The sequence below is a fragment of the Xiphias gladius genome, chromosome 4 (assembly GCF_016859285.1).
Source record: "Xiphias gladius isolate SHS-SW01 ecotype Sanya breed wild chromosome 4, ASM1685928v1, whole genome shotgun sequence".
NCBI classification, from domain to species: domain Eukaryota; kingdom Metazoa; phylum Chordata; class Actinopteri; order Istiophoriformes; family Xiphiidae; genus Xiphias; species Xiphias gladius.
The window spans coordinates 1784619-1928797 of NC_053403.1; the positions used below are offsets into that span (position 1 = coordinate 1784619).

Genomic DNA, 144179 nt, shown 5'->3' on the forward strand with positions numbered 1-144179 from the left:
CGCACTGCGCGCAAGTTTATCACCAACGGAATGTCTGTGGTTTGAAGTTTAGTTTCACTCCTACATTCCTCTCTGCTCTTCAGTTACCAGCCTTGTTTTACTGTTTACTAAACGTTGTCATTTGTTTTGGAGCTGCGTCGACTTACTGCTGATGCGGACCCACCCCCACCGCTTACTGTCCCCATCGCAGTAATAACAATCAATGATTCACCGGGTTTATCAGAGAATTAGCAAAACTTCATTTGCAGCTCAATCCTTCAATAAAAGCAGGTCTAGACAATACGATAAGGACACATTCCGCAGTGTTTAGTCAGTGGATCAGTTTTAAGGTGCAGAGTTCGACACTGGAAGTTTGTTTTCACATTGGTCCGCTGAAGGGGGCTAATAAATGAGCACCGACGAAACAGGGACCCACTGGTAAAAACAACGCTCCCCGGGGTCAGGAGCTCGACAGGGGACCTTTTGTTTAGAGTGCATCGAGCCGTCTCAGTCATCGCATACGTCTTCTACATACGTCAAAGCATTTATCGCAACTACTAGTCCCCGCTATTTAGCTAATTAAAGCCGACGGAGGCCTATAGACCCCAACCAATAAATCATCTTCAGCCTTTTCCCGAGTCCAGTCCTGATTCCTCTGCTATAAACAGGGGCCTTTCTATTCTCTATCTGATGGTTTTAGTAATGACTGTCTCTGTAGAGACATACACAAAGTGACTTGATGGATCGTAGTGCGCTTTATCGTGCCTATAGAATTTCTGCAGCCTCCTGAAGTGGCTGGAGGACTGGCTGTGGCGTCGGTGTTATACATCCAAAAATAATGTCTCAAAAGGTGGGACCATGAACGAACCAGCCGAGAACAGACAACAGAGCTCTGGACTCCGACCCTTAATGAAAGAGAACTACGTTAATGTTTTCACTCGGAAATGTGTACAGGAAAAACGCCAGGCTCACAACTACGGCTATGATTGGCACAGTTTGTGCATATGTTCAAAATATTACAGTATTATTACACAGATACAGAGTAGAAATACAGCAGGTGTACTTTACCTGGGTATTACCATTTGCTGCCGCTTTATACTTGAATTGAATTGACTTATAGTTACTTTGTGAATTCAGCACCTGAAGCTATGGAAACGAACTTCCTTTCGACCCACTTCACTGGGAAAACATTGCTGACACGTTACTGCATCGGTAATAACTAGTTCATTTGACAGTGGCTGCATATGGAGTAGTGTTACTGGTGACTCTTCTATGCTTTTACTGGAAATGTATTCATACAATGTGGTATTTGTACTTTTACCTTCATAAAGTCCTGCAGCTTCACACAAGGCCGGCCAGCTCTGTCTGTGTGTGTGTGTGTGTGTGTGTGTTCATGCACAACTTCACATCACACAGTGTAAACCCCGATGAACATCCCACTTCTCCATTGTGTGTAAATTCAGATTTCTCCTCTCTTAGCTCCAAATGAAAACTAAATCGGACCGAGCCGCAGTTATGAAAATGACACGTTTGTTTCTTACCATCGCATCGTAGCGCAGTTTGTTCATAAAATGCGCAGCCTCGGCTCCCTTGTAGTAATTGAACCACACGGTCCCCTGGAACTGGTCTCCCGCGTCCAGCAGCAGCACGTTGCTCTCGGTGCTCCGGATCCTCTTGATCATCGTGGCTCTCCGGGCCACGCCGGCGAAACACTGGCTGCTGTTGAGGCACTTCCCGGAGTGTCCGGTGGTCTCCTCCACGCGGGCGTGCACGTCGTTGGTGTGGAGGAGAACCAGGTCCCAGGCCGAGGTGGATACGGGGAAGCCGAGCAGGATCAGCAGGACGAGGCAGAGGCAGAGCCGCGGCAGGGCGCTTCGCTCCGGGCGCACCGCTTCCATCTCCGCCGCGGTCCGCTGCGCGCTGAAGGACTGGAGGAGGAAACCGGAGACGGGGGCGGATAAAGGGCTTGTTCGTTCTCACATTGCCGGCCAGAATCGCTCTTCTCCTCCTTGTCTCCGCTCCTGAAGCTCCGCTCATCTACTTCTACATGAGACGCGACGCGCCGAAACTAGATCCTGGGCAGACTTAGTGTGTGTGTGGGGAGGGGGCTCATTTCGGTTGTTCTTCTTCTAATCTCTCCCCCCACCTTTGACCGTTTAATAAACCCAGCGCAGCGGTAAACAGGGGGCGGGTGTTGCCTTAATCTCTGCATCTATGTTCGGTTGAAACTCCAAACTGTCCAACTCTTTTGAGGCTCTCTTTTTTTAAAAGCCGTCTCCATCAGCCATACCTTTCTTTGTCCGGGCAAACAGATTCCGACCCTTCCAGCATGCGGTACTCTGTAGGCCACCTGGCTCTCACTCCGCAGACTTTAGAAGAATCCGGAGACTTTATCCCAGACCTTGTTACTCACTCTGATGAGGTTCTGATTGTAGGTGACTTCAGCATTCTCCCAGATAAGGCCTGTGACCCTCTAACTAAAACCTTTCCGGCACTTATCGACAGTTTTGGCTTCACAAACCACGTTTGTGTGTGAAACCACTCCCTGCTCTGGTACCACCCTGGACCTGAATCCGTCTCGTGGGATAGTGGTTTCTGACCTGACTGTCTCCCCCGCCGCGTCCGTTGTGTCAGATCAACACCTTCGCCGGCCTGTCCCCGTGACGTTGGTGCTGATTGTATTTACCACTCGACACGTGGGCCCATCAGCTCCAACTGCTCTTGTTGAGCGGCGTCCGATGGTCCCGGCTTCCTTTTAATGCAGCGACGGGCCCTGTGGAAAACTGTACCAAAACCAGACAGTCGGAGAGGTCTGCACCCTGGTTTACTGAGGAACCACGTGCTCTGAAGCAGGCCCGCAGGAGGCCGGAGCGCGTATGGCGAAAACCTAAACTGGAAGTCAGTGTACTCGAGTGAATTACACGTGAACCCTGTTGGCTGCTGGTTGGCTCTCATCCCACTGAAGTCAGTGACAATAAACCCAACCCGAGATTCCTTTGTAACTGTCCAGCCCAACTTTCTCAAAAGCAGCTGTCTCTTAGCTCCCTGCCCTTTACTGCTCATGATTTCATAGCCTTGTTTTCCAGTAAAACAGATAAGTTAGAAAATTTGTTCCACTAACTCTGGAGTCGTTGTCTAAGTCCGTGTCGGCTTTGAAGCCTACTACCTGCCTCCTCAACCTTCTGCCGGCTAAACATTCCAAGGATCTCCAGCCACTTTTGGGACCTAGAATCCTAGATATTGTTCATTTATCATATATACATCTGGCATCATCCCCAGTAGCTCTAAAACTGCTGTGGTTGATCCGTTTCTTAAGAAACCACACCTCGATCCATGATGGTTAAAGCAGCTTTCAGCCCACACATCTAACAATAATCTTCCCGAACATTTTCAGTCTGCTTTCAGGACCTGTCACTCAACTGAAACTGCACTTAGCAAAGTGGCAAATGATCTTCTGCTTTCTATGGACTCAAAGTCCACATCTGTGCTTCTCTTACTCGATCTCAGTGCAGCTTATGATACCACGGTGGCGTCTCTGGCCAAATCCTCGGACCCTCATCGAGGGTCACAAATGGCAAATTTGGCATTTGGGACACTGGGTTATAGTTATGACTAGAATTCCCGCCTTACGGATGGACGCCTCCGCCAACCAGTCAAGTTGCAGTTTACATCCACGTCTGTCCAGACTCATCCAATATATGTAGTGAAGAGTCTGAAGGAGTTTAATAAAAGGTATTAAGTGGGTTTTATCTTAATTAGCGTATGAGTTCTTGAGTTATGGCCGAAAACCTGCTCCGAGAGTTCACACTGAACTTGACCTTTGACCTTTGACCACCAAATCTGTAATCAATTCATACTTGAGTCCATGTGGATGTTTGTGCCAGACATTATGAAACTCCTTCGAGCCGTTCCTGAGATATCGCGTTCACGGGAACGGGACGGACGGACAGGTGAACAGACGGAAAAGACATCGCCTGCGGCGACAGCTGCATAAAAGCTGACCCGACTGGACAGTATGTGGAAGATTGTGTCCTCTATAAGGGCGAGTTGGGGTATAGCCCCTGTCAACAATCAGGCAACTCAAAGTGCTTTAGAGGAGCCAGTAGGACACGATACACAAGAAACACAGTAATCTAAAGAGACACAGAATTGGATTTTAAAAGAATGAAATAAAAACAAACTCACAGCACAAATCTGAAATGAAAATCTGAAAATCTGGAGCTGGAAGAGGTTCTTTTTCCGAACACAACCTCCCACAGCTCCCAGGCTTTTTGACTGTGTTTGGGTGTGTATCTCTCAGAAATGTATTCTAATAAAATTAGACGAACAGCGTGGGCTGCAGGGAGGAGACTGTTTGTCTGCGGTTTCTGACGAAGGAAGACGGAAACATCGTTGGAAAAACAGATTTAAGAAACAGGGGGAAGATATTTACCCCTGAAAGACTGGACATGTTAGTGGCTATTCTGCAATTTTCTTTTTTATTTCCTCCTTTTCTTTAGTACTTTTAGTCATTGAGCCTTAATATTTTATCAGGACCACGGAGCTGTTGAGTAATGTTCCATTTCAAAACGTATATAATTTAAAAATGAATAATAAGTCAATATGATTAAAAGTCACTGCAATGAATACCTGCAAAAAAAATGCATTTCAGCTCAGAATATCTTTATAATTCTATATTTTTGGCCGAAAAAGATTCAGTTTTACACGTTATTCATTCAAACAACAGACAACAAGGAAAAGGTTAAAGAAATAAAATGAAAAAAATGAAAGAGTGATACATCTCTACCTCCCTTTGCAGAAAGAGAAAGGGAGGTAAAAAAAGAAAAAGAGAAAAAAGAGAAATCTTTCTAATGGCCTCGTGTGCAGGTTTGGTAAATTCATCACAGCTGACAGCATTTCTTCTTTTGGGCAAAAAAGAAAAAGACTTTGCACAACCAAATCAGCCAGGGCAGTTTGTCCAGTTCGGTTGTTCGGCACAGGGCTTCCTCAGTGTGTGATCCACGCTAGGAGCCCGGCTTATGGATGTCGTCGTCAGTGTGTCGGCGAACCGCTTTGATGCAGCCAGAAACACATCAACTACTATTAGATGTGCGTGTTCTGAGGGACCGTCCCTTGGCGATGCCTTCTTGAAAAGAGGTACTAAGAAACCCTGCAGGGCGGCTCCAACGACCTCTGCCAGTTAGGGGATAACTCTCTGGTCCACCGGGGCTTACCAGAGCGGAGTTTGGGCTGCAGTGACGGGTTTTGTTCTAGCAGACAGGCTCATTCAGGACCCATAGCCACACTTCAACCCCTGTCTCCTAGAAATTAGGTTTGGTTACAATGAAACAGCAACAACTGCTGTTGCAGTTCAGCTGTATAGAAACAGAATTTCTGGGAGACAGGGTTCTACTCTTACACCGCACTATATTACGGGAGGAAAGTGAATAACGCAAAAGTGATGACACACCTTATCAAACTTTTTCAGGCAACGGGCCAGAACAAACCGCACCAGTACGTTCCTTCATCACCAGGCAGCTGTTCTATCTGAGACATCAAGACACTTCAGACTCCCAGTAAGAAAGAGAGTCAGATGGTTGAAGGAAAACTCCGCCTCAAAGGTTTTAATCCACAGCTCCTGCAGAAACATCCGTTGAAATGGAGTCCAGGGGCTGCGCTAGGTAAATCACCCAAAAACGAGGGGTGTGCCAGGCCTAACTCCTAAATGTTTTGTCTAAGAGCAACTCGCGAAGCCTTCTGGCGCTAAAAGTTTCTCCTGAGTCCGAGAGAAGTTAGAGGTCCAGACAACTCCTAAATCACCAAGACCGGCCCGCGGTCGGTCAGCTGCTGCAGGAAACGCGTCTTGTTGTAACAGTGTTTCGCAATAAATCAACGATATAAACCTTTTAGAAGCATATTTTGATGGTGGATAGTTAATAAGGAGCTCACCAACAAGTCAAACCAATCCAATAACACCAGGTTTGTTCGGTCAGCTGAAAAAATATCATGCCGATGCAAAACTTAACGAGTCGATATATTTTTTTAACGTATGGAATCTATGGAAGTTTATAACACATCTAAAATATTTAACATTACCTCAGTCCGTCCGTCCGTCCATCCAATCAATAAAGCCGTCAGCATCCCGACAGACAGTTCTCATCCTTGATTTTCTCAGTTTCAGACTCTGAACTCTGGGAGGGGCTATAGTACAATGGGCATTTTAAACTCGAAAAACTGAGAAATTGTGTTCCACAGTATTTTATGTCTGATTTAATGTTTTAACGTTTTTTATTTGTGTACCGCAGTGAGCGCTGTCCTTGAGTGGTTTTTCTGTCTCATCGGCGTCTTGTTGCCACATTTATTCTAAATGATGCTTGTTTTATATTTTCTGGTTTGGTGAGCCAAAGACACTTTTCCACTCTGGTGGACAATTAGCCCCAGATGTGCCTCTCATGTTTCAGTGTACACTTGAGTCACAGAGGTAACCATCGGTTTCTCTTGGAGACGATTAACTGGTGACGTGTGAAAAACCCAAGGGGTGTTTCTTTATAAACCCCTGGTATTTTCCAGAATCTGCAAAGACTTTTCAAAAACTATTATGTCCACTGAGAGATAAAAAAAGATTTATAGCTTGTTTCCCAAGTTGCGACTCCATTTCCCATCCATGTTTTGGTTTGGAATCATGACTTGGGAAAAGGGTTAAAAATCTTTTTGTGTTTTTCAGTGGACAACATATTTTTTCATCCAAGTGGTTAGAAGAGTCTTTGAGTAAATGTTTTTAAACAGACTGTTTTTCAAACATCACCAGTTAATTAAGGCTGTAACATGAGAGACACAAACTGGGGCTAGTGGATGATAAATTCCCTTTAACCTCACCCGACAACAAGTCAGTGTCCTCCTCTAACATTTGCTGGATGCGTGTCAAAGTGCACATGCTCGTATTTGTACTAGTGAGTATTTGCTTCCAAAGTGCAGGGGGGGAACATGGGGCCTGTGGAGCTCGTCCTACCACCTTGACCAAAACGTTCCAGTTCCTGAAAGTAACTGTAAAACAATCACGTTTTCAGACACCACTACGTCCCTCGGCTGCGCAAAGTACCAGACGGCCAAGAAATAGGGAGATCATCCAAAAACGATAACGCTCCCTGCAAGCACTTGGGCTGCAGGGGCCCTGAGTCATTTTAGCATTAGACAAACGGTGTTAGGTCATGTTTGAATCAGTAACATTTAGGGAGTGGTTTTTGGTAAAGGTGTGGTAGCCTCTATAGCCCCAAAACTGCAGTTTCAGTGCCAGAAGATCAGTTATCTTCATTCGATTAGCAAATGAAAGAAAAAAAGAAATAAATAAATTGAACGGGGGGGGGGGGGCTGAAGAACAAAGTGAGAAGCAATAAGAGACAGACAGAAGCATATGGCCCAAATCCTTCCACAGCTGAAGCTCATGGTACTTCCCATCTGTGAAGGTAAATGTCAGTACAGCAACACACAGTTTCCCTCTGTAAACCACCATGTTTTTAGCGACTGCTTGTTTGCTGCTGTCGTTTGTCTGCAGAAGAAAGTAGTTTCACTCCCATCAAAAAAAAAAAAAAACCCTTTTCCACATCATGTAGAATTTCCTCTATCTAGAACTTAAAGTGTGCAAAAATCAAAGCATAAATTGCAAAGTGTTGCCGAGCTGTTGTAAGAATGACATTTAATACAAGCAACTGCACAGGAAGACATCCAAAATCATTAGGTCAGGTCATGAGTTTGCGAGCGATGTTGGTCATGCGTCATGCTGACAACGGGCCCCAGGTCGAGGTTTGAGTTTCTCACCACAGCGCTCTCAATCGCTGACGTTGAAGTGACCCACGTAGCGGCAGAGTACTTTCCCACACACCTCTTCGTTATCGGTTTTACTTTTCATCACCTTTTCTGCTTCCTTGAGGAAGTCCGTGTTTGCTAAACTGCACGCAGACCTGAGTCCTTCAAACTCTTTTTTTGTAACTGGTGAAACTCTCAGTGTGACTTTGAGGATGATTTTCACTCCAATTCTCTGAAACTGACCGTAACCTTGTGGTCTTTTGTACCTTGAGAGCCAACAGAGCAGCTAATCTAATTGTTGTTTTTATGTCGTCCTTTAGTGAATGACATCTGATGAACTATTTCCTTGTTTAAAGTCAACATTTTCATCGGATTGCAGTGCACTGGGAGTATTTTCCTATCAAACAACGCAAGCAACATTGTACCCCGTGTAGATAACAGTTCTGTTGTAAGATAAGTGATGGATATATTTTTGGTTTTAGTCCAGTTTGAGTCCGTGAACTCGAGGCAGGAAACGCCGCTGCCAAGTTTACGTATTCAAATTCCTTTTCTGTCCAACCAACAGTCCAAAATTCAAAGATATTCAGTTTGCTATCGCGGATAATAAAGAAAATCAGCAAATATTCACACGTGAGAAGCCAGAACCAGAAAATATTTGTTATTTTTGCTTTAAAAAATTACTTCAACAATTAATTCATTGTCAAAATTGTTGCTGATTATTTTTTATAGACCAACTCATCGATTAACCCACTGATCATTTCTGATCATAGTCATTTCTACAGGAAACCATTAAACTTTTCATGTCAAATATCAAATATGCACACGAACTGTTTCATAATCCCTTGAACCATTTGTTAGTTTTATATTTTTTTGTCACGTTTTATGGTTTGTTTTGAGGTCTTTACTGTAACTGGGGCCATATACTGTATAAGTTTTGACACTCTGAGGTTATTTTTAGCTCACACACGCTGTATGAGGTGTAATGAACGTAGTTGCATGTGAGCGTAAGGACATGAACATGGACAAAAGCATCGCTGTTGTTTTATAAGGACAGTAAATCAAACGGCCTCAGGGTAGATTTAGCAGATTTAGTGGCTGCTGGCTTCTGGTAATTTCCTCTCCTGCTCCTTCTTATTAACATGTGAATAGGGGCAGTTTTGAAGAGGGTCCTGTCTCAGTAGAGGGCAGCAAACTGCAAGAAACGAATCACCATCGGAGGAGCGATGAGCAGGAATGATGGAATGGTGGAACATCAGCGCAGGACGTGTTCGTTCTTCAGGAGAATCACTGCAGCTCAGTCAGTCGCAACAACACATTCTTATCTGCAAACCGGAGACCAGGAGCATTTTGTTAGTAAATATTATGTCTGGATGAGGTCTGAGACATTTAAGCACATTTGACTCAGTCAATACGTATTTTGAGATGCGGCAAATGGCCCAGTGCAGAGCCGCTACGACAGCGGGTCCCACAGCATGTGGGCTCCCCCGTAGCTTACGATGCCGACCGCGATCGTCCCTGGTTCGAGTCTGGACGGGGGGCTCCGTTGCATCTCTCCCTCTGCCTTGTTTCCTTTCACCTCTTTACTTTCTACAGCAAAGGCTTAAAGGGTGCGGGAAATCTGGAACAGTGCTCGCAATGCATCAGCCAGTCAAAGCACTGGGTCTGTTTAGTCTGGAGGTGGAGTGAGGACTGTAAGAACCTGCTACAATCCCCTAACAGCTGGACAATGGACTGAGACACAGGTTTCACAAAGTCCTCGGCAGAAATTTTACTACAGTGGCTTCAGAAAGTGTTCAGGTCCCTTCACTTTATTGTGTTGTACATTTAACTGTAAATGGGCAGAATCGCCATTTTCTCAATAAGCAGCAATGGCAAAGTGAAAACGTGTTTTTAGAGCCAACTGTATTAAAAAAAAAAAAATAGAATGATTAAAAATCAAAAACAGGAAAACTCTGGCAAACATTGTTCCTGCTTAACGTCAACACGTCAGCATTTTTCTTTCTTTTTCCCTAATGAAACAAGGCATTTGTAGTATTAACTGTGATTAGCCAACAGCATTAATGTCTCTACCTCAATCAACTCTGAAGTCTTGATGGTCCAGTTGATCCCTGTGTGGAAATCTGCCTCTGAGCTGCCCTCCTCCTCCTCAACGGGGAGGTCAAAGGTCAGCTGCAGGTCAGCACCCCTCACTTCGTTAGGAGACACTAATCACTGGCGTGGGAACTAGTTCACTGCCTGATTCGTTGAGACCACTACTTCAAATCAAGGCAGACCCCGTCATCCGATTACATGACTGAGGCAGGGGGAGGTAGGGCCCGCTGAAGTGTGGCACGACTCCTGTGGGTTCAAGGTTTTGTCTGTTTTCTCATTTCATCAGTCACTGATACAATAATACCACGAATATCATTAATCATGGTTTAAGGACAGGTTGTAAAGGTTTGGGATCGGGAGGTACTGGTCTTTAAACGACGCTCACATGCCCGTGTCTACAATGAAACAGGTTTTGCTCGCTACGATCATTCCTCTTCTTCACACCGTGTCAATGTAAGCAACGGGGAACAGAATCCACAGTCCTTGTTCTGTGCAAAACTACATTCCAACGTTTATCTAAAGTCAATGTGAGGCTTCAGCGGTCTGAGTTAAAACCAAATCACGTGAATATCGGAACCCCTTTCAGAACCATTGCAAACCTCAAACAGTGTAAAGAAAATGAAGAAAACATGATGGAAATGAGACATTTCAGTTTGTTCCATGCAGTAATCTGAAGAACGTTCCGGTCTCCTCATTGTTGCCACTATTTTCAGTCTCTTCAGTGACTTTCAAGTCACATGCTTCAAGTACGTCATGATTTATTTGCCAAGTCTGATTCCATTGCACCTTGTCACATTTTACTTTTATCAGTGCATCAACTTTTCCACCTCAGCCAAGTGTTAAAATCTTTTTTGGCAATGTTTTACAATTTTTTTGAGTTTCCTCATAAAAACAGGTGAATGGAAACTCTCACAGAGTCGCCCTCGGTCGCAGCAGGCAGCCGTTTTCAGACAAACAGCTGTGAAAAGCCACCGTCCGCTGCCTGCTCGGCAGCAACCGGCAGACGGACCCAGTCGGAGACCAGCTGGTGAACATAGTGGAGCATTTAGCAGCTAAAGAGCCAGATGTTTCCCTCAGGAGCTGGTGGAGACCGAAACCAGAGCTAAAACGGAGGGAATACTGGACTTGGATTCATCAGGTGACACAGACACCAGATCCAGATGAAGGGTCACGTTGCTCTGTGTCTCTTGGATGTTTGTTCACAGTTTCAACTTAAAAGGTGATGAAATGTCAAAGTTGTGTCCACAACTTGTTTGCACTGCCCTCAATTGGTCAAAATCATCAGTTACTGTAGATATGATGCTTTACAGTATTAAAGCAGACTTTGACATTTTTGCATCGACACACTTTATAAGTGGTTATCATGATATGTTTCATGTCCATCAGCTAATCCTGCCACAGGATACACACAACTAACATAAGATCCACTGTGAATAATCCAAAGTCCTTTCCATGTTTAATTTATAAATGACGTCACACTAAACACAACAGACTCAAACACATTTACCGGCTGCTACTGTAACCACATCTGCCTCAGCAGCTGGCAGGCAAAACCCCTTCATCATCGTCAGGGAAGATTTAGCGTCACCTTGCTGGTGGCTTCGGCTTATTTCCCACCAGACTCTATTCAAATCTGATGAATTTTTCACAGTAGAGGGCAGTAGAGTGCAGGAAAGGAGAGGAGTCCCGCTCACTGCTCCATGTCAGCGTCTATCACACTACAACAACAGAATTATACAACCCAGGTTTTTCTCTCCATGTTCAATTTTCTGTCTATGTTTAATGTGAAAAATAAAAATGCAGAACAGGGGTGTTATCAAGAGGGATGGGTGTTTCTTCTGACAGGAGCTCTGGGGGGAATAAAAGGAATGGAGGAGGGTGTGAAGACCAGCAGAGTGACGCAGCCTTTTCTCAGCCTCTCCTTATTCCTGCTGATGGATAACAACAGCTCTCCAGAGGGCCGCCAAGCGTATCTGGAGAATGAGGATGTAGCAGCCAGTGTTGCAGCGTACCATAAAACTCCTCCTCCGTGCTTCCCTCCTGTTCATCCTGCGCTCGTACTCCACACAGTGTCGGTGCTCCCTGGTGGATTCGTTCTGCATCCGCTCCGTGGCTAAAGCTGAAATCTGCGACATTCATCCGGTGGACGAAGGTGACGGAGAACTCGTTTCGCCTCTTTGTTTGTACAGACAGGCGACAAATCAGTGGACAACTCTGAGAACGAGGGCTCGCTGAACGGGCTGATGAAAACGATGTGAATCGGCGGGTCTCTAACCCCGCTCAACGCCTGTGGGAGATTTTGGGGCAACGAGTTCGGCAGCGCTCTCCGCCACCATCATCAAAAGACCAAATCCAAACCCAAATCTTTTGGAGGAATGTTGTTCTTCCCTCCAGTTCACTAAATCAAGAATAGATAGACCTGTATCTGCTACAAAAAGTGTTTACAAGCTGTGAGGGGGCCAAACGGAGGGGGGGGGTTACTGAGCGCTGACTTAGCACGGTGCTCAAACTTTTGTAAAAGCAACAATTACAGCTTTTCTATTTTTTAAATTTATAAGATTAGTCTGTTTGCTTCTTTTCACTTCAAAAATCAGGAAAATATCTCATCTGCCCAAACTTTAGCACACAACTGTGTTCCCTTTATGTAATTTCATCCAGTTAAGCACTCGACTGCCTGATACTCCTCAATCTGCTTGTTTTCAACGATGTTCTGGTGTCAAAATGTCTGCATTGTTCAAACCCAGTTCTGCATTGAGCCGACACAGTTTTACAGGCGCGGGGGCGATGCAGCTCTAGAGGTCAGCCTTTGGTTGGGTTTGGGTTTTTTTTTATTAAGAATATTTATTTTCGTTTAAGAATAAAACTAATTTGACAGGCTGTTAGTAGCAACTGAAGCTTTAAGCATGTAAATGAAATACGTGGATGGATTACTACCGGGCACAGGGCCAGGGCCCCCCGACATCGAAGGCCCCTGGGCCTGTGCCCGGTAGTAATCCATCCACGTATTTAATGCACGTGTTGGCAAAGTGTCCTGTTTGTGCCCAGGGGCCCGTTTTTGCATAATTAAATAATCGGTCTGATTGATTTTACTGCGACTAATCAATTTCAGCGCTTTTCAAGACTGCCCGGCTGTAGCCGCTTAACGGCTCCACCGGAGCATTTCTGAAGGTCGCTGCCTTGCTCAAGAGCACTCCGCCGTCGGCTGGGGGCGAAGAGGAGAGCTGACTTCGCGATTTAAATCCCTCCTCTCCGAACAGTCCCATGGCAGGAATCTTCACTAATCAATGAGAACTCCTCTTCAGTGCATCGACCTACCAACGATCGTGACGATAATGAGACGATCAGTCGGCGGACGAATCAGCTGACGCGACCGCTTACACCGAACCCTGCTGATACCGGCCCAGAGTCTGCCGGATGTATGTCTGAAAAACTCCTCACATTTTGGAGTAAAACAAAGACACCGACAGATTTGCTGTTGCAGTTCAGTCGCACAGATGTGATTTCTCTGAAAGGGGGTGGGAATGAATTTGAGACCGATCCTGCGTGATGGATAAGAATCTAAAGATCGAAAGTGCCTAAAACGTTCGCACAGTATTGCACATATCAATCTTCTGATCTTACTCTCAGGGAGAACGCAAACAAACTTCCCAAAGTGTTGAAATATTGCTTTAAGGTCCACTGCTGCACCATCAAATCCAACTGCCTTTTCTCTCTCCATCTGCTCCACCAATGGTTTACGTACGTGTCTCGTCCTGCCTTAAAATCTGGTTTTGATTTTTCTTGGGGCCTTTGACCTGTTTTGTGACGAGACGGCACCAGTGATTACATTTAGCAGCCAATTCGGAGGTTCCCGGGTGTGTGTATCACAGGTTATGGTTTGTGTCTGTGGGTGAGCAGCCGCTTCTGTTTCTGTTAAGAAGGGCTGTTGTTATGTTGATGATCCCTACACGGCCTGCTTCATCAGAGGTGGTGGATAAATATCTCAGCTGTGATTTATAGACATATAGTTGTTAAAAAACAAAAACAAAAAAAAACCAGGAGAGGCTCCAACTCGGAGACGTCAGGTCAAAGCAGGCTCTGCCCGCGCCGCCGCCCACGAATTGTGATTTGCGTCACGATCCCCTCTCTGGCCGCCAGTGCACGTCAGCTGCCGGCGTCGGGCCTCCCACAGTCAACAGGCAGTGGAAGAGGTCTGATGATGAGGCGCAATCTGTCTGAAGGGCGACGTGCTCTGTCAGAGTGTCAAAACCTCAGCCTCGATTCAATCTGTCATCCCATCCACATCTGAAATCGACCGAAACAGACCTAGAAGACGTCGCGAAGAGGCCTGGTCGAAGGAAAATCAAGCTGAGAGACGCGAGGAGACACCAGGAGGAGTTTCTCTCCGAAACAAGACGTTATAAATGACGGCGTGTGTGTGTGGTTCCACTTACAAGGTGACGCAAGTTTCAGCCACAGGTGAACTGTGTCCGAAATCAATACAGTTTAAAAGAGACAAAGCGGCACAGAGTTCCTGCAGAAAAGGAGGTTTTATAATTCATTTTACAGATCAGAGAAGACGACGATGAGGACAGAAAAAAATAATGGAGGCTTTTGATGCACAAGTTGGAAGGATTTAATGGGAGCTCTGAGGGGACACAAAGTGCAACGACAGGAATAGTAAGAAAAGTGACTGAGATCAAACTGATGACAGAACAACCTTCGTCGGGTTTGTTCTCTTTCTTCTTTCCCATTTCAAACTTGTACTTTGTTACCTGAGCAGACTTTATTAAATTCTTGAGATTTTCAGCAAAGAAAAAAAAAAAGCCTTCATGTTTTCACATTCAAGTGATTATCTTTCTAAGGGCAATCACCACCGTCTCACAGAACAACAGCATTTCTAAAAATGACATCAGGATCAGCGAATAGGAATATTTCTGAAAAAACAAAGGTTTGATAACTGACTACTTGCAAAACAATCTCCGGTTTCAGCTTCTCAGCAGTGAGAAACTTCTCATTTTCTCTGTTATGACATCGTAAACTGAATGGTTCTGGGCAACTAAACAAGACCTTTAATTTGAAGAGAAATCACCTCGGGCTCTGGGAAGTAGTGAGGGCTATTTTCACCGTATCCTGGCAACCTCGAGACTAAATTATTACTGTTTAATCTTAAAAAAAATAACGCAAAAAATATCCCATAGTGCAAATAATTCTTATTAGCAGCCCTAACATACCCCCGACATCTAGCTAAACATTCAAATTTATACAAAGTTGTATTATTTTGTATTAAATTCACCTGTCTTTGTTTCTCAACTCTCATCTTTCCTAATGTTAGAGACGTGCTTATCCATAATTTACTCCGAACTCCGTATTCTGTCAATGCCGCCACCGTGACTCTAAAGTACCAATCATGACGCCAATCAAGCCGCCGGCCACACGTTGAGCCGTAGGTTGTAACGATCACGTTGCCTGAAATCGGTCCTTTGTCGGACCTCGGTCCTCTGGATCGGAGCGTTCGCTCGCTCTGAAGGGAAACGCAAGAGTGTGTGACAATAACATTCTCAGCGTGAGAATTAAATGAAGAACACAGGCTAGAAAAGCAAACGGGAAAAATAATGATCTTCAGGAAACGGCATTATCAGGACCAAACCAGTCCATAAACGTACACACTCGGGGCTCTCTGTGGGATTTTAGAGTGTGAGGGGAGAACTATAGTTTCTCTGTTGTTATGAATTAGTTTCCTGCTCCTGCTGGCAAATATCCACTTTAGATTTCTGCGGCAGGGTTGTGTACACTCCGGGTAAAATTTGAGATACTTTATATGTGCAACAGAGAGCCAGCCAAATTCAATATTGTGGAACAGTTATTGAACTGTTTTTAAAGGAGTAGTTCAGCACATTGGAAACATGATGCTTATTCGCTTTCTTGTCAAACTTAAATGAGAAGATCGATACCACTCTCATATCTTTATGATAGAAAAAAAGCTACAGAATGTCCGAAAATAATGTGAAATACCCATCACACTTTCCAAAGTGCCATTAAATTGCTTCTCTCCTCGATCAAATGGACAAAGATATTTGGTCAACTATCACATTCAGTGAGACAAAGAAAACCTGAGCTCGATCCAACTGCAGATAAAATCCATAATCAAAGTCAAGTCTTTCCGCCTCTGGCCCTAATCTGGAGAGACTTATGTCCACTGGACTGCTGCGATTCCCTACATGTTGGTGTAAGTCAGTCCCTCTTTGCCTCAGCTGCGACTAGTTCGAAACGCTGCAGCTCGAGGTCCCACTGGCACCGCAGAGAGAGACCACGCGACCCCCGTGCTGCTGTCTCCTCACTGGCTTCCAGTGAGGAGACAGAGTTGTTTGTTTTTTACAGTTATGTGTACGGCTGCGTGCCACACTCTTCCTTGGCCAGGCGTCGTCAAAGGCCTGGTCGCACCGGCATTTTAAACAGCTAAACTCTGCAGAAAATTCAATTTATTCCAGTGGAGTCGCTGAGATCAGTGGATTCCCTGGCATTTTTTTCCATCGAGGTGAACTCGTGAAGTTTGGAGACAGCTATTGTCGCTTACTAGCTTTTTTGTTGAAACTCCTCAGTCAGAGCAAAAGCAGCGGTTGGCAAACGGCTCGTTCGCTCGGAGAGAAAATGGCGAGAATCCGCGGTAGCCGTTGTGACTTGACTAACGTGTCGGGTTTCGTTAACAATCAAAAGGGGCCACTGATGGAATTGGTGCTGTTTGTCTACGTGAATTTTACCTGGTTAAGATCTGGGTATGAAAGATTAAAATGCATACAAACCAACGAAGACAAAGTGAAGTAGAATAAGACAAAGTCATTTGCATGTCCTTTTTGTGTATGCATCAACCGCGTCATGATTAAATGGAGAACATGTGGTAAGGGACAGTTAATTAGCTGTTTGTGTTTAGTAACTGAAGATGCATATTGCGTTGCGCTTTATTCCTTTGATTTTCGGCATTTCAAATCTTCCATATGTGAGGGGCCGAATGTCATAAATAATTGGACGGTGTGGAGGATTCTTTGGTTACTTCAAAGACGTCGATCTCTAAGATGTCTCTCCTCAGGTCAGATGTTAGTTTACTTTGTTGCTTGAATGGAAATTCAATTCAGACATCAAGAAAATGTCTTGGGTGAACATTCTGACGAGGAGGCGGGAACATTATTCACTCACCCCCCTCCCATATTTTTTCCCAGATGGACTGGAAGTTCGATCCAGCGATTTTCTTCTCGCACGCCTACTTTTCTGACCTTGAGGCTGGGCTGCGAATGACAGCAGAAAGTTACAGCCGGAGGAGGAGGAGGAGGAGGAGAAGTGATTTCTCTGCACAAAGAGGAGAAAAAGTAGAGGGACTGCAGAGATGACACAATGATGCTGGAGGTGAAAAAGTGTCTTAAAAGAGGTACAAACATTCCCTGAACACAGCTGTCCAAATTCAACGCTGGAAGGTTTTTGATTTGCAAATTTCCTCATAAATTTTCATGCAAATGTCTTACAATAGTTTGTCGGGAAGGTTTGATCTCCCTGCAGTTAAGACAACAAAAGCCAGATGGTTAACGTTGTGTGAAGTGGTTTTGAGATGACTTGATACGAGCAGCCGCCTTCTGCTTATGAAAGAAAATTTCTCCCAGCGTGCTGAGAGACCCTGGGGTACTTCAACCATGACATGATTAATAACCCCGCACTTAAAATAGACTTCAAAAATAACTATAGGCGATGGATGGGGGAAGTGCAGTTTCTGAATCGGAATCACTTTGATTACAGAGCAAATGGAACGTGGAAGGATTTGTGTCGGTGGGTTCGGAGCAGAGACAAATCAACAATAAAGGCAAATAAAGTGCTGCTGGGAGTCGGGTCCTGATACAGCCAGGTCTCGCTGGGGAGAAGTAACTAAACGTACACAAAAAAATCCATTTCCAGCATATCAATTCATCATTCACTCCCTTGTGGCAGAGTCACGTTTGATGTCGATGCCGCTGCTGCTGTTAGAAAGCAACTTCCATCCGTGCAGACTCCTCACGTCGCTTTATAGGAAGCAGAAGTGGTTTTTTTTAGCTTTGGTTCGATCATGAATTGGATTTTTTGGTAACTTTTCAGGTCAAACCTCAACAACCGAAGAGCTGAGTTGGGCTGAAAGTCACTGAAAGCAGGGTTGTCAGAGCTACTGAAAAACTGTCTAGATGTCCTGCACACTGTGAACGCAAAATTTAAAAAAAACGAGACAGTATTTTTATACCCGAGCCCCAGGCTGCAAACACCGGGTCACTTAAAGTGACCTGGTAAAACACCCGACACAATGATCCAGTCAATAACTGATAAAATATTTACATAAAATGAGAAGAAACTATGAATCACAGGATCCTCAAAATACAACAGAAAACTGAAATGACTGAATGGGAAACATAATAAATTACATTTATCAACGAGTGAGCTTCAAATTGGGGACTTTGGCGGATTTAAAAAAACAACCAGTTCAAGTAGATCTACCTATGTACCTGCACCAGGTTTTCTGATCACTAGTTACACATAAAATATGATTAGTTAACACAAATCTGTTCACGGATATGCACCGTGTGAGTACAAAGTCCTCTAAAATATCATTAAATCTCCATCTCTGTGAGACAGGGCAGGAGCTACCTGAGGCCCTTATCACTTCAGTTTCTAATCTTCCTTCAGTGGTGCATGTTACCAGACAGATTTGTAATTAATCAAAATACCACAAAGTAATGGCCACACAGACAACTTTGGGGCCCCTGAGGGTCCGGGGTCTCGGAGCAGCACGTCAAACGAGCACAAATTCAATCAAAAGGAAAAAAACATTAACTCAGCTAATCTCTAGAAAAGGAAAAGCAACCAAAGTTGACTCGAGGGAACCTTAGATTGCATTCTGAGTACAAATTAAATGGCGTTTTGGCTGCAATGGCTCATCTAGCTATCGATCGGTTGCCGGTGTTTTCTGTCAAGAACCGGCGCTCGGGAAGTAAAGCAGATGCCGACCAGCAACTGCATCTGGAAAAAAAATCAATTTTAGAGAAACACACACCTTTATCTTGACCTAACATGGAGGTTAAAATTTAAATTTACATGAGCTCAGAAAGTGAATCCAGTCGGACGCGAACAGGTTATGCGACTAAATCCTAGTACATCTGTGTTTAAGTGGCAGCTCTGAGATCAGATAAAAACAGGGGAAACATGGAGAGTCTTTCTCCTCTGCATCCATCTGGACCGCGGAGGAGACTTGCTCACATGCTGCCGAGTTGTGACCGTAACCCAGACGATGTGTTGGTCAGGTTCCTTTCTTAATTAAAAAACAAAGAAAAAGAGAAACTCAATTCAGTTCAGTGTCAGAGCGCTGAGATCATGTTTACTTCAGTCACAGCGCAGGTGGAATAATCAGCCACAGCATGTACTCATGAGTTTGTCTCTTCTTGGAGGGAACGGACAGAGATCTGATGCTTGTGTGTGTGAGTGTGTGAACCAGATATCCCGCATGCTATCGATCACTCGCGCTCTGACCACATTTAGATTTGGCTGCCACTGTTTGAGGGAGCGCTCGATGAATCCGAGCAGTGAAGGAGGATTCTGCTGAACTAACGCTCGGCTTCCTTTCAGTCGATAAACCACAAAAAACCTCATTACTAAAGTAACGAGATTCTTACCCCATGAAGGCTTTGATCAGTAGATCAACTCTTGTCACTAAATAAACCAACAAAGTCAGCAGAACTTTATCAGGTAAGAATAGATGGGCCGAGGGTTTGTTTGTTGTTTTTGGTCACCGAGCTGTGACGGCTCTCCTCAGTTTAAGAACACCTCCGATAACGTCACAACAAGCAACTGAATTTCCTCTCAAACTGAACAGTACAGGCCAGATGTTTCATGAGCGGGGCAGCTGTTTAGACTGACCAGGAGGCGAGACGCGTGCCGTTGCCGACTCGGCACCGGAGTTTGACTGATCAGGGTTTGTTTTAACCCAACCAAACGGGTCGGGTCTTTCTCACTCCGCCCAGTGTCGAGTGTCGCTGGCAGGTCGGTCTCGGGCCGCATAGGGTTAAGTTTCAGGCTCTGTTCAGTTTTGACACTGAATATAAACACAGTGTGACATGAAACAAACAGTTCATTCTTTTGATTGAGAAGCTGAATCAGTGAGTGTTTGGCGTCGTCGCGCATGAAAAGTGACAAAACCGATGAAGTGATTGTCAAAATAGCAGCTCATGAATTTTCTTCCATTCATCCACCAATCAGTTGAGCTTTAAACTGAACATTCAACACTTTAAAAACATTTTTTTTTTAAAAACTTTCCTACCTACACACAAATCGTGTTCTATAAATGGCCACAAGCTGTTGCCACTGGATCCAGATCTACACCCAAAACTGCTCCTTGTTCCATGTCCTCAACTTCAGAATCAGACACTTCTCATTTCCTGAAAGAGGAAAATGACTTTCTGAGTCTGGTGTGTGTGTGTGTGTGTGTCATTACTCGGGGTGAGAGCTGGGCCCCCGTCTCCACGTCTCAAACCTTTGATCCATTTATTCTGTGCTGAGATGTCGTCACCTCCACAGAGGTCCTCGGGAGTTGTTGAGTTTTTCTCTCTCTCTTATCGCTCTAACACTCAATCACACGGGGAGAGAGAGCGACGAGGCCGAGTGAGCCGTCTCAGAGACACGTGAGGCTTCAGGAGAGCCTCTGCTGACGTCTCCTCAAACTGAGCAGGGTATTGATCCCTTTTACTCAATATTTTAAATAAATGCCACTTTTTTCCTGCAGCCAATAAGTATTCTCTGAAAAGTTTTCTTCGACATGCAGAGAAATAAAAAAAGAAAGAAAAGTGGAGGAAGCTACACAAAAGGCTAATTAGCTCCCTGGTTACCCCTCGCAAGCACAACAGTGATTCATAAGCACATCGTACGGCGTTGTGTAGGGCTCACAGAGCTGTGCGGCAGCCGGACTGCCGGGTTCAAAGTGTAATTAGGATCCAAACACACAGACACTCCCGTGGAGTCGCTGACTGTCACGCACAAACACACACACAATGGAAGAGAAGTTTGTGTTTGGATCCGCGTCTCTGCCGTCACTCTGTCCCATCGTCTGGTGTCCGTGTCCTCCTTTTGGTGTGAAGAACTTTTCCAGACCAGATCCTCAGTGTCCCTCGAGTCTGCACAGATCTCGGTGAAGCCGCATTTTCTCGTCATGCACCCTGGGCTTCGCAGGATTTACAGGATGAACTTCGTCCGGAGAGAGCTGCCTTCGTATCAGACATTCAAACACCACATTCGCCAAGGGTTTCGTGAAACAGACAGCGAGGCTTTACCTCTCTCATATCTCAGTTGTGTAAGAGGTGATTGAGGCTGATTTTAATGATGCCTTTTCTCATGCTACTACGTGACACTTATTTCCACGGCGCCATTTCTGCCAGGTCTCTCAGGTAAAACAGATTCACTTCCTGGTTAAATAGGTAGAATATGGTCAGACTGACACCGAAAACACCTTTATAAAATCTATTTTACTCTCACACATCACATGAGTACAACCTGGCTCAACCACAGGATCTAAAACTTATCTGAAACTTATCTGAGCCATTGGCCAAGCTACAACGCAGGTACCCACACAGATATTCTCTCATAGGACCACAGATTTCACCAATGACCATAAGTTTTAAAAAAACAAAAACAAAATGCAGTAATACAGGAAAGGAGGGACCTAGCTCCGGACAGAAGTCGACTCCAACTCCCACGGTGCAGTTCAGAAAGAAATATCCTGTCACTCAGCATCAATTCCGTCAGGTGCAGCGCTGAAAGCCCGCTGAAAGTAAAGATGACGCTTTATAGAAACCGTTTCGAACATTCAAGGGTTTTACGGCTCAGTCTTATGTGAATTCAGCAGCTATGACGAAGTGTTCGGAATGTGACTCCGACTGGCTTCTTCTCCATAGTAAAGGAAGCAGAGGCTCATGGGTATCGTAGTATTTAGAGCCGTCCAGCAAATCAAACTGAAAAAAAAAAAAAAAAGATTTCTCAGAAAAAAAAAATTGAAAACTATTAAAAATTTTAATATGGCTTTTTAGGCTATGCTGTTGAAATTTGAGGACGTCGTTACACAGATGACTCTGAAACTACAGTGAAAGAAAATTCCTCCACAACCAGCCCCTCCTCCAACTTTCAGCTCTACGAGGTGAGAGATTCTGGGCCGAAGGACTGGCCGAGCATCTGATTATGTGAGCGGTTACTGGAGTTATTCTCAGTTTAATTACATAGGGCTTGAGACTATTTATGTGATTTGGTGATCGTGGACTGGCAAGAGGACTATCATGTCGGTGATGTATAGTCGATCCGGTTCGTCGTCTGGCCCCCGGCTACACAGCACACTGTCGTCTGCACGCGGCCCGAATGTAAGCGACACTATGGCTCTGCTGTCACGCACGGTCACCGCAACCACCGTCAGCCGCATACGTGTTCATGCGAACATTGACGTGCAGTGCGACACACACAAAACCAGTCTACTAGAGGCAGACTGTTGCACAGTCACACATACAGAGACACCCACAAGCACGCAACGTGTCTCTCTCTAATCACGAGCTGCAGCTCTTATGGAGCTGAAACCAGATTTACGCTACATGGCATATGTACGTACAAAGCCAGAATCATAGTGTCATGACAAACTCTGTCCGTCTCAAAGCCATGGAAATGTGTCTAATACACTTTTGTCTCCACACTCAGCGTGGTTATAACCTGCTATAACCACGCTGAGTGTGGCCAGTGTGTGTTCACAGGAAATTAAACTTGTCAGCGCTCCCTGGTGGACAAACTATGTGATGGAGACACTGTTTCTAAATGACCTCAAACGTATCGTCGGCATTTCTCTACTCACATTTCTTGTTACTTACTGGCCAATAGTAATGTAAAGTATCTGTGATCAGTGTAGATCATTTGGGCAGACCTGCCATTAAACTTTGCGTCTGTATTAATCTTAACCAGGATCTTTCCCTAAACTTAACCTCACTGTAACTGCAGCATGTGCAGCTTTTTTAATTCTCTGCCCATGAACCTAAAAATATGTTGTCCTTGAAATGCAACGCAGGGTTTTGCAGAATTGTCCAATATTTCTTGTCTACTTCTTGTCTGGCAAACCTTGCAGAATCACAATACACAATAGAAATAGTAATACTTCTATTATCTATACTGTAATCTATGCTATAATAACATTTTACGCTCTCTGCTGCAAGATATTTTAGAGTAGGAACAGAAAAACCTTGGATTTGGGTTCAAAACAAACAAACTGCAACTTCACGAATCCTTTAAATGGACTTCATACAATGTGTGAGTGAAATCCAGACGTCCCCCTGCAGAGTTAAAACCGGTGGACCGTGTGGTCCCCCGAGGACGACTCAGGACTCCCACCAGGTTAAGGTGGACGCAAAGCCGCAGCTCCTTCGGTCCCCGACCATCCGGCCGCACCTCACAGCCACTGAACAACTGCATCCTAATGATGAGGACTTCAAAAGTCTTTCCCTTTTTTCTCTCACGGCTACTCCCCACTCTGCTGCGGGCCAGGGGTCGACCTGCAGAGGAGGCCAGAGATTTAGCACAGACTTCATAGTTCAGACGCTCGTCAGAAGAGCCGGCGCCGCCCGGCCGCGGGCGCTGCCGGAATACTGAGAGGCTTCTTCAGCGAGTCGAGAGGCTGAAAGTGGCTGCGAATGTGCCGTACACATCCTATGACACGTGTGGGGAAAATCTTCAAACTGAACTCAGCAGAAAGTATTAAACAGGCCTTTTAGCTTCATCCAATATGAGATGCAGGTATAGTTTCTAGAAGCTTAATCTCCAAACCTAATAATAAGAATTCATAATTATAGGTGGCAATATGGTCGAACTCAGTTACAAAATATTTAGGAGGATATTTTTTATGTGTGCACAGTCAGGTGTAAAATAATCAAACTGATGTTTACTGCCATTAAATACCTACCACCAGCAACTCATTTTGTTAGGTTTTAATTACAACTTTCACGAAAAATCGGACTGTAATTTTGAACAGTAATGCGACTCTGTCGTATCATTTCATTACAATTCCACTGACACGTTCGTTTCACAAGGAATAGTTCAACATTTCAGAAAATACTCAGAGTAGCACTGTCATGTGTGTCTGCTAAATATAAAGCTACAGCAGCTAAGCATCATGACTGAAACCAGGTGGAAACAGTTCATCTGGTCCCGTCCAAAGGCCAAAAAAAGGGTCCACCTGGCAGCACCTCTTCAGCTCATTAATTAACACGTTAAATCCCGTTTGTTTGCCTGATTGACTCGGCCATTAAACCGCAAATTTTGACACTTTGTCTTCTGTAAACAAACCAGACAACATTTTTTAAAATCAGTGAACTTCACAGGTTCCAGTAGGCAGATTTTGTTTTCAGGCTAGCTGTTTCCCCCTGCTTCCAGTCTTCATGCTAAGCTAGGCTAATCGGCTGCTGACTGTGGCTTCATATTTAGCAGACAGGCATGAGTGTGATATTGATCTTCTCATTTAACTCTTGGCAAGAAAACAAGTGAGTGTGTTTCCCAGAATGTCAAACTGTTGCTTTAAAACATCCATAGATTTCACCATAAGCCATTTAGTTTCCACAGCGCCACACCAACCTCCGCTGAAACAGGCTGTCTGATGTTAATTAGCATGAACTGAACGCTTTTAGTGACGGGACACGCCGTCTGTCTGTCAGCATCGCTGGCACCACACACTCTCCTGACACCAGGCCATATTTAAAGACAGTGTCGAGCTGTTTACAAACAGGATCCAGCCCCTAACTCGACAAAGTTAAATACCGAATATCATTTTCTCATGATTTCATCATCAAGTCAAAAGGCTGGTGGAGCAGTGGGGAGAGCCTCATATCTCAGCATCACTGAAATAACGAGTGACAGACCTCTACAAGTTAATTAAAGACCTGAAAAGTTCCTCTTAAGTGTAGTGAAGCCATTTCACAGCCTCGACTTTGACTGATGTAATTTCGGGCTTTTATACCGATTAAACATCAGGCACAACAATTAGGAGCAAAGTAAATCTTGTAATAAAACAGCGCCTGAGGAGCAGTTTTGTGCTTATTGCCAGCACTCCTCAGGCTCTGCCTCTGAGACTCCCTGTCTGTCTTACCGGGCGCTGACAGCAGTGGAAGTCCTCCAGGGGGGGAGGCCGGCGGCTCGCCGCAGACGCGACAGTCCTGCGCTCGTTAGGATCGACACCGAAGCTACGCTCTGATTGACTGCCACTGTACGCGGTTCTTTTCTCTCCGCAGCAGCTCACTGGGTGTGTGTGTCAATCAGTCCCCGCTGAGATCGTTCCCGCCCCGCCGATGACAGGCTGTCTGGACTAATAGGCCGTCACGGGCTCAATGAGGGTCCGCAGCACACGGCAGTCCAGACGGATGCGCTACAGGTAAAGACGACGCCGTCAATAACATCCATGAAAAGGGGGGAAAGGGGACGACTACTGAAAGACCAGGTGCTGCACTCTTGAAAAAAAGATATGTCGACTCTGAACTTGATCTTGTGTTACTCTTCAGCACCTACAAAGACTAAACTTCCCACACACAACAACTGCTTTTCGCCAGTACAACTAACAATTATTTCCGTTGTTGATTCATTTGCCCATTATTTTCCCAATGAATCAAATGGTTCAGTTTATAAAATGTCAGAAAACAGTGACAAAAAATTGCCATCACAATCTCCGGGAGCCCAAAGCGACATCTTCAAATGTCTTGTTTTGTCTGATCAACAGTCCAAAACCAAAAATGATTCAATTCACAATGACGATGCAGCAAATCCTCGCATTTAGGAAGCTGGTCCTGGCAAATGTTTAGCTTTTGCTCGCTTGAACAGTGACTCAAATGATTGATTCATTTGTTGCCTATTAATTTCATGTCTGATCAGGTCTAAAAGATTGAACCCGCCAACAATTTGAAGACATGACATTTTTTTTTTGTTGACCCATCCATCCACTCTGACCTCCTCCCTCAGCAGAGTGGGTCGTTTTATAATAATGTCACCTGACTTCCTCTTTTGCTTCCATCGAGACTTGACTGGAACCATATGTACATATGTCTCATTTGGGACCTTCACTGAAACGACGGATGCTGTGGTTCTGCTGTAAAACCAAACCAACCAGCTAAAAGGAGCTAAAAAGATCCGTGGAGCTGCAGAATTGGTGATAAATATCTGTGGGCTCGTCACTGTGAACGACAACGACAATCAAGGCAGTGGATTTTCTGTCTTTGCCTCCTAAATTCAAAAATGTAATTGTTTTACTTCAATATTCACTTTTATTCCCTCATTTTTTAAACTAATTTTTTTTTTCTCTTTTGTTTCATGCTTAGCTCCTGTTACTCTGTTTTTTTTTTTTAGAGTTGCTACATCAAAAAATCTTTAGCTACTAAACCAGCTTCGATTTTCACCTGATCTAATGTCAGATCTCATTTTTTTTGAAGGTCAGGTTTCAGTCATCTCAGTACTTTCTTGACTTCTTCGATGAAAGTCTCGCTGTACTTCACGGACTGTTGACAACACTCAGCATGTGACATTAACGCTATTAAGACCCATTGTCTTTAGAATCACCTGTTCGTCCCAACATAGGTAATAATCTAATCATGGACGTTGTCTTGTTAAGGAAAACCGCAATCACACAAACGCAGCGGAGCATTTATTTACAACCAGTGTATTTAGGAGCAGCCGGATGCGGAGATACAGATGACTTCTCCATCCCTCATTAGTGATGTTACACACATGAGACAGCCCTGCCATTGTGAGGTCGGGCATGCATGAAGGCCACCACCTCGCCGCCAACAGAGCACACATTATGATTCCAATGCTGTGGAGAAAAAGTGTATCCCTAACTGTAGCAGACATGGAACTAATGCACTCATCTGTCATGGTGTTTTCTGTAGTTCTGCAGAAAACCTGCTGGTAACAGTTTATCATTTATATTTCTCTCGGTGGGAGACAAGAATGGAGAGACTTCTGTGAGAGAATCACACAGGTCATTTACTGAGACTCTGGACATTTAACCCTTTGAACCAAAGCCTGTCTTTGCTCGGGTCATTATTAAACTGGTTTACGGTTCTGTTTAGACTCTCACAGCACCTGGTTCAGGTTCGGGAAAGATCCTGGTCTGGTTTCACACAGAAAAAAGTTCACAGTGACGTCAGACACGACCGGTTTATTTAAATTCAACCTAAACCACCATCTCTGCCGAACCTCAACCAAAGTGCTTTTGTTGCCATGATGTGAAACCTGGTCTCTGGTACCGTACAACCCCCCTGGCACCGTTCAAGGCCCAACAGAGAGTTAAAGCTATGATTTGAAATTTATGCCCTGAGATGGTGTAACTGAACAAAGTGGCAAGGTCAGCATCACACCAACTACTGCTGATACAACGCCGCACCTAGAATTTACTTTACACTCAAATTCACGATCAATTTAACACTCAGCCGACGCAACAGGTGAAAAGCCTCTACGGGTCCTTCAAATGAAACAATGCAAGAAGCCAGACTATCACCAAGCATAAGACTTGTAGAAATTCCTTTATTTTAAGGGGCCAAAAGCCAAAAAGGTGCTAAGGGTTGAACCCCTTTTGCATAACATAGGCAACTTCCATCCACTGTAGTTCAAGGACAATCTGAATCTAGCAGCCAGTTGAGGTTTAGGGGTTCAGGTAAACCCGCTCCTGGTGATGTGAAGTTTCAGATACACATTTCCGTTAAAAATGGCACGTGATCAGTTAGTAACGTGTGTGTGTGACGAGGCTGGCCTGTGTGCTTTCAACCTGACGATCTGCTGCTCTAAAAAAAAAACAAAAAACACTGATGGAGTCAAAGTAGCTCCCGTATCCCAGGGTTTTGGAAGTGTTATAAGTCCCTGTTTGTACTGGTCTCAGCTCCAAAGAGTTGCCAAAATTTTACCTGCCCCATCAAATAAAAAGTCGGCCAGTTGAAAATCGCCCAATCTGGCAACACTGCTGGTAGTTGAGTCATTGTAAACACTCTTCCTTCCATTAACAGCTGCGGCTGACGAGAGCTGAGAATCGCTTGACATTTTTCGATTCCTCTGCCAATACAAGTTTTACTTTAGAAAAGAACACCGTCATTCCTTCGTTTTTTCTTCTTTATCACATCTTTTTTCCCTTTGCCAAAATAAAAAACAGACTAAACTTAGTAAAACGGATTAAAATCAGAAACATCTGAGCACCGGCCAGCCCTACTGCTGATGTATCCTGAAGGAACTGTGGTTGTACTGATCAGTTCGGGGGGGGGGGGTTAAGTTATAAAGGCACAACTTAACACAGCATCAACAAAAATGACAGTGTAAACTGTTAATTCAAGTGAGAAGAACTTTCTGTGCAGCAGCGCTTTGAAGTTAAGCCTGGAGGCAGTGGGCTGAGTTTGAGTTTGACTGACGTGTGAATCAATACAGCCAGACACAGAAACCTCCGTCAGACTTCAAAATATCAAACAGCAAACTGCAATTAGTGCATGTGTGTGTTTCTTTTTCCTGCTGTGATACTAGGGGAGAAAAAAAAAAGGCTTTGGGGTGTGGCCCCCTGATATGTTCTCATTCAGGTTGTGTATGCAGAGGCTGTAGACTGACCAGGGATGGTCCTTGCTAAACCTAAACATTTGCTGGCAGATATTCATCATCAGCTGATGTTAGCTTATGCTAAGTTATCTTGTAAACAAAGTTATGTTTACATCAGGGCTACACTTCAGGCTTTGGTATTTTAATTTGTTGTGTGCTTGTGTTTCATGCTTTTTTCTTATTCATAGATTTTTTTCGCTTTTATAAATCCTATTACATATACATATATATATATATATACATATACACATATATATATATACATATACATATATATATATAAAATAAAGTCTGTACACTTTAACCTATGATTATGAGAAAGACAGTATATTCTTCAGTAGACTCCTGTAAAAACCTACATGTCAAGTTTCAGATTCAACCTCTGGTTTTAGTGTCTGCGTTCATCGTCTGTCATCATGTGAAAACGTCATATTGTCACACAGTCAGAGAAATAAAAAGTCTGCATCCTGGTCACAGTTCGGTTGCAAAAATCTAACAGACCGCAAAGTGTGTCTCCTGATTGGCCGCTGACCGCTCTGTCAGCTGAGGTCACTCACACTGGCCGACTTTGCGGGCAGCCAGAGCTGAAGCTGGCTGAGCAGCCAATAGAAACGAGTCGCGCCGACTTCCGTCTCCATCCACCCAGCGAGTTCCCTGCTTAAGTAACACAGCCTGTCCCGCCGGTATCCTGCACTGCCAAAAACATAAAGTGCAATGATTCGACTGACAGAGTGAGATGTGATGCGGGGCTTTCTCAACTGATGACTCCAATCCTCTATGTTTAGGGAGGAACAAGGAGTCCTCCTGACAACTGGTGCTGTTTTAAAGAAAAAGGGGGGTCACACCAAATTCCGATTTGATCTTGATGTTTACCCTACTCTGTATGAGGTTAAATGATAAATGAAAACTACTCATGGCTTTATTGTAGTTTTAGTTCCTAATACTTTATTGTAGTTTTAGTTCCTAATACTCAAGCACGGTGCTGAACATGTACGTCCTTGTGGGCGCGCTCAAGGTACGAACAAAACAGGGCCCTCTTCATCAAAACATTGCCCCATAGCGCCACTGGTGGTCATACATGTTTTATAATGACACTAAGGAACATGGAAATTTCATGGTAAGGTCAGCGAGCTGGGTTTTTTTTTTTTTCCTTCATTTCTCTTCATTGCTGCACATTTTTGTGTCGGCGGTTTGTTTGGGCTCGGTGAAAATAAGAACTCTTTTTTTGGGGCTTGAACTTTGTACTGGATTGTAATTGAAAAACCAAACTTTACATTTTTATACATATATGATGTATTTTATTTTTCTGGATTATGCCGACAAAAAAATAAATAAATAAATGAATACATTTGAAAAAAAGAATTGAAAACTTGAATTACAAAAAGCGAATTGCAGGCGATATATAAAAACGTGTTAACTCCAGTGTCCCTCTATTTCAAACATGTGCTGTATTTTCAGCCACATGGAGCTCACTACAAAGAGACAGCACAAAGTCTGTCACCACAGGCAGGACTTTGAAGGGACTCAGCAGGTATTTACACTCCCTAATTCCAGATATAACCGAGGCACCGCTTGAACCACGTTGGTCCCTAATGGCCTTCGACTAAATCCTGCCAGAGCTTTTCTTTCTTTGCAGCTAAAATACAAAAAAAAATTAACACAAAAGGTGAATGAAGTGCTCATTCTCCCTATTACCCTATTACTCCCTATTATTGATTACTGATAATCACTGACTTGAAGGAAAGGAGTTGATATCACGCTTTCCCATGACACCGATAGGGTTTGACAGATGACTTGCTCGTTAAGTAATCCATCTCTACATGCATATGGAAAAAACAACTGGGTCGAGAGAAAAAAGAGAGAGAAAAAAACAGAGACAATCCGTATGGTTTAGACAAACACTGACTGACAACATTTGCGTGCTAATGGGCCTTCACCGCAGGACGTGTTGACCAATTCTCAGAGAAGCCGTGCTTTCAATTAGCAGACAGGTAGAAGGAGGGGAAATGTCAAAGTGTGATGGGTTCTGTAAGGAGCTTGAAAAAGCTTGAAAAAGCTCAAAGACCAAAAGTGATGTTATTATATGATAGTAAAACAAATAGTTTGGGGTTTGGGACTAATGGGCAGATAAAAACAAGAAATTTGAAGATGTGACCTTGGACCTAGTAAATTATAAAGGGCATGATTCAATATTCTCTGACTTATCACAGACAAAACAATTAATGGACTAGTCGTGACAAACAGATGATGAAAATAATCGTTAGTTACAATTGGACTCTTAGTCTTGTTGTGACAGAGTGGATGAATTGTAAAAGTCACATGGTTGAAAATGTTTAATATCCCAAGAAGAAGCTAAGAATGCATAATTAACTTTTTTATATTTAACAATCAGGTCGTAGCCCTGGCCTTTAATAAGATGAGGAAGAAAAGCCTGGTTTAAGGGGAGACAGCTCTCTCTTGAGTAGCGCAGGCTCTGTGACGAAGTCTTTGGTGATCGGTCTGATGTGCATTCAGTGACAGCTGAGAGAGGGGCTGTGCCAGAGTCTTCTTTCATGACGCCCCGTGGCTGTAAATAAAGCTCATCGAGTCCTGTCCACTGCAGTCATCTACATCGTTAAGACGACGGGCATCTGTCCATCTTAATGCCAAACAGCAGGAAATTTCACACGAGTACTTTTAACTCGTTCTGCCTGTAGATGATCTGGGACACACTCCCAAGGTCATTTCTAACAACCTGCAAGAGCTAAATTTATTATTTATTTATAGTCATAGTAATCTACCTCTATTTAGTAATTTTACTGGCTTTCCGGCAAGTTGCTTTATTTCTCATATTTTCTGCCCCCACGTTGATTGTGCATCCTCGACTGCCTGTAAAAGAAAAACCCATCATAACCCATGTGAGGTTAATATCTTTGGGTTGCTGGTCAGACAAGTTAAGCAGTTTGTAGACGTCAAACTGGGCTCTGGGAACTCGCGATGGGCATTTTTCACTATTTTCTGACAGTTAATAGGCTGTGCAAATTAACGATTAATCAGAAATAAAACTAACATATACTTACTAAATAACTAAGGTTGGAAAATAAACAAGGCAGGGCAGCACTGAAAGCTTCCTTTGATTGAGAATAAAGTATTTACAACAAACGAATCTGGTCTGATTAGAATATAATTAGGTCAATCTCCCCTGTAGTCCTCGTTTAATAAAATCCGTAACAGAAAACTGCAAAAACTAATGGAATAAATACATTGTGCCCACTTCAGTATTTCCAAAGTAAACAAATGTGTTTTGGTGCCATCGCCAACCTTGTTTAGTGATTACATGATCTCTGACCCCCCCACCCCACCCCCCACGAGGAACAGTCCCACTTAGTGTCACAGTGCTCTCACACACACTCTTGTGCTGCTCTCGCAAGCAGCTGTTTTTGTTTTCAAAGTCTAATTTATGTATTTGCAAACACATTGTTGTTGCTCCGTCAGCCTCCGGGGTCACTGCAGACGATGTCATGGAATACTAATAGCATGCAAATCTTTTTAATTACACAATGTTTATTCCTCTTTCCCTCAAGCTATAGTTTCATTGCAAAGTCCATGTCCTCCTTTAGTCGGCTGAGGTGCAGCGTCAGAGCTACAGTGAAGCCGGGGTCAGGTCGGACCAAACCCATTGTACCGAATACAAAGAGGATTTCTATGATATTATGCTTAGTGCTGCAGGTGGTTTAAGTTGAGTTTTTTGATCATTAGATGCATGAAAACTGCTAGAGAAAGTAATGCCCAAAACATTTGTTTTGGGCATCACCTAATATTCTATGAATATCATAAATTATAATCACCAGTGTTGTTGATACTTGTCGGTTCCACTTCAGTCAAACAAAACTGAAATTAGACACCTGTCATAGTTCGTAAATTTAAAGGCTGCTTCAATACTAACACCACAGTGGCTGATTATGATGATGATGTATAGAGAGTATGACATGAAGTGAGTGAAAATCTTTACCTGCCAAAGTGGGGGGAAAAAACTTTCCTCAAAGCCACTACAGTATATGTTGGATTTGAACATTTCCTACTTTCCTCCTAAAGCGGTAGCATTGAAAACGAAATCCCAATGAATCCGAGCCAGACACACTGAGAATGAAGGGGCTGATAGTAACACACAGACTGCACCAATTTTCAATGGAACTTTATTTTTCCCAAAAACAAAAACTTCAAAGTAGCTATTTTCTCCTCACAGTTCTACACAATGGGCTTTAAGCTCAAGTTTGTTAGCAGCGCATTCATGTTCAGATCTCAAAATACTCCCTTTAACTTCAGCTTTGTCCACCAGATTTTCCAGTTTCCATGGAACGGTGTTAATTTTGGCACCTGAATTTATTTAGTTTTTCTCTTTTAACGAAAATGTGTATAGGTTTCATTCAGATTTTGGTCATTTCATTTTTGTTAGTTTTAGTCTTTCACGTTATTATTTAGTTTGTATTCCCTGACGTTTCCTCACAGTTCTCTTTTTCCATTATTTCTTACTTTGTCTTAGTCTAATTTTTGTCGGGAAAAATCAGCCCTCAATGAATATTTTTCACCGTGGTTTTCATTGATGCAATTGACACTGCCATGGGAATTCCCTCACACTGAAAGCACTAGGTTTATTAGGACCTGTGCCAGTGTCAGGCTTCCTGATAAATGCCCATGGCTGGAATGTTTTAACTCTGTCTGTGGGGACTAGAAAACACTAAATTAGGCAGTTGCTTTCGAACACATTACCAGACATCATGGCCAGGTGCACTCTGGCGGAAGCCAAAGAGCCAATCCACAGCGAACAGGCATTTAATTCCTAAACCGTGATGACTGAAAAGAAGCCTGTTTCTGACACTCTAAGACCAACCTAGCCTTACAACTAAACGTCTAGGAACACTGCCGACGCTCGACAAGTCACAGCTTTGCAAGGTGCTGCTCTGTTTGGCTGCCCTTCCCGTCAGGTGAAGCGTGATCATAAAAGAATGACACAAGATCTACAGAGAGTCAACTCACAGTGATTGTTTGGAGGAGAACGTGCTCAGCTGCACTCTGGACGAAGACAATCAGGGACAACCTCAAGAGACTACAGATTCTGTTACTGCTAGAGTTTAGCTTACTATTTGTTGAATATTTTAGAGGGCTGCATGGCAAGAGGAAAGTAATGAAAATTTCACTCTCGAGTGAATTAAGAAGAGTCTGACAGAAGTTAGATCAAACCAACCAGTAACACAAGAAAATGAGAGTCCTCACTGTTCACTTCGCTCCCATGGCTTATTAAGAAATCCCCACAGGGGTCAACATGCAACGCAAAAGGCCAAAATTGCCCCTGATAGGTTGAATCTGGCATTTAGAATTACCTGACACTCTTAGCTAAACTGGGAGAAAAAAAAAAATCTAATCATGGTCATTCTGGGTTGAGGTCATTTATTGACAGATCTGGAGCTGCTCATCGTCATTCTGCTTCAAAGGAAAGTAGAAAACAAAGCTACTTAAGTGCCTCTGAAAGCTCATTTAGAGTTACTTTTGTACTTAGAACAAGTTAAAACCAAAGTACATGCAAAAAGGATTAGAAAATAATTTTAGCTATATTTTCTTTGTGTCAAAAATTAACAATACAACGTGCAAAACATCAACCAGATATACTGTAGATTGCAAAGATGATAAAAAATGTTAAAAGTTAAACAGTTAAAACAATCCTACAACAACGATATAAGAATGAACACTAAAACATAGAAATTTGCAATAAGAACCAGAATTACTAAGATTTATATTCTGTATTACTTCAGACTTTGATACTTTTTTTACTTTGCTGCGAATGCATGTTTGGCACACTATTTCCAGTTTAATATGGTGTCTATTATAAACCAAGGAATCAAGCTGATGGCATAGCTGTGAATAAAGACCGGATGTTTTTACCTTTGATTTCCTACTTTAACCCATTTCCAACTATCTTCTTTTACAGTATTTGCTTCAAGCCAAAGGGAGAGAAATAATGGTAAAGACGCAGCAGAGTCATTCATGTGTATAAGCAGTTTCAAAAGGACCCAGGATCGAGCCCTGAGGAACAACCACAAGCCATCCAAGCTTGTTTTGAGCCTGTTTTAATATTACTGGGGTAGTATTTTACATCTTGTGGCTGAAACTGAAGTTTTAACTGAGACGCAGCTGTGATATAAAACTGAACTTTGATGTAGAACAGACAGACCATATAATCTGCATCTTCCATCTGTGGCTCCATATTTTTTTTGTTTCTCTTCTTAATTTTTGTTCATAGTAGAATTACACAAAGTAACAAAGACTGTCTCTCTTTTTATCAACCTTTTTTTGGGGAGCCATAATCTTAAATAAATAATAAACAAAACTAACCAGGGGTTCCATTTTTACATTCAGTGCGAGCACCCACTTCGTGTCCAGCCAGTTGATCCGTACAGTGTGAGTGCAACAGTCGCAGGTTCTGGCTGTCCAGAAAGGCTGATTAAAACTGGGAGCGTGAGTTAACACAAACTACGAGATTAATGAAAACGAACAGTGTCTGTCCAGATTAGGGAGCATCATCAGAAGGGCAAAATGCAAATGGGAGTTCGTTCTGTTTTGCTCACCTTCTACCCCAGCAATCACATACTGCAGAGCTGTGTCAACACAGAAAGCAAAGAAATCCAACCACATGGTTTTTCTAGCAAAATAAAAAAAGTTATAGGTCACTAGACAAATACAACAAAACTCTACCAACAAAAAGCAAGCGAAGAATATCTGCTCCAGAGTGCTTATGGACGCTTTTAAAGTAAGCTTTTGTGGCAGCGATTAACCGGGTAGGCCAAAAAGTAATTACAGTTGAAAGCTATGGCAGAGATATGTCTAGTTCTCAGACAACTAGTTGATTAATTGATAGCTGACTGACAGAAAATTAATCAACAGTAAATCTGATGACAGAAGTATAGCCTGACCAATACCGTATTTTGAGGTCAATACCAATATACATATTTAATAAATTGTTAGAGTTTTAGTAAAAAATATGATTATTTATTGATAAGACTGTTGCTGTTTCTAAAATAGAAAGGACCCCTTAATGATTAAAGATTTCCCTTGATTTTTTCTTCTCAAGCAATTGTGATCAAAATATTCTCTCAACATTTTATATCTGAAAAATAAACATCATTATTATCTGGTGGACAAACTATGTAATGGAGACTTGGCTGAATGTATTGGTCCAGCTGTGAGTTAAATAATCGTATAGATCTTTTATATAATATTTTGTGGCTTCAGCTCTCCAAGATGAAGATTTTCTGCGTGAGTAAATCTGAAAGATACTGAGTGTCTTTGGGATTTTGACTGTTGCCAGAACAAAAAGTCTTAGCCAATTGATTGATAAAATTACCACAGATTAATTAGCAAATAATAAATGAATAGTGTAGATACTTTAGTCGTAGCCCTGGATATGTCATCTGATTCATACATTTGTTTTTTCTGACCTGAATGAAGAACAAAAGTGGCATTCAGGCCTGGTCAGGTTCAGGTGCAGAGTGGAATCAAGACAGTGAAGGAAATACTCTATTGTTTCTTCAAGTCAATCATTCGCTTGCAGTTGTCACTTGTAAGCGAATGATTAGTGATGAGGTAGCTGGGTGGGGGAGCTTTTGAATGAACATGGACCTCAGTTGCCGTGGTGGAACTGGCATGCAAAGCACCGTTTCCCGCTGGCTGTGTTATTGACAAGGTGCATCCATTACTGCTTGTGTTCTTCACAAATAGATGTCATTAATAAGCAGCAGAGAGCACCTGGTACTGACGGTCACACTCAGCTGCTGGAAAGCCTGAACCGAAGAGTCAGCCAACGGGAAGCCCTGGAGGATAGACACTGGCTGTCAAATTAGTCTGTATTAAAGATAAAATCATCCATTTACTGAACCGTCTAACCAGGCTGGATGGATTCACATGTACATAATGTAAATAAGACTCAGTGGCACAAAGCTTTACTCATTTTTGTTCTCGCTCTTTTTCCTATTTTAACACTATGGTTTAACATGGAAAAACCGTCCTTTTCTTAATTGATTCTAATGTTCAATGTGTGATTAATAATCTGACTTCACTTAGTGTTAATGTTGAGTCCAGGTGAGCCGTTTATGCTCATAAAATCATTAGGATGACAAATACTTTGAGGGTGAGGGTGGTTTGTCCTTTCAAACACTAGTTTTCCTTTTAACATGACTTCTACCATCACTAGGTCACATTATGATAAACCAGTCTCACTGACTTTCAGCATGAACCCTGACAGTGGTGGTATTGCTCAGTGGAGTGTGTGTTACTGAGAAAAGCCCTCATTTCGTATATTGAGATTGATAGACACCATCTTTTGCGCCTCTTTGTATTTCCATCGAGTGATGTGTCGAGCGAACGTGGCTAAAGTGAAAATAATGCTGTCATTTCCCAGTGAGGCTAAAACCTGTAAAATTAAGACGAACGAGCAGAAGTCGTTCTCAATTTAGTTTGCTTAACCTGATTACGTTCATCAGCCTGACTGTGTGCTCATAGGGCAACCAAGGGGATGAGACGGGCTACACTGGAGAAACCAAGAAGAGCGTTTAATGTTGTGGCTTTTCGGTGTATGATCTTCACAGATACCAACCAATAACCTGGTACACGATGTGAAATCAGCCCAATATTCTCACTGCAGTAGCACTCGGTTTAGGGTTGGGGATGAACAGCATTTTATTTAATACGAGTAGCTACATTTACAAATAATTTCAACTCAAAAATCTGCAAATACCTTTTGTTGGCTGCAAAGACAGAAACGCTTTTGAGTAGGAGCCTAATTAATGTACACAACCTGTAGTCACGACGTGAGCTACAGAAGATATCGATTGATTAAATGTATCTGACACACTCTTCTAGAGAGTTTACAGGGTAATGTTTCTTTGTGCTCTACGGCCATCAGCTTGGAGAGAGCCCATTATCATCAAACTACTGAAGTTCTGGGTTGGAAAATATAAAGTTTATATGCTTAAATTATTGAAATGAAATGCAGATTCGGTGCACGTCCTACTTGTAGTGAACGTGTTATATGTGGAGTGAATGTCACAACCTGTGAAACCTGTTGAAGATCCCAATACTTTCATATCTATAATACATGTCTGTCAATGAGGAGACCAGCATTCTGTTTTCTATTACAAGTTTATCTGGCATCCTCTCATTTCAGCAAGCGTCTCCCAGACCATCTTAATATCTTTTTGAAGATCCCATTTGGTGTGCTAATTGCTCTCCAGGAATAAAGTCATTAGCTGCCGTTACAGTTGATTTATGAAACATCGGTCAAATAAGGCCTGTGATCTAGAACAACACAGACTGAGCATCTGGAAGACAATCAAAGTTCAATTAGTTACCATATCAATCAGGGTCAAAAAGCCTTGCCAAGTCCTCCTTATCAGCTCAAATTGCTAAAAAAATCACCCCACAGATAAAAAGAAAACCCTTCGTATCCCCTTTCAGCTCTTAAAACCTCGTTTGAGTCCAACATGCACATACATGGAGAGGTTTAATCCTCTTCTCTTGCTCAGAGGACTGTGATGCAACTTTCAATTCTCCCACAAGTTCAATAGAATCCAACTCTATTTCCATCCTTTTTTGGTGAATACATTATGTCAACCTCCGCGCAGTCCATTCTGTCATCTTACTTTTAGACTCTTGTTAAATCTGGCACACAAATGATCCATCAAGCGGCGTATACTCCAATAAAGTCTTTTGTTTTTCAGCTTCGTTGACGGCTCAGCTCCATTTTTTATCATCTATTAAAATACAGAGGGGATGAAGTGCATGCTGAAGATATTAAACAGTCTTTTTCTATTCCTATTCCAAAAAACGTCTGACCTATGACCTCAAAATGATCAAACTCTACACTTTTATCGACCACGTTGACTAACAACACTCGACTACTCTCAGGATCAGCCCTCAAAAATTCTTTGATCTATAACGGCAGCGACTGAACATATGGAAAATTAATTTTCATATCAATCAAGGTTGTGCAGGTTTAAGGAGTTGGAGGGCTCATAAATCACCAACTCCTAATAGAAGAGTCTGGATATGGCTTAGTGAAGCATTATTTACACAATCTGCTCACGGTTTCCGCAGGCTTTGCACATAAGCCACTTCACAGACTCACTGATTTACGTTCTCCTACCTTATTTCAAGCTTTTCATCATGGCTTTTCATCATTGGTTGATTGGTCCAATGCACTGCTGGACATTTAATTGCCTCTACAACAAGTCGCAAGATAATACATTTTTAATATATTTTTGTAAGAGGTGTACATCTTTAAAAAAAAACCTCACAGATATATGGTTTCATGTTTAAAAGTTTCTCGGTAATTTATTAAAACACCTGCTCACTTTAGTTTTTAGCAAATGTTTCTCAAGCAGAAGGAAATAGTGCATTTGTTGGGGACTAGTTTAAACTATGAATAAATAAATATGTCCCTCTCGTGTGGCTACTCCCAGAATGGGTGCCTTATGGACAGGCTGCCTAGAGTGCTTGAAGATGCGTTCGTCTCCTTTATTGTACATTTTAATAAGGTTTCATTACATCAATATCGAGCTAACGTTTACAGTTACTTTTGTAACATGTTTGAAACTTATCAGAAGACATAAGCAATAAATATCGAAATGACCATATTAAAAATCCTAATAAAATTATGGACTTACAACTTTGTCTCTAAGAAATTATGTTTATATATTACTAAATTGTTGGATTTTGGTTGGTTTAGGTTCGGGAAAGATGGTGGCTTTGGTTAAATATAAATAAACAGGTTGTGTCTGACGTCACTGTGACCTTGTTCTGTATTAAACCAGACCAGGATCTTTCTCGAACCTGAACCAAGCGCTGTGAGAGTCTAACCAGAACCATAAACCAGATTAATGATGCTTGAGTCACTGCAACTGGACATTTTACTGTAACATTGGATATGTTGGCAGAAAAAAAAAATCTTGTCTGTAAACATTTTACTGATACGTTCAGTATCAACATATTTGCAACTTGCCGCCAACATTTCCTCGTTACATTAATAGAAAGCAGAATCCGGTCGAAATAACGTTTCCTACAAAACGTATATACTGTTGCAAATTAGTCTAATATAAAAGTAATTTCTAAGAGACTGACATGACACTTACTGAATGCTGAAGTTTATGACAAGCATTGCCTGACTACGTGGACTGGGGTCTTGCTGTTTCCATTATTATATCTGTGTAAGATGGCGTTCTCATCCCTGGTATATATGAAAAAACGAAAAACAGACTTGCCTGAGAGTGGAGTCAGACCCTCGGATTAGATCTCTGCCAATATCAAGAAAATGTGGGCATAACAGTGGACTCACATGTCTCACTAAAACGTCTGCAATCTTTTTGTTTTCTTGTGTTTGTCCTTGTAAGCTAATTTTACATTTTAGCTGAACAAAAATTCCGATAAAAAGGAGTCTAGTGAGTGCTTGGGGCAGCGGCACAGTGTGTGTGTTAATGGTGATGAAGGAACACGTCACCCAGAGACACAGTGTGAATCACTGATGTGTTTTTATGGTTTTTAGAAACAGTGGAGCTCTATACCACAGAGGAATAAGATATATCAGGCTTTGGATACACAGACAACACTTGTTAGTAGGAGACATTCATTGGTCATTTTAGTTTTTTCCTGAGTATTGTTGACAGTGAGAAAATTTAAGAATACCACCAGACTTTGAGATGCCTTTAAGCACTGTATCTATCATCGGCCTTCTCTTGTTATTACTGCAGGTTTATACGGCAGGTTATATAAACCTACATTCTTTATCCCAAACTTAATCTCCTCCACTGATGAAACGTCTTATACACATATATGCTGAGAGGCTCACTGGGGTTCTCTGCTGATGACGCAACCCGCCATGTCTGCCCCTGTCAATCCCACCCATGATGAGACAGATTCACTTCTCCACCGAGGCAAATTAACCATCAGCGCACGTATGAGCAGTCCATTTTTATTTTTTAAAGCACAGCCTATCCCTGCTTTGCTCTCAACAGGATATGAAAGATGAAGAGATCACAGACTGAGAGGGGCAGAAACCCATAGCAGACACAACAGGAGTGATGTCTATCAACTCAGCCTGGACCCGTGAGCCTTTGGTAATTCATGACGTATCAGGAAACTTATGTAGCTTCCCTCATGTCTGGGCCGTTATTGCAGACACCAAATAAGCAGCATGGAAAACAACATCACACCCGATGGTGGCACTCAGTTTTTGCCCCGGTTTTTCGCCTCTCAGGCTACACACGTGCTACCTTTATACCCTCTGATCAGTCAAGGTTGTTGGAGCCTGAGAGAAAGACTGCAGGTGCTACGGTGGGTAAAGCTGATAAAAACATTACATACTGTGTTGAAGAATGGGGAAATATTCAAAAGAGAGACTATAAGAACTGCACACAAAGCTACTTAACAATAACGCACTAAACCACTGTTTATGAAACCGAAGGCTATAAAATTCACAATAAAATTCTGAGTTTTGGTAGGTTTTAATAAAAAATGGTGTAAATCGTGTATAAAGTGAAAAATACATACCTGAAAGTATGCTGTTTAAAATTAGAAGAAGCTAACGTGACTAGAGAGACATATTAGAATTTCAAGATGAAGGTTACTCTTTACACACAGTATCGTATAAAGTGAATAATCACACATACTGTGTTGTCAAAAATGCTTTATCACATCATCTCATAAAGTTTTAGCACTTTCCACCGATAAGATAAGATGGAAATGATCGAAAATCCGTTTGGTCACGCCACTGTAGCATTTTAAAACCTGCGATGGACCCCGGAAGGAAATACATCTACCCATTCACTAACCACCAGTAGCTCTGGTATCCCTGGTAAAGATTAATTTGAAGAGCCCTAGTTATTACACACATAAATAAAATACGCCTTCATAAGCGCCCTGCATTGATCCATTAAAGAAAGCAATTGATGGAGGAATCGAAACTGTTAGTACTTAACAAGAATTATTAGCAATTTTGCGGCTTTCAGTGACGGTGTCTGTGCCATTACTCAACTAAAAAACAGCTCTTCACTGTCAAACCACTACAACACAGAGAATAAAAACTTTCAGGATTCCTCTTTTGTCATTTGTGAAGCGATTATCTTGGCAATAAAAAAACATCTGTTATTACTCAATTATAGATGCATTTAACGTTGGAATGAGTAAGTTAACAACTGTTAGATAATGGCAAGATTTATTTTTTCCACTCAGTTGTGGAGTTATGCACAAGTACAAGCATGTGACATATATTTATTTGATAACATTTTCAGGCATACATGGCTACAACTGGAAACATAAAGTCCACTAAGCCTGGAAAAATATTAAAGTCCTCATACAATGCGTTTTGTTCTGAGTTGCTATTGACCAACTTCCGCAAAGGCGACATAAATTTCTTGAGAGTTTGTTGGTTTGTGGGAACTTATATACAGAAACAAATCTACAAACATTTCACATAAGTACTACTTATGTAGAAGATGAGTTCTTCACTCAATGCCCGCCTTTTGAGAGAATCCCTTCAAATTCTCAATTTTAGCATGTATTACTTGTCCCAGCCTGAAATGTTTAATTATAATTAGTACATATTTAGATGTTGAATAGTAGTCACTGCCCACTAGGTTCAAGTGTTCAGTATCGGAACCATTACTGTACAGAATAATCTTAGGCCTTTATTCTTTTTTAAAGGATAAGACTGGCAATATTCTTTATTTTTGCTATTGTCAGCAGATCCCATGAAGAAACCAAAACCAACAAGGTGTTGGTCCGTCTCTAAACACTTTTTTACCCCCCTGCCCTGTCTGTGGCTCTCAGCCCCAACCTCCGCTTCTAATTAAAAAAAAGGCTCTGTAATTTCCTAAAACAGCTGCTCACTGTACCAGTCAAACAGAAGTAGTGCATTTATTGGGGACTATTTTGAGCAGCGGATTAATCCACATTTGGTGCTCTAGTGAGTATTTGGGGCAGTATTTGTTGGTGGGAGACATCCAGCGTTGGTTTGGATCTTTTCATGGGATTTGTTGACAAGAAGATGAATATACAATGTCACCAGACTTAACCTTCAGATAGATTTGAAGATTGTGGTTCTTTGGGAATATGATGCATCCTGTGTTTTCCTTTTTAGTGCTCCTCGCCACAGCGCAGCGTTCAATGGATGCTGATTGGTGGGGTATTACCTGTTGTTTAAAGCCACTTTGTTCATATAGGGTAAAGGGTAATACAGAGTGGAAACCAAACCTTTGAATGTGGCCTGTCTGTTACTTACACTTGGGGGACGTTATCTCTCTGAGGAAGTGAGGAGACCTTTTATCCTCCACACGCAGATGGAAAACAAGGGAAACTCATCTGACAATAGAAAGACGCGCTGCTCCAAGTGACTCAGGAGGCCAATCTGCTCCGACCCCACCTCTACCTTTGATTTCTGTAGGAGCTCCTCCAGGATCCGAAACAGGTGGCACGAGTTCTGATACTGCTCCACAGGAAACTTGTCGAGCCCTGAGCTCTCCTGCCCCTGGAAAGTAACATCAACATTAGGGCTGCATGATTCATTGATAACTACTATCAAGACACAACACCTGATATGATGTGAATCAGTGTTTAACAATAAGAAAGGGTAACTTTGATTGAGATGAGTGTCAGGTAAAGGTCTTAAACATACAGTGTAAGCCTGTGCAGTACGTGTAGGACCTTTAACTGACACTCAACTAGCCTGAAACGGCCACATTATATCTTGCAAACTTTTCAGTGTGAAATTTAATCCTGGACATATTCTTGACAGTCAATCAAGATGGGCCAAATTTGCAAAATGCTTACAAGAAGACTTGACTCGCTGCCTCTCTTAACTTCCCAAACATTCTAGAACTTTGCAGATATTTCACTGGATAAGCAAAAACTTGACCTGCTGGTAACACAAGATGATAAGTCAGTGGATCGCAAAAGACATGAGGATTCAGCCACCATGGGAATTCTAATGATTGTGGACACATTTAACTAAAAACCAAAAATCTCAACATCAAGGTGGGGCTATGGGAAAAGTCAGCCAGGGAACATGAGTATTTTCATAAAATTTCACGGCAATCCATCCAATTGTTGGGGAGATATTTCAGTCCGGAACAAATAGGTGGACCAAACGGCTGTCCGACACTGTCATTTCCTCTAGCATAGCTAAAAACCTGCAGACTGGATGGGCAAACTCCCACAACCCTGCCAGTAAACAGAGTTGGTCCATTAATCGTACTTGGGATTGTTTGAGATGTCAGAAAGGAAAACAATCACCAAAATGGCATGGCTGTTAAGTGTTCCTCCTGGCTAAAACCTTCAGAGAGCTGACCAGTACCCAGAGCTGGTCCACCATTCCAAGTCCAGGATTTATTTCTAATCTGAAGTTTGACAATGGATCGGAGCCTCCTGTTCATCACTCTGGCCAAAGCATTCCCATTGAGCCTGAGCAGTGTGATACTCCACTGATTGGAAAACACCTTACTGTCATATTTAGGAAAACCTGGAACCACCACACCTTCCTGCCAGCTGACAAGCATGGGTCCTGACCTCTATGCAACAGTGAGGAGGTTTGTCAACCACGACAAACTGACAGTATCCAAAGCATTCAGCATTTCAGGGTTAAAGATTATCCGTTCCAGTCTATCTGACCTCCCTATAACTATCTGCTAATTCAGCAGTCCCCTGGACTGGCCAAACACAAAAGATCTCCATAGACTTGACAGCTTTCTTCATCTCTGGTGTCAATAAGCAAGATCTTGGCTTCCTGCCATTATAACTTTCCGGCCAAATCACAGAGTTGCCACCCCTGTAATGGCAGCTCTGATCTCTCCAATGCTGAGCATGTAAAATCTTCCTATCACCTTCTGGATGCCAACCAGCACAAATACCTCTCCGTTTGTGGGAAATACTCCAGCCAAGATGTAGGAATCGAGTAAGTCGTTTAAGTACATGACTGCCTTGCTACTGCTGACCCAACAGAAAGCGCAGGAGGAATGTAATTCAAAGGAGAGACAGTGGTAAGAAACCTGCTGAAAAAGGTAAATCATTACTCAAATAGCCCCACTCTGAAGTAAATTCTCAGGGATGATGGCCTGACAGATGCTGCAAGTAAATACTACTGCACAAGCTATTTAACAACAGATGTCAGTACAGAAATACAGTGTTTTCAGAGCATACACTAAGTGAATTTTAAGGCTTTCAATACACAGAACGCTACAAACGAAAATTTAATTATTCAAATAAAGGGAAGCCACTGGATTTCTTCCAGGTTCGTAAATGTGCCTTTGTAAATGTGTGTGTGCTTGAATTCTTACGTGTGAAAGTGTCTGTGTGTGCACACTTGCGTGTGCGGCTGTGAGATGTCACGAACGAAAACAACCGGCAGATGGCTGTCAGGTGTTCCTCCAGGCTAAAAACCTTCAGAGTGCTGACAGAAGGTGACGACAAAACCCCTTAACCCCTTACAAAAACGCACACAAACAAACAACACTTGGACCCCCATGAGGACTGGGTCATTTGGCACTTTGCTCTAGAGAGCTAGAACAACCATTTTTCTTAACATCACAGAATTCACTTATTGAAATTTGCCTGCTGGGAAACTCTTCTCTCCAGCTATACAAACACATTGATGAAGACAGACATTAATGACGATTAATGACAATAATTTCTTTGTAGAAAATGTCAGCAGAGTGTCATATGCATGGCTGCTGAAATGTCCAGCTTCAGAGTGGCTGAAACGCTGCCATCTTCCATTCTCTGAAGCCAGTGGTCTTCCCTGTTGACGACTGACACAGTCAACGGGGAGGCCACTTCTATTGTCAAACACCCAAAAACGCGCACATCTGGTCTGTGATCTGGAAGCAGTGCTTCAAGTCACTTCACGGGTTTGGTAGCATATTAAACACGAAGGACTGGGTCTGGGGAGGACAACTAAAAAAAGGATTTCTCCGTTTTTCTTCAAAGTTCCAATGCTCATCGTTTGGCTTGTGCCTTTCTTTCTGACCACCTGCAGGCTTCATGTTGTTTTTCAGCTGCTGCTCTGACTCCTTATCTCTCTCACTTGCCATTATGCATTTTCCGTTTCTCAGCTGATTATGATTAAAAAAGACACTAAAACCTATTTTAGTGTTGTGTTTTAGAATATTATTAAGACAAACATGCATCACTCAGACTTATATGATTGACAAGTCTTTTAATAAATTTGCTCACACTAGACAATCAATTTGAGTGTGATAACAGGTTCCAATTGTTTCAGATTTGTTGTTTGAACTGTGAATTTAGGGGCTATATGTGCTGTATATACGCATATTTGGTGAGACGTTGCCATTAAGAGACCATGCCAGGCAGCTTGAAACTCACACTGCCTGCTGCGGCAGCTGTCAACGACATGGAAAGGACATATTTCATTTGGGTGAACACGAGGTGAGAGGACCGCAGTGTGATGTGGCTTTGCATATCATCGTCACAAGGATGATTATCTGAGCCGCGCCCATGCACAGACTCTGGATGCATGAGATTATTCGGACACAGAGTCTAAGTGATTCCTCAGCAACCTCTGAGTGCCCCACCAGTGAGGCTGGACGATCCATTTAAAAACTAACAAACTGCTGAGAACATGAAATGAAATGAGGCCGAAAGGGTGGGAGTGAAAGCTCACGGAAACTATTTAATGAATGATTTTGTGTGCCAGCACAGTCGTGATTTATTTTAAACATGGTTTCACTTAACCGACTAAACAGTGCATATCCTATTTGTAGGCGTAGGCATTAATTAATATGCGGATTCTCTTGCTTCACACCAGACTAACAACTGAAGGAGCGCACATACATAGGCTTTCAACAGTAATAAGATCTGAGCCAATATAAAACATTCTCTGCGGTCCGGTTGCTGCTAGTAGCAATCACCTTACTGACGTCATGTCTCGGGTTGCTACTAATCGATGTTAAGGAATTCACAAAATGTTCTGTCGATAAATCGACCAATTGTTTACTCCATAAATGAACCAAAATAAAGAAAAATGCCCGTCACACTTTCCCGCAACCTACGAAGTCACCTTCAAATGTCCTGCTCTGTCTGACCCACAGTCCAAAACCCGGATACACTCAGTTTACAACGATATAAAACAGAGAAAATCAGCAAAAGGTCATTTCTGACGAGAGGGAAATGTTTTCCCTTGCTTGATTTCTGTCAAGCTACTTATTTAACATTTCAAAACTGACCAAAAAAAAAAAACTTACTCTGATTAATCCATTGTGTTATTAGTTTAAACTGAATGGTAGGTCATCATTTTCACAGAATAACCCACAATACAGCAGGACTCATACTGAGACAACTAAATCCACAGCAGAGTTTATTGTTCTAATTCTAAATTTGTCACCTTTTTTGATTATTTTTTGGGGTTTATCAACAGCTACTGTAGAGAACGGGTTATTCGTCTAGCACAAACTCTTAAAATTTTCTGTTTCCACCTTCTGAAAAGTGAGTTTATTCAGTTGGCCAGACAAAACAAGTAATTTGAAGATGTGACATTGGGCTGTGGGAACATGTGTGGGGCATTTTTCACTTGTTTCCGACATTTTAAGCAAAGCAGCCTGTCATTTTTGAAAACATAGACATTAAACTTCAAACCCTGAAAAGAAAGTAAGAAAAAAAAGAGCGCACCTTAAAAAATACCCGAAGGCCCAGAGTGTTTGAATAAGTGACATAACTGCATATAAAGACTGAGCTTCAAGAGACAGTAGGACCACAGGAAATAAAGCTGTCCTGGAAACATTCTCAACGCCCTTTTCTACAGTAAAAGAAATAAAGATCCCACTTTGTCTTCAAATTGTTTGCTGCTTTTTCCACATTAAACTGCTCTGCTCCAGCTAACAAAACTAATTAGGCATTACATTTTTTAAAATTTGTACTTATTTTTTTTCTATATAGCAATAACTGGTGAAACGATACAGAAATCTGCGCAGAGCGTTGGACGTTTATTTTTGTGTTTTTTTGATTTACCTGGCCACCAGTCATCACCTTCCTTAAAAAAGCCTCACCATTAGTTTTGTTTGACAACAACATTCAACAACGTTGAGAGGTTAGAGGTGGTTTATATCGGTTAGGCTGGTAAGGAGCCCAAGATATTCTACTTTAATCTCCAACCTGTCAAGCGCTCATATGCCCGAAGAATGTATGAAGCCATGAAGCGGGACTTGATGGACAGCAAAAATCGATAACTGGAATGAAAATCTGACAGGAGCTGTGATGGAGCATCTATGAAGAACATATGCAAAGAGTGCAACTACTAGTCCACGGTGGGAGGTGACAAAATCCTGAAACCGCAGAGGACCTGCGAGGTCTTACTGCTTCAACTTGAGCATGAAGTCAAGCCAAGGCCTCAAAGGACGCTAGTGAATAAATATCTCTGGGACACAGTATTAACAAGAAAGTAAGTAAAAAACAGGAAAATGATCCTGTTTCTTGCTGGGTAATTGTACTGGAATCTATAGGGGTTAATTTTCGCTAAGTGTAATAATAAACAGGTAAAAAGGAAGTACAGTATCCAGCGTATAAATAAGGTCAAAAAGTTGAGTTGCTTTTCAATTAAATGTTAACCTTAGCACACTGAAATGGTCACACACACTTCTAAACAGTGTAAACGCAACATACCATACACACCTTTACTAATCCCAAAGTCAAACTGAGTTTCATCTCATCCTTATTTTCCTGAGGTTTCTTACTTTTTGATTTGGATTTTTTCCACAAAAAACGGGGTCAGCGTGCTGTATTTTGCCCAGATGATGATTTGGGGCTATACACTGCCAATAAAATATCATGTATGTTTTAATTAACTGAATATAGAGCCGGACTAATACTGGATTTTTTGGATCAATATTGATAGTTGAGAGGTTAAAAAATTCATTTCATCTGTCTTTATTCATATCAAACATTTTTGATAAGAATCCCTTGATATTTTTAAAATAATTCTATGAAATGATCATGTGAAAAACAATGCGACAATGTGAAAGGGGTCATTGTTAGTGACGAACACACAGAGAATCATCACCAGAATTTAAAGTTTTCCTCAAATCTATGGGACATTTTCGCACCTTTGGCTCATTGTTCTGGTTTTCCAGCCCTTAGCGTTACTGTTGTGGTTCACTCTCACTGCTCTCATGGCATCATTTTCCGTCTCGGCAGGCAGCTGCTTTCAGAGAAACAGCTGTAAAAAGCCTCTGTCCACTACCTGCTAACAGCAGACAGACCCAGTCAGAGACCAGCTGGTGAACATAGTGGGCTATGTTCACCAGCTGCTAAAGAGCCTTTTCCGAATTATCCCAAAAACATCCTCGACATTTCATTATATTTTCCAGTTACTTATTGACTGACATATGTGATATATCTGGAACGAGCTAATATCATCCGATGCATTGGCCTGTTTGATTTATGGGTTTAACTTTAATTGACAGAATGATGATGTTTGATGGTAAATCAGATTTTTTCCTCTCCCGATTCTGATACGTTAGGTCAAGGTACCTGACAATACCGAGTACCGATCCAATACTAATGTTTTCTTTTTCCCAATGTTAAAATATTTAAACTCTGCAGGGAGCTCACTTTGTCGACCTGTGCAGAACTCTAATTAAGAATAATTTGGCTTTGCTGCACAGACATGAGAGTCAGTCTTCTCATTTAACTCAAAATGTCTAACTACTGCTTTGAAGAATCCAAGCTTTTCTGAAGGCAAAACCGTACTTAAAACATCCAACAAAGACCATTTGAGGTCAACTGTTACACCATGGCTCCAAAACTGGGGTTTCAAGGGAGGCTTTGACAAGTAGTATAATACCTACTGTAATCTTATTTTATTTCCATGCCACTGTAAATCAATGTTCCTGGCATGAAGGAAAAAAGAAACACAATACAAACCGACAGATTCATCAAACACGATAGATCTCAGACTGCTTTTTGAAAAAAGAGATGTTAGAGACCACTGACTCATCAGTGGGCGGCTTTTCTCCCAATGTGGGTTCAGGATTAAATCCCTTGAGGCCATATCCCTCTTTTATTATCCACCGGGTCATTTAATGAGCAAAGTGTCCTTGCACAATGCTGTATAACCAGCCCGGTTTCTGCCTTCAAAAGTACTGACAGCAACAGTAAAATCAGAAATAATGAAGTTGAGAGGGACAGGCAGTTTCCCTTCTGTGTTCATTCCGAACAATCAATATAATGAATAAATGAAAATAATACTATTGTTGCATTTATGAGAGGAATATGATTAGAAACCCTAGAATTACCACCTTGCAGTTGTACGTCTCCGCCAGAAGTCAAGTTGCAGTTTACGTTCGTTTCTGTCCAGACCCATGTAATACATGGAGTGAAGACTTTGAAGGAATTTAATAAAATGTATTAAGTGTATTTGGTCATAATTAGTGTGTGAATTCTTGAGTTATGGCCAAAATCGTGTTTTGTGAGGTCATTGTGACCTTGCGGACTATCAACCAAAAAACATAATGCCTCTGGCCACAGCTGTTGCCGGCGTGGAGGCATGAAAATCAAGTTTCTCATTTATGATCCTTAGGGTCTTTAGTGGAGCTGTCAATGTTGTGCAGTGACATGTCAGCTGACACTTGTAGACAGGGACTCCCGTGGAACCCGATTCGGAATTGGAATTAGATTTTTTTAGGTTGGTTTTCCAGTACTTAAAACAAAACAGAGAGTGAGATTAGAGAATCAGAAATGTAGTGTCCTTCATGATGGTGCGTGCAGCCTCTCCTCTCGGCTCTACATTCATTCATCTGACCAGGTGGTGACACTTGACAGTTTTCACTGGTGCAACGCTGTCAGACTGTTATTTACATATTTCTAACTGAATACAGATGAGAGTGTTGAGTTTCAATGCCTAATAGCAGTTTTGGTGTATGACTTTCAGTAAAGAACTGTCTGCAGTGTCTGGGGTGACCTTGTGGTTAGGATGCATACAATATATGTAATGATCGCCATGTCCCATTATTCCAGCTGAAGTCTTTTGCCGCGTGTCGTCGCTCTCTCTCCCTTTGTTTCTCGTTATCTCGCTCCTGTTCATCTTAGCTACAGACAGAAAATTCCCCAAAAAACACTAATGCGTGTATGAGGGGATCATCTACCGCAGCTGCCCATGTGTACAGTGTCAAGAGCAAAGAACGGGGGAACGGATGTGAGACAAAAATCAAGAATAGAACACAATTACTAGGACAAAGTTTTGGAGAGAAGAACATCAGAGGAAAATGATAGAGGGCCCATCTGCATGTATCCCAGCCAGAGTCCTACTCTAAGTGAGAGGATAAAAAACAGCAGGACAGGCTGATTTAGTTGTTTGCTGGCTCGTTAGCACACCTTGGGGATCCGCCAGGCCGACAGGATTTGCTGGTGCCTTTTAATAATCCAGATAAACTACCCTGTCCCTCAATGCCAGTTATAGGACAGCTTTTCACTTCCAGGCCAAACCACAAAGTCAGAATGACTTTATCTTTAATTTTATCTTTTTCTTTTTTCCCCGATGCCACTGAGTGACCTAAGCTAAATATTGGACATGAGGGCTCAGGCAAGGCTGAGGTTAAGCAGAAGGTCATTTCACAATCGACTTTCCAGGTAAACATGATGATGAGTTGTGGCTTTGAAGCTTGGCAACAGGATAATGTAAAACTTCTTTTAATATCTGCAGAGGGTTGACCTGTAACACAGAGGCTCATGCCCAACAACTCAAAAGGCGATAATTAGCTACCCCGAGAATCGGTTCATCACAAATGAACACGATCATTTTCGCTATTCTACATTTTAATTACAGCACTTTTCCTTGGCAACAAAATTAATTCTTTTACAACTGTCAGTGTAATAAACATGTAATAATGAAGGCAGGTAGCAGCTGAAGAGCCGGATCGTCTTCTCAGGAGTTGGTAGAGACCAAAAAACCGACTTAAAAGGAGAGAGAATATTGAACTTTTTCAGCAGGTGAACACAAACACAACTCCAATTTGATGCCACTGTTGTTCTGTCTGCTGGATTTGTAAACAGGCAACTGTTTTTGTCTAACAAAAAAAAAAAAAAAAAAAGTCTCCATCCATCCTTATTTCATAAATTTCCAAGGACTTTTCGTTCCTTATGGGTACAGAAGCCAAGCACGAGAGTAGAGCTGCAACAATTAGTTGATTAATCGATTGAAAGAGAATTAATCAGCAACTGTTGTAGTAATTAAATCGTTTTTGTACGTTTGTAAGCAAAAATGCCAAACATGAGTTGTTTCTAGCTACAAATGTAAGTGATATCCTGCTTTTCTTTGTCAGACATGATAGTGAACTGAGCATCTCTCATCTGAAGATGTCACCTTGGTGTGTGGGAAATTATATTGGGCATTTTATAGACAAATGATTAATCGAAAAATAATCTGAATATTAATCGACGGTGAAAATAATCGTTAGTTGCAGCCCTACATCACAGTTCGTCTTGACATTGGAAAGAAGAGTTCGACAAACCTAAAAGCGCTGTGGATCACAACAGCTACTAGGCCCTGGAAGGCAACCGATCTTTTATTATTATTTGGCTTTGCTGCACAGACATGAGATTATTTTGTAAACTAAGCAAAACGCATTTTACACTTTAGTTATAACCATTTGCTCTGAGTTATTAATATGTGTACAACAAGTCAGAGAACTTGCTGTACACATATGAATTAATAAAGACCATACATTAACACAAGCTTAAATGAGGTTGAATTACAGTGACAGAATGACTCAGAGTTTACACTCTACCATCTGAAGGAATCTAGTAAGAAACCATAAGCAGGGTCAGAGGGGTCGTTATGAAACTGTCATCACTTTCTACATCACTACGTAGTCAATCGTATGTAACTCTCACCACTCCAACTCTCATTACCGTGGGTTGAAGGCAGAAATGAGAAACGGCGCACCCGTATTGGGACAGTGTAATGTGAAATGATAAGAATCTGAACACTTCATAGTTCAGATCCGCCTTGTAGAGACATTTGAAAATGGTGAGTCCGAAGAAACGATCCATATCAGCATAGGAACCCTGGTAATTACCACTGATGGGATTCGGAAACATGAAAGGCCTTTTCCGCTGTGGTAGATGAGGACCTTGATTGTGGAAGGCGACAACTCCTGGATCTGTATGCAGCACGGGAGCCTGAAGCACCATGACTCAGATAGCATGGGCTGCCCTGAGATTATAAAGCTGCCCCCTCAACGGGATTCAATTTTTCCTTGTTACTATTCTGACCAGGCCACAGGCGAGCCACCAGCCTGCAACTGTGGGTTTGGAAGTGAGATGAAGTTTCTCAAGTGCAAGAAAATACAAGAATGAAGACAAATAAGAAGATAGATGCAAGGAGTTGACACAAACACTTCACGAAAAGAATTTTGCCTGTAAAGAAACTATAAGTAGTTTTTGAAAATGGCTGCGACTAACAATTATTTTCATTATCAGCTATTCTGTTGATTATTTTCCACTTAATTTGTTAATTGTTTAGTCTATAAAAAGTTAGTTGTCCATCACTATTCCCAGAGCCCAAGGTGAATATCTTCAAATGTCTTGTTTTGTCTGACCAATGGCCAAAAAACCCAGAGATATTCAATTTAAAATGATATAAAAGAGAGAAAATTAAGAAATCCCGAGAAGCTGGAACAACAGACTTTCCATCAAAATGACTGAAAACTCAAAAACCTAAAATTTCAAATCGTAAAGCAGCATTAATAGTTTTGTTCCTTTAATTACTGGCCCACTTTGGGGCAACTGAAAACACAAAATTGAAATTTCACAACCTAATTAAGTTGATATGGCAAATGGGTTGGCCTTATACGAATCCAGCAGACACAGAGCAACACGATCATTCATCTGGAGTGGTGTTTGTGTCCACCTGCTGAATCTAAGTCCCCGATTCACTCTGCTTAAGCTCTGTGACCTGCTATTATTTTCTTAATTGGTCTTTAAAAAGGTCAGAAAAATTGCCTGGTTGTTCCAAGAAATTTTTAAGGGTTGTTGCAATTTATAGTATTGTTCCTAAGCTTGTGTTTTGGTCAGGATTTTGCAGACTGTTCTCTTTGACGCTAACAATTTTTGGACATTTAGTTTTTGTGATTCACACTCCTGCAGTTTGGGCACTGATGATTTGTCCTCTGAAACTCTGGGATTGGCTTGTGTTGCTTTAAAACTCGAATATCCAAGTGCTAATTGCCATGACTCTTTTATTGCTGATAAATGCTGCTAATTAGCTTTCAACCTTCTATGACTCACCGCTTATTAAGCCGTTTGGAGTTCTGATGAAGTTAGTTCGGAGTTTACGTCAATACCTTTTTCCCCGAGGTGTTGCTTTATTTTGTTTAAGCTATTTAGCTACATAGCTATATAAAGACTATATAAAGGGGAAAAAAAGAGTGTGAAAAATGGCAGGGGAATAAGACAGATAGAAAATATAGAGGAAAGGAAAGACATCAAGGTAAACGGAAGGAAAAAGATTATGAAAGAAAAGAGCAAAAGAGCTTCATAAAAAAATGAAAAAGGCAGAGAAAATGAATCAGAAAAGATAGATAAGAAGAGTGATTAAAAAAGAGGGGAGCAATGAGCGTCATGGGGGAGGGAAAAGAGAGATTGAGGCACTGAAAGTAGGGAGAGTGAGGGAGAAGCTGACGGGGAGTACATAATGAAGCTGGGCTCGGCTGGGAGTCTGAAGGGCAGTAATTTACTGATCAAGGACAGAGATTGATTTGTCACCGGAGAGGAAAAGAAGGCCCACAGCGCCAGTGAGAAGCTTCAGCCTGCTCTCCACAACACTGTCAAGTTAGCTGGTACTTTATCATTATCTGAACGCACAGGAGCCCGGCCTGCAATGACCCGTGCCACAACTTCGTTAAGGTCTGCCGAGTCCAGTTTGATGCTGACACGGGACTAGTTTTTCAGTCCCAGTCAATGGCAAAACACGGGACTAGTTAAAGAACAAATTCCCAGGTTTAATTCACTGCCACTGTAATGTAGCCTGATCCCATTCTCATTTCTATCAAGTTTCTTTATGAAGATCTAAATTCATTCTGTATAGCCTTGTCCACTGCAAAACCATTTTCACTTTTTTCTTCCTTTCTATTCCTCTTGCTGAAGAAAACAGTGATTGTTTCTCAATATGAATATTTCTCAGTATCTATTAATACGAAACATTGTTTGTCCATGCCCTCCAGTGCGACACATGTAAGTGTTTTCGGATTCTGAAAACCTTTTTTTATTTTGCACCGCTTTAGAAAAGATTTGGTTAAGTTTAGGCACAAAAACAACCAGGTTATGATTAAGGAAACATCATGATTGGGGCTAAAATTACTACTCTGTTGTTGCCATGGTTACAATAATAATGACTTGGTTAAGGTTGGAAAACACAGTCATGGTTAAAGGAAACAAGAGTTGACTCTTAACCAGTAATTTCCTTGCACTTTTTATACTGAGGTATCTGTCCCTTTGTCACCTCGGGTTGTATTTGGCCATCGTCATCAACGTTTTGCAAATCAATTAGCAGAACTGCGTTATGGCATTATCTTTGCATGAATATGATGAAGTACCTTGCTTTGTCAAATGGATTAATCAAAAATAGATATTGCTATTTGCTTGTACGCAAATAAAATAAAAATGGCTTGAAATGACACTGACTTGAAATTACTGCTTCTAGTGTTGCTCTCCAAATCATCTCTATAGTTTTGTTGGTCTCATAAAAATACAATGAATCTCCATGAATTAAACTTTGCTTCTGGTCTGGGGAAAGTATTTCCCGTTGACCGCTGCTATGTAAAGTTCATTTTCTGTGCCAGCTACAGCTCTCCTCAAACCTGAGCTGCTGTCAGTCTTTGCTAACAGGCTGATTTAAGTGGCTGGGAGAGTCGTTAAATAAGACATTTTGTCTGAGAGCCAATCAAAAAACCATTCGTGCTTCCCAGACGATGTAACATAATGACTTTCGTGATCCCGACTCTTCCTCTTGCGCCACCGTGAGGTTCACATATGTGGTTTCAAGCGAAATATCCGTATAGCTTTTGGATGAACTTGCCATGGTTCATGCATTCATGTCCTCCTCGGGATGACTTGTAATACCTTGGTGATTTTTTACAAAAGAAGAATGTAAATAACACTAAAGAGATATAAATGTCATAATACAAACATGCACAGAGTAAAATTACTTTCAAGGTAAAACAACATAATGCAAGTGTCAAGATCCAGTTTGGTTTCAGAATTTTTTCAGGGAATAACTTTAGCAATGTAATTACAAACAAATTAATCAATTTCCATTTTCTGTGAGCAGGTTAATGAATGTTCACAGCTAAAAAAATTTTTTTAAAAATGCTGTCTTTTGAGAACTGTTGCTGTTATACTTCAAAAAATGGGTTCAAACATGAAAATAAGCTTGTTTACCCTCACAATATTGAGGACAAACGGTTTTTGGCCCTGTGGCCTTCCCCATACAGGCTTGTTGGACCCAGACACCCATGGTATGATTTTCCTTTGAAGTGCAGCATACAAATGATTCCTGGTGGTCCCCCACTGAAGCGAGTGTGACCACAGTCCACTTCAGGCTTATGTGCATCCCCCACCCGTCAGCCCAGAGCACGCAACTCCTCCCTGGAATTGATATTTTTACGTCTGTTTTGCCTCTCTCTTGTACAAGCGGGATCTTGCAGTGCTTTATTTTTTCACCCAGAACATCTCTTTCAAGGCAGTCCTCTGGGAAGCCACTTATTCAACCGACAAAAAAATCGATCCAGTCTCGTCCAAGTCTGCGTTCACTTAGGTCATATCTTGACATCTCGACTGCCCAGGGAGGTGGAAGAACACAGGTTTGTCTGTTGCATGCACACATATAAAAAAGTGCTGTATCCCCTTGTTTTCTTAAGTTTATCTCACCATCAGCAACCCAGGGAAGGTCCGCCAGGTGAGGATTATTTTCTTTTTTGTTAAATGATCTCATGAGGCTGCGACAGTTGCAGACAGGAGGTCAGCTCTGTCAAATCTGTCGGCTGGAGACAGCTGATATGACGAGCAGAGTCTCCCCAAAGACCAAACCACAATATTTACAGTGTTCAGTCAGTTGGAGAGACTCGCTAGAGTAGACATGCCAGCGCCGACAAACGAAGTTCAGCTTTGACCTGATAACTCAAAATCCTTTTGCTCTTTCCTCTCTACAAGCTGATCTTAGTTCCTGTGTGCCTACACTAGGTTCCCTTATATTCACCAAAGGTGGCGTGGATCACTCAGACTTACGAGTCCTAAAAAAATGAGCAGTCAGACGATCAGAGAGGTTGGAAACAAACCAACAATTAAACAAATTAACAATTAAGATTTACTAATAATTTTTATTGCGAAACCTGCCACCGTTGTGACAGCAACCAAGGGGGGGCAGTAGTTAGCAAAGAGTTAATTCAATCTGCATATATATTTATTAGGGATGTCACAATCAAGCGTTTCTACCCCCGATCCAAGTCCTTCAATATCTGATATCTGCACATACAGGTTCTGATCCGATACCTTTTTATGTGGCAACAGGGGAATTATGCAATATGGATTAAATATGTATCATCAGTGATGCTATTTTTGAAATAAGATGAATTAAAGTTTAACTGCCGAATCTGCCTCCTGAAACTGACATGAAGTGATCCACTGGAGAGAAAACGTGTCAGTCTGCCGGAGTTGCGCAGTGGCCTTACAAAGTGGAGGTTCTTCCCTCACAAACAATCTTTCCGTACATGAGTACAGGAACCGGCTGCAGAGCGCAATTTGACCAACAGCACGGGACACAGCATTAAATGTTGGCCTGTCGTCAAGTTACCCACGGACTTAACATTAATTACCGACCTGCTGCCGAGGTCTGTCATTTTGACAAAGTAAAAATGAGAAGCTGAACACTGCTACTCTTTGCCAACGAGAAAAGGAGAGTTTCAGGCATTCTACCCTCTATTGTTACTAAAATGTTTACATTCACTGTAAGAGAATGAAAGATATTAAAAGCAGCAATAGCCACAATAAGCTACAACAACAATAACCCCCAGGACATGATCAGAATTCTTGAAGTCTTCCCTGAAATTGCTCACAGGTGCTGCACATTTTAAATTAACCTTTTCCGCTCTATATTAAAATTGAAATTAATATATAAGGCATCTGCTAAATGATTTCCCTTTGAATTCATAGTGTTGATTACTTGTCATAATGTCCCAATAGCACTGTTGTCACCTGGGAGGCTACAGAAAAGATCAGAAAAGCAAAAACAGAACCAGTTACATTAAATTACATGGGAATGAAATTGCAGATAGCAGTGGTACGGAAATGGAGGGAGATCAAATATTCAAACATTATTTCTATATCTATGTCAGGCTTCTCCTTTTTAAATTATAGATTCGGGTAGTGACCATTCATTTACCTGAATGGATAGAGAGAATGTTAAAAACCTATTTTGTATGTCTGTGTGTGTGTGTTTGTGCATTTATGCATGACTTTGACAGTACCTCCACATAGGATTCCTGGTTTAGTTTTATACAGTGACTTTGATCAACCGGTCTCATTTTCGTTCCTGGTTAGACCACTAATGAGAGTGGTGCGATTTGAGGACAGAGGACGGCTTTGATCCTCAGCTAATTGTCCATCTTTTACTCTCCCTCTCCCCTTAATCTGATCGTTCTTCAAAATCTGTCACATGTGCAGCGGTGGACGGGGACGGCTCGCCACGCCGAGAGCAGGTCGCCTCGCCTGAGAGGACGTGTGTCATCAAGCGTTTTTTTTTTCAAGAAGGTAAACGACCAGAGCACCTACAAAGAGGGACACGGGGGGCGTTTGAAAAGTGCACACTCGTAATGGTCAACGGGTTTTTGAAAAATAGTCGTCTACAAGCCATGATTTATTTATTTAATAATGTAAAGAAAAATCATAGACAGAGCCTTTCTGTACAGTTTTTTTTACTTTTTAAGTTTAATCAATATTTGCTATATTAACCCGTAACAATGAACCCGCAGAGAATTATGACCAACTCTGCCACTCTAAGGAACATTTAAGCCTCTTTTGGCTCGTATTTTGGCACATTTAATGCATGGTTCAGTCTAGCGCTGACATCAATTAATTGACCACTCATTTCATTGATTAATAATCAACTGTTGTCGTTTATCAAGAAAAAATGTTACGGACTCTCTGGTTCCAGCTTCTCAAATGTGATGATTTGCTGCTTTTCTCTGTTTAGTTCCATTGTAAATTGAATATCTTTAGGTTTGGGACTGTTGGTTGGACAAAACAAGACATTTAAAGACCTCACTTTGGGCTGTTTGCAGTTTTCATTATTTTCTGACATTTTACAGACTAAACAACTATTCCGTTAATCAAAAAGTAATAATCTACACAATAATCAATAAGAGAATAACAGAATTCTTAGTGGCTACCTTAGTTCAGTCACAGTGCTCTCATCAACATTGTTTCCAGCGGCAGCTGTATTCATCAAACGAGCTCTGGTAAATCCACTGTACAGTAGCTGGTCAGCACAGTCAGGGACCAGCTGGTGAACACAGTGGAGCATTTAGCGGCTAAAGAACCAGATCTTTCCCTCAGGAGCTGGTGGAGACGAAAACTGAGCCATAATGACAGTGAGTATTGGACTTATGATCTTCAGGTGTCGTAAACACTACTCCACACGAATTGTCTGGAACTAGACTGGACTTCAACAAATCTAAAGAAATATGTATGTGTAAATATATATGTACATCAGTTTTTTTTCTTCAAAGTAACACTGTAAACATGGTGATACTGTTTTAATAGACAAATAGTTGGTGAAACCTCTATGCACAGTCAGTCTTCAAAAAGTGTAGAATCTACAGACATTACTTTATTATTTGGCTAAATAATGCTTGCATAAGTATAATGTATAAGTAATTTGACTACCAAGCTGTATCGATCTTACTGAGCTGATTGACAAAAGAAGAACAAGGATCAGAAAAAGTAGACCAAGCATGCTGCTGATATTAATTCTCCTTTGCTGACATGATGTGCATTTAAAGTGGAAAAAGTCAGACACATCAGTGGACTTGGGGAATAAACTGGTAGACCCGTCTCTGCTTGGTCGTAATTGAGATTCTAGGGCTGGAGGTTTTGGCAATTCTGCCTCAATTAATTCTGTTCTGGGCAAAATTCCTGCTTTTTAAATGTATTTGGCAATGAGGCACGTTGGTTTAAATACTGGCTTAATCAATTTTACATTTTAGCCACATTGCAGACTTAATATAACTCTAAAACCACAGTGCGTACATTGTCTCTACACAGTGCTCAGGATGAAGTTAGTTCTGAATGGATTTGTGGGCCAGTCAGATTGATCAGACTATGACTGTGAAGTGCTGATAGCCATTACTCAAGTTGCCTGAGAATATACTATAGCTTGCATTTATGTGGAGCTTAATTAACTGATAGTAGATGACATTAAATAATGCTTCTGCACATTAAAAATGGCACAGTGAAGAGAGAGAAAAATAGAGTTTATTCTCACTACCTGACATGTTGTTTGCAGAGACAAACTCATCATGTACCAAGAAGGTGATGATTACCATGAAACCATATATTTCCCACCCATAGCTGCACTGCAATTCAGTACAATCAGCGCTGCTCTTCCTTGTATTTATCTATTTATCTACCTAAATCCACAGGATGCGTGTGACACCAAATATTAAGCAGAGGAGTAGCATAGTGGATGCAGTGAATTATTTAGTGAAAGCTGAGAAAGGCGAGCTCTGGGGGAGGAAGATGACAGATAGAGACGAAGACAACAGGCAACCAGAGAGCCAAAGAATGCTAATTAATTAAGCCATCAGCACAGATGCCACCGCAGCTTCCACACAAAAGATGTATAAAAAAACCACACTGTCCGTACATAATGCCTGAAAAAATCTAAATGTGACAAGTACAGAGGTAACAGCAAAGTGTTTTCTTTAGATTTTACATCCTTCGGTTTTCTACAACATAGATTTTAAAGAAAATAATACACCTGCTGCCTACTGCTGAGAGTACTGATGTGATGAGAAACGAGTCATAATTTTTAAAGGCCATTTGATCAGCGAGCCTCAACGATGGCTGAGTATAGACTCAGTTCATCAACCATATTACTCCGCAGAGGTCAGCATGTCAAGTGAAATGCCACCACTAAAACAGAAAATGAGATATAGACACACTCATTACATATTCATGAAAAGAGTGTGATATGCTTTTCTGGTTTGTTTTTTTTTTTTTCCTTTTTTTTTTAATCTATGTGCATTTGTGCATGTGACAGGCTGATGACATATCCAGGGTGCTGCATCCCATTACCCCAGTGAATACAGGGATGGTTTTCATCTCCCCACGATGTCCAACAGCCGTAAGCAAGTGTGGAAAATCCTTGAATGATAACAGTTTTTTTGAAATGATAACTTTGGTCCGTGATATACTCCAAAACAGAAACAGAGAGTGGGTCTGACAAACACACAATTCGGTTTATATTACATAAGACGTCTGTGTTAATAAATCTGTACTTGCCCATACAGCGCATTAAGTCTGTGCTGTAATAAATCTTGGACTGCCCAACCCTTGCACACTCTCATCCCATGGATCTTTGCCAGAAAGTATAATTTGACATTAACAGTGATGATGTTTGGGTTAGCTTAGGGTTTGATGGCCTACACATACAAACCCTCCCCCTCATCCTTCAACCCTGTCTCCTAGAAATTACGTTCATGTACAACTAAACAGTTTTCCCAGTTCTGTGATGGTGGCAACGTAATCGCTGCCTGGATTATGTTCATAGGCAACTTTTTTTTTAAATAAATGAAGCGTTACATTTAGTAACAGCAGCGGAGTCTACAAGAGGTGGTTGGGGTGGATGGCGGACGTACAAAGCGCACTACCACCTATCACTCCGGACACCGAGGTTCACGTCCACAGTCCCGTCTGTGAATTAGGCAACAAAAGCACTTTTTTTACAAGCTCCCAAGTATTTAGTGATGCAATACTTTGACCAACAAGGTCTTCATCAGGGCAGTAAAACTGCAAAAGTTACTGTTGGATTACATTCTTTTATTGTCATTTATCAAATGCTCTTACTGCAGATCCGACCATCTCATCCCAAAACGTTTTTCTGAGCGCTCAGTATGATGTCCCCTGACTAGAGCATTCCTGCCCTGCACCACACACAGCAAGGACCGACACTTTGGTGAAAACGTCGCCTAATATTTCATAGCTCAGTCCATCAGACCTTATTCCCCTCAACTGTTCAAAATTATGGCTTTTAAAAACAGATTCACACGTTTCAGTAATTGCCCCAACTGAAGGATTTCGATTTGTCTCAGCTTCGCAGCCACGCTGCGCCTTGGAAACAGCCGTTTACAAGCCCACAGTTGGTTGAACCTTTACGCTGTCATGGCGACACACGTGAGAACGAGAACAAATGAGCTTGAAGGCACATGAAGCCAGTTTCTTGGAAATGTCATCCATGTGCACAGCAGCTCATCTCACATCTCCATAATACTTTTTTCTTCCAAATACCACTGCCCCTCACACAGACAAAGCATTTTTGAGAATTAATTCAAGAAAAATATAGGGCTAGGAGTATTTGAAACCCGGCCCCCTCCTGATATTTAAAGATGAAATGGGATGTACTGTGCAGTCCCAGAGTAAACATATTCTCTGAGCATTCACTGACGGCTGCACAGCCAAGGAGTGCAAATCGAGCTGGCACTGGATTTCAGAGGCATCAGCTGCGATGCTCATTTCCTCCGGGTTTGCCAACACCATTGGACCCTGCATGCCTGAAAACTTATTCATCACCCCAAAGCAAAATTTAATATCCCCAGGCCAAAATTAATATCATTAAGGGTAATCATCCCAGACACTGGCTGGCTCTGAAACTCATCAGATCATTCTGATGAGACAGTTACACAAAGATGTTTCATAGGGTCTCACGCCAACTGAAGCTAAAGTAGAAATTTAACCAGGAAGGCCACATCACCCAGACTCTCCACACAGACACAGCCAATATCTCATAAAACGCAGTCCAATTTAGGTTTATGTGCTCATTATTTGTTTGATTAAGCAGACGTTTAATTTATGCAAATCCAAGTTCCCAGAGCTCGAAATATCATCTTCCACTAGTCATAAAGACGTGAGGTAGAGCTGAAACGATGTGTAGATTAAACACTTTAGTGTCTATCGACAGAAAATTAAATCTGCAATAATTTTGGAAATCAATTAACCTGTTACAACAACTCATGTTTGTGCACAGGCCCGAAAGTACCGTGCCCAAAATAAAAACATTTTACAGTCGAAGGTTTTTGGACTTTTTCTCCATGACAACTGGTTTATTTGACTAAAGCTTGGGTTCATTTTGTTCATTGGAATCTTGTAGTGAATATGGTAAGGAGTTTATTTACTGTCTGGTTTAGTTTCACTGCTTCAATCAGCAGCTGATTTCATAAACAAAAAAAAAGCTCTTATAAACCCACAGTACCTGTACTTCCCGCCTCAGCAGCAAACAGCAGACACAGTTAAGAGACCAGCTGGTGAACACAGTGGAAAAAGAGAGCTAAAAGAAAGGGAATATTGGACTTAGATTCATCAAGACAACACAAACGTGACTCCAATCGGATGATAATGTTGTTCTGCGTCTGCTGGGTGTGTAAACAGACAACTGCTAGCTAATACAGTAGCTAAAATAACCTCACAAAATGATAATACACTATATCAGTGCTGTGATTGAAGCTTGCTCCTAAGTCACCAAAACGTTTGAAATGACTGATGATTCAAATGTTCTGTTCCCCGATGGCCACTATAGTATGAGTAGAATTTGAAAAATGTCTACCTTGGGTGTCCTGGAGTTTAGTATCAAAAGAAAAAAAAGGCAAACGGCAATGAACACCACACTGATCCAACACAGGGGCACTAAGATGGATGAGCTGACAGCAACTAATAGGCTGCGCCCATTTTCACCTGAATTATCCAATTTTTCCACAACCGCAGCCTTAATCGTCAAAGTCATTTAAGAGCTGCTGTGAACAAAAAAATGACATGATTGCTTTTATCGATCGCTCCCTTCAGCACTTTTAACACAGTCCCTTTTTTTCCATATTCCACACACAGTTATTTCCAAATGAGTCAATACTTTTCGCATTCTTTGTGCTCTCCCAGAAAACCTTTTCCACTCTCAAACCAATCGTGAACGCTGTGTCAAACGTACAGTATACATTATACAACTTATATTCTCATCATATCGTTGTCCTCCCTACCACAACTGTCGAACAGGTCACTCAAACTAAAAAAAAATTAATCACTTACAAGTCTGATAATTATTTTTTTACAACTGAATAATGGTTTAAGGTCATTTATCAAGTAAAATTACCAGCTTCTCAAATGTGAGGATTTTACTGCTTTTCTCCTGTGTTTTTGTCTGTTGGTTGGACAATACAAGAAATCAGTCTGCAACACTATTTTCCTTCATTGTATAGACTAAACAACGAATGGATTATTCAAAGAAATACAGTAATCAACAGATTTATCAATAACGAAAATAATCATTAGTTTCAGTTAAATTTATTTATTTGAGCAACAGCCAAGTTTACATCAAATTATGTTGTAAATAGATGAATTAATTAAGTGATTAAGTGATCTGTTTTCCTTTGTTGAACAGGAGATTTTGTAGCTTTTTCTGCCATCCATCCACCTACAATCCTTTCCAGTAAATTAGTAAAAACAAACCAATGGGTGAAGATGAGCCAGCTAGCCATGGACCACCCACAGTTTGCATAAAATGCAGACACTGGCACAGTGACAACGGCGGGTGCATGGTAATAGCATCAGAGCGGCATTTGTACTGCCCAGCGGTTTAGAGCTATTGCTGGACTTCACCGGGGCTTTGTGCTGGGGGGCTGTGGCCGTTTGGTGTACGCCACTGACTGCCATGCCCTCTGACGGAACAACGCAGCGCCCAGATGGCCCAGCTTATTTGTATGCCGCGATGCTCCAAGGACAGTCGCACCAGGCCACGGCATCTCGGAGGATGTATGTCAGAGAGGAACGCTGGCCTCCGCCACCAGGCTCCTGACAGACTACTCATGACTTTAATGCCTCCGCTCACTACTACCACTGTCCTTGAAACAGTGGACCCATAACAGTCATTCTTTATTTGGTTCCTATGGCAGCTCTGACATACAACAGCTCAAAGTAACCCATGTCTTATCATACTGTATTATGTAGTGTGCAGTGTAACATCCTATAAAAATGTACATATAATAGCTTGACTGCGCTGTCTGCTTTACTTTTCTGAAATCATAGGTCCACCTAGAGCAAAAACAATAACTTTATTAATCAAGCCAATAGTTGTTGGATTGTGTAAATTATTTTAAATGTGGTTACATTTTCATTTAGATACAGAAGTTTTTGTGTCATTTTGGGTTTTTTTTGTCTTGTGGAAATTTAAACTCAAATACTGAAATAATAATCAAATAATAATATATATTTTTTAAAATCTTAAACATTGGTATCTTCCAGAGCTGCAATGATTAATCAATTAGTCGTGACATAAAATTAATCAGCAGCTATTTTGATAATCAATGAAACCTTTTTGTCATTTTTAAAGCAAACATGCCAAACATTCTCTGGTTCTAGCTTCTCAATCGTCAGGATTTGATGCATTTCTTTGTCGTGTATGATGGAAAACTGAAAACACAGTATTTGGATCTTGGACTGTCGGTCAAACAAAGCAAGCGATCTGAAAACATCAGCTTTTGGGCAGTTTTATCAGGCATTTTTTACTTTTTCTTTATTTCATTAATTGATTAATTGAGAAAATAATTGTCAGATCACTGGATATGGAAAATAAGCACGTGTTAGTTGCAGTCCTAGTAACTGTCCAATTAAAGTCTTGACTGTTGGACAATTTGAATGAGAAGTAATTATTATATATACATATTTTTCTCTTTTCTTTCTTTCTTTCTTTCATCCCTCAAAATTTTATTGTATGTACTTACAATTTAATCCTGTTTATCTTGCCTTGAGTTTCTAGGTGAGGCTTTTGTATTAGCGTTTTCGCTTCCGACCTCTCCTGAACTATTTTAAATTCTTGTATATCTCAGTATACTTACTCTAGGTCTAACTCTGTCCTTATATACTGTATGTATGTAAATGACTTTGTGTAAATATCATATCTTTTATAATATTTACAATTATTGATGTGAAAATGTGCAAAGAAATAAGTACAATAAAAAATTAAAGCTTATCCCAAAGGAATATTTGGTGGTTTTCTTTGTGTTATTAAATAGATTTCTTTGGGTTTTGGGCTGTTGGTGAAAATATCTTTAGAAAATTAGGCTGACGATGTGTGAGCATGACACTAAGCCCTTCAGCCGTCATCGCTTGTCCACTCGGCCTCTGGAACATAAAGGCCTGAGTCAGCGGAGAGTCCTCTGACAGACGGCGGCGATCTGCTCTTTTAACCACCAGCTGGAGAAGAGTGAAAGCCTTTCTGGTGTTCGCCATGTGGCAGGGTGGTGTGCCGCTGAGCTGGAAATTTTACATTTTTTAAGTACGACTTGGGCATTGAATACTGAAATAATACGGACAGCACATGGTCTGGAAGAGTATGTGATACTGAATTCACTGTTCTAGAGCTACGAGTAACAATTATTTTCATTATTGATTAATCTGAAGATTATTTTCTAGAGTAATCTGTTAAAGTCTATGGCCATCGCAATATCCTACAGCACAAGGTCACGTCATCAAATGTCTTGTTTATTCCAACCAAAAGTCCAAAAATATTCTATTTACTATATTATAAACCCAAGCAAAGCAGCTAATTCTCACAACTGAGAACACTGGACCATCAAAACGTTTGGCGTTCATGCTTGAAAAATTCCTTAAACAATTAATTGATTAACAAAATTAATTTTGTTTTGATCAACTAATCTGTGAATTATAATCTTAATCTTTGCAGCTGTACATCATTCAGGGGATTTTTAACTAAGCTGTACCTGTAAAGAAATCCTTCTTCCTTCCCCTTGGATATAAAAAGGTGCAAAAATAAAACTTCTGTTAGTCTGTCTTTCTTGAAATTTTTTCTCTAAACGTTCTTAGAGCAAAATGCATGCTTCAGGCAATTCAACGTGACTGCAGTCGGTGGCCGTAACATACGGTGAGAAGTAGCAAAGCACGAAGCACCGAGAAAAGGAACAAAAGAAAATGCATGGTAAAAACTGCAACTGCTATTTTGAAGTAGGATGTGCATTTAATGTGTTTGGTGACTTAAAAGATTCAATGACGCTTGTGGAGATAAAAACTGAAGGTAAAACAAAAAAATTGTTTTCTTTTTCTTTTTCAAAAGGTAGAAAAAATACTGTCGCCTTCACAAAGCTGAAAAATAAAACGAGGTTCAAATCAAAACAAGTCTCTTTAAATTAAATTTGAAACTACTTCGGGTGCCTTTTCGCCCGAAGCCTTCGCCGGGTTTGGTGAGCAGACATGTTATCTACCGGCTGTTACAAACACCTGTGACTGGTTACACACTTCACCTGAAGACTTGTATTTCATTCATGTGAGCAGACAAGTGTCCACGCCTTTCACAAGAGTTTCATTCTGGCAATACCGCTAAAGCACCGGGTCTAAATTAGAAAGAGGCAGGCACCTTTAGTTTTACAGAAATATCCCAAATCTGCTGCCAGGAAAGTCTGCCAGTCTTTGTCAAACCAGTAAACCATATGGTTCTGTTCTGAGCAGGAGGGAAGGGTTAACTCCGTCTGAACACCCACCAAAATCACCGACTGCCAGACACCCGAAATATGCAGCGCAGCACCTGCCAGGTACATCTGGCACCGGCACAGGCAGACTGAGACAGCATGTGTGTGCAGCTCAAGCATTCAGAGGTTTGCTGTTGGGGGAAGGGAAGATGTGCTAAGTGTTCAGGCTGGATATAAGCACTGATGTGATGCTAGCTAGTAGCTAGCTCAGTAGTTGCAGACAATACGTGGCAGTTGCTGCCGTCAGCTGGCAGTAAGTGAACAGTGGCTGGGACCCCCCCCGTTATACCTTCAAGCCGAGGGGGGGGGGGCACTTGGACAAAATCCTCTATCACAGTTTCAACATATAGTATGTGATGAAATAGGACATTTTACAGAAATTGCATTGATGAATTGTTCATAGACAAAATAACTAGACTGAAATGTCTGGTTTTGGATAATCAAAGAAAATGAAAAAAAAAAAACAGAAGAAATCATCACACTCATGCACAAATCATTTCAAAATCCAATATTGCAATAAAACAGCCTAAATTGGCCTGGAACAGACCCAGAGTTATTAGAGAGAGAGTTATCATGGTATGAACGGAATAGGCTTGCAACGATTTTCTTTATCAATTCATACTCCAATCATTTTTTTTGATTAACTGATTAATCAATCACAATTTCCTAGAGTCCGATGCGACGTGTGAAAACCCAAAGATATTCATCTTATTATAATGTAAGACAAGGAAAAGAAGCAAATGCTCAAATCAGAGAGACTGAAACCATCAAAGATTTGGCATTTTAGCTTTAAAAAATGACTAAATCAATCAAATATTTGCTGTTTCATTTAATGTGTCATAAGCTCACCCACAACTTCAGTACGTCATCATCGCTATATAGTAATCACCCTAAATACTTGGAATCAGGAGCTCTGGGATTACATAAATTCACGATAAAGCTTGATACGGCCTTATCTTGTTTAATACTACAGAGATCATAAATACAAGCTGGGAGATAATAACTGCCAATTTCCACGTGTTTGTTCTTCTGAAATCCTTCAGCCCTACATGAAGAACACCTCGTTACAGCTCCAAGCGATGAAGCCTGACTCAGAAACACCGTTTCACTGTCCATCGTGCAACAGCAGTGGAATGAAAACCAACAGAATGCTGCGTTTTCTGCTTTTTCTGGAGACTGGGTGAATAGCCCTGAGTGAGCGCTCCTCTTTGTGAAAAACCAAACCAGAGTTTTTAAACCAAGGCTTCTCATCACTCCAGGTCCAAAAGGATTCATGTACTTCTTCCATTTGTGGTTAGTTATGACTAATGCTCTGTGTTGATAGCTATAATCGATGTTTTTCAACAGGAATAGATGGCAATGCATTTGCAAGTCGGTGTCTGATGGATACCTGAGGACACACAGAGCTCACTTTGCCTACATCAAAAAATCAGATCCGAGTACTAAACTTGGGGAAAAAAAAAAAGGTTCAGAATGAAGTCATGTTTTTTCAGCAGCTCGGGCATTTTGTCCTGTGCTGTCCGATGTTGTGCTGTAGGGCAGCTGCAGGCGCGTCCATGTAGTTTAACCAAATTGATTAAAAAATAAAAATAAAAAATGGCTGCGCCTGCCTTTGCTGACACGTTTAAAAAAAAAAAAAAGATTTTCAATCCTGTAGTGTGGTTCAGTTGGTTTGGACCGAGGAAGAAAATGATGTTGCTGATATGACGCTGTGGCTTTTTAGTTCTCATCTGGTTCATGTTCACACTGACTTTTTACAAGCCAAGAGCCACAAACATGACGTTACACAGGCTGAAATATACATATACACATATACTGTGTATACAGTCAGGACCGGAAGAATTTGGACAGTTACACATTTTTGTTTTTCCATTATTTGAGATAAAACTAACGATCCAACATGAACGTGCAAAGTCCCAGCTTTAATTCGAGTAGGCTTACGTCAATATAGAAACACCTGTGTGGGAGATACAGCCCTTGGAACACATAGTGTTCACATTATTTTAGCGGTTCAAAAGCAAACATTACTTTCAAATGTCAATTGACAAGTTAATCTTTGCAAATGTGAGAATTTGATGCATTTTTGTCATTTTGTTTGGACACATTTCACTATAGCTTGACAATTTATAGGCTATGCAATATACCAATTACTTAAAAATAGCAAATACATTATTGAGCAATGAAAATACCTGTTAAAATACTTACTAACTACAGCCCTAATTCTTGATTTCCCATCAGATGAACAAGCAAATGTGCTAATATTTGTTGGTAAATTCAAGTAAACCTCACTCTGTGGCTTAGTCATAAGTTTTACCAAATACTTTGGAGAGGTAGATGGAGATGTTTGGAGCACACTGTGTGCCTGGGGCTGCCTCACAGTGCCATTCAGCTCTGCTAACAATTACAACAGTGCTTTTTTAGAGATGAAATGCCTCATGGTATCAATTCTTTGAGAGCTAATGACAGCAATATTAAAACTCGTCGCTATGAAACAATATCTCTTCAGTGTCTGAAAAAATTGTAGGTAATATGTTCACTACCACACTGTAGATAAATGAACAATAATGTAGATCACAAAAGTAATGTTGAACATTTATTAATTGTGATTATAAAAGTATTATTGTGTGTTGTTAGCTTGATTTTTGTACATTTTTTCTAAAAACAACAATTTTTTCTCTTACTTCCTGTGGTATCCCACCGCGCAGACAGTTTTCGGGTTATGGTTTTCCAAAGGTTCGGAGATATTCGTTTTATGATATTTCTGCCTCGACCTCTATTCATCAGAAATGAATGAAATTGTATTTGTTTTGTTCACAGCACTGAAAAAACAAGTGTATTTTTAAAATCAATTGCTAAATGTCTTTCCAGACACAATGTCCCTGTAACTCAAAAATGTTGAAATGGACTATTTCTTAAGTAGAAAGTTATTACAATAAAAACTAAATGAAAACTAAAAATTCCATTCACCTCTAGACGCACATTTGAAAATCTGGGCAAATAAACACTAGACACTAAAGCTATCTCCATGGCTAGAAACTAACAAACTTTGAACCTGCATTAACGGATTTTTTACTCATTTTCTTTGTCCAATTGAGGGCAGTGGACGCAAGTCGTCAGAAAAACACTGACATATCATCACCCTTTCCGTTGGCGAACTTGTTAACAAACTGTTACTATGCTTATTTACGTATCCAGCCGTTACGGAGCAACATTATCATTCCCTTGGAGCCATGTTTGATCACCTGACGGATCCAAGTCCAGCACTCCCATCTATTTTAGTCAAGTAATAGTTTTAAGTTTCAAGTAATTATTCTCTGCAGGTTCGTCAAGACTCCTTTCCCACCGTCACATTGTTTTCACAAATGTCATGATGTACGTTGTTGTGAAAATATCAATTATAGTTGGTTCAAGTAAGAAAATGTTTTAGGGTTTTGAGTAATTAGTGTTTATCCCATCCCTAATTTCTCTCTCCCCCACTATCATTGCCTTACTTGGTATATCTTTCCCCTACCTTCTTGGGTTGAAAGAGTGTTTTATTACATACAGCCTCTGGGCATTGTACATACCAACCTCTGACAAACCTAACAGTTTGCTTGCGACGGTGGGGATTCAGGAACTGAAGATTCAACCCTTGCACTCATTATAATTCACTCTGCACAACAGCATGAGCTAAGCGTGTAAAATTTTAAATGGAAATATACAAGTCGCTTCCTCTGCAGCTTTTACATAATGGGAGGCACAGAGCTCTTCCCCAGAAACCTCGCTCCCCCTGGGAGAGTGAACCACACAGAGCTGCAGGCATGAAGCTACAAGCACATACGACAGTCCAGCGGCTCAGTCTTCAGGTACACCGAGCCTTCAAAAGCACGCTCCGTGTCCTTTCTTTAGCCTTGAAAGAATAAAGAAACCTGTGGGGGTGGTAGGGGGTGGACTTAAGACATTTCCATGGACACACTGATGGCTGGCCTCCTGAATGCCCAGAGCAAGGTGACGGTGCTCCACTTGTATGTGACTGTTTTAGGAGAATTGACACTTCAGATTTTTTGCTAACAAATACCCATCACTGCTGGTTTGATGGAGACAATGGCTCCACAGCAGCAAAAGGCTGCTGTGCGTCATCAACATCTACAGCGAACAGTGGGTTCGGCTATTCCTTTCTTTAACTTGGTTCTCAGAAATGCAGTGTTGATAAGAATCTCTTTTTGGCATCACCCAAGTCGAGAGTGTCTCTTGAGGCGAAGGAGAAAACCAGGCGCAAGCGAGCGTGACCGACCCTACTGAGTGGGAGGGAAGCTCAGCAGGATGGTGTGAAGGGGGGATATCATCTGTATCCTTTTGCTTTTTGCACATTTCCATTTCCAAGGACCCCCAGTGGCTTGACACTCAGCGCTGCCTTTCACAGGACGCCGGCCGGCCAAATGCAGCTCTCGCCTGGCCTGTGGCTCAGGTGGTGACTGAGGTCTACTGAGAGATGTCTGAATGCATGGCAGACAGGAAACTGGCGGGACGCAGTATCGATTATGGTGGTTCAAAAGTGACCCTGGCAGTGAGTCAATAGGGCAAACTGTTTGCACCTGAAGCCTCGCACAAAGGCTGACACTCTAGAAGCAAAAATGTCCAATAAAATAGGTTATGTGGGGGAGAAAGCCAGAGAGAAATAAACAGGGACAAAACTTGTGAAAGTACAAAGGAGAGATTCATGTCAATGTTGTTTGAATGCATAAACTGCTGTTTATGTGAAGTGTAAAATTTTAATACTGCTATGCGATGCTGTTGCTGATGAAGTAATGTCAATAAAGTAAACGAACTGAGCAACACAACAAAGACACAGAGAGAATACAACCGCAGCTCATCACGAGGCAAGCGGACGGAGAGAAAAAACAGAGAGGGATCAGCGCTGTCACCAGGCCGAAAGAGGAAGAAGTGGAAAAGGAAGAAGAGGAAGAAAAGAGAAAGAAGCAGTGGGGCTGTTTACCTGGAAGGCCTGCCAGAGCTGATCGGCCACAGCGCTGATCTGAGAGAGGATGTGACGAATGAGAAAGGACTTTGACATGCTGCTGCTCCCCAGTGTGATCAGGTACTCCGCCAGCGTCTCCGCAGCCTGGAGCTGAGGTTTCCAAAAGCAACATTTTACTGATCTCCTCTGTTTTTTTTTTCTAATACCATTTATAACTAACATTTGTGAGCATACCAAACAAAGCACAAAAGTAGAATGGAAAACCAGTAGGGAAAAGAATTATTTGACAGTTAAAACATATTTTTCAGTCATTCCAAGCAGAATACAACAGATATTCCTAAGGACATAATTACTTGGACTCGGTTAAGCAAGTGTTTGAAATGAAAAAGGGTTTTTTAAGGGTTTCAAAGACCTGCAGATACCAGTGCACCACATGTATGAACCACTACAAGGTGAACACAATGCATCCAGTTCAGGGCTTCAACTAAGATGATGTCGATTATCCATCAATCTGTCGACTATTCTCTCAATCGGTTCATCGTTTTTTTCAATAAAATGACAGAAATGTGAGAAATATACCAATTATAATTTCTCAGAGCCCAAGCTGACATATTAAAACGTAGTGTTTTGCCTGACCTACAGTTCAAAACATGACAAAGGAGGGAATATCTAATTTCATAAAAAATGTACCTTGGAGTTGAAAATCTTTTAGAAGTTGACACATGATGACAAAAAAATAGCAAAATGTTTTTAGTCTTCAAATTTACTGAAACTTTGATTAATAGTGGCCATCTCAATATCTGGCACAAAACACACAATGATTGTAGAAAAAAATCCCGCAGTCTTGTAAAACTGAGTTCCTGTCAATGAAAATCACGAACAGTACAAACAACGACAGCTTTGGCAGAGTCTAACATCCATTGAGAAGGCAACTTCTCAACTTATGTACTTAAAAGAACACAAGGACAAATTTCAGTCCAGTTATACAAAAACCCGAAAGCTCATATCAACAGCCCTGGAACAGCATATTCCCAAAGCACCTACCACCAAGATTAGCCCGCTTCCAGACCTCCGAATCACTGCCAACATCCCGGATTTGTTCAGTGATCCAAACAGGGCTGGTGGAGTATTTTCAGGTAAGATTCAGGCAAGAAACATCAACGGTAAACATGACCATGAAAATGCCAAAGCACAGGTTGCTGGCAGTCAGCCTGCAGAAATAGCAACTCTTGAACTGGTATATTTCTTCGGTCTTTCTGAAAAACATTAAGTCAACTGCTCCCAGTGATTTCAGCGACTGAAAAGTACATCAGCAGGATGGATACGCCACTCACTACCAATTGGTTAGGGCAAAGCAAATCAAAACAACCCCCATCCCAAACGGAAATGGGCGACAGTGAACACAATGCCATTGCCTTTCTATCTGATTATCAGGTTACCACAAGACACTCCAAGAGACATAATCGCAAGTGTCCACAAGTGTCAAATTAGTCTCTACAAGTCCAGAAAGTACATGGGAAAACTCGCACAGCCCCTCTCAAATCAACAAAACACAAACCAGGCTTTCTGCAAGTTATATTTAAGACATTTTTAATACCACATAGAATACAATTTAATAATAATTTAGCCAGTGATCCCACTGGCCAAAGTATTAATGATATCTCTGAAAACCAGCAGGGATTATAAAGCCTTGAATTATTTATCAAATCCATGAATATCACATTTTGGTCAGTACTTCCTAGCAATACACAACAATAATTCCTAATTATATAATTTATTAATCATTAAACACAACCTGGACCTGGATAAGCAGCATGGATGGATCAACCAATTAAAATAAATAACTAATTAATTTAAGGTTTAAATATCAATTTTACATAATGAGGTCCGGAATAGTAGTACTGGAGATTTTCCAGCCAGTTTTTTCAAAAATCAACTACAAAACCATTTTTTGACTGACGTTACTCCCTACGACAGGGCTAGAAAAAATATTTAAGACCTTTGCAAATGAAATTCACGACTTTTTAATACAGTTGTGCGCAAAAGTTTGGCCACCCTTGGGCAAATTACACAATTTGTTGATTTTTGACCTGAAACGAAGTAAGTACAACCCCTGCAGCAAACAGACATTTTAAAAAATTAGCCTTTCATCAAATGCTAAAGCACACAATTGTTGACCAGACGACCGACAGAGAGTATCAGCAGAACTTTCAAGCTGCTACACCCTGATGCCAAACACATGAGGCACACAGTTAGGTGCTGCTACAGGTTTGAATTTTTCTGCTCCTGGACGGGGTTATGCTTAGCATGCATGCTCACATTCAGCAACAGCCTAATTCACATTCACTCCATTTTTCATATATTTAAGTGCGAGCAGCTCAACACATGCAAGGTGTCTTCTGTTGTGGTGCCAGTAGGCAGCTCCACAGCCGCAGCTGGGGAGAAATTGTTTGGCTCAAGGGTGTCATGATTGTTGCTTTTTCTCTTTGGTCAAGGAAAATCAACTAGTAACCTTGCACAACTGTGAAAATCAGAGTATAAACTATCAAGGACTTACTGGTGATCAGACAGGCGCGTTTTGCTGTGTTCTTCTAGCAGACTGAGAGAGGAACGAAAATAAAAAACAAAACCGAAATTCAATTTGCTTTGCATTGCCTTTGCTTCTGACTACCCTGAGTGCTACATGATACGAGGACATCATGTGAAATTGTGTGGAATGATTATCCTATCAAGATTTCACCACTTTTTTCTCGGGGCTGTAGATTGACGACGTTTTCCCTTTTCTCCGTTGTAACCCTAGTGACCTTTTGATGCACAGGCTTGCTCAAACTGACCACTTTGGTTGTTTACTTGGAGACAGATACAAAGGAAAGGAAAAAGAAAGCGCTTGAAGAGAGGCTGTCTTTAAAGTGTTGGTTTGGCAGGGATTTCAGCTTTCTGACTGCACTCACCTACTGATTAACCACTTCACTGGTGTCAAGCTAAACTATGGCCTTATTCTGCTGAAGTCTATCTGCAAGAGCCTTTTCCATTCAACGCGTTCCTTATCCTCTGACCTATTTTGGTAATCCCAGGGGCGGCAATGTCACACTCCAGAAAGTAAGATCAGAAGCTCTTGTGATCTGTGACTCAGCTGGACCCTTCTTCCAATGACAAGGCAATAATGAAGCACATAGGAAAACAGGGCTGCAACTAACATTTATTTTCTATTAATTTGTTGATTATTTCTTTTTTCTATTGATTCATGTTTTAGGTCTAGAAACTAGGGATGGCGATTTATCAAATTCTTTTTTTTCACTATGTTTAAAATGTCTACAATATAAAAATCAAGTTATTACTAAATGCAAAAAAGGTTATTTATACTCAAAAAGTAGCGTGGAACATAGCTGGCTACAGTCTCTGTGACTCCAAGTGTGACGTAACCTGCGACAGTTGACGAGCAGATGAGGCTGACGTGCTGACAAGAAGCAGAAGCTTTGCGACCCGATGAATTAGTGAGAAGACTTTCAGTTTCTGTCCTGATGGACGTCTGACGGAACTGAAACACTGGGCACTGACATTCTGCAGCTCTAAAGGAAAACAAATATCCTTTTAAATATTCATAACAATGACACCCTTCCAAGTGGGCCACCATATTTTAATGTTATGCATTCTGCGTTTATTCAGCAAAAAAAAATCCATTCAAATTGCAAATCTTCCAAGCTTGAAAACAAAATAAATAAATTAGCTATGGTTTTATTTTTTTGGCTGTATTGCCAAGCCTTACATCCATCTGTCAGCAAATAGTGGAAAATGTCTATTATAATGTCTTTGTTTGTCCGAACAACAGTCCAAAGCCCAAACACCTTACATTTACGATGTAAAACAGAGAAAAGCATCAAATTATCAATTTTTTTAAGAAGCAGGAACCAGCGAATGTTTGGTATTTTTCCTCAATTCATGACTTGTCATGCATTGTACTGACAAAGAATGTTCTGTAAATTGTTGTGTCTAGATTAAGACTGTCTATATCAAGACACTGAAAACAGTGTTTGTGCTTGAAAACAATTTGCGTCTCCATTAGCATTTCTAGCTCGTTTCAAACACCAGAATAACATGAAAATGGCTAAATCTCTTATTCTACATCCTCTTTTCAACTGGCAAACAACAAAACTGCAACACAAAACAAAACACAGCCAACACTTGGTAACGAGTGAGACAGATAAAATCTGATAAAATCATTATTTCATGGCCAGGATGTCATCTGATGAAATCAGCATTAATACAGGTTAATGACAACAGCTCTGCTGTGTATTCGGCAACATTGACATTTAAAATGAAAGGTCACAGTGAGAGTTAGATACGACTAAAGGTCGCCCTCTTGCCTTTTGCGCCACACAACCTCACTGAACGGCTGACCACCCATTTGGGGGGAGAAATATTGCCATTTTAGTCTGAACGGAGGGCTGAAAAGGACGGTAAAAGTTTTTCTATTCTTCTTTACAATTTTACCCAGACTAATGTGGACATAGCCTAACTGTTTTAGTTCTAAACACAGCAGCCACACTCCTTACTGTTTTCGTACTTGTTTCGCCTCACTGGCTCTAAGTGCGACACAGAATCAGAATCAACACTTCTACGAACAGTCTGAAAGGTACTGGGTTGACTACAATCCAATCCAACCTCTCCAGTTATCAAGTCAAGGTTTCCTAAGTGTTACTAGAAAAAAAAATTCCACGTCTAGTTGATGTGGAATGGATTCTGTGTTCATCACTTTCTTTCATTGGGTGGGTGGGAGGTTTTTTTTCTTCTATATTCCTCGCCGATTGCTGCATTTTCTCGTACTTTATTTCTTATATTCTTCTGTCCCTGACTTTTTCTATGCACTTAAAAAATGTATCTTTTATTTTATGAAAAGCAAAATGTGACTGAGAATGACTAATGGCTGTCAGTATAAATAATCATGTTTTTGGGTGCTGTAACATGGACTACACTGTAGGTAAAAGAGACAAATATCCTCTCCTCACTAAGGGGTTTTATGTCCAAACCATCTAACAAAAAATATGGCCTAACAAAAGTTTTGTTTAAAACAAAACAAAAACTAAAAATTATAATCCCATTCTTCATGTTTACAGGCAAATGCTGTAGCTATAACAGTGACAGCCAGCACTGTCTGAAAACTCAATAGAACGATAAAAGGTACACTTGAGATTTCTGTTTGAAGTTGAAACACATCCAATACAGGACAAGGTAATAAAAGTTCTTCCAGTAGACAAAACGATGAAAAAGTACAATGAGGAGGATGTGAGGCTATATGAGGCCAAACGCTGAAGTCTTCCCCCCTCCGGAAGCTTATTACATGAAATATGTCTGCAGCTGAACACAGTGGTAGAGTGATATTTGAATGACGCCACTTGGGATTCAGGTTGTGCATTTTCATCATCTGGGCTCCTTATCCTGTCCAATCTCCTTCCGCCTAGGCGGCAACAACTCCTCCAGGTGTGTCTGAGAAATAGAGTCAGAAATAAGGGCTCTCACATCTGGACGTGAGCATCTCTGGAAGCGGGATCAGCCACTGGGTAAATTGCAGCTGCTCGCGGCATGATTCCTCATAATGGAACACACTCAGACTGTAAGCACTTCACTGACACCTCCAGAGGAATCTTATTCTGCCATTTTCATTGTTTGACTACACAGCTAGGGTTTTAGAAAAGGGTAAGAAATGACGGTGGTTTCCCTGCAGTAACAAAATGTCTAGAGGAGCGAACTGCCAGAGCAACTCCGCATCTGTGACTAATACTTAGCAGCTGCTTTCCCATCAAGCTATTCCAAAGTGAAAGTGATGTTTACTTAAATACTTATCAACAATAATTTACATTTTTTTGATCGTTTCAGTCATTTTATAAGCAAAAATGCCAAATATTCCCTCGTTCCGGCTTCCCACTGGAAGGAGGAGGATTTGCTGTTTTTCTTCTTCTTATGTGCTACTAATGTGAAAGTGAAGATTTTTGGGTTTTGGACAGTTGAATGCACAAAACAAACAATGTGAAGACATCGTCTTAGGCTTTAGGAAATTGTAACAGGTATTTTTCTATATTTTCTGATATTTTACAGACTTAATTGATTCGTTGAAAAACATTAATCAGTAATGAAAAAGACGCGATCTACAACTGTTTTCCATGATTGACAATGGTAAGGAAAACAAAAACAGATGGTGACATAAGATAGCATTTTTTACCTGGGATTTTTATATGTATAAGTACAGAAAATAAAATTTTACATATATAAAATTATGAAAACTGGCAACTAACAATTATTACCTAAGCCAATGTGATCACCAACGTCTGTTTGTTTTTTGGTTTGTTGGTTGGTTGGTTTGTTGGTTGGTTTGTTGGTTTGTTTTTTGGTTTGTTGGTTGGTTTGTTGGTTGGTTTGTTTGTCGGTTGGTTTGTTGGTTTGAAGGTCAGCAGGATTACACAAAAACTACTGACCCAACTTGCACCAAACCTGGTGGAGGGATGGGGCATGGGCCAGGGAAGAACTGATTACATTTTGGGGCAGATCCAGATAATTTATGTTGAATTTGAATTTTTTCCTCTGAAGTCTGGTGTATGCTGTTTGACACTGGCCCTGGCGGAGGTCTGCGCTTAACTGAGCGCATTTTTTCTACTGATTTATTTTCTTGATTCACCAATTCATTGGTCCATAAAATGCAAGAAAATACTGGAAAAATGCCTTCCTTAACTTACAAAAGCCCAAAGTAGCATCTTAATACATCCAGTTTTGTTGAACCAAGAGTTTATATCATCAGTTAACCTGACATCATTAACTCTAGTTTATTGTCACATAAGACAGGAAAAAGCAGTAAATCCTCACAGGTGAGAAGCTGAACCCAGAGAACGTTTGAAAATTTTTCCTGAAAGATGACTTCCATTAGTTCATAATCAAAATAGTTGATTATTTTTCTGTTTATCAACTGATCAGCACACTCACGGTTGCTACAGTATAGCACAACAATTCACTTAAACTGTAACTGGGTAACATTAACCTCCTCCTCTATCTGCTGGATGGTACGACTGAAAATTCTGGAAATTCAATTCTGAATTCCTGTTCATAAACTAAATAACCAGCTGTCAAATAGCACTGGTTGATATTAACAAAGTCAAATTGTACTTCAGAACAAACACCTCTATATCAACAAATAATTATATAATGTGGGGATCGTTGGTTTTTATTTTCTTTTTGTTTGATTTGGGAGAGTGGAGATTTGCATTTAAAGCCCCCATGAGCTCGACTTGAAAATGTCTGACTCTGGTGACTCCTAATGGCAGTATAACCAAAAAAAGGAAAACACTGTGCTAGACAGGAATAGATAGTGGCACGTGGACCAGTTTTATTTGTGGGATAGATCTTCCCAATGATGGATTTAAGGATTGTTTGTTGGGATGGACCCATCCAATTAGAGATGAAATTATATGGCCAAGAGTGAAACCTCAATTTCTTTTTTCAAGCTTGGAACCATTAACAATTTTAATCGTGACACTTGCAAACATGCAAAGTGTTGAGCATGAACTGTAAAAGAATAGCAGCACTCGCAACCCTTTCATCATTTTTTCAAAATACTGGTTATACCATGCAGCTTTAGACCCTCAGTACCAAATGCTTCAAATAAATAGAGCATGGATATCTAGTTTAACAATAAGTTGGAGGTCAAACAAACACTCCGTTCACCTCACCGATAAACACAGAGTTTAGATCATTGTGCAGCCTTTTTCAGTTTTTCAGTTCCTCTTTTAAATGCGTTCACTACATGACAGCCAGAGCCAGCTTGCCACCTGGATTTATGACAGTGCCATAAACCACTGCAGGTTTATATGTACTGTAACACTTTGTTGTTTACTCTTTGTCTTAGTCAACGTTTATGGGACTCAAGAAAGATATTCCAGCCAAGTATCCTCCAGGTTTCTCTTTGAGTGAAATAAACTTATTTGAAAATGTTCTAATAATTCAAGTTTCAAATTGTAGACATGAACGAATATTTGAATCATCCAGCAGTACATCCAATACGGTAGCTCTATTACAAATTCAGTTTCTCATCACTGTCAAAAAAAAAAAAAACAATTTTCTAAACCTTGTAAACCATTAATAATATTACGACCACTAGTGAATAACCACTAATGTAGTTCATCCTTGTGATGGGAGCCGTATTTGTTTTTGGAACACTGCTGGTAATAATTTAACTTTTCTGATCTGACAGTGATGTAACAGTAAATTATACATAATCATAACATGCTTCTGCATCCCGTCATATTGTCAGGTGGAGGGTAATACACTTGAAAACCATTCGGTGGTTCATGAAAACACTGTATCCCCGACAATCTCATACCACTACAAATATTAAATAGTTTTTGAACAGCGTGTTTAATATATTAGTCTGGTGTCAGAATGTTTTAGAATCACGTCCTATTGGTGGGGTTTTCTGCTGGCACTCCTTGATCTCGTCTCTCTGGTATTATAATTACTCCTGCCCTAATCTCTGAACTCTCCCTCCGTATCTTAATGGTCTTAAAAAACAAGTTTGATCGACGCAGTTAAATATGAAATTAGAGAAGCAACTTTCTTAAGGTTTGAAAGGGTTTGAAGTGCGTCCCGCGACAATCAAAGGTGCTAACACTGTAAACAGGTTAAAATGTCTTAATATATTGATTGCTTGCATGTGAGATGTTAAATGGGAGTTGAAGTTTAAGCTGAAGCACTGAAAGGGTTTGAAGTGTGTTTTGAAATGTAATCACCAACTGTTAAAGTTTTCATTTCAAGTTCAAATCCTGTAAGCAGTTTAACCTACAGTTTGCACACAACCCCTGAAGGTAGTTGAACTGTCACACTAACGAAGTTCAGAAGAGATACTTTAAGTGTAAACTGATGACAGAGAAACTTCTCACTACTTTCAGGTATTTCATATGTTGAACAATTAATCGACAGATTATTCTAAATAACTGTTTGTTGCAGCCTTACAATACACTCATTAAAGTTGAGAATTGTCAGCAGAACATTCATGCCACACTCTGATGGTAACAAACAACAGGAGTTTTACAGCCTGAATGAAAATATATCGGAGCATTATGGGCCGACTGCACCAGTGCTTTGCATAAATATGCATCTTGTGTATTTTTTTGTAAAAATGGATAATTCATGTCAAACGTAGAAAAGTGACATCATAGCAGTAGCAGATTATCATCGGTTTGGTTCAAAAACATCAGATTTAAACATCAGGTTTCAGTGCCAGCCCCTCAGAAATCATTTGCAAAGGCTCTTCTCCAGAGCTGCCTTTTTGGATTATAGTCCACCCATCATACATTGGGGCATCCATCAGGCAGAGAAACCAATTTCTTCAGGCACCGTGGTCTCTATATATCAGAATTTTATGGAGCCACAAGGTGCTGCATTTTGAGTAACGGGAACAGTTGACATCAGTGACCCATATCACCCACAGCTGAATGATCAAATTTGAAAAGCAATTTCTCTGCCCATATACACCCACATTTGACTCAGAGTATCAGGTTAACACCCCTTAACTGAGGCCTTGTCAAAATACATTCTGGGAGAAAATAAAATATCTCACTAACACAAAAAGATGAGCCAAGCTGAAGGAGAGCACATCAAAAGGGGACATCAGAATCATAAATTACACATGCAGCGAGCATCATGAATTGATTATATCAAACAGAATAGTATAAAAGAGGGAATTTTCACTTTAAACAGTGTAATCTCTCTCCAAACACAGCTCCCGCTATAAAGGTGCTATGATGGAAAGGCGAGAGAGTCCGCGTAAATTTAGTGCTTAATCCCACGGGAGTCTCTCGGTTTGTCACAACGCTCTCATCCATGAATGACATTTAAAAATACAAGCCTACAGGCCTGTCTGCACTAGGGTTTTCATTCATGTGGGATGGAAGTGACCAATGGGAGGGATGGAAGTTATCAATGGCAAGATTCCCATGTTTAAAATTCAAGACGGCGGCCGACAGACCTGCCCTGCTTTTAACTCACTACTAGAGGTTCAAGCTGTTTTACTACATCTGAACACTGAATGAATGAAGTGAAGCTACTCACCTAACGTTGAGCGACAGTTGCATGATTCAAGATTGGGTTGTGTGATTGTTATTGTGAACTTTGCCTGGAGTCACAGTATTCCCTGACAATTGAGTACATGTGTGAGTTTTTCTTGGAATCAGGGTTAGGGTTTTCTTTATCGGATCAAAACCTTATCCAGAAAGTATCTATTGGGACCGATAATAACTTTGGAAAGTTGCGTTATGTCAGGAAACAAGGAAAGAAAGGTGGCAGATGACTTTGTGGTTTGGTGCGATGAGTCTTTCCTCCATATAAATATTTGGGTATTGTAGTTGATAACAACTGGGTTTCAAATCCTTTCTTGATGTTACCTCTAAAAAATGTCCAGCCAAAACTTTTCTTCCCAGAGGAAAATGAACTGATGACTCTCTTCTATAGAAGTTTCATTGAATCTGTTTTAACCTTTTGCATCACTGCTTGGTTTGGAAACCTAAATTTGTCCAATAAGAATAGACTTGGAAGTCCCGTTAAAATGGCCTGTAAGATCTCCGGGAGAAGGCAGGCCAAGCTTTTGGTCATTTATAACTGGCAGGTCCTTAGCAGGGCTCATGCTGTATTGGACTGGCAAGGACCATCCACTCCAGAAGGAGTTTGAGCTATTGCCCTCAGGCTGTCATTTCAGGGCACCTGCTTTGAGGCCGAAAATACTCCATGTCTATTTCATCCCAAGTCTTATTGATATGCTTAATGGCAATTAGCAGTCGGTTGCTTTCCTTGTACAATCCTGGCACTTTTTCCACACTTGCACATTTGTACTTGGTATGAATTTCCATTTCCCTGCGCTAGTTTTGTGATTTACTGTTGACGTTATCCTTTTGTATTCTGTCATCAATAATTCATGCGAAGCCTTGTGGCATCACAAATCTTTCCTAGTGGGAAAATAAAGATACCCTTGAAACTTGAACCTTTGGCTGAAATGAGGTGTCCATGTTTTGTCACTTCGGTATTATTTAGTACCAAGTCAATATAGAGTTGATTAGTCGATTACTCAATTAGTCAATCGACAGAAAACTAATTGCCATCTTTCTTGATAATCAATTTAATGTTTAAGTCATTTTTCAAGTAAAAATACAGAACATTGCCTGGTTCCAGCTTCTTAAATGATAGAATTGGCTGCTTTCCCTGTCTTAAAGTATATTAAATTTGATACAGTATATCTGGGCTTTAGACTGTTGGTCTGACAAAACCAGACATTTGATGACGTAACCTTGGGCTCGGGGCTTTTTATAGACCACGGGATTTATCGATTAATTGAATCTGAATTGAATTTGAATTTACTGCAGATTTACCTGATAATAATATGAAAATAATTATTAGTTGCAGCCCCGGTCAGACAAATGGATTTTCAAATGGATTGGATATACGGTATATGGAATGTGTTCACAGTAGTCATTAGTCAAAATGACGTAATTCTTTTGAAGTAATTCAAACGCAATCAATATACCATATATTCAATCTATACCTCATTTTTGAAAATTTCGAACAAATTACTTGCCAGTTCGAATTCGTTCGAACTTGACTTTTTGAAAACTTTCTGAAACAGGATTACTGTTGTGTAATCATTCATTCTTTCATTCACTGTAATAGAAAAGCGCTGATCACAGTGAGGAGAAGGTTTGCAGTGAAAATGACTTTGCTAATTCGCTTACTTGCAGGTATGTTACTGGAAATGAGATGACAAATGAGTCTTTATTCAACTTCCTTGACATCGTCTTCATTCCAGTGGCTGTCTCCACGTTATGTCTGTAGCTATTGTAGGAGTCTGCGGGTCAGCTGCACCCCAGTCTATGGTGTGCACCAGACCAACTCACCGGATCAGTAACGGCGCCGATAGTGACTTTATCCAAGGGGATTGGGTATCAACCATAACCATAACATTAGCTTCTTCGTTACTGTCATTAACAAATTCAGTGTTTCTACTTTCAGTTCTATTCACGGACTCCATTTTTAGTGCCCCCGCAATTCCTGACCTTGTGTTAACTTACATGAGAACAATTCCAATGAGTTCCACACACCGAGGTACACCGATTTTCAATTTGGAAAAGAGATAGCACTGGTATTGGACTGGTACTCAGTTTCGGGAGATTACCTGTGTTTAGGCATTAGGAAAAGAAGAGAAATAAAAACAGCTTTAGTGCAAAGGAAATCAATTTGGTCTTTTCCCTTATGCCATTTTGGCATTTATGATGCCAAGCTTTTTGATGATGCTGTATAATCTGATCTTCTTTTAATTGTAGGCTTTATTGCCTGTTTCCTGACAAAGATAAAGCCAATTTTTCACCTCAATGGATGGACTCTTTTGTATCCTAGTCTAAATAACTCTTTCTTAAACTTTTATACCCAAACATCGGAATCCCTGAAGCAACTCCACACCACTTAAATAGGGGTTGGCTTTATGAAACCGTGCACATTAACATTAAGTAAAATGTGTTTTCCATTGTCTGGACCGGACTCAGAGTGAAGTTTATCTTGAACAATTCACATGTTTTATTCATCACTTCTGAATCTGTGACTATTAAAGGCTCCCTTTAAAATGATAAAGCACCCATTCCCTCATCAGAATTAATTACTGTCCTTCCATAATAATCACACTCTGAGTCCAACTAATGGCATTCCTGTTTTTCTAATTCACTCTACATTACTGTGACTGGTTGTCTGACTCTAAGTAACCTGTCCTATAAAGCTGTAAGACAGCTTGCCTCTGTGGGGGCGTTAAAGTTTCGCAGGGACAAATCAGTGCTGTGTTAATGGAAGTCATTGAATTTAAATTATTTCACACCCTCTTCACCGCTATCATCATTTTCTTTGACAAATGCTAAACACCTTTGCGCCACTTCAGAAGAAAACTCCAATTTTTTCGTGATTAGTCAGAACAAACAGAGAGGGAATATTGCTGTAAAGAGGAAATTGCCTGCAGCCATCTTAGCTGGGTAAGCCATTCTCTGTGCATTCACGGCCAGACGGGAGAACTTCATCCTCATCAACACAGGCTCACTTTCATCTCAATCTCCCAGCTGCCAGGTCATGACAGTAACATGTACAAGGCAGTGAGTGACTTTTATGATCAACCCTGGAGGCAATTTTACCTTTCATGGACCCGGTGAGCTTTGAATAAAGGCTGAAGCTATTAATACAGGATACTGCACTTTACTGTGATGAATTTATTGTCAGTGTCAGTTCAAAGGTTGTAAAGGATTAAGATGGTACATTAGGAAGGCTGAAAGCCCCTAGATCATGATATGATGCTGTTTCTTTGTAAATAAAAAATACCCTAATAACTATCGATACGTGTTGTTAATATTTTCCCGCTCTAGCTCCTCATGCAGTTTACAATGATAAAATGTTCCGAATCGAATTCGGTTAACTCGCTCAACTGCACAAACTTGACATCGGAGCTGAGCCAATTAGTCAATCGACAGAAAAATAATCTGCAACTATTTTGGTGATTGAATAATCGTTTCTGTCTTCTTTCAAGCAAAAATACTGAAACAATGGCAAATATTTTGATTCCAGTCTCTCAGATGAGAAGATTTTCTGCTTTTCTTTGTCATATAGTTGTAAACTAAATATTTTTGAGTAAAGGACTTCTGGTCGAACAAATAAAGACATCTGAAGAAATCACATTCGGCTCTGTGAGGTGTTAATGGGCTTCTTTTTTCTTTGACTAAACATTCCAGAATGAAAAATAAATCAGCAGATTCATCAATAATGAAAATAATTGTTAGTTGCAGACCTACTTCTTGTAAATCGCCTGTTTCAACTTAAAGAATGCCACATGTTCATAAACGGGTGCTTGTGTTTGTGGGATTTGATCATTAGTACAGTCAACACCCCTTAAATGCTATTAGGCTACCTGTTCCACTGTATTTGTTACATACAGGAGTAAAAATAAGAATTTCACATTGAGGAGCTTCAAGTTTTTCCGGTAACTTGAAATTTATAAAGTATCAACAATGAGTGGTTGCGAAAAAAACTTGAAATAGCACTAGTCTGTCGGTGCAGAGCTGTACTGTCTCTAGCATGTGGTTGGAGGCTATAATACGTCCTGCTAAAGGAAGAGCAGCCCGTGACCAAAATGGGAGGTCGTCAAGCGGATGTGACCATCACAGAGATGGATGACAGAACGCAGTCCATTAAAAGGCGACGACGTTACACTGTCCGGTGCGTAAAGACCCTGAGGCAACTGTTGAAGAGTGAAACAATTTTCCTAACAACCAAACTGCCAATGTTGTTGTCCCAAAATATGCCAATAAAATCTAAAAAAAAGCATCTCAGGAAACTGGCAGGTCATGGCATGTCAGAAAATAATAGAAAAAGAAAATCACTTTTTTTTTTTTTACAATCACAATTTCCTAAAGCCCAAAATTACATTGTAATGTAATGTATTTCTTGTTTTTTTTCCAACCAACTGCCCAAAATTCAAAAATATTCACTTTACTATCCCATACAACAAATAAAAGCAGCAAATTCTTACATTTGAGAACTGCAGGAACTACAGTGTAATCTGAAAAAGAAAACTGGTTTGAAATGAATATTTTGTTTTGTTGAACTTAAACTATTGTATGTTTCACACTGTATCAACAACTGGGCGAAAGTGATTACCACAAATTTCCTTCTCTGTGTTGATGTTTGACGAAGTGCGGATGGCCAAGGGTAGTTCATTATTTATAGTAAGCTCACACATTAACTCGACACACATGCAAACATAGCTTTAGGCCAGTAATGTTAACAAGTATGGTATTAATGTAACTGGAGAACAAAATCAAGATTTTCCCTCTGTTTGGTCACATAAACACAAGCGTCTGATTTCACTCAGTTTTGTGTCAAAAAGATCAGAGGAAGATGATTCTGAAGAAGCATATTCATTTATACACACACACACACACACACACACACACACACACACACACACACACACACACACACACACACACACCACCCACCCACCCACCCGCTCCCCGCGGATCCCATTACTCACCCTGCTGGGCTGATTACTGTGAAGCAGCATCCCGGTCAACTCCCTCAGCGACTCTTCCACACGTCTCGTGAACTCCAAAGATGGCAGCCTCTGAGAGCAGAAGAGGTCCATCGCTTGGGCCGCGACCTGACAGGCCTGCAGGAGGAGGTCGCAAGGACCCAGCGGAGGGGGATCCCTGCACGCCGCCACCACCGAGTCAAGGAGCTGGCACACAGAATCCACCAACAGTGACCCTGCATCCCCATCAGGGCTGAACCACAGGGCCTCCAGGCCTCTTTTGCTCCCTTGTACCCGGTGTAGGGCGCACAGTGACTGGAGGAACTGCACGTGGGGGTGCATCCCTCTTTCCTGAGGACCCCCGTGGTGACCGGAGGGAATTGGCGGCTGAGGAACGGAGGTGGAGGGCTGGGGGACTTCCTGTAGGAGTTCAGGAGTCTCTGAGTCACAGCCAGGTTGAAGCTCTGAAGGACCAAACAGATCCTGTGACATGTCTTCCACTGTACTGTCACGACCTGGAAGATTTTACACAAACGCAATGGGGAGAAGAAAGCCCAAACACATCCTTGATTAGTGTACAACTCTACACAACAAATGCACGTGGATATTCTATCATATTATTCTAGAAACAACGTATGTAATAAAACTGAGTAGTCCCCTGGTTAGCATTACTCAAATGTTAAGTAATTACAAATGTCCAGTCCATTTAATACGATTTGTTTGAACCGAAGCCCAAGGAGAATGAAGCTACTTAATCTGACTAATTAAACTATAATGAAAGGTCCATATTTAAGAGCAAACTGCAACAAGTCAGTACCCCCTGCACCCATGATATCCCATCCTTTTATTTATTTTAAGATTTTGTATTTTTGGCCTTTTATTTCTGATGATAGATTCGATCCTGTCAGTCTTGCTCCAATCAGTGGAGAGATGTTCTGCCGTTCTTCATAGGCGAGTCTTTTCAGCTGCTCTTTGGTGGACGGGTGTTGTTTTTCTGCCTTGAAACTTTAAAATGCTCTAGAGGCGTTCTATTGGATTCAAGTCAGGAAACGTACTTGGCCACGTCATAGTTTTCTTTTTTTTCCCCTTTTTTACAAACTCTTGTGTGATTGCACTCACGCAGCACCATATCAGCACACTCCCACTTCCATGTTTCACGGGCGGCACCGTGCAGTCACTGTGGTAGTCCTGGCCAGGTCCGCACCAAACAGCCTGGACCCCATCTGATCAAAACTCATTTTTTTTTGGTTTCACTGGACCACAGAACGTGCTGCCAACATTTGCCAGGCTTCCTTTCATGTTCTTCGGCAAAGTTTAATCTTTCAGTTTTGTGCGAAATGGTTTTATTCTTGGACGCCGTCCATAGATGTTGACTTCATGCCACGTCCTTCTCACTGTCTGATCAGTCACCGAGACACCAGTTTCCACAAATAATCCTTGTGCCAAGTCGGAGGCCTATCTGTATTTTAATGCAAGGATGCGTGAATAGTGAATTGTGGGTGCCTTCATTTTTCAAGGACAGCCACTGCCCCACTGCCCCGTTATTGGTGGTATGGCACCTCATTTACCTCCTAACCACTGCTGCAGCTGCGTTTCTATCTCATGTTAATTAGCCTGCTGTTGCTCTTGTACCTTCTCCCTTCTTTGTGAAGTTTCACAATCTGGTTTTTCTTACTTGTTCAGCCAGTTCCTTACTGTGTGGAGCCATTTTCCGAGAAGCTGCAGTATTCCCAGTTTATTTCACATCCTTGTTCATACAATTTTCCTTAATTGGAAATTACAGATGTAATTATATTGAGGCTATACTTTGGTGTCCGTACTTTCAATGTAGTCTAACTTGTTTGATTTAACATAAGATCCAAGTCCCTTCAATTATCTTAAAATGATGCAATTTTGAATAATTTAAAATTTTAGTGATATCGCACAGGGGGCCTATAGCGTGTGCAGTGAAAATATCGTTTTAACGTTGCTACGAGCTGCCATCTCTTTCAAGTCAGAAGGTAAGTGAAGGTCAGGAGGTCACTGAAACCGTATCAAAGACAACCACATTCGCAAAGGGGCTGGGGGACAAGAGGACACCAGTCTGTGGGTGGCAAATTGACAAAATACATTCAATATTGGCAGAAAAAGATACAGTTGGATTATCATATAAATTATCAGTATTAAGGATAATAATATAACTTATATCATAATTTTTAAAGAAGATAATTAAAGTCAATTTTATCCCTGTGATCCCGAGGGCAAACTGTGAGGGAACCTTGAAAGTAAAAAACATGGCTGTTGTCTCATAAACCACAGTCTCTATATTTTAGACTCTGATTCAGCCTGTTATGGCTCTATTCCAAAAACAAAAAAGGTTTCTCTTCTCACACAATATCTACAACATCAAAACATCAGGACCACACTTCTTTTTTAGAGGGAAATTGCGCTAAATTATACAAACACATTTTCTCTGCAAATGATTTTCTCTCTAAGTAAATTGTTTTTTACTTTGGCGACACATTACTGCTGAAGAAATAAAAGGGAAAACACTACCGCCCAATCCAGGGTAGAGGTGCACGGACAAGGTTTGTGAAACTGTGAAACCCGTTTCCTGCACTTTCACACAAATGTGCAAATGCTTTTCAGGCAAGCACTCGTGAGGGTAAAGAAGTATTTTTCTCTTTTCAAGAAAGACCATGATCCTTTGTTTAAGTCCCTAAAATCATAACAGTGGTCTTCGCTTTCACAGGCTGCACTCCTAAACGTCTCCCATCAGCCGTTGGGTTTTAGATTTAGGAGGACAAGTGTTTCCCTTGAATGTTGAGTTGAGTTGAATGATAACATAATTAAATCAGTCACGGTACTTTGTGAGTACACTGAGTGTGAAGTCACTTCAACAGAAATATGGAAAGATGCAAGTTCACACATTTTAGGAGAAGTGAACTCCTTTCTGCACTTTCCCGGTAAACTGGGTTTCTGCAGAGCTCACCGAGTTAAATTTAAGACTTTATAAGACTTCTTTTTTATCCAAATACCAATTTAGTGCCCTTTTCAAGGCCATAGTGGCCAAGTGTGAAGATATCAATGAAAACTAGATGGGTGACGATATGGCCTAGCGCTATTTACCATGTGCATGAATTTATTAGAATTTATAATCCCTTTTTTGCCAACAGTGCATAACAGTAATTCGTAAAAATAGAATTAATTAATCATTAAACATGAATAAGCAGTAGAAAATGGATTAATGTATGAAAGATGAACTAATTAAAAAGATATATCAAATTAAATGACAGTCCAGATATAGATTTCATATGCAGTCAGAGGTCTGAAACAACAGTTCTGAGGGGTTTTCAGGCCAGTTTCTGCTTGAATCGCAGACAAAAACATCTTATAACAAATGTTATTTCTTACAACAGGCTAGAAAAAATATTTAAGACTTTTGTGAATGAAATTAAACTGGAATCAATGCTTTCTAAGACTTTTCAAAACCTGCACATTACCCTGCTAAAGTATTAGTGGCCACCCAGTCCAAACTTTCTCTGATCTCTACGATCAGAAAACCAGCCGGATCTCGGCCCCTTCGTCACTCAGTCCAACTCCGCCCATCAGGGCTGCTACGCATAAAACGTCTGAACAGTGGCGTTAAGAATGGTCCTCAACTTTGACTTATGACTCAGACCGAGGGGTTTTTTTTATCTCAGGAAGCTAACAGTCATGAATTTTAAGTGTGATTCTTCAGCGCTGACGGCGGTGACCTCTCCCTGCAACCACGTCTGCCAATAGCGGGCCTCTCTAGGTGACGTGTCAGGGCTGAACCACATCGGTCCTCACAGTTTCGTACACACCTCGTCATGATTAAGATGACCCACCATCATACCGCATATGCTTCAATACATCCATATACTGAAGCATGTATAAAAATGTTTTTAAAAAAGGCTTATCAAGAGCAGTATGCTGTTCCGTTTGGGACATTAGCGGCAAAAAGGATTTTATTTCGCAGCTCAGCCAACCAGTTCGGGTAAAGGATAATTGAGAACGTTTGGGTATTTGTCTTCTGGTTGGACAAGACAAGTCATCGGAAGACGTAAGCTTGGGTTCTGGAAAACTGAGGGGGGACATTTTTCGCCTCTTTAACACATTTTAGAGTCTCGGCGATCAAAGAATCAATCGCAAAAATGAAAATAATTGTTAGTGGCGGGCCTAAAGTGCAGCCGGCTCAGTGAAGTGAGGCGTGCACTGATGTGTTTAAGAACCAATTAATAACATTTACATATCATTACTATCGTTTTATATAATCAAAATTCATGCTTTGAAATAAAAATCGAACCCCTGCATTATACCAGTCTGGCGAGAAGCCCCTTTCCGTAAAACACACACTTACCCTGTCAAAAGGAGGGACAAGCACATTCTGCTACAAACCTGGCGAATGAACACTGAGGATTTGTAACCATGCCTCGTATGACAACCTGAGGACAGTAGGCTCGGTGTCTGAGCTCCTCTGAGGACCCGTGTCCTTGAGATTTCCTCTCCTCAGACTAACAGGCAGCAGCAAAGATGCCCTCTGCGCTTGTATTATAAACTGCCAGCACTTTTTTGACACGAGCTCACCTTTCAGTGGCCCCCTCTTGTCAGCTACTCTTTGGGTCACTGAATTAATTTTTCCTAAACCTCGACTTTTCAAGGATGAAACTAACGATAAACACATCAGCTATCTCCCAACAAGTCTGACAGGAGCGGTGTTGTTGCTGTTACCGCAGTAAATGACTAATTTTCAACTTATTTTTTAGTAACCTAGGTAAATGGGGAAAGGCCTACCTGCGGTCTCTGCGGTGCTCTTTGTGTCTGACGTCGCCCTGGTGATCAGCATCTCCTGCCGCAGCCTCAGCACCTCCTGCTGCAGCCCCTGGGCTTTTTTCTTCCAGCTTTCATCCTGGCCCTTCAGCTTGCAGGCCAAAGCCTCAGCGTGCTCTCGAACGCTCATACCCGGAGGCTTGCTCTTTATTACTGCCACCGCCAGGGCAACTTTGGCTTTCGTGAAGAACCACGCCGCCTGACCTGCTCCTGCGGGGAGGACAGATTTTTGAGGACGACAGCCAACAAAAACTGTGATGGGTAAAGATTTCAGGCGGACACATTCAGGTTGTACTGCAGCAAAGTGACGGTGAAGCGCAGCAGCACGCTTTTCACATATGCACTTATCTCTAACACTCCTCAGAATTCAGCCACTTTCATCATTTACTGTAATAAATACGAGTTCAAAAAAGCGTAAACCCCACGTAGTTTTGTTTTTTGAGAAAGTACCTGACAAAGCACAGAAATCTTCTACCAGCTTGCTGCCATTCTTGTCCAATTTACTTGACTCTACAGCCGCAACCAACAATTATTTATTATCAATTAATCTGCCGATCATGTTCAGCTAAAAGATGTTCAGCTCACTTTCATGTATGACGAAGAAAAGGATCAAATCTTCACATCGGAGAAGCTGGAACCATCAAATGTTTGGCAATTTTGCTTAAAAAAAATAAAAAGACTAAAGCCATTAATCAGCTATCAATATAGTTGCCGATTAATTGTCTGTCAATCACCTTGTCGGGTAACTGACTGACTGTTGCAGCTCTGGTCTCATTTTCAGCGGGTTCAGATGTTGGTTACAACATACTTTACATTATTCATGACTCCAATTTTGGTAAATTCTATTAGTTGAAATACAGCTGAAACGATTAGTCGAATAATCGATAATGAAAATAGTTGCTAATCTAATTAATCAGTTAGTTGTTTAAATCTAAAGCAAAAACTCTCTAGTTTGATCTTGTCAGTTTCTAGGATTTGGTGTTTTTCTTTCAAGCTATGTCATATTAACTAAATGTCTGGACTGTTGTTTGGGATTTAAAAAAAAAAAAAAAAACTTTCTGAAGACTAATCATTTATGAGAATAAACAGACCAAACAAATAACTGTATCGAGAAAATAATCAGCAGAATAATCGATGATTAAAACCCCTACACAACACAGCCTTTGTACTTTGTGCCAGGTTTATTTGCTATCTTTCATCTTTTTTTAAAAAACACTTTATCACTTTGCAGCAAAAAGTTCATCAAAACCACGTCCTACGTGTATTTCCTCAAAAGCCTTTCCATCACAGCCGAGCTGTCACCAGAACAACTCTACTTTTATAGGGACTGCTACAAATTAAAAGCTCTTTTTTAATAACTTTACAATAAAAGTCAAAAACACAAGCATCCGGACAAAGCTTCCCAACCTGCAACCAAAACAACTGAACCGCTCTGAGAAGCCTGGCAGGTTTTGGGGGGAGATGCTGCTTCGAGCAAACCGTTGAGTGTTTTCTCAGTTAACCACTGGGCTGGTGAAAAGCAGCCATCGTGTGTTTGTTTGTTTTTCCTCCCCTGAGCCAGCGCTGACACATTCACACTACCTGTTTGGGCCAGTGAAAGCCCAAAGCCCAGCGAGGTGGAGGCAACCGTTGGGTTAGTTTCGTGTCAGTTCACTTTTTACGAGCCACCTTTTCGGTTCTAGCAGCCGAGGTGAACGAACCTCCCCGGGGGGCAAACCGTGGGCTCTGCTCTGCCCTGACCCGAGGCAGTCGTGGCTCATTCGGCCGCGGCTGAATCGAATGATCGCCGGCCGGCGTTCAGAATCTTACGTGCGTCCATTATCGGACAGCCACAGGAAACTGCCTGTCTCGGTTTGTTGCTTCCCACCAAACCTCACGACCACTTCAGTCCTCGATGTGTTTTTCTGTGATGGAAAAAACAACATAAACTAAAACAAACAAAACTCTGGAACAACTCGCGTATTGTTTCGGAGGTTAATTAGCTGCGGTGCTTCCAAGCCAAACTCGCCCCGTTACAAGTTAAAAATCAGTCCGTGGTGTTTTTGGTTTGTCGTGTTTAACCGGTATAATCCGGCGGCCCGGGGCCATTTCAGTCTACCGACAAACAGCCGGGGAGGCCAACGCTCGGCTTCACGTCTAACTGTGCGCAGCTACAGCTAGCTCGGCACGGCTAGCCAAACGGCAGCGGCGACGACGACGACACAACCGATGCTCGATTGTAAACACGCCGTCGCCAGCTCGCGTTATCGCCGTCAGCTGCGCCGCCAATCGCGTACCGTTCAAACGGCCCTCGTCTGGCTCCATTCGCCGGCGTCTGTCCCGCTCGACGTCCCCGCCGAGCGTCGGCGATGCTAGCTTAGCTTCACCCGCGGGTCAGGTGTGAGAGGCCGGAATCGGTGACCCCCCCCCCCGCGGACCCTGCGCCGCCGAGGAGTCCGGCCATGAACCGGGACCGAAACATATGACTTTGTTCAGTCCTTAATCCTTCTTATCAAGTCATTCTTATATATACATTTTTTCTGTAATTGAGTCCTGAAAGTCCCTCTTTAAAAAAAAAAAAATAAAGTTCTCACCTCTTTTCATTTCGAATCAACTTTTGTTCAGTATTTTCTAAAATCGGGTTTCATTTTTCAACATACCGTTTCCTTCTCGTTTCGAGCTACAGAAACTCATTTCTAGGGCGTTTTTCTAATTAATGAACTGCTCCGAATACAGAACCTGAACAACAGTCGACAGAAGCTGCTGCTTTTCTGCCATTTTTGTTTGTTTGTTTGTAACTGAGTCTTTAAAGTCTCATTTTCTATGAACGGAGTGAAAGTCAGTCAGTCGGTGTCACGACTGTTCCCGCCTGTTTTCAAAGCAAGTCAACTTTCGTTCGGTATTTTCCCAAAATCAAGTTTGACAGATTACAGTTTAACCTGTTTATTAAATCCAACATTGGCACTTATACGGTCATTTCAGTTCATTTGACAGGCGCTATACACCGTTAGTATCCGGTTTCACGTGTTAATGGACTGCTCCCAATACATATCAACGCAAATGTCGCTAATTTGGGCTTTTTTTAAATGACATTACGGCAAGTCTAAGAGCAGAATAATGCACCATCACTCCCAACTCAGAATAATGGGTGTTTTTCCTGCTTTCCCCAGTCTACTGACATTGCATGGATGCAGCATAAGGAGAGACAGTATTGAGTTGCACTATGAGAAGCAAATCATCCAATGTTTTTTATGGTTTTGATGCAACTTTCTTCCCTAACTTTATGGAAGTGCAACACTAAATTGGTGGAATACCCCTTTAGGACAGTAAGGTTGTTGTTTTTTTTTCAATTATTGACAGAAATGTCTGAATTAGATTGGGGCTTTCCATTTTTAAGTGCACAACGGTTGCTAAAGCAGTTAAAACAGCTCCACCTCAACAAATTACGACACTAAAAAGCTGCGCTTATGCATTTCACAAGAGACAGCTGAGAACAAAATACGATTCCGCACTATCACAAGACGGCTTGGTCACATAAATATCGAGACCAGCTAAACCATTATTATTTTTCATGGCCTAAAGTCACAAATTAGTTTAGGATCAGTGCGGCACATGACGCCCTCTGCCCTTGCGCCTTCGATAATGATAAAGAAAAACTCCACGAATCAACCCTTTACAGGAAGGAACCTGAGCGAGCGCAACAGGGGAGGGGTCCCTCGTCCAGGACGGACGGACATGCAGTAGATGCCATGTCTGCAGAACAGACAGAAATAACCGCAGCGAAATCACAAAACGGAGAATCAAATATTAGGCAGATTGGATCGAGTTTTGGGAGGACGTCAAGGAGCCTTCCGGGTGCTGCCAGGACGGGTACTGCGGGTCCTGGAGAGAGGGTAGAGTAAACATACCTGTACACACAGAGGCAACACTCAGACCTGGGATACTCTAATAGTACTTCTGTACTTTTATACTTTTTTATACTCATGTAAAGGGTTTGAATCTTTCTTCCACTGCTTATTTTAGCGTTTGGGTCATTTGACTCCCCTGGGTCTTCTCTGCCCGCCGGCAGTGAGCAGGTGTCCAGTTCTTCTACTACACTCTACTTTACTGAAGTAGAGGTTTATGGTGCAACGTGCATCTCTACAAACTCTACAAACTCTTCTTCATTCGTAGAAGCGGGCGGCTCGATGCAGAGATCCCGCTGGATCACAATCCAACAGCAAGGCGAGGCAGGGTTATTTGTTCTGCAGCTTTCCACAACAAGGCGATCCAGAGTGCTCTACACAAAGAAAAGAAACACAGGACTCTAATAGGATTCAAAAGGGGGGGAAAAAAAAGGAAACAGGAGAATAAAGACCACAGCGCAGCGCAAGAGATGAGCAAACAGTCCAACTCAGAAAAGAAAAGCCTGAAGCCCTGATTTAAAAGAAACGGAGAGATGGAGCGAACTTCAGGTTTTCTGGGAGTTTGCCTCAGATATGCAGGGCATAAAAACTGAGCGCTCCTTCTCCAGGTTTAGTTTTGACTCCGGGGACAGTAAGCAGACCTGTCCCAGACCAGCTCAGGGGTCAGGTTCATAAGAGAGCAGCAGGTCAGAGATTTACTTTGGCCCCAAAATCATTCAGCGATTCATAAGCCGACAGCAGCAGGTCTTCCTCCTGTGGCTCAACGTGAAAACGAGACTTCCAAGAACCACCGGCATCAACAGACTTGATCCCTCAGAAATTTGGACGTGAACGTTTTGATTTCATGTCCGTCTCACAGCAAAGAAACAAACAACATGGAACTAAATACCTTCTCAGAGACGCCGAGAACGTTTGCACACACGGGGATTCTGACTCTAGTGACGGTCAGTGTGCTCACACACAAAAGGAGAGTCCTCAAAAATCTACAACCACTTACAGACTCGGCTCTCTGGCTGATTCTTTGGTAAAAACCCAAATAAACCAGCCACTGCGTGGACTGTCTCAGACTTCTTTTAAATTCCCTATGTGCCATCGTACTATTAGTGTGATTCTTTCCCGGAAACTTCTCTGGTGAACGATGAAGAAATGACGGGAACGCATGTGAAAACAAAGGAGATTTAGAGGACCCACGGAACCGGTTACGGTCCGTGGCGAGTCTGAGCGCCGTCCTTGGCGCTGAAGCTGCTCCCATCGCCCGGCTTCGCTCGTTAGTCTGAGTCAGGCAGTGATGGGCCCTGTCAGCCTGTCAGCCCTGTCAGCCTGTAGCCCGAACCCTCAGGCTTTATGACCCAGCAGAGGGTCTGTGTGAAAAGAGGAAGCTTTAGTGGGTGGAGAGAGGGAAAGAAAAAAGAGGAGAGGGAGGAGAGCTGGATGTAGGGAAGAAGGCTGAAAGACGGAGGAGTACGGATGAATGCAGCACAGGCTATGTTTATTCAGCTATTTAGAGATTTTTGTAGATGGTGTGTGGAGAGATGTTTTCTTGGATTTTATATTCATTTACAATTCATAAATAGTTAAATGTGTTTTTGTGTGTGTGTATATATAAATATACATATATATGTATTAATAGTTTATTAGTCGTGTTTCCTCATTTCCTGTCTTCCCCTTTTGACCCACATTTTCACTGTTCACTTGATTTTTTTTTTTTTTTTGGTTTAGTGCAGCCGAACTCTTGTAATCACTGATTTCTCCATGATGCTGCATCAAAGAACTTTTACTATTAAATTAAAATCACTAAACAGGAAATGAATCCGCTGGAATTTTGACAACAGTTTCGGTCATTTTCCAAGCAAAACGTTTCTTGTTCCACGTCCTCACGTGCGAAAATTTGCTGGTCTCCTTTGTTTTCTATAACAATGAACATACCATACGAATAATAATGTAATAAAATGAATAATATCTTTGTGTTTTGGATCGTCGGTCAAACAAGACAAGTAGCGTGACGGCCCCACCGTGGAATATGGGAAATTATGAAGGGCATTTTTCGCTGTTTCCTGACATTTCATGATAAGTGATGACCTGAGAAAGTGATCGGCAGAATAACTGATACTGAAAGAAAATACTAATAATGATTGATTAGTTTCGTCCTTAATTGTCATTATTAGAAAGTGAAAGACAAAATGAGCTCGAAACAGAGTCAGGAAGTGAAGCAGTCACAGTCTTTATCGGACACGTGTGACGGACACACGCCTGACTGGCTCAGCTGATTTTACCTGGTCGCAGGTAAGCTACCATTGAGGACAGGTCAAGTCCTCTGTGTCCTCTGTATGTTTTTTTTTTCTGGGAATTCGGGGATGTCAGGTGTGTTTGACCTCGGGAACAGTAGTTTGACAAATACAAACTCTTAACTCCAGGTTGACTCACTAGTTTTTTCTGGGGCTTTCAACTGCACTTAATGGTCTTCATCAGCAAATGGAGTTTGCTCAGTTTGTAATGGACTAAACAAACTTCCGAGGTGTCCAAAAAAGGTGCCTTTTAAAAATACATTACCCCTCTCTGGGTCACGATCTGGATCTCTTTCGGTTGGACTTGGAGGCCGGACGAACTCCACTCCCTGGTGAAGACTGTGAGATGTAGCCGAAAGCCCCGGAAGTACGTGAACCTTGAGTTAAGATCATGTCGCGCAGAAATGTATTCTTGGCCGTGTGAGAGAAGGCTTCGGAAGAGCTTTTGGACCTCCATGTTGGAAAATACGATCGGCAGAAAATAGGATTTAACCGTTGGCTGAATAAATAAAGTTTGGTGTACGGGCGAAAGTTGAAAAGTTCTTGACCTGGACTCTATTTCTAAAATCCTGCAACGCCAGTCACAGATACATCGGTACTGGTGCACATGTTGGCCGACAAGCAGGGGCGGGAGAAGTATTCTGATCCTTTACTTCAGTTAAAGTACCCGTGCAACAGACTGGGAATGCTCCATCCTGCAGTAATGCGCACTTACTGATGCACTAATGTATATAATGTGTAAATAGTGAGGGTTTTTTTTTAAAGATACAAGATTTACTGTACATGATTTACTGATTTACTGGTTTTTGCCAATTTATACAATTTATTTGGTTTCCACAAAGGCAAAAGAAACAACAACAACAACAAGAAAAACCTACTCCTGACCAAAATGCCACGGATGCGTCTGAGGTCCCTTGGAATAAAATCCCACCGCACGGTCCATTATGTAGCGGATCCGGAGCTTTCACTTCTGTCGCATGATTTTCATCTGTGGATGGAGTCGGACGTGACAACTGGACGAATCCCGATCGTGTGATATGATCGAAAGCTGCAGAACAGCCACTAAATGTTTTTGTCAAATGCTGCGTTCAGGGTCGAGAATGAACTTTGACCCTCGATTTGTTTTGGTTTTTTAGTTCATTTATTACACGGTTTGCCCACCAGAGAGCACTGACAAGTCCTGCTCTTGGTCAAAATTCTTCAGTAACCCACCTGAAGGAATCCTCAAAATGTTCATGTAAAAAAAAAAATAATAAAAATAAATGTGTCCAGTGTTTTGTCAATAATCAATATCAATATTGGCCTCAAACATCCAGTATCGGTCTGGCTTTCATAGAGAGCATTGCTGGAAAACCGTTTCAAAAAATAAAAAATCAAGACTCCCTTCAGCACTTGAGGCATGAGGGAGAGGTGGGAGAGAGAGTATGGGAGGGACGGAGCGGGAGAGAGGGAGAGAGGGAGAACGGAGGCAGTATAAAACCGGGAGTCCGACTTCAGCAGCCCTGAACTTGTGAGGAGACACTTCCGAGAGCGGATTAAACCCGGTTCACCTAGATGTTCAAATGTTTTTAGTGTTTTACTCCAACGCTGGATGGTGGTGCGAGGTGGAAAACGATGTGTGGATGGTGGGAAGGCCTTTTGGTTTCCTGGGCATTTGAGTTGATCAAACAGTAAAAGAAAAGAAAAGAAAGGAGAAGACAGGAGAAAAGAAAGAAAATCAACATGCTGCGGGTGAAGTGAGGAAGCTGAGGAAAAGGGGCAGAGATGTGTCGCCTGATTGTTGGATAACTGCTGCTGCGCTTCTGCTGGAGATGGAGCCGCGTCGACTCCGGGTTTCCAAGGGACGAGAAACGCGAGCGGTGGCTGGATGTGTGAGCGGTTGCAGACCGACCCGCGGGCTTTCCTTCGAGCTCAATGACAGGGGCAACTGACGGGGGAAGGTGGAGGGATGGAGAATGCCAGTCAGCTCAAACCGACGCCGGTCATCTACGGGGAGCTGTTGAACCTCTCCACCAACGACACCCATGCCAATTTCACGTCGAAGGCGGAGGCGAAGGACACTAACTTGGCTTTCCAGGCGGGTCTTGGCGTGACCTTAGCCCTCATAACGTTCGCCACGACGCTCTCAAACGCGTTCGTCATCGCCACCATCTACCAGTCGCGAAAACTGCACACCCCGGCCAACTTTCTGATCGCCTCGCTGGCGGTCACGGACCTGCTGGTGTCCATTTTGGTGATGCCCGTCAGCGCGCTGTACACGGTGAGCCAGACCTGGACTCTGGGGCAGGTCGTGTGTGACATCTGGCTCTCCTCGGACATAACGTGCTGCACCGCGTCCATCCTGCACCTGTGCGTAATCGCGCTGGACCGCTACTGGGCCATCACGGACGCGGTGGAGTACTCCAAGAAGCGCACGCCGCGGCGCGCAGCCGGGATGATCGCCACCGCCTGGGTCATCGCCATCTCCATCTCCCTGCCGCCTTTCTTCTGGCGCCAGGTGAAAGCGGAGGAGGTGACGAGCTGCAACGTGAACACCGACCACATTTTCTACACCATCTACTCCACCTTCGGCGCGTTCTACATCCCCACGCTGCTGCTCATCGCCTTGTACGGGAGGATTTACGTGGAAGCCCGAAAGCGCATCCTGAAGCAGTCGCGCAACAAGCAGGGCAAGAGACTCACCTCGGCGCGCCTGATCACCAACTCCCCCGGCTCGGTGGCGTCCACCACCTCGCTGAACTACGGGACGAACGACACCTCCTCCTGCGACACTACCTCGTCCGCGACCGCGAGCCAAGTCAAAGTCACCGTGTCCGACGCGCTGCTGGAGAAGAAGCGGATCTCCGCCGCCAGGGAGAGGAAGGCGACCAAGACTTTGGGAGTGATCCTGGGAGCCTACATCATTTGCTGGCTCCCGTTTTTCATTTACACTCTTCTAGTGCCTGCCTGTGAGTCCTGCTTCCACCCGGAGCTATTTGGCATTTTCACCTGGCTGGGTTACCTCAACTCGTTAATCAACCCCATCATTTACACCATGTCCAACGAGGACTTCAAGCAGGCTTTCCACAAGCTCATTCGGTTCAGATGCTGCAGGGCATGATTACCCCCCACCCCCGCCCCCGCCGCCCCTCCGAGCCCATCTCCAGCCACCTGTGTGAGGCCAGAGTTGAAGCAAACCCGCCATCGAGCACATACCCTTCGCTCCCGTGGTTTTCCCTGAGGGCAGCTTCACCAACATCCCCGCTGAGTCTGACAATGAGGCTGCAGAGTGGTGAGCTTTTACCTGACAGACGGTGCAGAGGACCGTGGAAGTGCACTGACCCGCCGTTCACTCTGCACTGTAGTATCTGATGGCACTGCCTGGTGGGTGGCTGTCACTTCCCAACCAGTGCCATGTCTTTTCAAAGAAAAAACCAGCCGGCCGCTGCTGGCAGAGGAGCAGAGGCGTCGGTGGGCGCTGTGATGCGGAAGCTCTGTGACTGGTCTGCAGTTGATCGAGTTATTTGTGACGACTTGGAGAAAGCCCATAGCCCCAGATGCGGGGGCCCCGCCTCTACGTGCTGCACTGGACTCTACAGACTCTACTTTGCCATATTAGTTTGACAGTCAACATCAGTTGGCTCGTAAGCACAAACAGCTTAGAACTAAGCTACCGTGAGCCCCAAGGGCAAAAAATAAGATTTGTGTTTCATTTTCCTGACTCAGTAAAGGGGAAATACTGGTGCCTACAACAAGTTTAGTTTAGTTCCTCAGACGTGCCTGGCCCAGATGGAGGTAAAAGCATGATTCTTGTTTGAGAAAAACAACACAATTTGGTTTATTCTCGTGGCCAGTGTATGTGTTTTCTTTTCTCTTCTTGCTGTGGCTGCCGTTCACTCTAATCAAGGCTCCAAAACGAGTGTAAATGTACGAATCTGTGTGCATCGGTGTGATTCTTACCGTCATTTGCTAAAAGGGTCTGGATTTTGCTCAGTGGAACGGTTATCTCACCGCAAGTCAACGCTAAACCATCGGCTCTGAATGAAGAGCCAGTAGTCTACCTGCCAGAGCTCCTGTTCAAGATGCATTCTTGATTGTTAATGCTAGCTTTGATGTACCATATCATACCAGGCCCAACAAATTCAGATCCAACTCCAAACCTAGTTAAGCAGGGCTGACAAAACAGGGTTCCTACAGTCATCTCTGGGAATTTGGCATTTGTGTCTTCTGCGCCGGGAAAAAGTTGCGGAAGACGATGAATGTCGTTTTAAAAACGCTCCAAAATGTCACCGCATTCTGATCAAAATCACCCTTTTTTTTCCTTCCCAACGAAACCGTCACATGTTAAATGTCAAGCGCCGGCTGCAGCCGCCGAGCCCTTAGAAGACCATTTCTGGGGAAGGAAAAAAAACAAAAAAATCAAACTGAAAAAGACTGTTTGCTCTCACAAGGTACGAAAGCTGTAACAACAACAACAACAACATCAACGACAACAAAGCACACGTCCGGGGCTGTGGCTGCCGTCGAGGACGCCGAGGCCATGTCCTCGCGTGTCCTCGTGTCTCTGGGAATTTTTCTGGGATTTTGCAACCCGAGGCCGAGTCCACTTTTTAAAGGTTACACCCGAGTTGCGCATGGCGGGTCTTTTTCAGGTTGATTCTGAGTCAAAATTCTGAAATCCGACGGCTTTTGAGATGAAAGGGATTTACAGCATTTCTCCGCTGGCATTAGATCACTGTGAATCACCATGCGCAAGGACACAAAACTGACACAAAACATTACTTAAAAGTTAAATAAATGTATGAAAATGTAAAGAAAACATCTTAAAATTAAGCAAATCAATCCGATTTTTTGTGTGTTTGTTGTTCTTCTGGGTTTTTTTGTTTTTTTGGCGGCTAGTGAAAGGTTTTCTTATGGACGACAGGGTTGTGTTGGGGAACTTTGACCTCAGTATTTCTAAAATCCCGGCTACAGCCCTGCACATGTCACATGGTCAGAGTGTGATCCCCAAAATGTGCATGAACCCTGTCCTGTCGATTTTCTCGTGAATAATTTTGACAGATACACAGATTTTTTTGCTCTCTTGCCGAGAGTTGGACGCGACAGTCGATACCACTCTCATTTCCACTCGTCCCTTGTCAAAACCTGCTGCCTACATTACCCACAGTGCATCTCGACTGCCAACAGTCTGGTTGGAGATTTGGGAGTGTTGTGATAGTAGCGGCTAATGTGTGATGGGGCCTGCAGCAGAGATGGGGTGGGGGTGGGGGGGTCTTCAGACCCGACCGACGCTGACTCAGGCGACGTCACTGGAGGACATTTATCGGACTTCACACAGCGCCCTCTGGAGACACGCTGGTGCGGTTCCCCTTTAAGTATGGCGCCAGGGTCAGGAGGCGGTGAGACTGGAAGCAGGGGGGGAAAGCTAACCTCTAAAAAACGCCCGCTAACACCTCCAAAGCTCACTGTTTATCACTTTTATATCTTGTGTGTTTAAGCCCAACACAAACCGAGCTTTAAAAATGACAGGTTGTGGGTTTGCGGGGAGTTATTTGGTGGGACTACACTACCTGTTGGCGAACAACAGCAAATGGTTACACCGTGTAATGGTCGTAACGACATTTCCTTTTGTGTACTCAACTGATGTGGTAGGCGTTAATTAGTGAGCTCTGGAGGTGGTGGTAGATGTGTTTTCTAGGCTAGATGGATCTAGGTCCATACTTGACATGTGAGAGTGGTGTCAGTCTTTCCTTCTAACTCTCAGCAAGAAAGGAAAACAAATAACCAACTACTCCTTCAATGAGGCTTTCAGGAAGAGTAAAAAAAAAAAAAAGAAAAACGTGCAGATTCTTAGAAAAATTACAGAGGAGAAACTGACTAACTGTCCCTGATGAATCAGAGAGACAGTTGCACCGATAGAAGCAAGAGTCTCTGTAAAGAAAAGAAGAACACGTGACAGGAAGTCCTGGTGCATGGCACTCACTTCCCTCACTGCATCAAAGATGGCCGCCAGAGATTCTGGTTCCCACCTCTGGTCAGCTCAGTGTGGAACTGAACATCTGGCGGCTCTGTCGAGTCGATGGAGGTTGCCTTTCATCCCAGTTAGCTTCTGCTGTACAACGCTTCTGCGCACGTAGGCGATGCACTGCGACCGCTCTGCTCTGGAGGACGACATCCAACCCGCTTGGAGCGCAAAAAATGCACTGCTGCTGTTGTGAAAACTGGAAAAAAAAGGAAAAAAATGAATCAATAAAAAGGTCTATGGCATCATGAGGTTACGATAGTTTGCCCACATGTTCTCATTTTTCTGATTAAACACCTGATTTCGTGTGATTCTGAGGCACCGGTGCTGTAAAACGTTGCGACAGAGCAAAAGCTGACTTTTCTTTTATCGCGGTCAGAATCTGCTGCGGTAGTCCGGTCTGCCTGGCGACGACAATACATTTCACGGAGGTGAGCGGGCGGATTCCCGCCGTGTGACTAAATTAATCAGCCGGGAAAAAAAAGTCTAGCTACTGCGTATCTGAACCTACGCCTGCTTGACCAGGAGGGGGATTATATATATGTATATGACTGTCCGAGGCTCAGTGTAGGGACGGTACAACGAGGGTTTCGTCACTCTACAGTGGTTGGCCGTCGGGTTCCAGTGCTTGGATCCATTGCAGTTTTTGCATTCGGGACCGTCATATGCTACGTACAGTGTTTTAAACCGCTGCATTCGCAAACGCTAAATGTCCACTTTAAAAATCCTCACCCGAAGTTTGTTTTCCTGTGGCCCCATTCCACAAATACATTGTAATTCTTAGCAGGTTTGAAGTGTATTAAAGGTTTCACAGCGCGGTAAAAAAACAAAAACAGCCAAAAAGTCATTAAAAAAAGTCGATTTTTAAACGTGAGGCTGTTGAATACAATGAAGAAGGGAGAAGGAGACGTCGCAGACATTAGGCATCGTCAGAACTATCTCAGAAAACAAAAAAAGAAAAAGCATTAAATCCTTGGAAAAAGAATAATTTGAGGCGATATTCTAATATCAAAGTTTGACTGACAACTGACGGGACAAATACGGTATCAATACTGTAGATTTTTTTTGTGTGCAGGATTAAACTGGTTTATGGTTCTGTTTAGACTCACAGCACCTGGTTCGGGTTCAGGAAAGATCCTGGTCTGGTTTAATACAGAACAAGTTCACAGTGACTTCAGACTCAACCTGTTTATTTACACTGAACCAAAACCACCATCTTTCCCGAACCTGAACCAAAGTGCTTCTGTTGCCTGAACCACCGACGGGACACTGGATGTGAACCTGGTCTCTGGTCTGACATCCTGAACTCTGTTCCTGCAGATAATTTCTCTGCAGGAATGTGAATCCGATTGACAGTAGCAGCGTAGCAACGTAGCAGCGCGCTAGCAAAGGAACGGGAAAAGAAGACCGCACGCCGCTGTAGACAAGAATTACGGTAATAAATAAAAATCAGCTTTGCCAATGTTTTACGGTGAAGGAAACACTGCACATAAAGGAAATTTTGTTTACAGGAAAAATTACGTTCATCTCCATTGTATCGGGATGGAGGCAAAAATCTCAGAGGCAGAAACCACAGAACCTGGACTAGCAACACCGAACCTCCCTGAATTACCAGATACCACAAGAGAGATAATGTTTGTAGCGTGTTTCTTTGTGGAGGACCGCAGCTGTGCTCAATGACCCAGTGGAAACGCCGTCGGCTCTTTAAGTCCGTCGTTGCAGCAAAAGGTAAAATCGTAACGGTGCTAGTGCCAAAGGGGAACGTTTCTAAAAAACTTTGGAACTTGCGGAACCTACAGACTACTCTACAGGAGGGGTTTGAGTGCTTTCATACTTCTGTGTGGTGATACCGGGTCCCCGTTGGAACCCGTTGGAACCGCTGCGAATCGAAGCTGCCGTCGTACACGAAGGAGCAGGTTACAAACATTTCCAGAGCCACCGTTCGAGCCCACGGAGGTGAGGATTTGATACTCAGAATACAGGCTTCCTGGGGAAAATTCGTCTGGCGTCGCGAAGTAGCCTGAGGCGTTTTTCGCTATTTTCTCATGAACGTCTACTCAGATGAGAAAAACGTCAAGATCATGCACCTCATGACTGTTTGTCTCTGTGTATTTTAATTTAAACCTCGATCCAGTTTCAAATTAAAATATTCCAAACATTTTCTAATGTTGAAGAATAATTCTGGTGTTATTTTATATTTTTCTTGTATGACAAGACCAAAACCGGCAATGTGGTCGTCCGTCTCTCAATTCTTACCGACTTCCCTCCTCGGTCTGTGGATCTCAGCTCCGAGCCCACTGGCTCCTACCGAAGACGTCAATCCTTAAAAACTCCTCACAAATATAAAGCTTCTTTTTTTACTTCCCTAAAGCCGCTGCTCGCTGTAGTTTTTTAATCAACCAAACAGGAGGAAACAGGGACTACTTTCATGGGCGGATTCATCCACATTGGGTGCTGTAGTGAGTATTTGCGGCGGCAGGACGGTGTGTGTGTGTGTGTGTGTGTGTGTGTGTGTGTGTGTGTGTGTGTGTGTGTGTGAGACTGAGTCAAGATAAACCACAGTGTGTGTGTGTGTGTGTGTGTGTGTGTGTTGATGGTGATGAAGGAACACGTCACCCAGAGCAACAGTGTGACTCATTAATGTGTTTTAATAGTTTTTGGAAACAATGGAGCTCCGAGGCTCAGAGGGATCAGTTATATCACACACACAATAGTTGTTGGTTGGAGACCCACAGTGCTGGTTTTGCTCTTTACATAGGATTTGATGACAATAAGAAAAAGTATAGAATATCACCAGACTCGTTCTTTAAAATAACAATCTTTGTGCTTTCTAGTTCAGCTACATCACCTGCTACCAAGTACGCATGTCACTTTTTTACAAATGCCAGATATTCTAATTTTTCTGCCAAGGTGCCGGCATGTCTGGCAGAAAAAAAAGAAACATCCATCCAGTCTTCCTCCCACTAGAAACAAACACTCCTCCACCAGTAGCAACGAAGCCTGAGCCCATGTCATTTGGTCCTTCTGTCAGAAATTAATATCGTCCGCTCCCTTCAAAAATCGATCATCTGATTACTGTTTCCACGGTCTGATGCTCAGCTAAACCATGGAAACACGGGCAAAAGCCAAAGACACAGAGTGACTGGAATATAGACGAAGGCAGACAGGTGAGGACGCGTCGCTGCACCTGTTCCTCAAACTAACAGGGGATTTATTTTAAATCATCCAGGAAAATTGATGATTTTTAAAGCAAATGGAGACCGACCGTGGATATTTCTCCTGCTGTTGAGGAAACGAGTGGCACACTGCGGTATTTTATTAAGTATATTTCATAATTTTCCAGTTTGCGCTGTGGAAAAGGGCGAGACGGAACACCTGTTAGAGTTTCCACATGTCGATGAGCTTTATTTCACAGAGGTAATGTCAATCCCGATCCAGGAAATGTCCTCTCGCGCTGAAGGACAGCCTCCCTCTCTCAGCTTCGCCACCTGCGACAGCTCACTGTCTGCGGAGCAGCAACAGATCTCCACCTCTCGATGGTATCATACGTTTCATATTTTTCTTCTCCGGTGTTTTGACCCTGAAAGCAGGTGTGACTGCAAACTGTAAGGTGCGTCAGAACAGTTTCTTTCACATTTTCCTCTATGGGTTTATGTACACGCTGCAAAGAAATTCCCATTCTATCGAGTAAAAACGTTTCTAAACGTCTGTCCTTTCTGACAGAAGAATCTCAGCTCAAGGTTTCCTTCGTAGCTTCCCCTGCAGCTTTTAGCTGGTGGGGGGGTCAATGGACGCGCCGTTTTCCGCGGAGAACGAAAGCGAACAAGCGATTGCCTCAAATTGCAGGAGAATCTGCGACAGAAACCCCAGTTTCAGTGCACTAGCGGGTGTGAAGTATACACGCTTTTAGGAGAGGCTGCGTAAAAGCATTTCCGGGATTCGAGAGGTGGGTTTACCTGCGTTCACCTTCCACTACAGCCGTGGTTGTTAGTACGGCGTTTGTTTTGATAAGGCAAATGTGTCGGACATTAACAGAAGAGGAACTGATCTCATGTTAGAAATTCACATGGACAGTGTCTTAAATCTCTTCTTCACCGGGACGGACCCTCAAAGTTCATCATCGACCTTCAAAACAGCAGTGGACGAAACGATGTCAGCTCACGGTGAAGTTAGGAAACAGGCCGCAAAAGACAAATATGCAAAAGTAAGGTTGAAATGTTGGGAAATGCACAGTTGTGCGCTCAGACCTCCGGGTCTGGGCCTGGCAGAATTTGTGTTATGCAAAGCCCAGAGGCAGACGCAGGAAGTGAGGAAAGAGAACCATGACTTTGGGGCAGTTTGGTCCACAGGTCTTCCAAATGAAAAGGAAACGATGCATCGTTTGTGACTGCCCTCGTAAGACACCCTGCCCCATTTATCTGTGCCTTCCAAAACTTTTACAAATCACTACTAGGAAAATAAAATCAGGTTCCCATTGTACAGCGCTCTGAATAAGGTTTGGTTGGTTTAGCGCAACCCAGTCTCCTGGAAACTACGCTCATATGCAGCTAACCTGTTTTCCCAATTACGTGGTGGCGGAAACATGATCCCTGGCTGGATCATGTTCAGATGCAACGTGTTTGTGAATGAATGAAGCGCTACATTCATCAGCAGCAGCGGAGTCTCCGGGAGGTGGTCAGGGTGGACGGTGGACACACAAAGCACCCGACTGTCCACCCAGAGACCGGGTTCACGTCCAGAGTGCCGTCTGTGGTTCAGGTTCGGGAAAGATGGTGGTTTTGGTTCAGTTTAAATAGTTGTGAATGAATTCACTGAACTTTTCTTAATTAAACCAGACCAGGATCTTTCCCGAACCTGAACCAGGTGCTGTGAGAGTCTGAACAGAACCGTAAACCAGTTTAATGATCCTGGAGTCACTGCAAGTGCGTATTTTGCTGCGGGATCAGATATTTTGGTGGAAAACAACTTTGTTACCTGTGAACATTTTGCTGATACGTTCAGTATCAACTGATCTGCAACTTCCCAAATACGTAAATTAACATTTCTTCTTAATGGTAATAGAAAACGTGATCCGGTTGGTTGTATAGAAGCAGGATTTGTACGAGACAGGGTTGGTTTAGGGAAACATTGTGGTTTAAGGTTAAGGGACCTTCGTCTCCCAACCTTGAACCAAAGCTGACTGTTTGTTGGAAACTGGGAATGAGAAGTCCAACGTTTCGCTGACCCGTCCACCCACACCAACCTCCTCCGTCTGTGAACAACGTCACACTTTCCCCTCGGACTCATAATTATCGCGGCCACACCTGCAGACACACCTGCCGCTGTTGCTTCTCTTCAGACGGTCTGTCAGGGGCTCCTGTCTAGCACCGGATCCTTCAGACCTTTACGACCGTTTGATGCCTCTGCCTGTTCAAACCCTTCCTGTTGCTCCACACTTTCAAGCTAAGAGTCCAACAAAGGCAAAATGCTAAAAGAAAAACAAACAGTGTTGAAATTTCACTTCTCTTACCTGCTGAAAGAAGAAAAAAGTCCAGTAACTACAGTCTGAACAAGCCTTGCATTAAAAAAAATAAACCCGTATTTGATAGTGATAGATGGACTAAAGTGAAAGGACAAAAACACAGGAAGAAGAGGAGAGAAAATGATGTGATGTGTGTGGGCGAGGTAAAGCTCGGTGAAACATCCTACTCCAAAAAAAACACACACAGAGAAATCTGGACAGAATCTATTCAACACAACGTCGCAACACAGGAAACAGCAACAACAACAAAAAAGAGAAAGAAATTAATTTACACACAGACGGTGAAGACAGGACAGGCGTGTGTGTGTGTGTGTGTGTGCGTGCGTGTGTGTGTTAGTGAGTGGGCGGATGTGTGTGTGTTCAGTCAGAAACACACTTCAGCTCCTCCAAACTCGCTGTGCATCAGTCAGCGTTGCCTCATCGCCACTTAACATATACCCTCCTCCTTGAATTGTGCGTGAGTTTTGTTATGCAATGAACCGGTGACGAAAAACACTATCACGGTAAATAATTCACCACGACCGTAGGGTACCCGGCCTCCCGCAGCATGCTGGACATCGGTCCCGCTCGCACGGGGAACCCGATGAGCCCCTGCTCGGCCGGGACGGGTCCAAATGATTCGAATGCGGAGGGAACGAACACGGAAAGGGAAAGGACCGGCACAGAGGTAGCAGCAGAAATGTAGCAGTAGTAGAAATAGTCACTTGAGTAAAAGGTAGCGGCAGTAAAACGGACCCGAATATGCCCTAAGTCAGTGGGGGAAAGTAACAAAGTACTTTTACTCGAGTACAGTACTTAAGTATAAGTACTACAGTCAATCAACGTCTATAACGACTGGTTACTTTTCAGATTAAGATTTTAAATAAGGATAAGTTTATAAAACAAAGTGTTCTAGATTGAACCAGTGTTTCCCAACCATGCCAGTCATTCAGATCAAGGTAATATGATTATTAACTCAAACACCTGCATATAGGTGGGACTCAAATCACTAGTTTCGGACGACTGTGAGTTTTTATCGGTTTCACCAAAGAGACATTTCACCTCTAAACCTCTCACACGGTTTCATTCGAAAAACTGGTTGAGGCCCCAAGAGGTGAAATTCTCCAATTCTTCACCAAAAATCAAAGATTATGGCAAAGTCCAAAAAAATTACACAGCTTTGTGTATCAGAACTGTGTTTCTCCTTCTGTCCTCGCCCATGAATCATCTGACGACCCCCTCAGGTTCACCTGGTGACCCTCTGGAGGGCCCCCGAGCCGGAGGTTGGGAACCAGTGGACTAAACTCTCTCCCTGTCTCTGACGTAGCTAAAAGCAGCTCCACCTGGAGCAGCTCCAGCAGTAAAACGCTGCCGAAGCCTCCGTGACTCGGGATCAATGATCTGATCACGTCAGAGTGAATCAGAGACCAGTCACTGCACAATGAAGTACTTTTACTGTGACACTGGAGCTACAGGAAGTTCTTTTACTGTGATACTGGAACTACAGGAAGTACTTTTACTGTGATACTGGAACTACAGGGAGTACTTTTACTGTGAAACTGTAACCAAATGAAGTACTTTTACTGTGACAGTGGAACTATAAGAAGTACTTTTACTGTGACACTGGAACTACATGAAGTACTTTTACTGTGTTACTGGACCTACAGGAAGTACTTTTAGTCTGATACTGGAACTACATGAAGTACATTTTGCTGATAAGACTGAAGTAGGATTTTTATGCAGGGCCTTTACTTGAAATAAAGTATTTTTTATATTGTTATATTGGTACTTTTACTTAGGTAAAGGAATCTGAGTAGTTCTTCCAGCACTGTCCAAAATTAAAGTATCTTACTAATTGTAGCGAGAAAGGTTAATGGAATAGATACTAAAGTTTATTTTCTTTGTTTTTGTGTCTGGTGAAAATGTTGTGTCTCTATTTCTACAGTCAGTTCAGTTGAGGAAGGGAAAGGGAAGGAAAGAAGGAAAGAAGTACAAGGGAGGATGAAAGGACAGAAGGAAAGAAGGACAGGTGCAGTGGAAGGATGGGTCAACAAAATGGACCACTGTTCGTTTCCCGCTTTAAACGCTCAGTGTTGCTGCATTTAACCACGTGTGTTTACTGTTGTCGCCATGACGAGGGTCCTCTAATCTTAACAAAGTATTTGTTTTTACTCGAACCACGATCTTTCCCTGAACCTACCTAACTTGTTTTTCCGGCTTGACCCGAACCACAACCTTTGCCACGGCGCTGTCACATCAGGGGAGGCTCAGTTATTTGTTCTTTCCTGCCACTGTAGTGGCGCTAGTTCAGGAAGCGCTCCTACGGGTCGTATGGGTCGGTTGGGGACAAACGATTGGGTTGGGGGACGTCCGCTAATTAGCGCCGTACACAAAGTGCAGCTGAGGCTGATGGGAACGAATTAGTTCTGCAAGTATTCGGTCATAAACCAAAGTATTAATTACAATGGTGACCCAGTGGTGGCGCTGGATGAAAAGTCAGAGGACCACCAAAGTTAGTACAGTTCACTCTGAGGGGAACATGAGCATCTGAACCACAATTCATCGTAAATCCACGCAATAGTTTTTTCAAAAATTTTACTCGAAACCACAAATTTCAACCTCATGGTGGCTCTAGAGGAAAGGTCAGAGAATCACCACGGTCGTTAGGATCCATCCTCTGAGGACCACGAATGTATGTACTAAATCTAATGACAATCAAAGTAATAATTCCGATTCTGGACGAGGCAGGAGTTCTGACCTCCCTGCGAGGCCCAGGATGGAGGTCAGACTCAGACTTTATGGAGATAAGTCAATTGTTTAACTTGGGCTCCGTGTTTTTCAGAGACGCTAAATCAAATCACAGGGAATAACAGGAAATCAGATCCGGATCTACGAGGACTGTCTCCTTATGGGCTCACCTCTCTAAAAATGAAAATTAGCAAGAAAAGTGTCGTCTTCCAAATGTAAAATGATTAAAAAGACGTAACATTGATTTGCAGCAGCTGCCTGATACGGTTTTGTTAAAATCAAACATTCCAGTTAACATCTTTAACATCCGATAAACATTTATTTTTCCCATAAATGGCAGTTAAAACCTTCAGAAATCGAAAAAGGAGACAGTGATGACTCGGAGGAGATACTGCACGTACATGTTTAATACGAGTTTTGTCTTTTGGCCCTGGAAAGCACAGAGGGAACATGAGAAATGCATTACTGCGATAAATTCTTTACAGCGCACACGTGCGCACCTGTTGCCCCTTCAGCCAATAACAGGCCAAACACAGGGCTGCCGACCCGAGGAAGGGCGTCCGTGGTGTGACGCCGGTCACGTTGGTGAAAAGGGAATAATCCCCACAGCGGAACATACTGCTCGCATATATTACTCATTTCTTAAACAGCCAATAATCAGTTTCTCTCGCTTGTCTCTGTCACTTCTTTGAAGCTTGAGAAGCAGGAGAAGGAACATTAAGCCTTTTCTTCATGAAGTACAGAAACTCTCAACTTAAGGCATAAAAGAAATGAAAAAACAGCCAATCAGCAGGATTACTGTAAGTGGACAGTTAGTGGACCCTACCCTCCTGTTTGTTTGATAAAGACAGAATCACTGAGCCTTATTTGAAACTGAAACTAATATTTGTGAGCTGTTTTTAAAGATTTACGTCTTCAGTAGGAACCGATGGACCCGGAGCTGAGAGCCCCAGACAGAGGAGGTGGTGGAAGGTGTTGAGGGACAGATTAACACATTTTGGTTGAAGTCTTTTCATGGTATTCGTTGACAAAAGGAAAAATACAGAATAACACCAGAATTACCCCTTAAAGTCCTGTACAGTTAACTTGAATTGATCTTGAGGTCGTGTTTTCTGCCATTTTAGGTGGTTTATCGGTCTTACCTGTGAGGCAAACGCTTTTATCTCTAACCCTTCAAAACTGAAAACTCCGGGACACCCTGTTGGAACAGGTCTGTTCATGGGATCTGTTGGCAATAAGAAATTATAGATGTTCACCAGACCTATCTGTAAATATGAACTATTTAAGAGACAATAAGGTATCACATTAGGGGTTTTTGTCCCTCAGGAAAATGTAAAACCAAATTTGCATAAAACTCAAAACCTTCCTGTTCTAAAGCAAAAACTGTTGTTTTATTTTTTTCAGGCGCTTATATAAAACAGGGACTATGGGGCCTTCAGCTGAAGATGATTCAGAGTCAACAAGCACCAAACCTGTTTGCGTAACAGTCTCTGCTGTATTGCTTCGTGGCAGGGAAGAGGGGCGGCGTGCTGGCGAGCGAGAGGAGGAGGCGACGTGCGAGACAGACCGCTGGCCTGGAGGGCCGGCGACTGGATCGCTCCACCGACTCCTCGCTCTCCAGAACCGCTCCGTCAAAGCCAGGCTACTGCGTGGGTGTAGTGATACCCTCATCTCAGGAAAACATGTCCGTCGTCCTGGCAAACAAAGCCGGAGCCGCTCTGCAGCTCTGAGTGGAGAGAGCCCGGGACTGACCGAGAAGATGCCAGGTCAAGTTTAGGACCAGCGGGGAAAGAGCTGGGCCGAGAGAGCGAACGAGAAACGGGCTGAACTCGACTGAGGACGCCTGAAACATCATCCTCATAAACCACTAGCGTTTATGTTCTGCTGGCAAATTTCACGATGTGACTCTAGCATGTAATGGCCCCGAAAAAGCCACACTGTCGCTTCTAACCTTATATTTGCGACCGTATTAAACAAACAAGAAAGAAAATGTTAAAGAGGGAGCTGTAGAAAGTGTTGATAGTGGTTCATTTTTCCCTGTGGACACAGCCAGGCTGGCTGCCCCCCGCTGCCAGTCTTTGAGCCGAGACACGGACCTGAGGGCGACATCCATCTTCTTGTCTCACCCTCAGTGAGAAAGCAGGGAAGTGCATCTCGTAAAATGTCAAACTATTTCTTTAAGCAGGACCATCTGAGCCAGTAAGGAGCGGGAGGAGCACATCAGGATATGGAGTAAGGTCAGCAGCAGACTCTAGACAAGCCACAGTAACGAGAGCGGAGAATTTGAAGAGCAGCTCATTTCCAACGGCGCCGCTGATGCTTTTTGCTGCCGCGTATGAACATCATAGTCTGGCAGAATCGCCAGCTCTGCAGTTTTAAAGTGCCGGCCAGAAATGAGCAAACTGACCTGTTCTGCTGGTGTTCTTGAGATTGTTTCTTCCTGGCCGCATGCTCGCGCTCTGCTTTAATGTCATCAAACGGACTTCCGGCCGTACGAATGGGAGCAGCACAACCTTAGTGTTACCGATTCGCTGCCGCTGCGCCTCGCACACTCCGGCTCGACACAGCTGGACCCGGCTGGACTCGGCTGCCGCTGATACCAGCCCTCATGCAGACTCGCATTGGTCCCGGGTCCCGGGTCCCGGGTCCTGGTTCCTGTCGACCTTGGACAGTTACACAACTTTCAGTAGCTGATTTTAATGGCTTTATCCTCTTCAGGTCATTTTCTTATTTATGCTACTGACATGATAGAACTTACATATGAGTTGTTAATGTAGAGTTTTGCTTATTTGCTGTAAAGATACACATGCAGCATCACCACGGTTATCACAGTAAGTTCAGTAAAAATGCTTCTTGATTCCATAAGTAATCAAATAATAAATAATAACTAATAAGAACTAATCGGTCAACTGCTGAATCAGCTGATCAATCGGCCATTTGGCAGAAGACGAACCTTAAATGAAAATGTTAAATATTTCTATGCTCTAGAAGTGTTGTTTTTTTTTATTTGAAAAGGGGGAAGGAAGCTGATACCTTTGGTTTTTGAAACTCGTGATGAGCAGTTTCTGACATTTATAGATAAATTCATTGAAAAAAATAATCAATCAATGCATCCACAAAGTCAAAGTGATCATTAGCTGCAGACCAACTGTTTATGTCATCTGCTTAACTTGGGTGGGTAAATGGCAGCACCTCTGCTGGAGAGAGGTCTTCGAGCATTGTACTACCCCTGGTCCCCGCCAGGCTTTAAAGAAACGGGCCCGGTCCCACTTCTTCCCTGAACAGCTGCCATGAGTGTCCTTCTGTGCGTGTGCTCAGTTGTTCCCCGGTTAGATTCTGGTTGAAATGGTCACCGGTTGCCACCAGGAGGCCAATCTCTCAACCTGTCGGATCTCACGGATCGGTCCCCCGGCCTGCCCTCTCCGATCCAAACTCACTTCATCCGACTTTAAAGCATCGCACCGACGTGACGTTCCGCCGAGGAGCCATCGAAGAGGCTTTTACTGGGTGTAAGGGCTCAATTGAATGGGTTTGGCTGGGCAGCACTGACATAAGACGGGGGAAGAGAATCAGACCGATAGGAAGGAGAAGGTTTGGGTTCTTGAACTGGTCATTTACAAGATGGGTCCCTTTGTTTTTATTCACATTCGTAGAAAGGTATTTTAAGATTATTTGAAGACATTAATCTGTGCGAAAATCAGTCAACTTATCCACCAAGGGCAAGAAATATTGCTGTGAATAAAACCACTTCACAGTAAGTGGTTTTATTCACAAGCTGTTGAACTTTGTAGTTTGTCTTACAGCCATTTGGACTTGAATTTTTTTCCTACATATTACTGCTGTTGTCAGTGAGGAGCTCAATTTGCAGTTTTAACCACCAGATGTTACTGAATTACTGCAGGCGTCACAATCTATAACGAGGGGTGGAGGTACCAAATTATATTTACTCTCATCACTGAAACTTAGCAGCTGCTGCTGTTGTTGCAAACTTTGCGATACAGAGCAGAAAGGGACTGTTTTGCTGGCTCAAATGAGCTCCAGTAACATAAAATGATGATCCTTTATCGGCGTTTGCGTGTCGTGGAAACCGTTTTTGGATCGCAGGCTTGACGTCCCGTCCCCGACCTGAACCGGGACACGGACTGTGGAGTCTGTGGTGCTGAGAGCCAGCGGGGTTACTGGTGCGAGGCGGGAGGTGAACTGGGTAACCGGGCAGTCTCCGCTTCAGAGGAAGTGAAATCAAAACGAAGACTAGAAATTACGCAGAGAATGCACACCCCCACCAGCTGCTCAGCCTTTTAAATCTATTTGATTAAACATTAGACATCTCTAATGCGGATCTGCATCATAGCTCATCAAACTGATTTTCGGAAAACACCCAAATCCTGTCTGAAAATATCCGGATTTTGTAGATACACTCTCACTCTTTCCTGTGAGGTTTGCATGTGTGAGTTTTCCAAGTCAGATTCACCAAACTCTACCTGCCCCAACTTGTCGCAGATCCCTAGTTCCAGCCTAATGAATGTCCCCTGCTCAAGCGGAGGTCCCGGGACATTTTATCATTGGCATGATCGACCCCCCCCGAAAACTGCCAGATGACCTGGGCTTCCGCTCCTGTTGAGGGAAAGTTCAACAAAGCGAACCAAACAAGGGAAGCAAAAAGTTACCCGAGAGTAAAAAGACGCTTCGAGTCCCGCTGACAGAACCAGCAGTGGTATCAGAGGTGGCAAAACAATCAGAAAATATCAATGATAAGCTGTCAGGAGCGTGTCATCAGGCTCCAGATGCTCTGGATCTGGATCTACGTCCTCCAGGAGTCCCCCGTCTGTCTCCTTGTCTGTCTCTCTCCCTCTCCCTCGTTATGTCTGTTTCTTTCTCCTGGACGGTGAAATGTTGTGCTTGGTTCTGCCCCTGGTGTGCGCCTGCGCAGTCTGTCCCCGTTCCGGGTCTCCGTGGCGGAGAGGAGGTCGAGTACCTGGAGGTTTCTCGACGTCCTCCCGGATCCTTTTCCTCACACACGTTTCAGTTCTTTAACGTTGTCACCCTGACTGTCCAAACTGTAAATCTACCATGTACGATGCTGTACAGATCGTTGAGTCCCTTGAGGCAACTGTGGGATTCGTGCCATTGCGCTATATAAATAAAATCTGACTTGACTAGTACGGGAGGTGGAGAAGGGGTGGTGGGGTCATGTACGTGACCCCCACAGATTCTCTTAAATCACTGCTACGTGCACATTGAGAACAAATCTGTTCGTGCCAGCGGTTCTCGCAACGGGCCCCAGTGCCTTGCCGCCAAGTCTCCCTGGAATCTGGTAACAGGCTTTTTAGCTTTCGAAGGCTGAAGACACAACCTCCTCCGTGGAGGCGATAATTAAAGCTGCGGTTTTACGTGAATCAATTTCCTCTTGAAATGAAACAACATGCCTTTACAAGAGCTTTGGGATTTTCGGACTGATGAGTAACTATTGACTTCCTATTGGCGTTTTTCATTTTGTGCTGAGTTTCCTTGTTATTGATCCTATTACAGTGTGTGAACTCAGTGTTTCCCTGCCTGGGTAGGACTTCTCCTGCGACCCCGAACGGAAAGATCCAGGCAAGCGGGCGAGAGTTACCTGCTATAAACTGCAAACCTTCCTCACAAAACGCCACTCAAAGTAGCTTAGTTTGTCATTTTCTTTGCTGTTCTCAAATTTTGTGAACGTGGTTCGTAGAATAAGACTAGTTTAGTAAACTATCTCAACGCAAAGCCGGCCGGCAGCTGAAGGGAGAGCTGCAGTTGCAGCAGGGAAATTAGGATCGTTTTAAAGAATAAAACCAGGAAATAGCTTTTGACATTTTACTTCAGCGGGCCCTCGCTACGCTTACACTGAGAGAATGGAGGGTCGGGTCCCACGACTTGTTTTATTTTCATCTCCTACGGAGCTTGTTATACCAGAATATATGTAAGAGCGTAGCATGGCCTGTTCATTTAACCTTTATCTGTCCAGTAAGAGAAGATGTAGTGTGACAGAACACGGAAATAACAGACCGTATACTCACGTACACAAAGTCTGCACCCAGAATACACACACTCACACACACACACACACACACACACACACACACACACACACACACACACACACACACACACACACACGTTGTTCTCTTCCTCCCACCTAACGGATTCCCAAAACAAGAGGTAACCTTAAAAAAAAGAAAGAAAAAAAAAGATATTTGCTTCACAAACTCAAAGTTAAAGAGAAGTTAAAGATACAAAAATAAGTCAAATAAAAAAAGGTCACATCATGAATGTGCAGCCGACAAATCTGCAGAAACGATGTGATGCAGTCGTGTTGACGTGGACCAGAATCTCAGAGGAAAGTTTCCACCATCTTGCGGAATCCAGGCCACGAAGACCCGAGGCGGTTCTGAGAGCACGGGGGGGCCCCGCGCAGGATTAGTATGGTCATATCCAGAAATCTGATAGTGTCGTGATATCTATAGCTAAACTGAATCATGCGGTGATGTTTGACTGTATCCGTAGCGCCTGCTGCCGAATCAGTCTGCTCTACCTGATAAAACGCGCTCAAACATCGTCCCGCAGTCTCCGGTCAGTTCGGAGTGAAACTCGCACGCAGCTCCAGCTCTGATCTCAGCACCCGACTGGAGCTTTGCCAACGCGCAGTGCTCTGTCACGTCCACCGAGGGTGTTTGCTCTGTGCTGTTTGTGGGATGAGGGAACATTTGCCGTGTGGCGGCAGGACGCTTCGTGTCAGATGAGTCCTCAGCGGTGCCACGCATCCCTGACTGTGTGTGTGAGAAACTCGATTTCTGTGATTGAACGGAGGACGGGGGGGGAGAAAAAAATCCATTGGCTTTTTACAACCATCACCGTCGAAATCGTGCTTTTTTTATACAACAGCTTTAGAAAGCTATTCCCCAGCCGTCTGAGGTTCAGATAACTCACGGGTGAGTCAGCATGGCACCGCAGCGCCGGCCGCCAAGTCCTTCACAGCTCTTGGCCGGGGATAAAGACCCGCTCTGCCGACGCGTCCCCGCCGGCTTATCTGTCCGGCTCCACTCGGGTGCGGGGCTGCCGCGTGATTCCGTCGCACCTGAGATTCTGGTAAGTAAATGTCAAGATATTGCAGGGAGCCTCCGTCCGAGAATAGGCCTTGATGGAGTCACTCTTATCTGAGAGCCGTGTTATTTGATGTGCTAAATGGGCGTTGGGGCTGAGCAGAAATAGATAAAGACATGAAGCGAGGGAGGGAAGAAAAAAAAACAGGCCCGCAGTGTAAACAAACCAGTTTCTTTACCCTGGAAGTTATCGACTAATAATACCTTCACTTTGTGTCCCTCTACCCTGGCTGAGGAATCGGTCCCACGCTAGCGACAGAATGAATCTGGCTCCAGAGGCAGGAAACGCTGACTGGAGAAATACTTCAACGTCTTTTCAAAACCACAAAGTTATACGCTGTAGTTTATGACCTCAGTGAGTCAGAAGGTTACGTACATGGCATGCTAACACACACACACACACACACACACACACAAAGATCACGGAGAGAAGGAAAGAAAAACACAGACTGAGTCTAGTTCGGCACTGACACCATATATAACATACCAGCAACAGCATTATTGTGAGGGTTTTATGTCTGATGACAAACTGGGCTGGAATAGCCTGAATAAATCAGACACTGTTCTCGCCCTTTATACATCCTGAAACAGTAATAATCGGGTTGTCGAGCTGAGCGAAGACTGGCGGCGATCGAGCCACTGAGAAATTTCACGGGCGGTGTAACGCTGAGTAGTCGACCATCGGTCACGCCGGGGCGGCAGCAGCCAGCGCCTCCGAAACATTTGACTTCCCACAGCTTTGGCGATGCGTGGATCAGGCTCTGTCCCTGCAGTCTGACCAAAGGGCCTGTTAAGTGTCGGTTAATTGGTTATTCACACTTGCTCTGAATGGACATGCTGTTTATTTTGCCACTGTGGCTCTGGGGAGGCAGTGCCAGTTGGTCGGATCGCCGCTTTGACCACTGGTCAAAATCTTCGCTTGTCAACCTCAGCTCTTCCCTGAGACTCTCCCCTCTTTACTCCCCTTTATCAGCCCAGAGGGTCACATCAGTTTACTCCGCGCTGTCTGACACTGTTATAGGTACTTCGCGTGCTGGTTGACGCTATTGCCTCCACCGTGAAACTGTTTTAATGCCAACCGCTCCATCGGATGGAAATATTCACATTTCCCAGAAGTCTGACTCACGTGTTTGGGATTTTGGGGGAACTCTTGGATCCCCCACTGGAATTTAAAATAAAGTATTGCAGGTCTGAGCACTGTTTGGCTGCACAGCATCAGCTTGCAATGACTGAAAGACCCGCCAGCATTCAGTAAAGCTAGGGGCAGAGAGAGAAATAACACGAATGCGTCTCTTTTTTTGAACATCATTCATACAGTATGCATCAGACTCAGGGACAAACTGCCTTAACTTGGAGATTTCTAAGCATCAGATGTAGATGGGGCCTGACAAAGGACAGGGATGCATTGTGCTTCACTGATGCATTGTAAATACAGTCGTGGTTCAATTGCGTTTTATTCAACCTTGAATCCGGTATCAAGCTGGTCACAAAATTGACATTAGTCGGCGACAAATGATATGACTCTGCCTTATTCTACTAAAAAGAATTATTTTCTAAAGCATTTATTTAAAAAAGGAATGAAATCAGAACGGGGTTGGATTTAATTTAGTTTATAAATATAATAAAATGTCAAAGCTCAGAAAACTCTGATCTCAAAAAAAAAAAAAAAAGAAAAACCGGAGCAGACAAAAAGCGAAGTCCAAAAACATGCAGAAGGTCAAAACCTGTCAGGCTACAGAAAAGAAAAAAGCTGGAATGGCACGATGGGCAGTCTGGCAGGGTGCAGGTGGGAATGGGCCGGTTTATATGCCAGGAAGCTAATGAGGGAAGCTAGCGGGCATGGGAGGAACCAGATGACCTGGAAGGCGGGAAGGGCCGGGGTTAACTGCAGGGCAGGCGGGATCGACGGCTAGCGAACGTGGCGCCGGCGGGCGGAGAAGGAAAGACTGGCTGAATGAGTCTGAATGAACTGCGACGGTAAAAAAGCCGCCAAGCAATACTAGGCTGTACTGCACAATATTTTTGCTTCCAGTTCATCGTATCAATGGTGTGGAGGGGGAGAAAAGATAAGATACACTTCACTACAACAAAGAAGAAAAGGGCCAAAACAGATGTAGACAAGAGAAGTAACCTGAAAAACTATACATTATGAGCATTTACCGTAAGAACCAAATATAAAAATCTATGCACCGTGCACTTAAACAATCGCCACAAATTAAAGTCTGTGAAGTGGATTTCGCGTAAAGACGGTTACGTGTTTAAGACCGAAAACGTGGGCTTGTGTCCGACTGCAGGAGACAAAGCTGCAGACCAGTCTGTGTAATGCGTAGGCCTCTCTGCTGTGCCCACTTTTAGGAAAAGAATCCCGAAAAATTCACTTCACCGCAGTGAAGCAGTGTGTGAGAATGGAGAGGAGTGTGTGACCGCCGGTTTTAGGATCGGTGGGTAGCGTGACGCCCCGTTGGACAAGTGCAGGCTTTTATCCGAGACAGACCTGAGGAGCCACAGATGAGAGTGATACAGTTTAAATCCCATGAAAATGAAGACGCCTTGAACAGTCAGAGGGATCCGGGGCTTGACGGGTTCACGTCTTTGAAGAAGGAGGGATACAAAAACTTTATAACGCTTCTGGAGGTTTCAAAGGTCTACCCCGAGGCGCGGGTTTGTCGGGAATTCTCTTGAAAGTCCACATGGCGAGATTTCCGTAGAAAAAGGGAGGAGAGCATCCAATGTCCCGTAACTGAGAGGAAACAGGAAACGCAGGAGCAAGAGAAGTGAAGCGACTCAGTACCTACACTGGAGCGTTTGATCCTGAGCAACAGCATCTGTTTCCAAAAACATGATTTTGTTTAGTTTTTTTTTTTAAATCTCCATGTCACGAAACCTGAATATGATGAGATCCTTAACGCGAACATATTTCAGTAGCCGTGCATTCGTTTTTCACAAAGGAGAAGAAACTCAGGGCCAGAGGAGGAGACCGAGCCGCTGCGGTTACTGACAGGATACAGAAAAGGTTCTGACAGCTGCCGTAGGAAGGAGTCAGAAAATGGAATTTTTGCTTTGGTATTATTAGATACGGTGTCGGCTTTGGCTTTTGTTTTTATGAACCACAGGAACAAACTCAATCTGTCCATGGGAGAGGCAATATTAACTGTTTAATTTCTATATTCTATTCCATTCTTCTGAGGTGTATGTTTATATATGTAGAGCTGTGTTTATAGAGGCCCTAGGTCAAAGGTCCGTCAGAGGGCGCCTCACAGTTTGGGAAAGGAAGTTTATGCTTTGTGATCGAAACCGTACGTTAGTGAAAGTTTTTAGGGAAAACAACGGCCTTATTTAAGAGTCGGTGGTCAAGACTGATTTTCAGAGCGGTTCATCGGCTTCACACCATCTCACAAGCAGATCTGCAGATGCTTGACTTGAGGCTCTACTTCTTTGTAATAAACCTTAATATGCAATCAAGACGGTGTCAGCGGAGTCTCCTTCATCCTCTTCACATCATCAACACCATCAAATAAACTACACTTCCATTTTTTCCCACATCTCTCTCATATGTTCTTGTGTATTACGGGCAACATTTTCAGTGTTTTCAGAACCTTCAGCCCCGTTTCTGAGGAATGACGTTCACATTGAATGAGTCTGCAGCGCATACCTTTTTACGTCCGGTTACACTGTTCAGTGCCAAAGCAGAAAAGAGCGGGTCCTTCGGGTAGACAGGCTTGGAACAGACCAGCTCTTCGTTTGAAGCGCACTGAGGCCCTTCGGGCACCAGTTCGCTTCATCAGAAGTGCTAGTCGGAAACCCTCCGCCCCCACGCCTGTCCCGTCGGACATCAGATCCCTACGCGCAGCGTTCGGCGTTCAGCTGCGCGGAGGTGAGAAAGGAAGTGTGGGCTTGAACTTCTATCGCAAAATTTCCTTCCTTCCTTCGCTACACGGATATTTCTGTCACTTTTGATGTGTAAGGACGAGCGCAACACCCTGAACGCCCTCCGGAAGAGAAAAAAATAATACGCGCCGTTACTCCCATATTCAAACAATGACAACGTCTCCCCCCTCGCTCCGATGGACGGCTTCTCTCCCTGCCTGGTAACTGTAAACCCTCGTCTTCCAACGCGGTCGGACAGCATGTCGTAGGAAGGTGTTATTTTCCAGTGTGCCCCAGCCCTCACCGTGTGGAGGTTGGTGTAATATATTGCATCCTACTACACGCATGCAGGAGGCCAGAGGTTGCATCAGTTGCAGACCCACAATTAAATCAATATTTGCCTTTTTTCTTTTTTTTTTTCTCCTTTTTTAAAAACTGAATCATCCCTATCTTTCCTTGGGTTTTAGTTGCCTAATTTTAACCATGAATTTTAACCACAGTTTACCTGACTCGGCAGCAGTTTTTCCATAAACTCAAACATACCGTAGTTGTCAGGTTTTCTATTGTTTTAGGGGTTTTATTGGTGGAAAGATGAATAGCACTTAATTTGAAATAGTCCTTAAATTCTGAGTGATTTTTTAATAATTTCAGATAAGTTTCCATTATAGGGTAAGAGACAGTGTTCAGTTGGAACACCTCCAAAATCATTCAGTCGAGTTAATTGCCAGAGCGACCTTGAAAACAGGTCACAAAAATGTGAAATTTGCCTACAGGCAAACATGCAAATCAACAAATATGGAGAATATTTACTTGAGTTAAGATGGAGGATTCTTTGAAGAACATCTTTATAATAATTAGAACCAAATTACATGTTTGTTTTTTTTTCAGGAAACTTTTTGGAAAGATTGTTAAGACCTGTAAAATAAAGTGTTACTGCTATAAGCGTTTTTGCTCATTCATATGAGTTGTATATGGAACTAGAAGGGCACTCGGAGAGCGCAGACCTCCGCCGAGGACAATGTCAAACAACATACACCAGACTTCAGAGAACAAAAATTCAAATTCATAGTAAACGATCCGGATCTGCCCCAAGATTGGATGGGTTCTTCCCTTACCAATGCTCCTTCCCATTTAGTCCTTTTTGGTAATCCCGCTGACAAACGGACAAACGAACAGACACGGGTGAAAACGTAACGTCCTTGGCAGAGGTAACTATTTGTCCTCTTGATGTACAGTTTTAGAGATTGTCAGAATGTACTCTGTGAAATTTGAGTTATTGGTTTGACTGGTGAGATCCAACCTCTCAAATGAAATCCCTGAAATGAGAGCATGACAATAGCAGATAACAGTATCGGTATGCGGGCGCACATGCAAAGCCTAGTACTTACAAGAGTTAAAATTCGCAGCTCTGACGTTAGCTGTGAATAATGTCTCCAAAGTCACAAAGAAAGAAAAAAAAACAGATCTCTGCAAAAAAAAAGAAAACCCCCCAGAAAAACAAAACCGGGCAAATAAAGTGATTCTTATTCCGAGTTTATCCACAACAACAGCAGGATAGAAAGCGGAGAAGGTTCAGTTAGTTCAGATCGGAGGTCCTCCGGTGCTAATTTCCACCCTGAGCATCGGACTTGTCAGGATTCAGCTCGGACTCATGCACCACAACCTCCCATGATGCCACAATTTGCAGAAATAATCTAACTGTGATTGTCCTTCAACCCTTTATTTCTGAGGATTATAAATGGCCCATTTTGAATTCACGGAGTGTAATTTAAACGAGCTAGCGCTGTGCGGCTCGGGGAACAATACCCCGCACCGCTCACCTGATGAAGTGCCCTTCTTGACTCGCAGCATGTGAGGACAAAATTGGAATTACTTTAAGAGAAAATGTCACGCCCCCATCCTTAGCTGCTTTCTAATGTGCAGTGGTAGAGACAGCTGCAATTTTCTGCCTCTTCTCCACGAAGAACTAATCTGCGCGTTGAGCTGCAGGTCGAGGCTTTTCGGTGGAGGTGTTTTTACTTTCAAAAGGAGCTGATGTGCCGGAAGTCACAGATCACTACGGAGTGCTGTTGAAGCACTGTTACACATCAAAACTGGCCTTTTAGTCGGTTAACTGACTCACTTATCCAGAGCGAGAAAGCTTCAGACCCTCGATCAAGAATATTAAAAACAAAGAATTTGAGTAAAAGTCAGGGGTCAGAGGTCAGCAAATAGCCCTATGTCCCAAAATAACAATGGATTTTCGCATCATAAGAAATGAATTTCACTTTATTACCCATAAATTCCCAATAAATATTTATACCAAGCCTGTTTTTAGTTGTTCTGTGAACTAAATCTGTGGTGTTCATCGTCCCCCTGCCTCTGTAGATTTCTTTGTCAAATCGTGGTCCTTGTCGAAGCGTAACAGCTGCCGGATGCACCACAAAGAACACGAAACCTTTCTGTGACTCTGTGAGAAAGTGAGACGGTTTACGAAAAACCCAAGCAGGGTTAGATTGAAGCTGGTATTTCTCAGTGTGATGTTTATCATCGCCGCTGTCCATCAGGTGTTTGTTTCAGTCATCTTGTTGTGTTCACTGTGATCTTTCTGGTTGGGTGTTATTCAGACAGTGCTGAGTGCTCTGCATATATGAACTGATCCTAGGAAATCGCTGCATTAATGTGCAGTGGTCAGTGCTCTGCTGTGGCATTGTCGGTCATGTTCCCTTGGATGAGCGGCTTGAATATTACAAGTTGACAAAACATGTATTCAGAGCAGAAAGCCTACCTGCATTGTTTTCAATATTTTCCTGGTTCTGTCTTGGTCCTCCTGGTCGTGGAGGGATCTGTAAGTGAAGGGAACGACCCTGGATTGAATCCGTCGTGGGTTGGGGAATTCCGGATGCACTGGAGTTTTATTCAGCACTTTGGATGATAATAATAATTGAGCCTGAACATGATGAAAGCACGGATCGGAGTTTCAGCAGCAGAAAGGGAAGTTGTGAGTGGTTTTGATGAGGGATCTGGGACCAGTGATAATCATATCAGATTTGTCACAGTTTAGTTTGGGGAAGTTGGTTATATCCATGCTTTAATGTCAGTGAGTCAGCTGGTCGGGGTGGGGTGAGTTGCATTGACGATGGGTTAACTGGAAATATAGAGCTGGAAGTCATTGGCGTAGCAGTGAAAGTGGATACTGTGGCAGCAGATGATGTTACCAGTGGTGAGCATTTAGTGAATGAACAGGAGAGGATCATGCACTGAACCCTGGGGGACGCCTTTAACAAATTTAAAGACCAAAAATTACAGCGATCTAAGGAAAAAGAACTAGAAAGAAAACCCCTCAGAGCCTTCAGTGTTTATTACACCTGATGATAAAGGCCTGGACAGAACAAACAAAATACTGACGAATTTACCATTTTTTCTTTACTCTTTCCAGTAGTTGGTGTCAAAATATCAAAGACACAGTCAGAACCCAGCTGGTGAACATAGTGGAGCATTTAGCAGCTAAAGACTCAGATGTTTCCCTCAGGAGCTGGTGGAGACCAAAACCAGACCTAAAAGAGAGGGGGTACTGGACTTGGATTTATTGGGTGTCACAGACACCAGATCCAGATTAATCATCATCTTGCTCTGTAACTGCTGAAATAAGCAGCTGTTTGTTAACAAGACGTCTGTGAAGATTCTCTCTCCAAGACAGATACTTGAAGACGTTTCACCTCTCATCCAAAAGGAAGCATCTACAATCAAGTCCAGCTGCCCTCGATCCAACACTTCTCGGATGTTTGCTACATCAAGTACGACCTATTAACTTAAAAAGTAACGATATGTCAATGCTGTGCTCACAATTTGTTTCTTCTGAAAACAAGTGGCCAAAAAAATCAGTTATTGTGCCAGTTATAATTAATCAAATGACAACAAACCAATTGCCACTCAGACAACCTGAGGCTTTCAGGGGTCCCTGTAGGTCTGGGGCCCCAGGAGCGGATCCCTGAGTGGCCTGGTTTGTAATTAAACCTTGTCTTCCCATTAGAGTTTGATATTTCTCTTGTGCAAGTGGAAATATTATCCCAAGGGATGAATTGGAGGCAACGTAGTATAGGCAGGGTCAGCAGAAATCGGCCTCCAGGGATGATTAATATTAACACCAACGTCAGTTTGACCGACAGTTGTCAAGAAATCTTTAACTGGTCCAAAGTTCTGGAGGGACTGAATGTCATCTTCATGCCCTGTCGCTGGCAGGGTTAAAATCCTTCCAATTAAAACAGTCAGAGCTCTTTTGGCCACTTTCTATCACACATTCTCACTCTTTGTTTTCGTCTTTTGATGCGGCTACTTTAGCTCAGCCAACAGCAGAAGAAACAGTGGCTCGTCTGAATGACTGGTAACAGTCTGTGAGCGGTTTCACCACCACACCACCTCAGGCTGCTCTGCTTTGTAGGATCAAACAAAAATAGAAAGAGCAGCTTTGTACGGTTCAACCCTCCCAGTCCTGTGCGACTGGGAGCAGCTGCGGTGGTGGTGTACTTTGTATTCCTGCTTCCATTTTGTAGTTTGATGTGTTTTTGTTTCTTTACATCCACCAGCCGCATGTTGACGACTTGACCCGTCGGTGAAGTCTGATACCAGAAATTATTTCATTGATCTTAAAATTATCGACCATTGACGTGAGATTTTGGTGTCAACACTTCGGGATCAAAGTTGTCTCTGAGGCCTCCGTTTTGTCCAAACGTTCGGCAGCCAAACAGGGCGATACTCATCAGAAACCAATTTCCACACCCACGGGAGCAGGAAATAGGCCAAACAGGCCTAACAGATGAGGCAGGCTGAGAAAATGAGTACACTGAATAAAAGTCAATTACAACAAAATTACCAAACCAGAGAGATAAAGTGTTCTCTCTTGATGATGACCTTTACCCAAGCTTTACAGAGCCTTACAGACTTCTAAGATTAAGGTGTTTTTTAATGTTGAATCAAATTTAACAGTCAAAGTGTTAATGGGCTGTTTAAGGTCACCTCAGCAAATACAATAATGCAAGATCACTGTGCTTGCCTCCTCTTTTAAGTCAACGAATGTAAGGGAGTTAGTGCATTACGTTTGAGGCATTTAATATCTCATAGGGTGATTATGATCGGTGTGATGCTCCTTTAAAATTACTCTTAGTCATTTTTTTGTTCTTGAAAAAACTGATTGCCTCGTCTATGAAATGTCAAAAAGGATAAATGCCCGTCACAAGTTCCCAGAACCCAAATGACGTCTTGCAATATCTTATTCAGCCTGAGTTAAACAGGATTTAAATAAGAGCCATCTTGGGCTGTGTAATGGTTAGAGGCTCCACCTGCTGGCGTCAGAACAATGTGTGGCTCTAGTGGAGATAATTAGAAAATAATAACCTAGAAATAACTCTGGATTAATGCACGACATAATTAAGTCCTCATGAGTCTACAACGATAAGGTCAGAGGTGGATGGAATAGTTTTAAACTCGTGTGTTTTAATTGTGATTGGCTCAAGAGGCCTCAATGTGGGGAAGAAAAATTTGAGACTGAACGTCTTGATGCCCACCAGCCGTGGGATATTGTTATAAACCAAACTGCTGGTAAAAAAACCCATTGTCTTTTAGGTCGGAGGTTAAAGGGCCAGATCACAACGGGATTTCAAATGACAACATTTCGCGGCGATAACAGTTCGTTCCAATAGAAAAGGCCGCAAGTAGATCTGCACATTTCTGTTGCTGTGGAGCTCAACTTTGATGCACAAGTTTTTTGCCGCTGACCAGCAGCTTGATGTTCTGATGGTTGAGGGAGCGCAGAACCGTGAAGTCAAAAATGGAGGACGCTGCTGGGGCTTGTTAGCCTTGCTGCTCCATCCACCTCTACAAAACCTCCTCTGTCGGAGTATAAACTGATCCACAACGGAGACGTGCGTTACACACAGTTATGAGACTCAGTGTTGCAAATGCTTCTTTAAGTCCCCCTGTTTAGCATTTATAATCAGACTATGAACAGGTAATAAATGGTTTATAATAAACCATAACCGAATTCTAAGCAGATATTAGTGTATTCGTGTGAACGCCAACTCCTGCTGTGGACACCCGTAAGTAGAAGCTACTTTGTAAACACATCATTAATGACGGTATAGTACAGTGTGTACGATACTGAAGAAGGAAATACCAGGGGGAGTAAACAGCACAATGCAGAGAAAATGGAACGAAGCCTTGCTTCATTATTTCACTGCCTCGACGCAGAAACATGACAGTGTGTTCAATGATTAATTCCCTCAGGTCTCGAGGTAACAAATGATGCTCAGATTCATTTTTCAACTCCGTTATCGTAATAACAACATTATTCCATTCTGTTGCTATTCAACCATCAACCCTTTTGTCTTTTTCGTCTTTTTGTTTTTTCACGATACAACTTAAACGCCTCGTCTCAGGCTTTAGCCCGTCGTGGTCTGTCGAAGGCGGTTCAGTCGTGAAGTCGTAATTTTGAGGCAATGAAATAAGTCGCGATAATAACAACCACCGCTACTGAGAGAGCTGGATAAGGAAGGCATACCAACGAGGAAACGGTTTTTGATCCGGTGGTAAGAGGACGATCGGGTCTCGATCTGGTCATGACAGGCGTATAAAAGACACGAGCGACCGTGGCCGTTCTCATCTGCTGGACAGAAGGAAGCCGGGAGTGGCCCGGAGTTTGCAAAAGGCAGATGTCAAACAGCGTTGAAGGGTGAATTCATTTATTGCAGAAGTACAGAAGGGAAATTAAGCTCTCACGCTTCGTGCTAATTTACCTCCACGGTTTATTCCAGGTGTGATCTCCACCTTCTTGCTTCATACACCCCATCCACCTGCCACCCACCGAAAAGCTTTCTTTTGAGCTGGATCTGCGGAGCGAGCAGAGGGACGGGGGGGGGGGCGCTTGAACAACTGGGTTTCCCCTGGGAACGAATGAAGTTCTTTATGAACACGAGGTGTGTCATTGGAGGAACTTTTTCAGTATTAATAAAAAATGATTTAAAAAAATTAAAAGATAGTTCCTTATTCTGTTTGTAAAAAAGTCTTGATCCTCAAGATTTCAGCCCTTGTTGATTTCCTGTGGCTGCTTCACAATAAAGGTCCCCGCCGGCTTTACGAGTGAGCAGTTCATTATTAATTATTATTATCATCAATATTTTTATTTCTACCTTTTCTGTTTCTTTCTTCTCGGCGTCGGGACTCATCGATCCCCCCCCCCCTTGCATTTGAAGACACAAACACACTTCTCCCAGACGCGGCACCTTTTACACGACACCTTGCAGCCTACCGGTGAATTTGGCCTCGCACATCTTCGCTGCGACTGCGTCGTTCGGTGTCGGAAAGTGTCTCTGCGTTTCCTGACAAAACTGCCTCGGCCCGTGTCCTTTGTCGTGTTATATTGCGCCAATAAAGGGGAAATTACAGTGCAGTCATAATAGAATGCAAATTGTAGAAACCATAAATAGTATAAAAAACGGGGTTTGATATCATGAAAATCTATAATCATAAACTGAAATGAGGAGTTAATAATTTAATTTTATGATTGGATTCCAAAATGAATTAAAAGAAAGGCTTTTGAATTTTACAGTCCTTTTTTTTCCTGTTATTCCATTCACTGTGTCTGTGCTGATTTTTCTCCAGCTACATTCAGACTGTTTCAATTTAGAGAGGCTGTTCCCCCCAAAGAACAACGACGGCATCCGGTGTTTCATCGATGGCCCGGAAACTACACGTGTCCATTTGAGTGACGACGACCTCCAGGCGGCTGGAAGAACAAGGTGCGTGTGTATGGAGGAGGTCAGGCCTCGTGGGCAGGTCGAGGAAATGTCTCACTCTCGAGACGGCCGCTCCGCCGAGCGCCGGCGTTGGTTTTCTTTAACCGTGACTCAACCTAAACCGAGACATTACTGTTCCCGAGCCCGAGCAAACACGAGCCGTAGCGGCATCAGGTCAGTTGTGGGAAGCATCTGACAAATTGTGCTGCCCTGTGGATCGAGGCGTTGGATCCAGATGCGTTGCTCTGGAGGCCAAGTACAAATAATGTCTTTTGCCGTTTAACTCGGAGGATTTGTCTTTAATTAATGACATGTTTGCAGTATCACACCAAATAAATGAAGTGTAAACGGAACGGCAGGAGGGGCTCTGCTCCTCCAGCTGTAATGTGTTGGTGAGAGCTCCGTGTGGGGTCAGGCCAATCACAGCTCCTCCTCAGTTCATTAACCGATTGTGAAAAAAAAACCCTTAACAGCCATAATTATTCAAGCGGCTCACACACGCTCGTCACACGCAGCTCAACATGAAAACATCCAGAGGGAATAAAACCTCAGTTTGGTGTGAGCTTCCCAGCCACTCCTCCCGATTCACCGCCGTGCGTCCGGACCAACGGTGTTTACAAGCCCCCGATGCACATTGATATTGTTTTTTAAATCATTTTTAATTGGCATGTTTTGGTGCTTTGCCCGTTTGGCGCCTTGTTACGCTTCCTCCGTCTCAGCGTCTAGCAGCTCTCCAGAAGGATTTGCGGTACAAAGCAATTTCTCCCGAATAAGACAGGAGAGCTCTGCTATTGATAAAGTGCCTATTTTGCTCGTCCACTCGTCTGTCTGTCTGTCTGCCTGCCCGCCTGTCTGTCTCTCTGCCTGTCTGCGTTCCTATCTGTATGAGATCCTCATCACACACTTTAAGTTGCGCATCTGTCAGTCACAGCCGAGCAAATTGCTTCGGGTAAATTGCATCTCCGCCTCAGTGTCCTCGGCGAACCCTCTCTCCTCAGAAATAAGATTGAGCTTTGCTGTTTGACGGCTATCTGCATGACCAGCTTCCCCTCTATCCACATTACCTAACTACGATGTTAACATATCCACTTACCACCTGAAGTTCTTAATCTGAGAGCAACACCGAGCAGTTTATCTGGGAGGAGCGGCGGGTCTAATCTGGCGGTGATAACACTTAACCTGGCAGTGGCCTCGTTCCAGCGGATTAAGCCGCCGAGAGCTTTTTGAATAAGCAATAATAAGAACTCTTTGCTGTTGGGAAAAGTTTTGATTCAATGGAAAGCTGCACTGATTGGTAGGATTGGTTTATAATGTCAGATGCGGTGTACCAGTCCCAGGGATCATTTTGATGCAGAACGAGTACATACGCACAACACACCGGTCAGCCACAACTTCCACAGACTGGTGCGGATCTGCAAAACGTCCACCTCGACCCCAGCGACGAGACAGCTGTGACGGCGTGAATCTCCTCACGGCCGGCTACCTGCAAATCTGCCCGTCAGCGAGTGCTCGTGCGGCCGCCGGGCATGTTTTGGCAGTTTCCAGCCGTTCGGGGTTCTCAGACACTAATGAAGTTTGTAGCCAGGGGCGAAGGACTCTCAACAGAAGCTGAGCCCCGAGTCACGTGACTTACTGAATGAACGCTTCCCCCGGTGGTGGAAATGTGGACTGAAAACCAAAAATACGCAGAGGAGGTTACAAGCAGGTATTTTTGTGTGTTGGTTCACTTACGTTTGTATCTAGAGAATAAGTCCGGTGATATTCTGTCTTTTTCTTCCTGTCAACAAGTCGGATAAAAAGACCTAAACCAACAAATGAATGTCTTCCGCCATAAGCCTGATACATCTGATTCCTCTGAGCTCCGTTGTTTCCAGAAACTATTAAAAACAGATCAGTGAGCCGCAGTGTTGCACTGGGCGACACGTTCTTCATCACCATGAAAACACACACACACACACACTGTAGTCTATTCTGACTCAGTCCCACGAGCGCAGCTCTCGAGCGTGCCGGACTTAGCCGCAATAGAAGCTAAGTGTTTACTGAGCTGAAATTTATTCACCACAAAAATTAGTTCTTAAAACCGAACCATTTGGCCGCTGCAAGAGCTGGAAAATGCTCTGAGTAGAGCTCAGACCCTCCGCCAAGGCCGATGTCAAACAAAGTGCACCAGACTTCAGAGGAAAAAAATCTAAATTTATAATAAATGACCCGGAGTAGCCCTGCTGACGAGTAAACAAACCAACCAGCAGACACGGTCGATCACATAACCTCCTTAGTGGAGGTTAAAAAAAAAGCGCTGAGCGATGAGCTAATTAAAAATGGACGGCATATTCTCCATCCGCAGGTTATACACACACATGACTCCGGTATTTCCTCCGCTCAGAAACACACACCATGATCCTGACAATCGACGCTGATTTTTTAATTTTTTTTTTATTATTCCTGTAGTGAAGAAGCAATTGACCATCCGGGAGGAAATAATCACATCCTTCCATCTGGAAAAAAAACAAAAAAAAAAACAGGCTTTTTTCAAATAGCTGGTTTCCATCCAGCAAAAGCAAAACACAGTCCTTGAAAAGCCATTATAGGGCCCATAGTGTGATTATGCGGCGGTTAATGGCGGAGCTGGCGAGCATTCAGATGGGAAGTAATCTGAGGTCCGGGTTCACTCCGACCTCAGTAAACGCTGTGGTCAAAGTAAAGCAACGCGGCGACGCTCTTGAGAGCGGCGTTAACGCTGTTTACTGCCCCACAGTCTGGCTGCCGGGGCGAACCCAGCGCGAACGTGTTCACTGGAGGAGAGCGGATGGAAGGTGTGCGTTACTTTCAGATAACTGTACGGCTCGGACAGCGGGACGGCTGGTGGCTCGACAGTGTGTCACATGCGCACGACGCGGCTCTCGCTGTGCTCGGATCTCAGGTGGGCGTAGATGTCATCACGAGCGGCCTGACGGAAACCGCAGAGGGGTCGTCTGGAGCTCGAGGAACCGCTGCAACGTGCAGGACGCGGGTCATGTGGTCGACGGGGTTTATCCCGTGCTAACAAGCTTCTTCACTGGCTCCGACTCCTCCTCTTACAGTAGCTGGTAACATTAGCCTGCTTAGCGAAAAACTGGACGACGTCTGGATGTCTGTCTCCATCTGTCTCCATCTGTCTCCATCTGATCCATCTGTCTCCATCTGTCTTCATCTGTCTCCATCTGTCTTCTTCTGTCTCCATCTGTCTCCATCTGTCTTCATCTGTCTCCATCTGTCTTCATCTGTCTCCATCTGTCTCCATCTGTCGGATGATCCTCGCGTCGCACGTTGCATCGCTCCCTCAAGAGAATCCTGAACTTCTCCCCTTGAACGTGACGACCGACATTCCCTTATATATGACCATCTATTTATACATGAGCATGTGTATTATTATTATTCTATGCAGTAAATTTTCCAGTGTATGTCAGTAGGTCTGGGTAAAGATATCTGGTGAGAAAACCTAGTTGTAAATACATAAAGAGTTTTTTAAAAACACCCTTTTTTTTCTCTCTTTCTACCAGTCTCATATAAATGAAGAGTGGAGCAATGTTGTCTACAGCGACGAGACTCAGGTAATAAAACATCGTAACAAAAAATGAGCGACAAAAACCCCGGAAATGTAAAGTCTCAGGATGCTAGATTAGAGGAACGACTCGCTCTAAGGCTGGAATTACAATGACTTTATCCACAGGGAGCTTCATGTTTTGGTGCATCTGGAGCAAACACTGACAACATAGAACAAACTAGTCATGAGGACACTTGTTTGGATTGTGTGACAGGCAGGTGACATTGGGCTGGGGCGGTGTGGCCTCAAAGTCATATCACGGTATCTGCATTTTTCTTAAACCCACATAATTTGCTGATTGGCATTTTCCATGTCCGTATGATGGAAGTTGCACCGGCCCTTTTTTTTACCAACTCCTCCTCCCCCTTCGTTGCGTGCAGCACCTTCAGCCATTTTCTTCCTTTCCGAACAACGCCCGCGCGGGCTCTCACGTCTTCCGGGCGATCCGCCGGCGCAGGCTGACGACGACGGAGCGGACCTCCGGCGAACCTCCAGCCCCTTTCAAACAGAGATCCCGCTGCGTTGCCGTTAAGGAGACCCCTTCGTTGTTCCGGCTTCGCATACTGCCCCCCCCCCGTGTGTGATTTTAGAGTCAGAGGCGGCACGTGTAACGCGACGGCGTTGCCTCGCCGGCTCTCCCTTTCACGAATGTCGATTCGGTTCTGTGACCCCCCCCTGCTGCCTGAAGGCAGAACAACAATCCCGCGCCCATTTCCGTCTTCTTCTTAGCCAGGAGATTAGGCACAGTTTGGCGCGCCGCTGCCCTCCCTCTGGTGTGGTGGCGTCGTTCCCACTTCAGATCTGCGAGGGCTCTACCGGTCAAATCCAGGTTTATACGGTCCACCGCTACATCCATGTAAGTCGTCTCGTCTGTGCTGGAATCTACTGCAGGCCTACGGAATAGAAACAGCCCTGCCTGACACATGCATTACAGTATTTAATGGCATCTTTATGACTTCATTAGCGATCGGTGCGGCATCAGCCAGAGCTCGATGTTCTGTCTGTTAGAAGATCGACTGTGAAAGCGGCAGTAAGAATAATTAATGTGTCAGCCGATAATGTGTGTGCGCTAATTGTTGCTCCGCAGAGAGAAGGAAAGCTCCCGCCTGTGAGGTTCAGGCTGCGTCGGTCCTGTCTGTCCGCTGACGGCTGTGGGTGGTCGGGGAGGGAAGGGAAGGGACGAGGCAGATGAGTCGGCCCCACGCATGTGAATCACACAATGTCGTCCCGTCTGGAGCACAAATTAAACCCACGGTCTGGGACTGAAGGGCTTCGAGGGCCCGTTTTCGAGCCGGTAAATCAGGAGACTTTTTTGGTCCTGTGGCTTTGTTACTGCCTGATTTAGCAGGATGATACAGTTTGGCTCCTCGCAGTTTCTGTTGGTTCTCCGTTACCAACTCATTCATGCCTTTCCGGTGACGGCGGCGGAGCGACTTTGCATTCAGCGGGTGCCAGAGTTGTAACGTTGCAAATAATGATCATATTCACTATCGATTGGGGTGTAGATGAATCCTTTACCTCTCACCCTCCTTATGGGCACAGGCTTCCTAAATAATAAAGCTGATCGGCACTAAATACAAAATACAGCTGAGGCTGATGGGAACGTCGTTGTTTCGGAGTTTTGGACAAGTTGAAATTCTGAACCAATGATGGCACAACCGGTGGCGGAAGAAGCCCTTAACTTAAGTAAAAACACAGAAGTATTAGAACAGAAATGTACTTTAAGTAACAAAAAAGGAGTACTCGTTATGCAGTATGGCTCATTTCAGGACACTGTATTATAACATGTTAATGGATTTCAGTTATTGACGCATTAATGGGTCACTTTATCATTTTAATGCTGCAGCTTGTAAAGGCGGGGCTCATTTTTTACATACTGCTGCAGAGTTTATGAATTTTGCCCTGGGATCAATAAACTAAATCTTATCTTAACCCATAAAAACGAAGTACATCATAATTTATCTTTTGATTATCTTTTGATTATCTACAACAGATTTGACAGGGTATTTAGGGAATATGCTAAAAAATGTTCAGTTAACTACTGGAGTTTATTAGTTTAATACTGGAGCCGGTGCTTATTAGGGCCCCCTCACGGTCCGAGGTCCTGGGGCCCGCCTTGCGATCCAGCCTCAATTTGGTCTGGAGTTTCCTATTTTCTATTGAGGAGGACGGTTATTATTTCCTGACCTTGGAAGCAGCCGTTTGAGTAATCCATCTTAACTCGAGGTCCGATTACCGGCCTTTCCTCCACCTCATGGTCCTAACCGGCAGATGGAGTTTGCTCAGCGATCGTGGAGGATCGCGGTCATTCACACCATCTCCTTCTCATATACAACCCCCTGCTATCATGAAGGCCCCCAGATGCTGCTGAAGCCCCACAGAAATACCGGGTGGATCTTGGCTCAAGAGTATTCTGTGTAACCACATAAGGTATTTTATGTTGTAATACACTGACACGTAAAGGAGGTCCGGTGTAACCTCTAGATATTTGTGCATTTGACTTGGCTTTGGAAAACTAACCACGTCGAGGGTCACAGAGCGCTCGCAGGCAACCGTGGTAACACTGCGGTTAATAGTCCCGATGAACCTCATTCACTCTTCGTTTCCCCGAAGGAGGAAAAAAAACCAAAAACTTTTATTCTGAAGAGCTGAGTTCAAGTTTTTCGGCACCAAACAAAGAAATGCTGCAAAGTTCAGATGAATTGCTCAGAATCTACGCAGTGCGAATACGCTGCATATTTATCGCGCCTGCTTTGACACACAGCTAAGTTAAAAAAGAAAGGCGAGGGACGGAGTCTCGCTCTTTGGATCAAACCGGAGCATCTATTTCACATTCCCGTTAGTCTGTCGTGATGTTGAGTCACGCTAACTTTTACATAATTGCCTGTCGCCTTTGTCGGCAGACTGGTACCAGTTGATAACTTTGAAATGGAAACGGGCAGGAAGAGAGAGCGAGTCCCTGCTGTCCCCCTTCATGTGTGATTCAAGAGACTACGCATCAAAGTATGAGCATTCCCCTCCTTCACGCTTTAACATTTAACGGGGGGGGGGGGGGCATCAAAAAGGAAAAAACCGCCTCACATCATCAGACGTAAACAGCTCAAATTTATTGAACTACCAGCACGAGGGATTTGTATTTGTGCAGCGGCATTAAAATGAATGGTCATTTGAAAGAAACAGCCGTGGTCTGCTCCTTCAGGAAGCGCCAGGCATGCTCCCGGTGTCTGACTGGTACCCGACGTAACCTTGCTCTGCGAAGGCCAGATCTACAACTTCACACCGGCAGACCCCGAGTGACGCCCGACACCCCTCACAAAATGAAGAGAAATGACATCTTCATTTAGTTGTTCCTCCGGCCTCGCGCTTCTTCTTCCTCTGCGGGTTTGATGGCAGATTAGGCACCAACTGGCACATTAGAGCCATCCGATTTTAAAGGCTCTGGCTCTCTCCAGCCTCGCCCCACTCGTGCTCACGCTCGACCCTGAGATTGTGGGATCTGCGTCAATGGCGTTAGAGTCGGCAGCCCTGAATTCCATCCTGCAAACGCTGAGAGCTTCGGTGTGATCCCTGTCCAAGCGCTTCCTTTGAATCATCAGCGGTAATATCAACATTTCCCTGCTCCAACGTCGCCAAGACCAATTTAAATCGAAATTCCGCCCAACTGCTGTTGAAATCTTCTCTCAGAACTAACTGTGAAATCAAATCTGATTTTTTTTTCCCCTCTCTAATACAGCACATAATCAGCCCGACCATATTACACGTTGGGTGTAAACTGACCCTGCGCTGACCCGGTGAGATTGAGAGTAAATGCCTCCTTGAATTTCGAAAGCATCATTGTCATGCACCGCATTGCTCTCCTGACCACCCGTTGCCTAGGGGATATATTGCATATATAAATCAGAGAAAGGCTTATTTTTCCACATCTGCGGCCTGCCTTTCATCTCCACTCTCACAATCTGTGGGAATCAGAATCTGGTCTTTAAAGCATTTCCATCTTTTCATATGAACGTAATTGATCCTCGTGCGTTTTGGAGCATTTCCTCCGGACCCCTGCTCCTCACAGCTCTACGACAACTGCAGAGGTTCTTGTAATGCACATCTTTTATGGAAACCTTTTCCTCTGATGCATTATTCACCTGAAGATGAAAGGCCCTGCACCAGTGCGCGCCGTACAGCCGAGCAGCGCTCTGAATCCCAGTCACAGCCCGCAGCCTGTTGTCAAACCGCTCCCGATACCGTCGCTCCCAGGGAGAAGAAATGCTCTAAGTTTGGCCGATAAAATTCATCAAGTGAACGTGTGAGCCGCATCTCGGCCGGCGAAGGATTAGCCTCCTGAGTTTTGAACGAAAACCTTGACAACAGAGGAGCAGCAGCAGGGGGTAAAGCAATGTCCCGCTTCGTTTCTTTCACTCCACAAATGGAAAAAGCAGAACGCGTTAGAGCTCAGCAGTCGCACATTTCACCACAACGCAGGGCTGTAGATACCACTGAGGGACACCGAGGTCATGTCCTTGGCGTTGTTTCTGGGAATCTGGGACGTTTAACAACCTGAGGAGGTATTGACAGCGGCAAGACACATCCAGCGGTCTGGAAATAAAAGTCTTTTCCCATAGACAGTGTGAGGTTGAAGCGCTTCGAGACTCGGATGGACATGAACCTCTCCCGGTCGAGGCAGCAGTACGAATACCCGGTGCTCTGATAAAGGCAAAGGCACGAGCCCGCGTACATATCAACTGACGGAGAGAGGCTAACGACAACTCCCAGGGAACATTTCCATCAGAAACATCTGATCGCAGAGCTCGGAAATCTGCTGTGTGGAACGCTAATGAGGCTAAAGCAGGAACTCAGAGATTCACCCAGCAGCTTCAATCAGCCAAAGTCGAGTCAATTTCAGATGACTTCAGGAACTGTGGCAGTTTGTTGAGGATGGGCAAATGTTTTTAGGCACAAACATGAGACTAAACAGAAAACAATAAAATGATTCAGTGATTCTCCATCAGAATTTTAACCCAACAATGCAGAGATGTATCTGAAACAGCGTTTAGACGGTCGTGTAGGGATAAAAAAGATTGACAGAGAATGTAATTGAACCGTCAACCGAAATTTAAAACGAGCTTTTCTTGGTGGGGTGGGATCACGCCGAGTGGATTCTGGATTCATGGACTCGGTATCTGTAAAATCCTGGGTCTGCCACAATGTGCAATGTCTGGCAAAAACAAACCAAAAATAAAAAAAACGTGTGACTGTGAGTCACTGGCAGCAGACTGCAGCTGTGTGTGTGTGTGTGTGTGTGTGTGTGTGTGTGTGTGTGTGTGTGTGTGTGTGTGTGTGTGTGTGTGTGTGTGTGTGTGTGTGTGTGTGTGTGTGTGTGTGTGTGTGTGTGTGTGTGTGTGTGTGTGTGTGTGTGTGTGTGTGTGTATACAAGTATCTGTGGTTTCGCATTGCTTTATCTGAGTATGTGTGGGTGCACAAGTGACTGCGCTTGTGTGTGTTCGGCCGTAGAGTAGAGCTTTTAAAGGGCACTACAGCTCCTGCTTACCAATGATACTACAGAGACTCCTCGGTTATCTCATAATGGGATTTATTCACATTGCCAACACATTGCTGGGGGAAATTTTTAGGATGCATTTTTGGGGGTTTTTAAACAAATATTCAGTCTAATAATTCAATTTGAGACAACAGACTGGAGGCAGGGGACGGTTTACCCAAGCTCTGGGGAAGCTGGCCAAATCTCTTTTCATAGCTTTTTTTAGTGGTTTTATTAGACAGTGGGGTAAGTGGCAGAGAGAGACAGGAAATTACTCCAATGGACGGACAACGAAGGTCAGAAACAGGATTTGAAGGCGTGACATTATAACTAGCTGTGAAGCTGCCCTTTGAGCCATCTGGAAACAACCAGGCCATTAATATTTTTAAATGCAGGCTTGTTTTTACACACTTGAACATATAATATTTACCACATTTATTTACTCATCTACGCCATTTCACATTTAGAAATGGAGTAAAAGCGATAAATGTGAACAAACTACATTTTTATAGGCATTTATTACTGTGTTTTAATTGCAGTTTTTTATGTCGAAACTTTAGATAAGTGGTGCATCGTGAATGGGAGAGCACATACCACTGACAAGGCTGCAAACTTCTCTAAAGAAGTTGTTGTGTAACTTTAATTTTCCGGTATTATATTATATCCTAAACAATAGACCTACAGTTTGTTCTTATCTTGATAGCGTTGCCTTCTTGTCGTGTTGTTTTGTTGCCATTTCAAAATAAAAATAAAAGTAAAAATGCGCTTGTCACAGCCTGAGTCAAAGGAAGGACAAAGAGGAGAGGAACACGCGTAACCTTTTTACTACCTATTTATTTTAAAAATACAAGATAACATAACCAAACAACAAACCAAACGCCCAGGGAAACCGAGACTGAGAGCGAACAACCGAATGCACCCCCTTATACAGCTGAGGTGCGGCCAGCACAGGTGTTAGCCATCGTCCTGATGGACTGCCTGCTTCAATCCCCAGGAGAGGAATGGGCCCTCCCACACAGGGCAGGCCAAACAGAAAGTCAAGAGGGCTGTCACTAACTGAATAGAGGAAACACTCTGAGCTGCAAGTGGGATAGAAACGCATAAATTAGAGAGAACAGCACATGAAAAAGTAGTCTTACTGATCCAACTTTCACCACAAGCCCTTTCCCTTTGCAGGAACTCAACCAGTATCCTGGAACTTCATGACACGAACCTTGCGAAGCTTCGGCTCAAGGTTCTTTCTCATGTTTTCACTGTATTTCCAAAACCAGGACACTTCCAATATACGCCACTAGGAAGCCAGCAGATACCATCAGTGATCTTCGTTCCTGTTCACGTGGAATCCAGTGCACTTTGCTTTTTAATTTTTTTGGTCTGGATCGTGATCCTCGGACCTGGAAAGTCATTTGTAGGCCTTCGATGCCAGCTGTCTGCACAGGATAGAAGGCCTGAGATGGTACCATAGGGTCTCCAGTGCCTGAGTACCCAGCACAGCCACCAGTTTCGGCAATCATCAGGACTAGAAGATTGCAACTCTTTCGCCACATCATCAGCTCAAGTCCACCCACGAAACCTGCCAAACTGCTCTGGGAGCCCCCACCTCAAGGATGGTCCAGACGGCCTGGTGGAAGCATGTGCTTGCCTCATATGTAATTACATGTGGCATTTTGGTGGCAAGTGGCCATGAAATATGTCATCCATTACAATGATGGAACGTACAACCTGTCGCGTATTATCCCTTACCGAAGTCCCTGTAGTACAAGACGGCTATAAAGTTTAATTTGTTGATGGAGGGGAGAATGTTTCACTAACTTTTCTCGGCTGATTGGTGACTCACAACGTGTTCAAGTCCTTACCTTCTCCGATTTAGGGCTCATCCCCGTACGTACACAAAAATAGCTAATTCAGCCGCTCAGGGACATTATTAGGGTAGTTTCTCCGGTAAAGGGATGGTGCAAACGACGTGTTGTTGTTCACACTGGCAGGCTTCCCTGAGGCAGCTGGAAGAAGTTGCTAAACTGTGGTAAAAGTGGACGAGTTGTCCGCGGCGGTGGGAAAGTGGGCTGAAACGGGGCCGAAGGTTACTTCCACATTTTCCTCCTGCGTCTCACCCCGAGGAGCCGCAATTTGTCTCGTTGACAGGTCAGAGCGTAAGAGATGGATCACAGAGAGCTCGGCTCATCCCCAAAGATCAGGAGGGAGAGACTCATTAACACCTGGATTTAAAACCTCAAAGAGCAAAAAGTACACAAACAGGAGAGTTCTCTTACTACTGCCCACACAACTGTTACCAATGAGATTAATGATTTGCCATAAAGCACCTTACAAAGAGTCTTTATCTGAGAAGTTAAAATAATAAAGGAGGCAAAGACATCATGTCACTACCCTCTGCCTGTGTTCAAAACAGGTCAAAAATCCGTATAAATAAAATGTATGGTTGCATATTATCGTTTCCTTATCACTGATAATTTTTTCTTGAGATTTACACAGAGTAATATAGGGATGAATTTACAGTGTGTTAAACCTCCGAGAAAGCAGGCAAGAAATAAAAGCATCTATACCTATTCTATTCTATTCACCTCACCCTCTTTTCCATTACTTTCACAAACTTTCGTTACCTTCTTATGGTAATAAAAAACTGGTGAAATTCCAAAACACGGTCATTAGCTCGTGTAACGATTGAAAGAATGAGGTCACGGTTAAAAACCACCAAGATGAGTTTCCGTAGAGCTAGTGGTTCCTCCTTAGATACAGGGTGAAGTGGTTGGAGACGAAGTTCTGCTCGTTTTGTTTTGAATGGAGTCAGTTCAGGTGGTCCAGCACGTGCCTGCTGGTGTTCTGGGCTTGTCAGACTGGGAGGAGACCATAAGGGCCATACACTGAACATGCTGGTGGGGTACCAGCCCTGTTGCAAGACAAGAACATCAGAACTGGACAATTCTACAAACCATGGATTATTTTCAATGGTTTGTCCAATGCCAGTGTTTCTACAGTTTTCACTGTCCACAGATTCTGCATATGGAAACTACAGTATAGACTTGTTAGAGAGGTTTTATGCTCCTACACATCTTGAGAAAATCCCAACATTTTTCTGTTGTCTACAATTCTTCTACCAAAATGGATTGTGCCAAAAACAAAACAAAAAAGATTGTGCCATTGAAAGTTGACCAAAAGGCTAAAATTTGGAGGCACATTCCTTCCCAGAAGCAACATATTTTGTTTTATTTCTCTCATGAATATATAAACTGCTATCAGATAAATGTAAAGGGGAAACGTGGGGGAGGGAAAGTAGAAAGAACTCAAGTAAAGTACCAGAAACTCTAAGCTGCACATACAGTGTTTTAAATAAACTCAGTTAATTATAACCTCTAAAAAATCAGTTATACTCTATAAGAACATCTCTGTCAAATCCTCAGTCCAGATTTTCCAAAGAATGGACCCCCACCTACGAGCTCAGAGTATGTCACATACACTATAAAAGGTGTACAGTGTGTGAACTATATAGTAAGCTAACCCAGTTTGCAATGGCATCAGCCATAAGTGGACAGCGGAGGGATTTCGGCGACACAGAGGACCCAACCCGGAGATAGAGCTTCCAACGACAGTATAATCCAGTTCAAAACACCACTGACTTAAAAACAGACTCTCTTTCAAAGACAGAAGCTGCTTCAGAATTTTCTTTTATCTCTTTTTATTGAAGCAGTAGCTTGAAAAAGGAGAAATG

General features: G+C 42.8%; 3 protein-coding genes across 11 annotated transcripts in view; 1 reads left to right on the forward strand and 2 right to left on the reverse strand.

Annotated features, from left to right (window-relative positions):
- The window catches only part of LOC120788878 (5'-nucleotidase-like), an 11690-nt gene extending 9638 nt beyond the window's left edge, over window positions 1–2052 (reverse strand). The window contains exon 1 of the mRNA XM_040125101.1: window positions 1521–2052. Coding sequence (XP_039981035.1) covers window positions 1521–1877 — 357 coding nt within the window. The 5' untranslated portion in view covers window positions 1878–2052. The remainder of the gene's footprint in view (window positions 1–1520) is intronic.
- A 6353-nt stretch (window positions 2053–8405) lies between these two features.
- Window positions 8406–94910, reverse strand: mei4 (meiosis-specific, MEI4 homolog (S. cerevisiae)). Of its 9 annotated transcripts, none has more exons than XM_040125106.1 (6): window positions 94807–94910; window positions 92132–92377; window positions 87338–87849; window positions 72265–72396; window positions 42770–43015; window positions 21452–21839 (listed from the first exon to the last, which is right to left on the reverse strand). In XM_040125106.1, exons 1-5 carry the CDS (start codon window positions 94838–94840, stop codon window positions 42782–42784), a joined length of 1158 nt encoding a protein of 385 aa, XP_039981040.1. In that variant the 5' UTR covers window positions 94841–94910; the 3' UTR covers window positions 21452–21839; window positions 42770–42781. The 9 variants fall into 9 exon arrangements, with proteins under 9 accessions (XP_039981046.1, XP_039981040.1, XP_039981039.1 ...); XM_040125105.1 differs by lacking the exon at window positions 21452–21839 and adding an exon at window positions 41688–42680; XM_040125112.1 differs by lacking the exons at window positions 21452–21839; window positions 42770–43015 and adding an exon at window positions 8406–9083.
- A 4956-nt stretch (window positions 94911–99866) lies between these two features.
- LOC120788882 (5-hydroxytryptamine receptor 1B-like) lies at window positions 99867–101436 on the forward strand. Its single transcript, XM_040125117.1, has one exon. It carries the CDS (start codon window positions 100285–100287, stop codon window positions 101434–101436), a length of 1152 nt encoding a protein of 383 aa, XP_039981051.1. The 5' UTR covers window positions 99867–100284.
- Window positions 101437–144179: the final 42743 nt, after the last annotated feature.

Bases quoted from the DNA above. Each gene is read 5' to 3' on its own strand.
- mei4 (XM_040125106.1), bottom strand. From the start codon at position 94,840: ATGAGTTTCTGTAGCTCGAAACGAGAAGGAAACG. The intron at 92,378-94,806 runs GTATGTTGAAAA...TCCTCCCCGCAG, and splicing joins CTCGAAACGAGAAGGAAACG to GAGCAGGTCAGGCGGCGTGG. The intron at 72,397-87,337 runs GTGAGTAATGGG...TGGAAACCTCAG, and splicing joins ACAGTAATCAGCCCAGCAGG to CTCCAGGCTGCGGAGACGCT.
- LOC120788882 (XM_040125117.1), top strand. From the start codon at position 100,285: ATGGAGAATGCCAGTCAGCTCAAACCGACGCCGGTCATCTACGGGGAG.